The 144179-nt window shown below is 42.4% G+C and overlaps 4 protein-coding genes across 11 annotated transcripts in view; 2 read left to right on the top strand and 2 right to left on the bottom strand.

Annotated features, from left to right (window-relative positions):
* Positions 1-11688, top strand: part of LOC137373693 (alpha-1-antiproteinase-like) — a 269343-nt gene extending 257655 nt beyond the window's left edge. For all 3 annotated transcript variants that reach the window (XM_068038881.1, XM_068038880.1, XM_068038879.1), the window contains 3 exons: positions 450-720; positions 848-998; positions 10232-11688. In XM_068038881.1, the coding sequence (XP_067894982.1) occupies positions 450-720; positions 848-998; positions 10232-10432 (623 nt within the window). In that variant the 3' untranslated portion in view covers positions 10433-11688. The remainder of the gene's footprint in view (positions 1-449; positions 721-847; positions 999-10231) is intronic.
* Positions 11689-30899: 19211 nt separating this feature from the next.
* fkbp3 (FKBP prolyl isomerase 3) lies at positions 30900-39599 on the top strand. Of its 2 annotated transcripts, none has more exons than XM_068038280.1 (7): positions 30900-31043; positions 31484-31585; positions 35783-35896; positions 36825-36960; positions 38025-38092; positions 38609-38706; positions 39228-39599. In XM_068038280.1, the coding sequence occupies exons 1-7, from the start codon at positions 30933-30935 to the stop codon at positions 39280-39282; spliced, it is 684 nt and encodes a 227-aa protein (XP_067894381.1). In that variant the 5' UTR covers positions 30900-30932; the 3' UTR covers positions 39283-39599. The 2 variants fall into 2 exon arrangements, with proteins under 2 accessions (XP_067894381.1, XP_067894382.1); XM_068038281.1 differs by having other exon boundaries at positions 31042-31130.
* A 5088-nt stretch (positions 39600-44687) lies between these two features.
* Positions 44688-55428, bottom strand: faua (FAU ubiquitin like and ribosomal protein S30 fusion a). Its single transcript, XM_068038861.1, has 5 exons — positions 55321-55428; positions 54067-54148; positions 51129-51273; positions 49910-49965; positions 44688-44968 (listed from the first exon to the last, which is right to left on the bottom strand). The coding sequence occupies exons 2-5, from the start codon at positions 54139-54141 to the stop codon at positions 44843-44845; spliced, it is 402 nt and encodes a 133-aa protein (XP_067894962.1). The 5' UTR covers positions 54142-54148; positions 55321-55428; the 3' UTR covers positions 44688-44842.
* A 24007-nt stretch (positions 55429-79435) lies between these two features.
* On the bottom strand, positions 79436-140843 carry prpf39 (PRP39 pre-mRNA processing factor 39 homolog (yeast)). 5 transcript variants are annotated; one of them, XM_068038856.1, is made up of 14 exons: positions 140751-140843; positions 128113-128570; positions 121463-121588; positions 120632-120750; positions 119343-119510; positions 118481-118640; positions 107242-107349; positions 102397-102561; positions 98595-98721; positions 98121-98389; positions 94806-94990; positions 93323-93397; positions 86199-86316; positions 79436-79659 (listed from the first exon to the last, which is right to left on the bottom strand). In XM_068038856.1, the coding sequence occupies exons 1-14, from the start codon at positions 140761-140763 to the stop codon at positions 79606-79608; spliced, it is 2145 nt and encodes a 714-aa protein (XP_067894957.1). In that variant the 5' UTR covers positions 140764-140843; the 3' UTR covers positions 79436-79605. The 5 variants fall into 5 exon arrangements, with proteins under 5 accessions (XP_067894957.1, XP_067894958.1, XP_067894959.1 ...); XM_068038857.1 differs by lacking the exon at positions 121463-121588; XM_068038858.1 differs by lacking the exons at positions 79436-79659; positions 86199-86316; positions 93323-93397 and adding exons at positions 95103-95191; positions 95295-95374 and having other exon boundaries at positions 94903-94990.
* Positions 140844-144179: the final 3336 nt, after the last annotated feature.

Here is a 144179-nt window from a genome sequence, read left to right as displayed (position 1 = left end):
GGAATGTCAGAGATATCGCCATGCTGCTCCAACAAAGCAGAGAAGGCCCAGATAGGGTCTCACAGTAAAACAGCCGCACAACTCTTCAGCTCCCAAAGGAACTATTCGGCCATCCTTGTAAAGTGGCTGATTCCCCCTAGGAAATCCAAGAGCTCCACCAGACATGCCCCCTTTGAAGCTGGGATAGCACATACCATTGGAATTTCCTGGTTTCTTCTCCAGGGAACAGAATCCTGGTGGAACCAAATTCTTCTTCATTTTCCATCACCAATAGTTTCAATGGAGATGGACCAAGGGCCAGTGCAGAATTTCCAGCCCTAAGTGTGTTATAACAGTGCAGCAATAATCTCACACATGCTTTCCACTCACTGCTATTCTATTCTTTCAGAATCAATTTATGAGAATTAAATACTGCTGTGTTACCAAACTGTCAAATTTCTGTCTGACAGGAAAATGGAAGAGCCCATTTGATCCGGCAAATACTGGAGAAACATTGTTTAATGTGAACAAAACCACAAAAGTTAAGGTTCAAATGATGTACCAAAAGAACCGGTTCAGTCAGATAACTGACCAAGATCTTTCCAGTATTGTAATAAAAGTTCCTTATCATGGAAATGCATCAATGCTCGCCATCTTGCCTGCAGAAGGAAAACTGGAATACTTGGAACAAAATCTTTCCCGAGAAAAATTTGAAGAGTGGCTCCAGCAACTTGGCTACAAGTAATTAAAATCTCATTCCAACAGTCAGTTTAAATGCATGAAGATTTTCCTCAAATTGATATTTGTTTCATTGGTTAAAAATGTTTTTTGCTTGCTTTCTCCCTTCTGTTCAATATTTGTTGAGCAGGCGAATACTTCGCCTCTTCTTTCCAAAACTGTCATTGTCGATATCATACGAGTTGGAAAATATTCTAACAGAAATGGGTGTGAGAGATTTATTTACATCCGATGCCAACCTGTTTGGAATAAGCGAAAATGAAAATCTGCGAGTTTCACAGGTAGGTTGCCAGCTTCTCTTCATTATGATGTAAAACATTTTCTTTTGTTCTGGCAGGTTCACGTTTGGTATGTGTGTATGTGTATATTAACCAGAATGAAAATAAAATCACTTCATACCAAATTCAGCTTTTGTTAACCAATTGAAATCAAACTGACTCCAAACAATTTTTTGGCCTTGGGATCAGTTGAATGCTTTTGATAGACATTCCTCAGGAATCCACAACAGCACTGGTCCTGAGTGAAGGAAGAGAGCAGCGTTGCTGGGAATGGAAGCTGTCCATCAATTCAGTGCTCTGCTGCTGCCAAATCCATAGAAACATAGAAAATTTACAGCACAGAAGAAGGCCATTCAGCCCATCATCTCTGTGCCAGCCGAGAAAAGGCTATACAGTCTAATCCCACTTTCCAACTCTTTATCCGTAGCCCTATAGGTTATGGCACTACAATTGCATAGCCAAGTATATTTTAAATGTAATGACGGTTTTTGCCTCTATATCCTTTCAAGGACTATCCTGGAACAGGCCTACTTCTCCGATGATCACTCTCAATTTAAGGTTGTGAAAGACAGATCCTAAAAGACACTGAATGGGTCTGAAGAATTGATCTAAATCTCCTTAAATGAAAGGAACCAGATGAGAACATTATCCTATAGATAGTCTTTTTAACAAGTTTCAGTCAGATTAAAATAGCCCGGATATTATGAGGGTACGGGTATCTCTTCTCAGTAATGTACCTCCCTACCAAAGAGAGTGTGGAAATGAACCAACCATAGAACCATAGAAAAGTTACTGCACAGAAAGAGGCCATTCAGCCCATCGTGTCTGCGCCAGCTGAAAAAACCAGCCGCCCATTCTAATTCCACCTTCCAGCACCGTGTCCGTAGCCTTGCAAGTTACAGCACTTCAGCTGCATGTCCAGGTACCTTATAAAAGAGTTGAGGTTTCTGCCTCCACCACCGATCCGAGCAGCAAATTCCAGACACCCACCACCCTATGGGTGAAAAGTTTTTCCTCATGTTCCCTCTAATCCTTCTACTATGCACCTTAAAGCTGTGGCTCCTGGTAATTGACCTCTCCTCTAGGGGAAACAAGTCCTTCCTGTCTCTACTCTATCTAGGCCCTTCATAATTTTGTACACCTCAATTAAGTCACCCGTTGGCCTCCGCTGTTCGAACAAAAACAACCCTAGCCTATCCAATCTTCCCTCATAGCTGCATTTTCAAGCCCTGGCAACGTTCTTGTAAATCTCCTCTGTACTCTCTCCAGAGCAATTATGTCCTTCCTGTAATGTGGTGACCAGAACTGTACGCAATACTCCAACTGTGGCCTAACTAGTGTTTTATACAGTTCCAGCATTACATCCCTGCTTTTGTATTCTATACCTCAGCCAATGATGGAAAGCATTCCATATGCCTTCTTCACTACTTTATCACCTTTCCTGCCATCTTCATGGACCTGTGGACATGCACTCCAAGGTCTCTCACTTCCTTTACCCCTCTCAATATCCTCCCGTTTATTGTGTATTCCTTGCTTTGTATGCCATCCCCAAATGCATTACTTCACACTTCTCTGGATTGAATTCTATTTGCCACTTTTCCACCCAATCAACCAACCAAACCACTAATATCATTCTGAAGTCTACAGCTATCCTCTTCACTATTAACTACACGGCCAATTTTTGTGCCACCTGCAAATTTCTCAATCATGCCTCCCACATTTAAGTCCAAATCATCAATATATACCATAAATAGCAAGTGACCCAACACTGAGCCCTGTGATTGCCACTGGAAACAGCTTTCACAAAAACATCTGTTGACCATTATCCTTTGTTTCCTGTCAGTGAGCCAATTCTGGATCCAACTCGCCACATTTCCCTGAATCCCATGGGCTTTTGCTTTTCTGACCAGTCTGCCAAGTGGGACCTTGTCAAATGCCTTACTAAAATCCATGTAGACAACATCCACTGCACTACCCTCATCAATCCTTCTTGTTACTTCCTCAAAAAATTCAATCAGGTTAATAAGACATGACCTTAACAAATCCATGCTGACGATCCCTGATTAATCCATGCCTTTCTAAGTGATGAGTTTGTGAGTTAGTGATGCAGAAGACTATGTGAGACAATATAAATTCTAAATTATATGAAAGTTTATTAAAGAACCAAACATGCAACTCACAGTTGGTGAGACAGTCTATCGCAACGTTAATAGTTCTAGGAAAAATTGAAAGTGCAATCTTGTTTCTAGTGGAGAATCCAATTTTTCAATCCAAATATTGTTAGGATATCCATCAATTATTAAAGTAATATTTACCTTAAATCCCCGAGTAGATCTATAGAGTTAGCGAGATACCTCTGTCCCAGTTAAGGGGAGAATGATCATCGCCTCAATTCAATAGTCGTATCTTTACCATGAGAGACGCAGGAGCGAGTCTAACAAATCTAAAAATCCAATATATGCCCCCAATATACTGTTTTTCAAGTTGCATAAATAATTTCTTACATATGAGGGTATTACCTCAACTGTAATTAAGTTGTCACCTTTTATTTCCCAAATAAGGCTGTATAACTGTTAATTTCTGGGTAAGGTTCATCCTCCTTGATTCCTAAGAAAGGTTGTATAACTGTTAATTTCTAGGTAAGGTCCAGGCCTCTTTGATTTCTAAGAAAGCCAAGCTGCAAGCCTTGTGATGGTCAATTTTTCATTAGTCATCTAACTGTTTCAAGATTATAATCCAGTTTTTGAGTTTGGTTCGCTTTGTCAAAAATTCAGTTGACTGTGGTTTAGAGCTATCAGCATAAAACCATCTTATCAAGCATTACACTGTGGTAGCTTTTGTGACAGTTTGCAAAGCTATGTTATTAATTTTTTTTATCCTGTGGTGAGGTTCGTGACTTTAGGAGTGAATCCCTCTTATCAGAAGCTGCCTTTATGGTTCTAAGATGAGGCAAGCTTTTTCACTCAGAGTCTTATGTCCATTTAGTATTATAGAGATTAATTTTTTTAACCTTTTAGGAAGATGAACCTTTTAAAAAAAAATTTAATCCCTCATTCAAAGTAACTCCTTTTTATTCATTTGTGGGATGTGGGCATTGCTGGCTGGCCAGCATTTATTGACCATACCTAATTGCCCTAGAACTAACTGAATGGCTTGCTAGGTTATTTCAGAGGGCATTTAAGACTCAATCACATTACTGTGGGTCTGGAGTCACAGACCAGGTAAGGACAGCAGACTTCCTTCCCTAAAGGACATTAATGAACCAGATGGGTTTTTACAACAATCGACAGTGGTTTCATGGTCACAATTAGATTAGCTTTTCATTCCAAGTTTATTGAATGAATTCAACTTTCACCATCTGCCGTTAGCCTGGGCTCTGGATTACTAGTCCAGTGACATTACCTATAAGTCACCCCTAACCTTTTAAGCTTATAACCCCTCATTATGGCCTGATTCTTTCACACTGTGTTCCAAAGAAAACAACTCCAGAATATTCAATCTTTCATCATAGCTAAAATTCTCCATTCCTGGCAACATCCTTGTTAATCTCCTCTGTACTCTCTCTAGCGTGATCATATTGTTCCTATACAGCAGTGACCAGAACTGTATGCAGTAGTCTAGCTGTGGTCTAATTAGTGTTCTAACATAACAGTTCTAACATAACCTCCCTACTCTTATATTCTATGCCTTGGCTAATAAAGGAAAATATACTGTATGCATTCTTGACCACCTTATGTACCTGTCCTGCTATCGTCAGGAATCTGTGGATATGCACTCCAAGGTCCCTGTGTTAGATTCATAGATTTCCTCTACACTTCTCAGTATCCCAAAATTTATTATATATTCCCTTGCCTTGTTTGCTCTCGCCAAATGTATTACCTTACACTTATCTGGATTGAACTCCATTTGCCATTTTTCTGCACCTCTGACCAGTCCATTGATATCTTCCTGCAATCTACAGCTTTTTTTCTCACTATTAATCACGTGGCTAATTTTTGTACCATTCGCAAACTTTTTAATCCTGCTCCCTATGTTTAAATCTAAATTTTATATATACCACAAAAAGCAAGGGATTTAGCGCTGAGCCCTGTGGAACCCTACTGGAAACAGCTTTCCAGTCATAAAAACTCCCTTCGATCATTATCCTTTGTTTCCTGCCACTGAGCCAATTTTGGATCCAGTTTGCCACTTTCCCTTAGATCTCATGGGCTTTTACTTTTCTGACCAGTCTTTCATGTGCGACTTTGTCAAAAGCTTTGCTATATTCCATGTAGTCCACATCAAATGCACTACTCTAATCGTCCCTCCTTGTTACTTCCTAAGAAAATCCAATTAAGTTAGTCAGACATGACTTTCCCTTAGCAGATCCATGCTAAATGTCCTTGATTAATTCATGCCTTTCTAAATGATGATTTATAATGTCCCTCAGAAATCACTGAAGTTAGGCCTATATTTACTTGGTCTTTTCCGTCCTTTTTTAAACAACAATATAATGTTAGAAGTACCCTAGTCCCACACCTGTAGCCAGAGAGGATTTGAAAATGATGTTCAGAGTCGCCATTATTTCCTCCCTTGCTTCTCTTAGCAGCCTAGGATACATTTCATCTGGGCCATGCGATTTTTCCATTTTCAAAGACGCTAAATCCCTTTAATATTTCCTCTCTCACCATGTTTATCTGATCCAATATTTCACAATCCTCTTTAACTGCAATGTCTGCAGCACCGCACCCCCTCCCCCCTCTTTTGTGAAGACAGACACAAAGTACATATCCATGTCTTCCACCTCCACATGCAAGTTACCTTCTTGGCCTTATTCTTTCCTTCATTATCCTCTTGCTCTTTATGTATTTATAAAACATCTTTGGGTTTTCCTTGATTTTACTTGCCAATATTTTTCATGCCCTCTCTTTGCTTTCCTAATTTCCTTTTTAATTTCACTCTTGCACTTTCTATACTCCTCTAGCTTTCTGCAGTATTGAGCTCTCCGTATCTAAGACAAACTTCCCTTTTTTGCCTTATCTTGCCCTTTATGCTCTTTATCATCCAGGGCGTCTAAAGATTTGGAAGTTCCACTCTTATTCTTTGTGGAACATATTTGTTCTGAACTCTCTCTATTACCTCCCACTGCTCTGATACTGATTTACCATAAAGTAGCTGTTTCCAGTCCACTTTTGCTACACTAGATCTCAGCTTAGTAAAATCGGCCTTTGCTCAACTTAACACTTTTACTCTTGATCTATCTTTGTCCTTTCCCATCACTATGCTAAATCTAACTGAATTATGATCACCACCAAAATGCTCTTCCACCGATACCTCTTCCACCTGCACAGCTTCATTCCCTAAAACTAAGTCCAGAATTGGCCTTTCTCTTGTTGGGCCTGCTACATACTGGCTAAAAAAAATTCTCCTAAATGCATTTTAAGAATTCTGTGCCCTTCAAACCTTTAACACTGACTTTATCTCAGTTAATATTAGGATTGTTGAGATCCCTTACTATTACTGCCCTATTGTTTTTGCACTTCGCAGCAATTTGCCTACATGTTTGCTCTTCTATCTCCCTCTGACTGTTTGGGGGTACACTCCCAGCAGTGTGATTGACCCTTTTTGTTCCTCAGTTCAACTCATATGGCCTCATTTGATGAACCTTCAGGCATCACATCCCTCCTCACAGCTGTGATTGTTTCTTTAGCCAATATTGAGACCACCCTCCTTTTTTTTCTCCCTCTCCATCCATCTGCAAGCCCTGTAAGCAGGAATGTTGAGCTGCCATGCCTAACCTTCTTTAAGCCACGTTTCAATAATAGCTTTGATATCATACTTCCAAGTGTCTATCTGTATCCTCAGTTCATGTGCCGTACTCACTAAACTCTTTGCATATATAGTATTAAACACTGAATAAATCGCTTGTTGTCTATTTTCTAGTTTTTGTTTCCTCAGCCTTCTATACTCGGTTACTAATTTTCTGCCTTCTATTTCCAACTTTGCTTGTCTCCCTCCTGAATCTATGCTCAGGTTCCCACCCTACTGCCAAGATAGTTTAAACCCTCTACTCTCTGCCTGAGAGTTTTAAAAAAAAACTTTTCTACCAAAGAAGGGACAGAAACTGGAGTTCTGTGAGCTGGATAACAGCAGGAAAGGGCCAGATTTAACCTGCAAGCCAGACACCGCAGTCTTACAGTGCCACTGCTGGAAGCAGCCCAGAATTCAGCTGTAATGCAGTGAAATAAATAAGGTAACCCTGCTGCTTCTGGAGTTCCAGAGACTCACCCCAAAGATGACTTTTGTTAGTCTCTTTGCATGCAACTGCACAGGGCCAGCATTATAAATGCTACTTGTGGGACCACAAACTCTCATCTTTTCTGGTCCTGGACAGACTAGCAGACTACAGACCAGTGATCCAGTTTTGGGTACCCCATTATAAAAAGGACAGTAAAGCCATTGAGAGTGTATTGATTCACTGGAATTAGCCATGTAGTTAATAGTGAGGAGGAAAGCCGTAAACTCCAGAATTATATCAATGTTTTGGTTGAGTGGGCAGAAAAGTGGCATATGGATTGCTTTCCTTTATTGGCTGAGGTATAGAGTACAAAAGCAGGGATGCTGGAACTGTATAGAGCGTTTCTTATGCCACAGCTGGAGTATTGCGTGCAGTTCTGCTCACCACATTACAGAAAGGACACAATTGCTCAGGAGAGAGTACAGAGGAGATTTACAAGAATGTTGCCAGGGCTTGAAGGTTGCAGCTATGAGGAAAGATTGGATAGGCTAGGGTTGTTTTCCCTGGAACTGAGGAGGCTGAAGGGTGACTTGATTGAGGTATACAAGCTTATGAGGACCCTGGATAGAGTGGACAGGAAGGACCTGTTTCCCCTGGTGGAGAAGTCAGTTACCAGTGGGCACAGATTTAAGGTGATTGGTAGAAGGATTCAAGGGGACGTGAGTAAAAACATTTTCACCCAGAGGGTGGTGGGTGTCGGGGAAATTCACTGCCAGGAACAGTGGTAGAGGCAGAAACCCTCAACTCTTTTAAAAGGTACCTGGACATGTGCCTGAGGTGCTGCAACCTGTGGGACTATGGACCAGGTGCTGGAAGGTGGGATTAGTTTGGGTGGATAGTTTATTCGGCTGGCACAGACATGATGGGCTGAATGGCCTCCTTCTTTGCTATACTTTTTCTATGGTTCTATAACAGTGTTGATGAATTCTCTGGGGGCTGGTGACCGATGTGACATGTGAGGCACACAGTATATGTGATGAATCAAGCCAGCTTATTACCATAGCAATGCGTAAAGAATTTTATTTTCTTGTCATTAGCGATCTTTCATTGTAAGAAGAATGCAAGGTCAAAGAAAAGATTGACAGAAACTCATAAACAGATGAGAGGAAAGGAAGCCAACAATTACCTTAGCAAATCCAGTTCTTTTCTTGAACTCATTCGTCCCAATACTGCCCTAAGAAAAAGACCTGGCCACTATAAACGCACTCGAGAAATGAGGAAGCTCATTATTAATGTAACACAACAGTGGAATTAACCGAGTAAACAGCAAATAATTATTCCAGCAAGCCCACCTTGTTAAAACTGTAGGAAAGCCATGCAGAATCTGCACTGCCTAACTGTGATAATTCTAGGTGAGACAGTGCCTCAACTGATGAGCCGCTTCTAGATAAACTATAGTTATGAGAAGAGGCATGAAAAATTAAGAAGTATGACCAAGTATTTACAACACAGGAACAGGCCATTCAGCCCAATAAATCAATGCCAATGTTTATGCTCCACATGAGCCTTCTCCCACTCCTCCATCAACATATCCTTCTATATCTTTCTCCTTCATTTGCTAATCTAGCTTTCCCTTAAATACATCAATGCAATTTGCCTCAACTACTCCTAATGGTAGCAAGTTCCATTCTCTGGGTAAAGAACTTTTTTCTGAATTCTCTTTTGGATTTATTAGTGACTATTTTATATTTATGGCCTATAGTCTGGTCTCATCATCTTCTATACATATACCCTATCAAACCCTTTTATAAACTTAAAAACCTCTATCAGGTCACCCCACAGTCTTCTCTTTTCTAGAGAAAAGATCCCCAGATCCAGATACTGTTTCCAGGTAATTTCCAATAAAGTGGAGAAGGCTAGTGAGAGATGTAATGGAGCTTTTTTAAAATTATGAAGTGATTTAATGGGGTTAGTAGGGAAAGATTATTTTGTCTAGTGGAGGAGAGAGTGACAAGAAGTCATCATAATATTATCACAGGTAGTAGGAATGGCCACTAAGAGAATTGTTGGGACATGGGAATAGTTGAGGTGGAGACCATAAATGCCAGAATTTCCTTGGAGCTTCTCCAGCTTTGCCTGTGCAACTTTGACAGAGATTTGGTGAACAGCACATTTAGCCCTAAAATAAAAGCAAAATACTGCAGATGCTGGAAATCTGAAATAAAAACAAGAAATGCTGGAACCACTCAGCAGGTCTGGCAGCATCTGTGAAAAGAGAAGCAGAGTTAACGTTTTTCTTCCTTTTTTTTACATTTTTTACAATCGTTTTTTTGCATTTATTTCATTTCATCTTAGTTTGTTCAGTTTGCTTACCCACTGTTTTTTTTCAGGTTTGCACTTGCTGCTGTTCAATATTCAGTGTATTAACACCTAATCTGTACTAATGCTTTGTCTTTCAACACACCATTAACATATTGTTTGCCTTTGCTCCGTGACCTTTTGGTCAGCTATGTGGCCTGGTCCAATCTGCACCTTCTCCTTTGTTATCTCTTGCCCCACCCCCACCTCACTTGCTTATAACCTGTGACTTTTCTAATATTTGTCAGTTCCGAAGAAGTGTCACTGACCCGAAACGTTAACTCTGCTTCTCTTTTCACAGATGCTGCCAGACCTGCTGAGTGGTTCCAGCATTTCTTGTTTTTATAGCACATTTAGCCCTGTATTTGGGATTTCCGCCAATGTTACTGTGGCAAAACAGGAGCAAGGCTAAGAAATTCCCAGCGAAACATGTGAAGCAGTCGAAGATATAGGGCTATGGGAAGAGAGCAGGGAGACCAGCTTGGATTGCAAGATGGGTGGAATGGCCTCCTGTATTAAACTTAATGGTTATATGATGCAGATTACCGATCACATCAAACCTTTTTCAACCATCATGATTTACAGTACATTTCTGAATATACTACCTTCAGCTCACTTTGGCTAACATTTATTTAATATCATTTTCATTTTATTTCATAAGGTTATTCATGAGGCAGCGCTGGATATTGATGAGAAATCCACTGAGGCAGCTGCAGCCACTGGACTAAAAGTTGTTCCAATGTCAATGCCAGCTTCAGTCAGATTTAACAGACCATTCCTTTTGATGATCTATGAGGAAAACACAAACAACATACTCTTTCTTGGAAGAATAAAAGATCCATCCAAGAAACAGTCAACATGAATGAAATGAAGAAATTGGCTCACTCCTAAATTCTAAGGCTTGAGATGATAGACATATTTAATCAACCCAATATTATAATACATCACCATCATAATTATTTCTTTTTTTCAGAAATTGATGAAAATACACAGCAGATCCATCAGCATCTGCAAAGAGAAAATACAAGTTAACATCTTGGGTGAAACCCTTCATCAGAACTGTAAACTGAATGTTAAGCGAACATTTTAGTAGGGTTGGGGAAAATAAGGGTGAACACTTGATAATCCAATCGCAAAGTTAACAGGCAAATTGCTTAACATAAAAGCAGGAAAAAGTTAGATCATTTGGCAAAAAAAATCTCAGAGATATTAAGAGACCAAAAGAACGTTCAAGTTGCTAAGATATATACAAAAATAATAAAAAGGTTAGCTAACCCATCGAGCCTATTCTATATGACACAGTGCACCTTCTGGACACCAACATCCCTCTCTCCCAAACACACACACACATTTATACATGATAAAGCATAAGGCCAATATACAAAAAGAAAACTCTGGGAAATTTTCCCTGATTACAGAAGGAAAAATGCAAGAATATCGGGGAAATGGAAAGAAAATAATAAATAAACTGCAGATGCAGGAGGTATGAAATGCAACCAGAAAAAAATGCTAGAGATACACAGTAGGTTCGCTGGTCTCAAAAGGATTAAAACGGACCAATGTTAACCCTCTAACTTTACCCTGCTGGAACTGTATTATGCCAGAGGATCTATACTCAAAAGGACAAGACACCTTCCTCTCCCTGAATGCCAATGGATTCACCCCACAATTCTAACATCCTGTGATATAAAGTAATGGGGGATATTGCTAAGGTGTGGTTACTAAAATCACTTTTCAGCCTGGAAGGCTACAAAATGTTCAGGAAAAAGATGAGACACTGCTACGTTGCAGTTTTTTTTTTCCTTTTCCTTATTTTCTGTTTTACTGATCAACAGAAATTAGGTAATTAGCACCTCAAAATAATTGTGTGTTTAATTCAAGAAGCACAATCATCTATTAACTCTACCTTATAAAACAGATTGTAGATGTGTGTTTCTTCATCAATAAAAATAATGTATCTTTCTAGTGAAATTTTATGCTTTCATACTAGTGATTGATGCTCAGGAGGAAGACACAGTTTGATGTATTACTGAATCAGACTGCAACCTAATATTTCAATATTTATCAGCAATCAATAATGTTTTATCAGTATTCAATAAATGAAATGATCTTCATTCACACTGCCTTCTATCTGCTTTGATAAATTACACACTATTACATGTCATCTATCTTCTTAGACCACGTGCACATAATTATAAATGAAGAAAACACAAAAAAGAGAATGACTTGCATTTATTTTGCACCTTTCATGAACCTGGGGATATTATCCAAAGTGCTTTATGGCCAATGAGGTATATATGAAATGTAATCACTGTTGTAATGTAGGAAACGCAGCAGCTAATTTCCACAGCAAAGGTCTAGAATTACATTGGTGTTTTTTCCAATCTCCTTGAGGTGACTATGACATTGTTTAAAAAGAGTGCGAGGGATAGGCCAAATAATTATAGGCCAGTCAGTCTGACCTCGGTGGGGGGTAAATTGTTAGAATCAATTCTGAAGGACAGGATAAATTGTCAGTTCGAAAGACACAGATTAATCAGGGATAGTCAGCATGGATTTGTTAGGGGAAGGTCATGTCTTACTAACTTAATTGAGTTTCTTGAGCAAGTAACAGGGAGGATTGATGAGGGTAGTGCAGTGGATGTGGTCTACATGGATTTTAGTAAGGCATTTAACAAGGTCCCGCATGGCAGACTGGTCAGGAAAATGAAAGCCCATGGAATACAGGGGAAGGCGGCAGGTTAGATCCAGAATTGGCTCAGGGACAGGAAACAAAGTGTAGGAGTCAACCGATGTGTTTCTGAATGGAAAGCTGTTTCCAGTGGTGTTCCACAGGGCTCGGTGTTGGGCCCCTTGCTGTTTGTGGGAGGTATGTTTGGCAAATTTGCTGACGACACAAAAATTGGCCGTGTAGTTAATAGTGAAGAGGATAGCTGTAGACTCCAGAATGATATCAATGGTTTGGTTGAGTGGGCGGGAAAGTGGCAAATGGAATTCAATCCAGAGAAGTGTGAGGTAATGCATTTGGGGAGGGCAAATAAAGCGAGGGAATACACAATAAACAGGAGGATATTGAGAGGGGTAGAAGATGTTAGAGACCTTGGAGTGCATGTCCACAGGTCCATGAAGGTGGTAGGACAGGTAGATAGAATGATGAAGAAGGCATGTGGATTGCTTTCCATTATTGGCTGAGGTATAGAATACAAAAGCAGGGACGTGATGCTGGAACTGTCTAATACGCTGGTTAGGCTAGAGTTGGAGTATTGCGTACAGTTCTGGTCACCGTATTACAGAAGGGACAAAATTGCTCTGGAGGGAGTACAGAGGAGATTTACAAGAATGTTGCCAGGACTTGAAAGTTGCAGCTATGAGGAAAGATTGATGAGGCGAGGGTTGTTTTCCTTAGAACAGAGGAGTCTGAGGGTGACTTAATTGAGGTGTACAAAATTATGAGGGGCCTAGATAGAGTGGACTGAATGGACCTGTTTCCCCTGGCGGGGAGATCAGTTAGGAGGGGACACAGATTTGTGATTGGTAGAAGGATTAGAGGGGACATGAGGAAAAGCTTTTTCACCCAGAGGGTGGTGGGTATCTGCAATTCGCTGCCAGGGACGGTGGTGGAGGCAGAAACCCTCAATTCTTTTAAAAGATACCTGGACATGTACCAGAAGTGCTGTAACGTGCAAGGCTATGGATCAGGTGCTGGTAGGTGGGATTAGATTGGGTGACTAGTTTTTTCGGCCGGCACAGACATGATGGGCTGAATGGCTTCCTTCAGTGTCGTAATTGTTCTGTGGTTCTATGATGGAAACAAACGGCGGCACAGTGGCGCAGTGGTTAGCACCGCAGCCTCACAGCTCCAGGGACCCGGGTTCGATTCCGGGTACTGCCTGTGTGGAGTTTGCAAGTTCTCCTTGTGTCTGCGTGGGTTTTCTCCGGGTGCTCCGGTTTCCTCCCACAAGCCAAAAGACTTGCAGGTTGATAGGTAAATTGGCCATTATAAATTGTCACTAGTATAGGTAGGTGGTAGGGAAATATAGGGACAGGTGGGGATGTTTGGTAGGAATATGGGATTAGTGCAGGATTAGTATAAATGGGTGGTTGATGTTCGGCACAGACTCGGTGGGCCGAATGGCCTGTTTCAGTGCTGTATCTCTAATCTAATCTTTCCGGTGTTTCCGCTAAAGTTACAACAGGAGATTAGGAAAGGTCTCTGCACTGACTTCAACACTGGAATGGCTCTGTTATTTCTTGGTGACTAGAACTGGGTGCACTTTTCAGGGTGTGATCTGACCAGAGCACTGTAAAGTTTGTTAATTACTTCCTCTGACTTGTATGCTACCATTCTGACTTTGTAGCTCAATATCCTATTGGCTCTGTTGATTGCTGCTCTGCATTATTTAGACATATTTAGCATTGAGTCCAGTAAAACTCCTAAGTTTCTTTCAGCTTCACCTGTAGTTAGAACATATAACATAGAACAGTACAGCACAGTACAGGCCTTTCAGCCCACGATGTTGTGCCGAACCTTTAACCTACTCTAAGATCAAACTAACTACCTACCCTTCATTCTACTATCACCCATGTACCTATCCAAGGGTCGCTTAAATGCCCCTAATGTATCTGCTTCTACTACCACCGCTGGCAGCGCATTCCACGCACCCACCACTCTCTGTGTAAAGAACCTACCTCTGACATCTCCCCGAAACCTTCCTCCAATCACCTTAAAATTATGCCCCCTGGTGATAGCCCTTTCCACCCTGGGAAAGAGTCTCTGGCTATCCACTCTATCTATGCCTCTCATCATCTTGTACCCCTCTATCACGTCACCTCTCATCCTTCTTCGCTCCAATGAGAAAAGCCCCAGCTCCCTCAATCTTTCTTCGTAGGACATGCCCTCCAGTCCAGGCAGCATCCTGGTAAATCTCCTCTGCACACTCTCTAAAGCTTCCACATCCTTCCTATAATGAGGCGACCAGAACTGAACACAATATTCCAAGTGTGGTCGAACCAGGGCCTTATAGAGCTGCAGCATAACCTCGTGGCTCTTAAACTCAATCCCCCTGTTAATGAAAGCCAACACACAATACGCCTTCTTAACAACCCTATCAACTTGGGTGGCAACTTTGAGCGATCTATGGACATGGACCCCAAGATCCCTCTGTTCCTCCACACTACCAAGAATCCTGTCTTTAAGCCTGTATTCCGCATTCAAATTCGACCATCCAAAATGAATCACTTCACACTTTTCCAGGTTGAACTCAATCTGCCACTTCTCAGCCCAGCTCTGCATCCTGTCAATGTCCCGTTGCAACCTACAACAGCCCTCCACACTATCCACAACTCCAACAACCTTCGTGTCAAACTTACTAACCCAGCCTTCCACTTCCTCATCCAAGTCATTTATAAAAATCACAAAGAGCGGAGGTCCCAGAACAGATCCCTGCGGAACACCACTGGTCACCGAGCTCCAGGCTGAATACTTTCCATCTACTACCACCCTCTGTCTTCTAAGGGCCAGCCAATTCTGTATCCAGACAGCCAACTTTCCCTGTATCCCATGCCTCCTTACTTTCTGAATGAGCCTACCATGGGGAACCTTATCAAACGCCTTGCTAAAATCCATGTACACCACATCCACTGCTCTTCCTTCATCAACGTGTTTTGTCACATCTGCAAAGAATTCAATAAGGCTTGTGAGGCATGACCTGCCCCTCACAAAGCCATGCTGACTGTCTCTAATCAAACCATGCTTTTCCAAATAATCATAAATCCTGTCTCTCAGAATCCTCTCCAATAATTTGCCCACTACCGACTTAAGACTGACTGGTCTATAATTCCCAGGGTTATCCCTATTCCCTTTCTTGAACAAGGGAATAACATTTGCCACCCTCCAATCATCCGGCACTACTCCAGTGGACAGTGAAGACGCAAAGATCATCGCCAAAGGCGCAGCAATCTCTTCCCTCGCTCCCTGTAATATCCTTGGGTATATCCCGTCTGGCCCCAGGGACTTATCTGTCCTCATATCATTCAAAATTTCCAGCACATCCTCCCTCTTAACCTCAACCTCTTCGAGCATATCAGCCTGTTCCACGCTGTCCTCACAAATGACCAGGTCCCTCTGACTAGTGAATACTGAAGCAAAGTATTCATTTAGGACCTCCCCTACCTCCTCCGACTCCAGGCACAAGTTCCCTCCACTATCCCTGATCGGCCCTACCCTCACTCTGGCCATCCTCTTGTTCCTCACATAATTGTAGAATGCCTTGGGATTTTCCTTAATCCTACCCGCCAAGACACAGTGGCGCAGTGGTTAGCACTGCAGCCTCACAGCTCCAGGGACCCGGGTTCGATTCTGGGTACTGCCTGTGTGGAGTTTGCAAGTTCTCCCTGTGTCTGCGTGGGTTTTCTCCGGGTGCTCCGGTTTCCTCCCACAAGCCAAAAGACTTGCAGGTTGATAGGTAAATTGGCCATTATGAATTGTCACTAGTATAGGTAGGTGGTAGGGAAATATAGGGACAGGTGGGGATGTTTGGTAGGAATATGGGATTAGTGTAGGATTAGTATAAATGGGTGGTTGATGGTCGGCACAGACTCGGTGGGCCGAAGGGCCTGTTTCAGTGCTGTATCTCTAATCTAATCTAAAAAAAAGACTTTTTCATGTCCCCTTCTAGCTCTCCTAAGTCCATTCTTCAGTTCCTTCCTGGCTACCTTGTAACCCTCTAGAGCCCTGTCTGATCCTTGCTTCCTCAACCTTAAGTAAGCTTCCTTCTTCCTCTTGACTAGCTGTTCCACATCTCTTGGCATCCAAGGTTCCTTCACCCTACCATCCCTTCCCTGCCTCATCGGGACAAACCTATCCAGCAGTCGCAGCAAGTGCTCCCTAAACAACCTCCACATTTCTGTCGTGAGAACATCTGTTCCCAATTTATGCCCCCCAGTTCCTGCCTAATAGCATTGTAATTCCCCCTCCCCCAATTAAATATTTTCCCATCCCGTCTGCTCCTGTCCCTCTCCATGACTATAGTAAAGGTCAGGGAGTTGTGATCACTATCACCGAAATGCTCTCCCACTAATAGATCTGCCACCTGGCCTGGTTCGTTGCCAAGCAACACGTCCAACATAGTCTCCCCTCTAGTCGGCCTATTTACATATTGAGTCAGGAAACCTTCCTGGACACACCTGACAAAAACTGCTCCATCCAAACAATTTGCACTAAGGAGGTTCCAATCAATATTAGGGAAGTTGAAGTCACCCATGACAACAACCCTGTTACTTCTGCACCTTTCCAAAATCTGCCTCCCAATCTGTTCCTCCGTGTCTCTGTTGCTATTGGGGGGTCTATAGAAAACTCCCAACAAAGTGACTGCTCCTTTCCTGTTTCTGACTTCCACCCATAATGACTCAGTAGACAAACCCTCCTCGATGACCTCCCTTTCTGCAGCTGTGATACTACCCCTGATTAGCAATGCTACTCCCCCACCTCTTTTACCTCCCTCCCTATTCCTTTTGAAACATCTAAACCCCAGAACATCCAACATCCATTCCTGCCCCTGTGATATCCACGTCTCCGTAATGGCCACAACATCGTAGCTCCAAGTACTGATCCATGCTCTAAGTTCATCACCCTTATTCCTGACACTTCTTGCGTTAAAATAGACACACTTCAACCCATCATACTGGCTGCAACTTTGCCCTGTCAACTGTCTAACCTTGCTCACAGACCCTCTGCACTCTGTATCTGCCTGTTCAACAGCTACCCCATCCACTGATCCGTAGCTCCGGTTCCCATCCCCCTGCCAAACTAGTTTAAACCCTCCCGAAGAGCTCTAGCAAACCTCCCGCCCAGAATATTGGTGCCCCTCCAGTTCAGATGCAACCCGTCCTTCTTGTACAGGTCCCACCTTCCCCAGAAGGTATCCCAATGATCCACATATCTGAATCCCTCCCTCCTACACCAGCTCTGTAGCCACATGTTCAGCTGCACTCGCTCCCTGTTTCCAGCCTCACTAGCACATGGCACCGGTAACAATCCTGAGAATACTACTCTGCTTGTCCTGCCTTTCAGCTTCCAACCTAACTCCCTATATTCGCTTTTCAGGTCCTTATCCCTTTTCCTAGCTATGTCATTGGTACCGACATGTACCACGACCTCTGGCTGCTCCCCCTCCCCCTTAAGAATCCTGTAGACTCGGTCCGAGACATCCCTGACCCTGGCACCCGGGAGGCAACATACCATCCGGGAGTCTCGTTCGCGACCACAGAATCTCCTGTCTGTTCCTCTAACCACTGAATCTCCTATCACTATTGCTCTCCTATTCTCCCCCCTTCCCTTCTGAGCCACTGAGCCAGGCTCAGTGCCAGAGACCTGGCCGATGTGGCTTTCCCCTGGTAGGTCGTCCCTCTCAACCGTATCCAAAACGGTATACTTATTATTGAGGGGGACGGCCACAGGGGATCCCTGCACTGTGCGCCTATGCCCTTTCCCTCCCCTGACGGTCACCCAGCTACCTTTATCCTGTAACATAGGTGTCACTACTTCCCTATAACTGCTCTCTATCACCCCCTCAGCATCCTGAATGATCCGAAGTTCATCCAGCTCCAGCTCCAGTTCCCTAACGCGGTCTGTGAGGAGCTGGAGTTGGGTGCACTTCTCACAGGTGAGGTCAGCAGGGACACCAGTGGTGACCCTCACCTCCCACATCCTGCAAGAGGAGCATGCAACTGCCCTAGCTTCCATCCCCTCCACACTAAACTGACAACAGAGATTAAAAAAAAAGGAAAACCTTACCTTACCAAACCCTCCACACAAGAGTCCTTTTTTTTTGGTTTGAGGAGGAGGATGGGTGGGAGACACTACACATGTAGTGTTTCGGGTTTAGCCAGTGCCCGAATATATAAGTTTACTTACCCAGCAGTCCCCGTGTCCGCCGAAACAAAAGGTAAGTTAATATAAACTGAAACTCACCTTCCCAGCTGACACCTCGCTCCCACTATCGCTGCTTCAGAAAAAGCTGCTGGAACAAATATCATTCCTTGAGTGTGGATGTTGTCTATTTTTCCTGTCCATCTGTGGCACTTTACCAAAAGAATCAACTGAATATCCTTTAGTTACTCTGAGATAATGCCCTGTATATTTTGCAATCCGGTTGGCATTTCTTTTTTGAGATGGTTCCCCAGTACCTGCAACCTTCCATTCAATGCCTCAACTTCGACTTGCCCGGATCTCTCATCAAGAAGAGGAAGGTTTGCAGATGCTCACTTTCTCCAGGTTGCCCTGCAGTGAGTTAAATCCCTCTCAGATAGTGGTGCACAGCAAGGCAGGTGCCTCCACTGCCATTCCAGCCATTTGCATCACAATTTACGAGAGGCCACATAGAACACCCATATGTGTCTGATCCTTTTCTTCATTGTAGGATCCTGAGTATCATCTGTTGCCCTGCGGCCAGAGTTGACATGTCCACTGCCATTGCTCAACTACAGCAGCCTCCACATCCATATATGCATCTTTTAGATTTTTGTGCTCTGTGTCTGGCCACATATCAGTTCCTCATCTACACTATCTGTACCCCTGTCAAGTGGTTGTGTCTGGGCTGTTAGTGTAAGGGAGAGGTTGAATAATAGAGTGGGTGAGTGCTTACCAGTGCTGCCAGAGGTAGAAGGGACTGTTAGGTCTTACGTTTCAGCAATCTTCTCTGCTGTCTCCTAATGCAGCTTCTGGTGGGGGAAAAAAATGATACTGTGAATTTTGGCCTGCTTGAACAACATTTTGTTTTAATCAGCTACTTTGTGGAACGCTTATGAGGAAAGTGGTAACTGGTGAACAAATTGAAGAATACAGAGAAGCATTAACTAAAAAAAGTTAAACATTCTCGCAAACTCACTAAAAACACAGGGGCTCCAACATATCCTACCCCCAACTGCCAGGCAGAGTTGTAGTCAGTTAGGGTTCTATTTCATGTGCTGTTAAATGCCAGATGGTGGCCCCACAATGCCAGTCCCAGTCTGCTTTCTTCTCCTGGAGAGGGACAGCATAATGTTAAATAAATGTTGCTGTCTTCAGATCCTGCAGTCACAATAAGTCAGGATTCATGGAATTGAACTCTAGTAATGGTCAGTATCAAGGAACTAGGACCTAGGTTGTGAGACTTTAGTGTGCTGGTATACATTATAGGCTGTGAGACTCATATGTGAATGTTGACAAGTGGCCTAGTTTCTGGGACACTGCACTGAGTGTGAAGAAGGGAGTTTGGTAAGTGAGTGAATTTTAAGGTTTAATCTCTCAAGACTAGTTTTTGCTTTGTTTAAATCTAGCAATTCATTAAAATTCCTGTTTCAGTTAAGAGGTAAGTTAGGTTTCTTGCAGTTTTAAACAGGGGTATAATAACACTCTGAGAGTAGCTGCAGCTAGTTAATTAGGTAGCTAGCTTAAACTGGTTTCTGAGCTGTAGCAGACCTCTAGCAGAACTGACATAGCATTGTTTTCAGTGTATAAATTGAGGGGACTCTCAGTGTTGCTTGTCTGCATTGAGTGCTGCTGGAGGGCACAGAATGTTAAGGAAGTTTGGTAAAAGAGGGAGTTCAGTAATTGAGGGAGTTCGGTAAGGAGGGGAACATAAATTAAGAAGAAAATAAATTTGAGTGCACAGACTGTAAAGTGGGAGTTAGAGTTTAGTGCGTGAGGGAGGGGCTCCTTTCTTTCTTTCTTGTACCTTTTTTCAACCTCCAGTAGCTGCCTCTCTCTTTGGTACAGGGGAAGAAGTTGATTGGTGAGTAACTGGTAAGTTAATTTACTTCTCATTGTAATAACAAGTTCTTAAAGTTACGGTATGGCAGGTCAGTGTGGCCAAGTGGAATGTACGTCCTGCGGTATGTGGGAAGTCATGGACAGAATGTACTCTGGGTGGGGGACTTCAATATCCATCACTACCACTGTGCTAAATGGGATAGATTTTGAACAGATCTAGCAATGCAAAACTGGGCATCCATGAGGCGTTGTGGGCCATCAGCAGCAGCAGAATTGTACTCAACCACAATCTGTAACCTCATGGCCCCGCATAGCCCCACTCTACCATTACCATCAAGCCAGGAGACCAACCCTGGTTCGATGAAGAGTGCAGGAGGGCATGCCAGGAGCAGCACCAGGCATACCTCAAAATGAGGTGTCAACCTGGTGAAGCTACAACACAGGACTATCTGCATGCCAAACTGCATAAGCAGCATGCAATAGACAGAGCTAAGCGATCCCATAACCAATGGATCAGATCTAAGCTCTGCAGTCCTGCCACATCTAGTTGTGAATGGTGGTGGACAATTAAACAACTAACTGGAGGAGGTGGCTCCACAAATATCCCCATCCTCAATGATGGGGGAGCCCAGCACATCAGTGCGTAAGATAAGACTGATGCATTTGCAACAATCTTCAGCCAGAAGTGCCGAGTTGATGATCCATCTCGGCCTCCTCCTGAAGTCCCCAGCATCACAGATGCCAGACTTCAGCCAATTCGATTCACTCCGCATGATATCAAGAAATGACTGAAGGCACTGGATACTGCAAAGGCTATGGGCCCTGACAATATTCCGGCAATAGTACTGAAGACCTGTGCTCCAGAACTTGCCGCGCCCCTAGCCAAGCTGTTCCAGTACAGCTACAACACTGGCATCTACCCGGCAATGTGGAAAATTGCCCAGGTATGTCCTGTACACAAAAAGCAGGACGTCCAACCCGGTCAAATACCGCCCCATCAGCCTACTCTCAATCATCAGTAAAATGATGGAAGGTGTCATCAACAGTGCCATCAAGTGGCACTTGCTTAGCAATAACCTGCTCAGTGACGCTCAGTTTGGGTTCTGCCAGGGCCACTCAGCTCCTGACCTCATTACAGCCTTGGTTCAAACATGGACAAAAGAGCTGAACTCAAGAGGTGAGGTGAGAATGACTGCCCTTGATATCAAGGCAGCATTTGACCGAGAATGGCATCAAGGAGCCCTAGCAAAACTGAGGTCAATGGGAATCAAGGGGAAAACCCTCCGCTGGCTGGAGTCATACCTAGCGCAAAGGAAGATGGTTGTAGTTGTTGGAGGTCAATCATCTCAGCCCCAGGACATCACTGCAGGAGTTCCTCAGGGTAGTGTCCTAGGCCCAACCTTCTTCAGCTGCTTCATCAATGACCTTCCTTCAATCATAAGGTCAGAAGTAGGGATGTTCGCTGATGATTGCACAATGTTCAGCACCATTCGTGACTCCTCAGATACTGAAGCAGTCCATGTAGAAATACAGCAAGACTTGGATGGTATCCAGGCTTGGGCTGATAAATAGCAAGTAACATTCGTGCCACACAAGTGCCAGGCAATGACCATCTCCAACAAGAGAGAATCTAGCCATCTCCCCTTGACATTCAATGGCATTACCATCATTGAATCCCCCAATATCAACATTCTAGGGGCTATCATTGACCAGAAACTGAACTGGAGAAGCCATATAAATACCATGGCTACAAGAGCAGGTCAGAGGCCAGGAATCCTGCGGCGAGTAACTCACCTCCTGACTCCCCAAAGCCTGTCCACCATCTACAAGGCACAAGTCAGGAGTGTGATGGAATACTCTCCACTTGCCTGGATGGGTGCAGCTCCAACAACATTCAAGAAGCTCGACACCATCCAGGACAAAGCAGCCCGCTTGATTGGCACCCCATTTACAAACATTCACTCCCTCCACCACCGACGCACAGTGGCAGCTGTGTGTACCATCTACAAGATGCACTGCAGCAATGCACCAAGGCTCCTTAGACAGCATCTTCCAAACCCGCAACCTCTACAACCTCGAAGGACAAGAGCAGCAAATGCATGGGAACACCACCACCTGCAAGTTCCCCTCCAAGTCACACACCATCCTAACTTGGAACTATATCGCTGTTTCTTCACTGTCGCTGGGTCAAAATCTTGGAACTCCCTTCCTAACAGCACTGTGGGTGTACCTACACCAAATGGACTGCAGCGGTTCAAGAAGGCAGCTCACCACCACCTTCTCAAGGGCAATTAGGGATGGGCAATAAATGCTGGCCTGGCCAGTGACGCCCACATCCCATGAATGAATTTTTAAAAAAACACGTGTACTGGACGAATACATCTGCAGGAAGTGTCTGAGTTTCGGAACTCGAGCGGTGGCTGGAGTCACTGTTGTGCATCCACGAAGCAGAGGACTACGTGGATAGCACATTTATGGGGGTGGTCACAACGCAGAGAGGGAATGGGTGACCACCACGCAGTCCAAGGGAGCCAGGCGGGCAGTACAGGTGTCCCCTGAGTCTATCTTGCTTGCTAATCAGTTTTCCATTTTGAAGAGTAATAGTGATAGAGGATTCGATAGTCAGGGGATCAGACAGGCATATCTACAGCAGTAAGCGTGACTCCAAGATGGTGTGTTGCCTCCCTGGTGCCAGGGTCAAGGACGTCACGGAGTGGCTGCAGGATATCCTTCTGGGGAAGGGTGAATAGCCAGAGGTCATGGTCCACATTGGTACGAATGACATAGGTAGGAAGAGGGATGAGGTCCTGAAAGAAGATTTCAGTGAGTTAGGAAGGAAATTAAAAACCAGGACCTGCAGTAATCTGGGGATTACTCCCAGTGCCACACGTTAGTGAGTATAGGAATAGGAGAATTGATCGATTGAGCATATGGCTGGAGAATTGGTGTAAGAGGGAGGGCATCAGATTTCTGAGGTATTGGGGCTGATTCTGGGGCAAGATGGATGGGCTACACCTTAACAGGACTGGAACTAATATCCTCGAAGGGAGATTTTCTAGTGCTGTTAGGGAGGGTTTAAACTAGCTTGTCAGGGGGATGGGAGCCTGAGGAGTAGCTCAAATTGGAAGGAAGTAAAGCTGGTAACAGGAGGTAGAAAAGTAGCAAGTGACATTACAAGGCAGGTGAAACAAAGGCGAGCATCAACCAGGCTTAGAATTCAGAACGTCAAGAAGACAAGGTTAAGGGCACTCTACCTGAATGCATGCAGCATTCGGAACATGGTAGAGGATTTAAAGGCTCAAAAGAGGTAAATGGGTATGATCTAATTGCCATAACAGAAACGTGGCTACAGGGTGAGCAAGACTGGGAACTGAATATTCAAGGATATACGACATTTAAGAAGGACAGGCAAAAAGGAAAAGGAGGTGGTGTTGCACTGATAATAAGGGATGGGATCAGTACATTAAAGAGAGGATCTCAGATCGGAAGAACAAAATGTGGAATCTGTTTGGGTGGAGCTAGAAAACAGCAAGGGGCAGTAAACATTGGTAGGAGTCTTCTTGGCCACCAAACAGAAGTGGTAGTGTGGGGCATGGCAATATTCAGGAGATTAGAGAAGCATGTGGCATGGGTAATACAGTAATCATGGGTGACTTCAATCTGCATATGGACTAGGTAAACCTAATGAGCACTAATGCTGTGGAGGACGAGTTTCTGGGCTGTGGTAGGGATGGTTTTCTAGAGCAGTATGTTGAGGAACCGACTAGAGAACAGGCTATTTTAGATCTGGTATTATGTAATGAGAAAGCGCTAATTAATAATCTTGTTGTAAAAGAAACTTTAGGGATGAGTGACCATAATATGATAGAATTTTACATTATGTTTGAAAGTGAGGTAGTTCAATCTGAAGCCAAGGTGTTAAATATGAACAGAGGAAATTATGAAGCTATGAGGGGCAAATTGGCTGAGGTGTATTGTTAAAATACATTAAAAGTTTTGACAGTACAGAGGCAATGGATAGTCTTTAAAGAAATATTACATAGTTTACAGCAACTATACATTCCTTCAAGGCACAAAAACCCCAAAAGTAAAGGCAGTCAACCGTGGATAACAAAGGAAGTAAAGATTAAAAGAAAAGGCCTATAAAGTTGCCAGAAATAGTAGTAAAAGCTTCTACAGGTACATAAAAAGGAAACATTTGGCTAAGACAAATGTAGATCCATTACAGGCAGAGTCAGGAGAACTTATAATGGGGAATAGAGAAATGGTAGAGAAGGTAAATGATTACTTTGCATCTGTCCTCACTGAGTAAGGTACAAGAAATCTCCCAGAATTAGAAATCCAAGGGTTAAGGGAAATGAGGAATTGAAGAAAATTAGTATTAGTAAGAAGGTTGCATTGGATAAATTAATGGAGCTGAATGTTGATAAGTCCCCAGGACCTGATATTCTACATCCCAGAGTGTTGAAAGAGGTAGCTATGGAGATAGTGGATGCATTGGTGATCATCTTCCAAAATTCTATAGGTTTTGGAGCGGTTCGTACAGATTGGATGGTTGCAAATGTCACCCCACTATTTGAGAGGGGAGGGAGAGAGAAAACAGGAAATTACAGACCTGTTAGCCTTACAACAATCGTTGGGAAAATGCTAGAATCTATTCTAAAGGATGTGATAAATGGACACTTGGCTAATAATGATCTGATTGGGCATAGTCAATATGGATTTATGAATGGGAAATCATGTTTGATAAAATTGTTGGATATTTTTGGGGATGTTACTAACAGAATTGATAAAGGGGAGTTGGTGGACGTGGTATACTTCGATTTTCAGAAGGCTTTTGATAAAGTCCCCCACAGGATCTCGGTTAGCAGAATTAAAGTACATGGGATAGGAGGTAATATATTGGCATGGATTAAGGATTGGTTAACAGGCAGAAAGCAGAGAGTAGGAATAAACGGGCCATTCTCAAGTTGGCAGGCTGTGACTAGTGGGGTACCGCAGGGATCAGTGCTTGGGCTCCAGCTGTTCACAATATATATCAAGATTTGGATGTAGGGACCAAATGTAGTATTTCCAAGTTCACAGATGACACAAAACTAGGTGGGAATGTGTGTTGTGAGGAAGATGCAAAGTGGCTTTAAGAGGATTTGGACAGACTTAGTGAGTGGGCAAGAATGGGGCAGATGGAATATAATGTGGAAAAATGTGAGGTTATCCACTTTGGTAGGAGGAATAGATGTGCAGAGTATTTCTTAAATGGTAAGTGATTAGGAAGTGTAGATGTTGTCATGCTAGACCCTCACCTGCCAAGAATGAGGCATATTAACTTTGGCATATGGACATTAAATTTCAAACTGTTGCTGAAGTGAAGAAAGGACTTGTTTAAAAAATCACCAGACCCTTGGCTGGAAAAACATTTTTTGCATACTAACAGCCAATGCTTGGAAGGACAAAGGGGCTATTCCCTGTTCCAATTTAACCCATAATGGACTTTGAGCACCAGCTATTGTGTGTAAGAAGAAACATTCCAGGGTCGGCTAAGACCAGAGAATCCACAAACAGATGTGATCAGCCCAGCTAGTCACATGACTAACCTGCTTGGGTTTTTCTGAATTGTACAAACATTTTGAATTGAGAGTGTGTTTGCTCCTGGACTGAAAAGACCTCTCCTGGCTGGCTCGCCACAGCCTCTCCTGTTTGTTCCCATCTCTTTCTCATGGAACTCCAAATCCACTGAAGACACATGAACCCCAAGAGAGAAAAGTCTCTACAGTGAACAAGGTTCAAGAAGAATACTGGACCACAACGAAAGGCAAGATCAAGGACTCGACTGACAGCTCGAAGATCCATAACAAAAACCCTCTTCAGAGATTGCCTCAAACTTTTCCACTTTATTTCTTTTGTTCTATCTCTATCTGCATGTGTGTATCCCATATACATGCTAGCACGAGCATGTCGTCTATCCGTAGGCGTTAACCAAATTAGAGTTTAAGTTTAATAAATTTCAATCTTTCTTCTTTAAACCTAAGGAAACCTATTTGTGCTGGTTTCTTTGCCTTACAATTGGAAAGTAGTGAACAAGGATTCACTAAGGGGATTCTATCATAAGGGGTACAGACAGGTGTTTCTGTGGCCGCAAAAGTGACTCCAGGGTGGTATGTTGCCTCCCTGGTGCTGGGGTCAAGGATGTCAAGGAGCGGCTGCAGGACATTCTAAAGGGGGAAGGTGAACAGTCAGAGGTCGTGGTACACATGGGTACCAACGACATAGGTAGAAACAGGGATGAGGTCCTGCAACAAGAATTTAGGGAGCTAGGTAGCAGATTAAAAAGCAGGGCCTCAAAGGCTGTAATCTTTGGATAACTCCCAGTGCCACGTGCTAGTGAGTATAGGAATAGGAGGATACAGCAGATGAATGCATGGCTGAAGAGATGGTTCATGAGGGAGTGCTTTAGTTTCCTGGATCACTGGGTCTGTTTCTGGCAGAGGTGGGACCTGTACAAGTTGGACAGGTTGTACCTGAACCAGAACAGGACCAACATCCTTGCTAGGAGGTTTGCTAGTGCTGTTGGGGGTGGGGGAGGAATTTATTAAACTAATTTGGCAGGGGGATGGGATACAGAGTGGAGGTACAGTAGGGGGTGATGCACAGTCAAATATAGAAGAGAAACTGAGTCAGTCTGGAAGGCAGAGCAAATATAGACCAGTTATGGCACAAGTGAAAAATGCAAGGCTAGATCACATCTATTTTAATGCAAGGAGTCTTACCAGTAAGGCAGATGAATTGAGGGTGTTGATTAGCACATGGGATTATGATATTATTGCTATCACAGAGACATGGTTGAGGGAGGGGCAGGACTGGCAGCTCAATATTCCAGGGTATAGAATCTTCAGGTGAGACAGGGGAGGGTGTAAAAGAGGAGGTGGCATTGCACTGTTGATCAAGGAGTCAATTACTGCAGTAAGGAGGGATGATATCTTAGAAGGTTCCTCAAATGATGCCATATGGGTAGAACTTAAAAACAAAAAGGGGGAAAACACTTGGCTGGGAGTGTACTACAGACCTCCAAAAAGTCAGGGAAAGATAGAGGAGAAGATATGTAGACAAATCTCAGAGAGGTGTAAAAATAATAGGGTATTAAAAATTGTAGGGGATTTCAACTTCCCCAATATCAGCTGGGATAGTCTTAGTGCAAAAGGCTTAAAGGGGGTAGAAAGTCCTACAAGAGATGGGGCAGTACTCAACCTAATCCTAGGGAATGAAGCCAGACAAGTGGTAGAAGTGTCAGTGGGGGAACATTTCGGGGATAGTGACCATAACTCTGTAAGATTTAAGGTAGTTATGGAAAAGGATAAAGATGGACCGGAAATAAAGGTACTAAATTGGGGGAAGGCCGATTTCAATATGATAAAACAGGATCTGGACAAAGTGGACTGGGAGCAGCTACTTGTAGGAAAGTCTACATCAGACCAGTGGGAGTCATTCAAAGAGGAAATAATGAGAGTTCAGAGCCAACATGTACCCGTTAAGGTGAAGGGTAGGACCAACAAGTCCAGGGAACCCTGGATGTCAAAGGATATAGAGGGTTGGATAATGAAAAATAAGGAGGCTTACGGCAGATTCAGAGCGCTGAAAACAGCGGAGGCACCAGAGAAGTATAGAAAGTGTAGGGGGGTACTTAAAAAGGTAATTAGGAGAGCGAAGAGGGGACATGAAAAAACACTGGCGGGCAAGATAAAGGAAAATCCAAAGATGTTTAGTAAATATATTAGGGGCAAGAGGATAAGCAGGGAAAGAGTAGGGCCCATTAGGGACCAAAGTGGCAATCTGTGTGTGGAGCCAGAGGACACCAGTGAGGTTTTAAATGATTACTTTTCATCTGTGTTCACTATGGAGAAGGACGATGTAGGTGTAGAGATCAGGGAGGAGGATTGTCATATACTTGAACATATTAGCATTGGAAGGAAGTATTAGCTGTTCTGGCAGGCTTAAAAGTGGACAAATCCCCAGGCCCAGATTAGATGCATCCCAGGCTGTTATGTCAGGCAAGGGAGGAGATAGCAGAGGCCCTGACACAAATTTTCAAATCCTCTCTGGCCACAGGAGAGGTACCAGAGGATTGGAGGACAGTGAATGTGGTACCATTATTCAAGAAGGGTGGCAGGGATAAAACAGGTAAACAGGCCGGTGAGTCTGACATCAGTGGTTGGGAAACTATTGGAAAAAAATTCTGAGGGACAGGATTGATCTCCAGTTGGAGAGGCAGGGATTAATCAGGGATTGTCAGCCTGGCTTTGTTAGGGGGAGATCGTGTCTAACTAACTTGATTGAATTTTTCGAGGCGGTGACTAAATGTGTAGATGAGGGTAAAGCAGTTGAAGTAGTCTACATGGACTTCAGTAAGGCTTTTGATAAAGTCCCGCATGGGAGATTGGTTAAGAAGGTAAGAGCCCATAGGATCCAGGGCAGCAAGAAATTAGGACAGCTTTTGATATGTTAGCCTTTATTGCAAGAGGATTTGAGTACAGGAGTAGTGAAGTCTTGCTTCAATATATAGAATCTTGGTTAGACTGCACCTGGAGTACTGTGTGCAGTTTTGGTCCCCTTACCTTAGGAAAGATAATATTGCCATAGAGGGAGTGCAACGAAGATTCACGAGTCTTGTTCCTGGGATGGCGGGACTGTCCCATGAATAGAGAATGGGGAAACTGGGCTTGTATTCTCTAGAAATTTGAAGAATGAGAGGTGATCTCATTGAAACCTACAAATTACTTAAAGGGATGGACAGGGTAGATGCAGCTAAGATGTTTCACCTGTTTGGGGAGTCTAAAACCAAGGGACACAATTTCAAAATAAGTGGGAAGCCACTTAGGACAGAGATGAGGAGAAACCTTTTTACTCAGTGGGTTGTGAATCTTTGGAATTCTCTATCTCAGAGGGCTGTGGAAGCTCAGTCATTGAGTATGTTTAAAGCAGAGATTGACAGATTTCTAAATACAAATGACATAAGGAGATACGGGGATAGTGTGGGAAAGGGGCATTGAAGTGGATGATCAGCCATGATCATGTTGAATGCAGGGCAGGCTCGATGGGCTGAGTGGCCTACTCCTGCTCCTATGTTCTTATGTTCCTACAAGGGACATGGTGCCATGTGGTACCTTGATGGGCAATGTTCTCCTTTTTCCTTCTTTAAGTCAAGACATTTCAATCTAAGAGACTGCTCAGCTCTTTAACTGCATCAATCCTTTTAAATTTAGAAGTTTCATCCTTTCTGTATCTCATTTCTGAATTTTCTAGGTTTGACAGAGTTCATTCTAAGATGCCACATTTCTGCTCTCACCCCTTTCCTTCCCTCCCAGAACCAATATAGGGTTCCCGTCCTCATGTTCCACCTCACCGGGCTCCACCACCAAAAACATCTACCCTTCTCCTCCCTTTTCAGGATTCCAAAGGGACCTTCCTCCACAACACCCTGGTCCACGCCTCAATCACACCCTCCTTTTCCCATGTCACCGTTCCAAGCAAGTGCAAGAGATGCAACATCTGCACTTTTACCTCCTCCCTTCTTAGTATCCAAGGCATAAACACTCCTTCTAGATGAAACAGTGATTTATTTGTACTTCTTTGAATTTAGTGTACTGTATTCGCTGCTCACGATGAGATCTCCTCTACATTGGGGAGACCAAACACAGATTACGTGACTACTTTGCAGAACACCTCCATTCAGTTTGCAAACATGACCCTGACCTGCCATTTTAATTCTCCACCCCACTCCCACCTCAGCTTCCTACACTGTTCCAATGAAGCTCAACGTAAGCTCGAGGAACAGCACCTCATCTTTTCATTAGGCATTTTACAGCCTTCTGGACTCAACACTGAGTTTGACAATTTTAGGTCATAACCTCTGCTGGCAGATGGCGATGATTCTGCTATTCCCATTTATACCTCATCTAGACCCATTTTTGTTACTTTACTTGTCCCATTACTGTCTCCTTTTGTTTTGTACTATCAACACTTTTTGTCATTTAATCTCTCCTGCCTTCCACCCCATCACAGAACTTCCTTTTTGTACCTACCCTCCCCACCACTCACTGCCACTGCCGCCCCCACCCCCGCCAAAAGCCACGACCCCTTTCCCTGCCTCTGTACTTATACTTATTACATCTCTCACTTTTTCCAGTTCTGACAAAAGGTATCGACCTGACACAGTAACTCTGTTTGTCTCTCCACAGATGCTGGCTGACCTGCTGAGTATTTCCAGCATCCTCAGTTTTTATTTCAAGTTTCCAGCATCCACAGTATTTTGCTTTGCATCAAATTCTCAGACATCACTGCTGCTCCGAAGCCTTTGAAAGACCATTCTTTTCCCAATGTACAAACCGGTAAGAAACTTAATTGTAGCTCTTTTAGAACTCTACACAACAAAAAATACATGTATCAACAATGATGTTTGTTGTCTGTTTCGCCTGCTGTTGGCTGAGTGGGTTTCGGGTGACACTGAGCCAGACCACAATGCATGGCGGTATCATTTCCAAGATGGCGGTTGTGAATATGTCCTATCGGCGGCCGCTGGGCGGCGGTGTGGGTTCTCCAGGAGGCGGGCAGACGGGCGATGGTCATGGCCGCCGAGCCAGCGAGGCAGTGGACCGAGGAACAGCTGAGGAGTGAGGACGTGGCTAAAAAGGACATTATCCAGTTCCTGCAGCAGAGCGCCTCGGAGCCGGTGAGAGCAGAGCTGTGGGCAGGGTTTCCCCGGCCGTCCCAGGAGCAGCGCGGCCGCTAGCCCGGGGGAGCCCACTCCTGCAGCTCGGTAACATGGACATGCGGCTTTGGCCTTCTCGCCTGATGGGTTTACAAAACTGTTAAGCGGCAAAATCAATGCTAATCACTTTTGTAGCAGTCTCTATCACACAAAGGTTCATATTTAGGATCTAAATGGGCAAAGGATTTGTGTGGGGTGTTGTAAAGTTGCTGAATATTTTATAAATACAAATCTTCATTATTTTAAATGTATAAACCTGGCAAAGACACAATGCAAACACTTTCAAGTACAAAATTGGTTGCTATTTTAAATGTTTAAAAAAAAGCAGGTATTTGAGAACGATATCTTTTGAATATCGGAAGCTGACTATTGTATTATTTCTTTGACTTTTTTCAAATTAGTTTCTTGGTGAACATAAGTTAATGGGAAACATCAAGAATGTTGCCAAGACTGCAAAGAAGGAGCATCTAATAGTTGCCTACAACCAACTTTTCGAAACTAAGGTGAAGAATTGTGCTCATTATTGGATTCAATGATAGAATTTATGTGCGTGTTTTAAATGCTAGTGCCCACATTGTTATCAATTCAACCATATTGCTTCAAACAAAATCTGGGTTTGACTGATGGTTGTGCATTTCTGGTTTGCAAGCCAGGCTATTGATTTAATATTTGCTTTTATGTAGCTGGCACCTTATGGTGATATGCCTTAAAAGCACTTTGCATATTCAATTACTTTTGAAGTCCAGTGATTTATGTAAGTGGACATACAAAAAATGAGATAGGAAAAGACCTAGTTGTCCATTCAACCTATTCCATATAACCCATAGAGTCATAAGAGTTGTACAGCATAGAAACAGGCCCTTCGGCCCACCGTGTCCATGCCGACCATAATGCCTATCTATACTAATCCCACCTGCCTGCATTAATTCCATATCCATCTATGCCTTGCTCGTTCAAGTACCTGGCCAGATGCCTCTTAAATGTTGCTACTGTTCCTGCCTCCACCACCTCCTCAGGCAGTTCATTCCAGATACCCACTATTCTTTGTGTGAAAAATTTACCCCTTTGATCCCCTTTAAACCTCCTTCCTCTCACCTTAAATCTATGCCCTCTAATTTTAAGTCACCCATACCATGGGAAACAGACTCTGGCTATCTACCCTATCTATGCCTCTCATAATTTTATATACCTCTATCATGTCCTCTCTCAGCCTCCTTCGCTCCAGGGAAAACAGACCCAGCCTATCCAATCTCTCTTTATAACTCAAATCCTCCAAACCAGGCAACATCCTTGTGAATTTTTTCTGCACCCTCTCTAGCTTAATCACATCTTTCCTGTAGTGCGGCGACCAGAACTGCACACAGTACTCCAAATTCGGCCTAACCAACGTTATGTACAACTGTAACATGATGTCCCAATTCTTGTACTCAATGCCTCGGCCGATGAAGGCAAGCATGCCATACGCCTTCTTCACCACCCTGTCTACCTGTGTTGCCACTTTCAGGGTACTCCAAGGTCTCTCTGCTCAACAACACTCCCCAGGGCCCTGCCATTCCCTGCATATGTCCTGCCCTGGTTTAACTTCCCAAAATGCATCACTTCGCACTTGTCTGTGTTAAATTCCATTTGCCAATCCCTTGCCCACTTTCCCAGTTTATCTTTATCCTGTTGTAACCTTAGACAACCTTCTTCACTGTCCACTATACCACCAATTTTGGTGTCATCTGCAGACTTACTAATCATGCCCCCTACATTCACATCCAAGTCATTAATATATATGACAGACAACAGGGGGCCCAGCACCGATCCCTGTGGCACACCACTGGTCACCGGCCTCAAATCTGAAAAACAACCCTCCACTACCACCCTCTGCCTCCTATCACCAAGCCAATTTTGTATCCAATTTGCTAGCTCACCCTGGATCCCATGTGTTCGAACCTTCCAGACCAGCCTACCATGCGGGACCTTGTCAAAGGCCTTGCTAAGGTCCATGTAGACAACAGCCACCGCCCTGCCCTCGTCAATCCTCTTGGTCACCTCCTCAAAAAAACTCAATCAAATTCGTGAGACATGATTTCCCACGCACAAAGCCATGCTGACTATTCCTAATCAGACCTTGCCTTTCCAAATGCATATAAATCCTGTCTCTCAGAATCCCTTCCAATAACTTTCCCGCCACTGATGTAAGGCTCACTGGCCTGTAGTTCCCTGGCTTATCCCTGCTGCCCTTCTTAAATAAAGGCACAACATTAGCTATCCTCTAGTCTTCCGGTACCTCACCCGTGGCTAATGATACAAAAATCCCTGTTAGGGCCCCAGCAATCTCCTCCTTTGCTTCCCATAGCATCCTAGGATACACCTGGTCAGGCCCTAGGGATTTATCCACCTTAATGTGCTTCAAAACCTCCAACACCCCCTCCTTTGTAATGTTGATATGCTCCAGGATATCGCTGTTCCCTCCCTTGAACTCACTAGCTTCCATGACCTTCACCACGGTAAATACAGACGAGAAGTATTCATTTAAGACCTCGCCCATTTCCCATGGCTCCACACATAGATTACCACACTGATCCTTAAGGGGACCTACTCTCTCCCTAGCTACCCTTTTACTCTGAATATACTTATGGAATCTTTTAGGATTCTCCTTTATCTTATCTGCCAGAGAAATCTCATGGCCCCTTTTCATCCTCCTAATTTCCTTCTTAAGTGTAGTCCTACATTCCCCTATACTCCTCGAGGGACTCACTTGATCCCAGCTGCCTATACCTGACATATGCCTCCTCCTTTGTCCTGACCAGACCCTCAATATCCCTCGTCAACCAAGGTTCCCTAAATTTGCCAGCCTTGCCCTTCCATCTAACAGGAACATGCCGGCCCTGAACTCTTCCTATCTCGCTTTTCAAAGCCTCCCACTTGCCAGATGTCCCTTTACCTATAAACCGCCTCTCCCATTCAACTTTTGAGAGTTCCTGTCTGATGCCATCGAAATTACCCATCTGGAAGCAATGTAATTTCCTAGGAAACGCAAAAAACAGATTTTAAAAACTCAAGTCCGTTTGGGGAAAAAGTCTGGAACTTTCTTTTTGACCCTCTTAGGTGATCAAAACTAGTCCAGGAGACCACCCTGGTCTTGATTAATGTTATATGGTACCTACCTCTTATACAAGATGACCTCCACTCCTGCTGGAAACATGTCCAGCTCGCTTGAAGGAACTGAGCTGGCAGCCAAAGGCATGGACCACCCAACGTCTAAGCGAATTCTGACCTAACGTAACTTGAGATTGTGACCCCTGGGTTCTTCCTAACCTGTTCAGTTCAGTTAAAACAATTTGCCTACACAAACACCATCTATTCCCTTCATCATCTGATAAACCTTGATCAAACCATCCTATGAGCAAAGCTAAGTCTATGCTTCTCTAAAGTGTGGAGACCCAGTTCTTTGAGTTTATCTTGGTAACTATGGTGCTTTAAACTGGAAATTACTCTGGTGGCCCTCCTCTGCACCCTTTAGAAAGCCTCAATATCACCCACCATGTGAAGAGACCAAAACTGGATATAGTATTCTAACTGAGGCCAAATCAAGGTACTCCCTAGCACTCTACTTATGCTAGTTATTGCTTTATGACATTGTTCATAAACCTTTAGAGATCTATGCACCAGCATCCTCTGATTTCTTTCTCCAACTGCTGTAATGTTTTTCCTTGAAGGGTGTCTATGCTCAGCATTCTTTCTGCCCACATGCATAAAACTGCATTTTTTCAAGTTAAACATCTTTTGCTAGTCACTGGCTCAATCTCCCAGCACATCTAAATCCACTATAGTATTTGAGCTTCATCTGTGCTTGTGACTCTCAGCAGCTCCGCACAATCTAGAAACTTGCATATCATTCCACCAACATCTACACCTAGATCATTAATCAAATAGTAAATAGCAACATGGCAGGCGATTCTATAACAGCTGTGCCCCACAAACATCGATAAGATAAAAGAAGTTTAGAATAATTGGAAGATAAAAAGAAGTACCTGCATGTCCATAGCACATTACAACTTCTCTCTAAAACATCTCAATGCTTCAATTATAGTGACTGACTATTATATTAGAAAGGACAAGCATTTATATAGCACTTTCCACAACTTCAGGACATCTCAAATTGCTTCATAGCCAATCAATAACTTTTGAAGTGTAGTTGCTGTTGTAATGCAGAGAAATGGGACAGTCAACTTGTGAATAGCAAAGTCCCACAATCAACAGTAAGATAAATGACCAGGTAATCTGTGTGTCTATTGATTGTTGGTTGAGGGATAAATGTTACCAGGACACCGAGAGTCCTTCCTGCTCTTCTTTGAATAGTACTGGGGATCTTTTACGTCCACCTCATCGAGTACCTGGGGTCTTGGTTTGATGTTTTTTCCAAAAGACGTAGCAGAGATTTTGCACATTGCAAAATCTCACAAAGGGTAAGTTGATGAATGACAGTTGAATGTACTGCTTAAATGCTTCAAAGATTTACCATAATCACTCTCTTCCAGTAGGCCAGTAATTATCTGTTAAACCATCCCAAATTGTGCACAGTATGAACATTTACATCAACCTTCACCATATTTGCATGGACAGTAAAATAAAATCACAAGCTTTTAGTTTTGGTGGTAATTGTGGCCTTTTGTTTACTAAAAAAACCCATTGTGTTCCTTGATTTGCAGAGGTTTAAAGGCACTGAATGTGCGGAGAAAGTCACCCAGCAGCTTAAAGATGTTAAGTTAGGAGCTGCTCAGGACAAAGCAAAGGCCAAGAAACCTGAAGGGACTGGAAATGAGGTTAGTGTACGAAATAGGAAAGTCCTTGATTTTAAAAAGTCAGCATTATTAAATACAAATGTATAAGGCAGTTCTGTTACAATGTTATGTCCAATTTTACTTATGGAAATACTTCTGGAATTTGACTGGCCCAGATTTTACTGGAGTAGGGCATCTCATAGCATGCCCTGTTGAGTCTTGTTGGTGCCCAAATAAGTTTCAAAATTTTTTGATCACAACGTAGCTGGAGGTGCAAGCTGCTAACAGGAGGCAAAAGGGATTCTGGGACCTTGGTGGGCAATGGGACAAACAATGCTTCTCCTTAACCTTAAAGGATTGAGAATTAAACAGGAGGACTGAGAAGGAAGGTGAATAGAGTGGATGAATTCATTGCCAAATCAGGTACAGAAGCAGAAACAAAGAGAGGGAAAGACAGATTGGATTAAGAGAGAAAAAGACAAAAGATTATTTTTAATATCTCCAACAATTACAACCTGAAAGGATGAAACTCCATTTTCTGGGCAAGCAAGGTTGAGTGCCAGTCATTAACAATTATCACACCATTAACTGGGTTAATGCTGTTAATTGCTAGGCTTAACTTTCAGGAAAATCATGGAGGTTAAAGGGTGAGATGCCATTCTCACAAGGCTAATGGCGAAGCAGCAGAACTGAACCAGCAACTTGTGATAATTCACAATTAACAGGATATCTCTCCTCACTGCAAGTTGCAGGCTGAATTGTGCATTAATAGAACTATGCATTGTTCACACACAGCTATTTTTTGAGAAAATTCTGGGCCATTGCTTCCAAAAGCTCTTCATATTTAGGCCTTGGATAATATTGGTTTTATTTTATTTCACTTTTGCTTGTTTGAAATATTCCTGATTTGAAAGTTAAATGAGAAAATTCTGTTGTAGCTGTGGTTTCAACATCTTGTGATCAATTCTAGGAACCGCCAAAATATACCAAGAATGTGTTGCACAAAGGAGACAAAACCAACTTTCCCAAGAAGGGTGACACTGTCCACTGTTGGTACACTGGAACGTTAGAAGATGGGACTGTGTTTGACACAAACGTTGCTTCTAGTAAGCATCTTATAGAAGTGTTTTATAAATTAGAGAAAATAATTCAGGGTATGAGCACATTTGTATGGTATGATGTTGCCTTTTATTCCAAACTCATTCACAGCCATACATTTAAAAGATGCTTTTGTGCTTTTTTTTGGAGTAAACTTGCCCTGTTGTTTAGTTATAAGCTCAGATGAACCATACTGGATTTTTGGATCTTACACAAAATCTCGATAAATGATTAAATTGTAATAGAGAGGAAGATATTAGGCATTCTTCAGAGATGATGGAAACAGTGAGCAAGAAGTTCTCTAATACTTTTCAAATTCAGTACTTGCATGTGGGGTGGGGAGGAAACAAAACTATTTTTCCCTTTTTAAAAATAAAGTTCCATTCTTTAAACTCCTTCCCCAGTTCTTCAGTGAAGGGGGTGAGTTTTACATTTCTTCCTACAGAGCTACCAAAAACAGGGAAATGCAAGGAGTGACTGACATTGATGTATCTCACTGAAAAAATGGGTGTTCAATGTAAGTTGCTGTTTTAAACGCACTAGGTGATTTTTTTGCAATCCTAAAGTGATTTTAGACCTGTATCTATGACTTCTTCCATTTTCTGGATAAAAAGGAGACTTGAGAATGGTGCATTTGACTTTCCTTCCTGAATCATTTTTTTTGTTGCTCCCAATGAGGAAGTATTTTGCCCTTCTCTGATGGCCCAGTTGGCGCTATTAACTTGCCATATGGGCACAACCTGCATCCTTTTATTTCATGGCACCACATGCTCATTTGATGAATTTAGTTTTAATTATTGAATTTTGTTCATATTGAATTGTGATTGATAAAGTATATGTTGCTTGATTTCTAAAAAGGGCAAAGGCGTAAGGAATTGCTTCTTCCCCATCTCTGCTGAAAGCAGTGATACGTTTTTGGGTATATTTCCAGTGCTGCTAGTAGCTGTTACCTGGCCGCCTTGTCCTGTTTAAGTGGATGCAAAAGACTCCACTGGACAATGGCATAGAGTGGGGTGGTTAAAAGAGCTTTAAGAGAATTAACTTACAAGTTATTACTGGAATTATTTTTCAGGTTCCAAAAAGAAAAAGGCAGCAAAGCCTTTGAGCTTTAAAGTAGGAATTGGAAAAGTTATCCGAGGGGTAAGAGCATAATTTATAAAGCTGACAGTAAGTGTATGTTTGTCTTTGCCAAAGATGCCTCTAAATTGGTATTTGCTTCTGTTTTTATTTTCCATTCTTCTCTCCTCCTGTCCAGAAGGCACTGACTTGTAGAATTCTGTTAAGCAACTCTCTGCTAAATGTCCTCAGTGACTGTTCTTCATGTGAGCCTAGATGCTGTGTGTTTGTAAGCGCATTGACTATGGGGGACATTATAACAGTCAAGTCCTGTAGTCACTCGGCCAAGCACTTGTACTTTACAGAAGGTTTTGCAGGATTCAATCAGGAATTGGAACTTTCCTCCCTTTCTCGAGGGCAATGAGACCAATTGTAGCAAGTGAGCTGTTAGCTTGATTTGAAATCAGCCAGTTCAGCAAAGACCAGTTATGAAATTAGGTCCTTATGGTCTGTATTGAGAATTACCGTTACCAATTTAGGCCAGTGCTTATCTGTTGTTTCTTGTCTTTCGTTTATCATTAAAGACTATTTTCTCTGCAGTGGGATGAAGCACTCCTGACTATGAGTAAAGGAGAAAAGGCCCGACTACAGATTGAATCTGATTGGGGATATGGCAAGAAAGGGAAGCCAGAAGCCAAGTATCCTTTTCTCCGATAGCTTGGTGAAATTTTTTTAAAATATTGTAGATAGGGGAGGAGCACATCTAGAATACTTCTATATAAAGAATTTATCTAAATGTTTAACATTATTGTGGTTAACTTTACTGAATGGTACACCAGTGAAATAATTTTCACCAGAGAATGTTTGATGATCAATTCTATCGGAAGATCTCAACCTTTTGTAGTAGTTTAACCTGACCGATATACTGGAGGTAGCAAAGGATTGTGGGGTTTCCTATGGTATATTGCTGCATTTTTAAAAATAAAAATGTTTGTATTTCCAACAATTACATGTGACCATTGACTGAAGTAATAGAACTACAGCATTTTGAGGTGAATAACTTTTATAGGTTTGCAATGACAGTTTAACCATTTTTTTTATACCTGTTGATAATCTAAGAAAATACATTAGATATAAAATACATTTTTATTTTCCTAAGCAATTAGTAACTTATTTTTGCATTTTTAGTATATACTGTTTATCCTTAACTGCATAACAGGATTCCACCAAACGCGAAACTCATTTTTGAAGTTGAGCTTGTGGATATTGAGTAACTAAATGCAATGCCTTCAGGTTCATGCTTCAAATGCCTTTGAATTGTCCTTTATTGCTCAAAGATCTTTCAGTAAAACAAGATTGTTAAACACCAAAATATGCAGCTTAGAAACAAAATGGTGTATTTGTATAAAATCTTACTGAATTTCAAGCGCTGAATGTGATTACATACCGTGCTGGAGAGGTGTGTGAAATATGGCTGGTAATCGTTTTGCTGATTACTTTATTCTTGCACTTCAGAACATGGTGATGCTTAGGACAAGATGAAATTTGTTCATGTTATAAACAAAAATAAATAACTTTTGGAGCCACTGCAGATATTTTGATGTCCATGAATTATTGTTTTTACAATGTGTGGTGTTACTTTTGTTATATTACAGCATTGTATATTCAGTCAGGCACGTATCGTCCGCCAGCCTTTTCTGCAGCATTTGAGCTGGCTTCTCTTAATTGGGGCACTACACTGGGCTATGGTGCCTGAGTTTAGAGCATAATTCAGCCAGCTTACCTGCCCATGGTCACTATCCAGTGACTCTAGGATGCAAAGTAAGAAAAGGATTGGGGTCAGCTGTGATAGCCTGTGACTGCATAGTTCATACTTAAGCTGAGACATGAAGAGCAGCCTTGTGACCACGTTATCAGCAGCTACCGGACTATAACATTACTGTGCAAACAGAAGAGAAAATTCTGGCCAAAAAGATTAACAGCTGCTATTCTGTATGTTTATCATTGATCCAGTCTGAGCTTTGTATTTGTAATGAGCCTTTACAACACTAATGTGCAGTGAAGAATTATTTTTTAAATATAAAGATTATCACCTGTTGAACATTCAGCATCAGAAAATGGTTTAAGTGTTCAGAGACTTGCTATGGTGGTATTAGAATCCTGGAATTTCAGGTCTATGTCTGACATCTGTTACCAACGTTTACGATTTCTACCAGGTGTGTTACGACCGAGGTGGGAGGCGTGCAGTCTTTTCTATTTCCACTTCCACTGGTCACAACATATATTTAAATGTTTGCCCAGTTACCTATGCAGTCAATCACGTACTCTATTTTTATCCCAGAATAAACTACGCCAACCAGGTTTCTTTAACAACAAAATTATGTTTATTATAAAACAAGACCAGTAACGAAGCAAAGCATTAACACAGATTGAAATATGAAAGTTCTCTTTTAAAATCCCCATGCACAAACTCTCACATGTGATGGGTCACTGGGATCTTTTCAGAAGCAGTTTGTTCAGGAGATGTTGAAAAATAGTCTAGTCGGCTTTCCAGGAGCGATGCAGCATTAGGGGCTTCTGCTATCACATTCTGGTTTCGCAGTGGTTTTTCAATAACAGGAGTAAAGAGGAGCTGACACACTGGATCTCTCTGGGTCTCTTAGTGAGGTGCAGGGAAGATGAGCTGGGGATGTAGTCCTTGGCAGGTTGATCTTCAACTGCTTTTCAAACACAGTCCTACACCCCAACCTAACCAAAACATCTCAGAAACGAAACTCCTCCTGACCATTATAAATCTTAACATGTCACTTCTCTGTAAACATCTTCCCCAGGTCACCAAGGTTTCTGTTGTTTGAGCTTAAAGCACATGATTTATAGCATAGGTTGTTTTCAAACAACATCTCGTGTCCTTTTAGTGAACTTTGTAAAAATAGCACATCCATGGAATTTTTCAGTTTAAAAAAAAAAGTCCTCAAAAAATTTTAAAAATGGAAGCACTTTCATAACAGGTGATAATTAATAGCTGTATCATAGAATGATGTAGCACAGGAGGACAGTTGTAATTTCTTTGAGAAATGAACTCAATATAAAATGTCACCCGGTGCAGTGCAGGTTCTAAAATTTATAGAATGCAAAACACACCCTAAACATCTGTAATTGGCAGTCTCCTTTGTCCTTAACTTTTTGTTTACAAAAACACAAGTTCACCTGGAAGTTGTGCTTTGGCTTTTCAAATACAACAAAAACAACTTATTTATATCGTACCTTTAATGTAATAAAACATCCAAGGTGCTTCACAGGAGCATTATAAAACAAAATATGACACTGACCTGCAGATACAAGGTCATATAAGTCTTCAAGAAGGAAAGAGGCAGAAAGGTGCAGGGAGAGTATTCTAGGGCTTAGGCAACAGATGGTATGGCCACCAATGGTGGAGCGATTAAAATCAAAGATGCTCAAGAGGCCAGAATTAGAGGAGCACAGATATCTTGGAGGCTTGTGAATCTGGAGGACATTACAGATAGGGAGGCCAAGGCCATGGAGAGAGTTGAAAACAAGGATGATAATTTTAAATATCAAGAAGTTGCTTGACTGAGAGCCAATGCAGGTCAAGAAGCACAGGGGTGATCGGTGAACAGGTCTTGGTATGAGTTAAGAGATTGGTAGCAGTGATTTAGATGACATCAAGTTTACAGAGGGTAGAATAGAGTCAGAGTTATACGGCACAGAAACAGGCCCTTCGTGTCTGTGCCGGCCATACAGCACCCAACTATTCTAATTCCATATTCATGCACTTGGCCTCTAGCCTTGTATGCTATGGCATTTCAAGTGCTCATCTAAATAAGAATGTGGGAGACCAGCCAGGACTGCGTTGGAATGGTCAAGGTTAGAGGTAACAAAGGCATGAATGAAGGTTGCAGTAGCAGCTGAGCTGAGACAGGTCAAGCTGCGCGATGTTACAGAGGTGGAAATAGGCAATCAGCTCATCTCGGTCAAATGTAACACCAAGTTTGCAAACAAACTTGCTTAATCTCAGACTGTTGTTACGGAGAGTGATGGTGTCGGTAACAAGGGAACAAAGTTTGGCGTGGGGACCAAAAAGGATGGCTCTGGTTTTCCCAATACTTATTTGGAGGAAATTTCTGCTCATCCAGTACTGGATATTGAATAAGCAGTCTGATATGTCATGCTCATGTGGCGATTGCGATATAAACACAGAAACAAACTGAAAAGTTGTAAAACTTAAAAGAAATGTAAAACATTGGGACATTTGCTGTCACAAGGATAAGTCATGATTCATACCACCTCCTGCACTGTAATCCCCATCCATTGTTTCTTCTCTTCTTCGGCCTCCTTGTCTCGAGACAATGGGCAAGCGCCTGGAGGTGGTCAGTGGTTTGTGAAGCAGCGCCTGGAGTGGCTATAAAGGCCAATTCTAGAGTGACACTCTTCCACAGGCGTTGCAGATAAAATTGGTTGTCAGGGCTGTTACACAGTTGGCTCTCGCCTTGTGCTTCTGTCTTTTTTCCTGCCAACTGCTGAGTCTCTTCGACGCGCCATTCTTTAGCCCCGCATTTATGGCTGTCCGCCAGCTCTGGCCATCACTGGCAACTGACTCGCATGACTTGTGATCAATGTCACAGGACCTCATGTCGCGTTTGCAGACGTCGTTAACTGAATATTGTTCAATAAATACTTAACCTTCTGTTTTAAACCTACAAGAAAACCTGTTATTAACTTTATTTGGCAAGTAAAACACTTGAGCTATCTCATTTTTAAACAAAACATAATTGTGGGCAGCTGGAAGATGAACAGTGGAAACCAGCCACCGCCGATCCGTAACAGATAGTTTAACAGGGGAGTTGTCAAGAGAGGTGGTGATACGGTAAAGCTGGGTGTTGAGGCGTACTTGAGAAAACTAACACTGTGCTTTCAGATGTTTCTAAGGGCAGCATGCAGTTAAGAAATGGGAGGGGGCCAAGAATAGCTGCTGGGGGGACACCAGAGGTAATGGTGGGGGAACAGGAAGAGAAGCCATTGCAAGTGATTCTCTGGTTACAATTAGATAGATAAGAATGGAATCAGTTGAGAGTAGTCCCACCTAACTGCAAAGTCTGCAGACAGGCCGAGGAGGGGGAAGTTTACCTTCGTCACATTTACATATCAGTCACAAATGACATCCTATGAGCTGTTTTGGTACTGTGGCGGGGTGGAAACCTGAGTGCAGGAGTTCCAGGCAAGATAGGGACAGGTGTGGGAGGCAACAACACATTCAAGGACTTTGGAGAGGAAAGGGAGGTTGGAGATGGGACAGTAGTTTATAAGGACAGTGGGGGTAAGGTTTTCTTTTGAGACGGGTGATGATGGCAAATTTTAAGGAAAGGGACAACACCTGAAGAGAGAATCACAAGCTCAGTGCAGAGAGAGCACGAAGGGATGTTGGAGAAACTGAAGAAAGGGGAGTTCAGGGCTAGGGTCAGGGGAGCGTTAGAGAACGTTTGGCCAGTTAGAAGGGAAGGATGCATCAGAGGCAGCTGATCAGATCATGTTGATCTTAGTGACAAAAGAAATCTATGCTCTTGCACTTTGCTTTTTTTTTAATAAAATTCATTCATGGGATGTGGGGGCGCGGGGAGAAGAAATGGGCAAGGTCCTGGAGGGATTTGAAAACAAGGAGAATTTTAAAATCAAGACATTGTTTGACCTAGGACCCAATATAAGCACATGGGCAATAAGGACTTGGTGCAAGACCAAGGTAGCAGCGTTTTGAAATGACTTCAAGTTTATGGAGGGTGGAATGTGGAAGGGCAGCCCGGAGTGCATTGGAAACAAAGGCATGAATGAGGATCTCAGCAACACGTGAGCTGAGATAGGTGTGATGTTACAGAGGTGGAAATAGGCAGTCTTAGTGATGGCATGAAAGAAAGGCCAGAAGCAGAGGTCAAATGTGACACCAAGGTTGTGAACAGCCTGGTTAATTCTCAGACTATTGCCAAGAAAAGGGATACCAGTGGCTAGGTGCCAGAATAAAAAAAAAAAATTGCTTTAGTCTTCCCAATATTTAATTGGGAAATTTCAGCACATCCAGCAGTACTGGATGTCAGATAAGCATTCTGTTAATTTAAGCAACATTGGAGTCATTGAAAGTTGGTTCTGAGGTACAGCTAAGTGTACTAAATATGTTCAATTGTTCAGCATCACTACACACCCCAAAAGTTAAAGTAAAAATGTTTAACTATACTTCACCTTCCTCCATTTTCTTTGTGGAGAGGGCTGCTGTTCTCCAAACTGATGATGCTTGAGTGGACCCAGCATTCACCATAGCATGTGCTCTACTCCAGCAATAATACTGTAATAGGCAACTAATATTTCTTCCACATTTCTGATGCAAAATCCAAGACAACTCACAAATATAGATTTCAGCAGATAGCTCAACTCGTATTTAAATCTATACTTCAGCAGCAGAACTATGACTGCGTGGAAGAAAGCTTTGAAGTACACTAGTTGACGAAGGTATATTTTTGACAGCTTTGCAACATTGCTCATCTTGGGATTATCTTGTATAGCTCTATAAATAAATGTGAAGTATGGGTACATTTAAATGATACTTGAGAATAGTTTATGAATATTCACTACTCTACAAATTGCTGGAAATTGAAAAGCTATTGGAGACGACACACAAATGTAAAGCGTTTTATTAACTCCTCACATTACAGAATGTAAAGCCAATTGCAGTACAACCAACCACGCCTGTAAGACAGTTAAGCACAGATCTCAATTCATTATTGAATCAAATCGTTAGTTTCTGTCATCAGAAACCAACTCAAAACACATTTATGAGTTTGAATTTGGCCCCTTCCTCTTGCCAAAGTATGGCACAACATTTACAAAACGGCGATTGTACTGCATGCGCCTCTTTGCACGGCCAGTCTTCTTCTTCCTCTTCTCTTGCTTTGCAACCTATATAAAGAGAATAGTTATTGGTTGCATTAGTTTGTGAAAATTCAGATTAGCGTCATCATTCTAATATTAAATATAACCAGCTTTTGTAACTGGATACAGCAGAATGGAGGATTAGAGGCTATTGTCCTTTTTCCCCCTTAAACAATGCATGTAGGGTTTATATACATATATTAGGACTTACACTATTGTGTAAACTTGCTGGCTTTGACAGCTCCCAAGTTGGGCATCTGCTTTACATAACAAAAAGTTGTCCACAATAATTTACTACTGTACCTTGAAGTAAAAAAAAATTTGTTGACTAAACTTGAACAGAGCACTATCAACTGAAAAATAGCTACACCAGAATTGACAAACACCAAAGATAGAAATCCATTAGGAAACTGCTCATGGGCACCAGAGGTGGGGCAATTCAGATCTCCATATATGATTCAGTAAAAAAAACCTGAGTCCAGAAAACACAAAACTGGTCATTACAAATGTAGTCGTTGTTGACAATCCCTCGAAATGAGGATGTCTGCCAGGGTTCATGATTTGGGTATCCTCAGCTAATTCAGCAGGCCAATCCTGGAACCAAGGTCCTTGCACAGAGACGACAAGTGCTGCCCAGAGGGAGATCCTTGAGCCAGGGCCCTGCTCTCCTTGTCCACTTTTGATACTTTTCCACAGCAGAGTTTATGGGGTCAGTTTCCAAGTGTGTTGTGGCTTGGTGGAGGAGACATCACCACATGGCATGGTTAGCAGAAAGTTCCTCCCATGCATCGATGGGAATTTGTCCCCTGTTCAATGGGGCCAGGAGTGTCCTTAAATGTTTTCGCAACTGATAGAGGACAGAAAAAAAAAAACGGATTTGCTTCGGAGGACGATTTGGCACGCAGGTGTGATGTACAGACCATTGGAACTGATTTCACATGATCATGATTGCGATGCTGAAGGAATTAACTTCGGTGAGGATGCTGGAGTTTGTTCAGTCTTCCCAACTGAGTGAGCATCCTGCAGACACCGCTGGTGGAAATTCTCCAGTGACCATAGGTGCCTTTGATAGGTGACCAAGTCTCACTGCCATATAGAAGAGTGGTGACAAATTTTAGACAACAGCCCTTGTCCTCTTGGGAGATTTTTGCTGTTGAAGACACGGTTACACAATTTTTGGAAGGCTGTGCTGGCACAGCTGATTCTGTGCTGAATTCTCCACTTAGATAGTAATTTTTTTTGAGAGAGATAGCTACCGAGATATGGGGAAGGTGTTCGATGACTTCTGAAGTCTTCCAATCAACAATAGCTGGAGATCGAGGTGCTTGTCTGGGGAGGATTTATCTTGCTGATGTTGAGTGAGAGCATAGAGCTGAAAAAGGTTGAGGTCGGTCTGAATATCACTTGCAATGTGGGCCACAACTGCACACAGTTGTCAGTATATCATAAGTCATGAATGTGCTGGAGTGTCACTTTAGTCTTGGCTTGTAGCCAGTTAAGGTTGAAAAGCTTCCAGTCAAGTCAAAACTCAAATCATAAACCCTTGTGGAAGTTGGTCATGAAAGGAGTTTCTTAGTAAACAGTGAAGAGAGTGGGCACAAATCACAGCCTTGCTCAACTCCCATTTGGATATAAAAGGGCTTGGTGTCCAATCCATTGCAAAGGACTGCTGCTGTCATACTACCCTGTAACTCTTGCAGGACGGTAATATATTTTGCTAGACATCCAAGTCTCTGGAGAACTTTCCAAAAATGGAATCAAAGCTTTTGACAGCCATACAGAGCTCCTTGCATTGTTCCAGGCACCTTTCTTGGATTTGTCAAGTGACAAAGATTATATCTGTGGTTATCCTGGATGGATGAAAACCACATTGGGTCTCCTGAAGTATGTATTTGCCGGCAGGTAGGAGGTAGTTCTGGAGGATTCGTACAAGAATCTTCCCCACTGTGGACAGAAGGGATATGCCTCTAATTCCCACAAATAGATTAATCACCCTTCTTAAAAAGTGAAAAAAAGGTGAGGGCACAGCAGAGTTAAGAGGTAGTACCCCTTCCCAGATTTTTGTTAAAAAAGGTCTGACAGGTTGAGCAAGAGTTCATGACCACCAGCTATACAGATCTCCGCAAGAATGCTGTCCGGCCCACATGTCTGGTTATTCTTCATCTGTTGGATAGCCTTTTGTATCTCAGCAACTGTCAGCAGAATACCCAAATATGATCACTCAGACTGTTAAGGGGTTGTTTTGATGGTTTTGTCTGATACTGTTGACTCCTGAATGAGATGATTCCAGCAGTACTCCTTCCAACAATCTGATAACTGCATCATCTTCAACAGTAATGCTGTCTTCAGCTCAGAGGAGAGATGGACCATTTGTCTTTGGTCCATAGATGGTCTGGAAGAAGCTGCGCATGTCATGCAGGTCTGTGTAACTGATTTCATTGGCCTTCTCCACCCAACATTTATTCTTGATGAAATATTCTGAGCTTCAGATTGGTTTAGTATTCTTCTAGTTTCTGCTGTGATGTAGGGTGATTTTGACACAATGAAGGCTTGACATTTCCAATCGAGAATTTTGTGGATTCTCGAAGTCTTGTTGCTTGCGAGATTCCAACCCAATGGTCTGGGTGCATGTTACTTGGATCTAGATTTGATTTTCTCCCAAATTCTTGCCACTCTGGGATTATTCAAACCTGTGACAACAAAACAGGAAGAAAGCTGCACCCGTAATTGTTCTCTTGTTTTCATATCCTGGAGAATGTGGATGTTAAATCTTCTCCTGGATTGCTTTGAGGAACTTCAGTGTTGTGTCAGGCATATGCTCATGGTGCAGCATGCAAGTCTGATCTATCCAGCAGTCATTTGCTACTCACATAGCTCAGGCGACGTGCACATCCATCCTATCCTGGGCTCGGACAGTAACGTAGTCCAGGTTGTGGTTGGAGGTCAATCATCTCAGTCCCAGAACATCGCAGCAGGAGTTTCTCAGGGTAGTATCCGAGGCCCAACCATCTTCAGCTGCTTCATCAATGACCTTCCCTCCATCATAAAGGTCAGAAGTGGGGATGTTCACTAATGATTGCGCGAAGTTCAGCACCATTTGCAACTCCTTAGATACTGAAGCAGTCTGTATCCATATGCAACAAGACCTGGACAACATTCTGGCTTGGGCTGGTAAGTGGCAAGCTACATGTGCGCCACAACAGTGCCGGCAATAACCATCTCCCCATTACATTCAGCAGCATTAACATCGTAGAATCCCCCACTAACATCCTGGGTGGTTACCACTGACCAAGAATTGAACTCCTCCAGCCATACAAGTAACATTGACTACGAGAGGATGTCAGAGGCTGGGAATTCTGCAGCAAGTAACTCATCTTGTGACTCCCCATAGGAACACTTCACTTTCCTGGAGACCCAATGCAGTTCCAACACTCAAGAAGCTCGACGCCATCCAGGAGAAAGCAGCCCACTTGATCCACCACCTTCAACATTCATCCCTCTGCCACTGACATAGTGGCAGCAGTGTGTAACATCTACAAGATGCACTGCAGCAACTTACCAAGGCTCCTGGATAGCACTTTCCAAACCCACAACTTCTACTACCTAGAAGGACAAGGGCAGAAGCATGGGAATGCCACCACCTGCAAGTTCCCCTCCAAGCCACACACCATCCTGACTTGGAACTACAATCAGAAACCCCATTGGAGGATAACATCTGCATTGCTATCTCCAAGAGCATCACTGAAACAGTCATCTACCTCTTCAAACTAAAAGCCTCAGGGCCACTGATAGAAGGCAGCTGAATGACCAAATGCCAGACTGTATACCTCTTTTTTTCCTATGGGCTCTAACTCAACCAATCTACCTTTCCCCACTCTGTAACCTATGTGTCTGCAAACCTCTAGTGTGTGTGCGCGCGCTCAAGCCAGATAGCTGGCATGTGGTTTATTGTTCCTAAACCAAATTAAGAGTTAACCTTTGTTAACTCAAAAAAAAAAAACTGTCCAATTGCTTACTGGCTATGATCATAACCAAATCAAACACCTACTGAATTGGCCAGCACCTCCACTTTAAGAATGAAACCTGTTGTGATCTAACAAGGAGTGAAAGAGGGAAGCCCTTCAAACCCTCCTCACTTGACCAGAGCACTGTCCATAAGCATGCACATATCCAAATACAGAAACTCATGCAGTTTATTGTTTATGTGCCTTTTCGACCACAAGGGTAGTGATCCCAACAGTTGCAGTTTCCCAGTCAGGACAGTTTGGGACACCTTTACTAGCCCTTTCCGCAAGTGAGGAGAGTAGAGTGAAGCCGAAAAATAACTGCTCAGTTGTGGATGCTGTTGCCAGAGAGCTATTTCTGTCCCAATTTCAAGAACTCAGTGACCATCATGCATATGCAGATTTATGACTTGGTTCACAGTCCTATCTCCAACACCACTCGTCCATCACAGTCAGGCTCAAGGGCTCTGCTGAGTAGTACCTTCCCACTGGTACTTGCATCCCAAACTGAGTGGGGTTTTGCTCACAGCTTGCCCTTCCACCAACACTGTCCCAGCCAAAACTTGCATGAGGTGAGCCTGCTATGCTGATCTGGGTAGATCAAGAGGGACGAATCTCAAAAACATGTTTCAAGTCCTCAAAAGTGGAACAGGCGGATGAACAAGGCACATGTACATTAATGGCTGTGAAGGCAGATGAAGGCTGCAGTGGGATTGGCACTCAGTCATCATAGCTTGCCATAGCCTTGAGTAAAGATTGCCAACCCATCAGGATTTTGCAGTTGCTGACTTGCTCATGTTAAAAAGACACATGCAGTCCTCTTAGGGACACAAACTGATGAAACTATGCACACAGTTTATACACACAAACACACGTATACATCCCACAAATGTACACAAAAGTTACAAGTAAAGACTCCTAGGGATGCTTTGGTTGTGGGGCATGCTTTTAGTTAGAAATTTACCTTCGGAGTCTGGCCTTTTACTTTTCCAGCTCGAGCAAGGGATCCATGCACCTTACCTAGCAAGAGGAGAGAGAAAAGGAACAGTACTTTTAGTAGCAAAGTTCAAGACAGAGACATCATAAACTAGTTTATAGATTAAGCATTCCTTTCACTATTGTTCGTGTCAACTTGTATCCTACTGATGACAGATGTTCATCATATAGTTGATAAAGAAAAAGTTGCAACACCTGCTCGACCATACCTGAAGCTGGTGCAAGAACGCTTACCCACATGCCTACACTGATGGGTACAGCTGCCCAAGCTGTTATCAGAGGGATGATGGCAATGTGGCCAGACATTTTAGTGAGCTGCATTATTCACCATGCCACTTAAGAGCTCTTGTAGCTGCTGCCCACCTGCTGATGGAGTTGTCCAGTGACTAACAAATGAGTATCTTTATGGGAAGGATGTAGAGGGCATAAAGCAACAGGTCTCTTTAGGTCAAGTTGGTTTTTAAGACAATGCAACTGGCCATGAAAATTCAGAACCAAATCAACTCTGGTGGAATATGCAATCCAACACTTCAAATCAGGTAGAGTAGCATTAATGTGAAATAAAAATCTACAGCCATCTTATCTTAAAACTATTCTGCAAAATTTTCACTTGCATTTATGATGATTCTGCTCCAAAGTCAATTTTCCCAACCATATGCCACTGTATGCAGGGAATCAGCAGAAGCAAAGTGATGGAAGGCAATTGAAGTTCTGAAATCCTTCATAGTTACTTATTGCAGGGGGGGGGGGGGGGGGAGAAAGAGGGAGAGTGAAGGTGGGAGATTAAAAATCATTGAATTTTTGAAGATTACTTTGGTGGCAATAGTATGTGTGTGCCCGATCACTCTTCAATGCATTTATAATCTGGAGACAAGATTATCGGATTACATCTCTATGAAGTACCTGGAGACACTCATGCACTAAAGGGAAACTAGGTAAGTACATGATAAAGGAATAGATGGCTACACTAATAAGGTTAACTGAAGTAGAGTGGATGGAGGATCTCATGCAGCATAAACACCAAAGACCAGTTAGACCAAATGAAGTGATTCTGTGTTGCAAATTCTATATAGACCCGGCTATCTCTCACCCTGCCATGGCATGTTCAGGCAATACTGTAAGAATTCAACACTACATTGCTTACATAGCAAAATAAGGAGAGAAATTCAAGTCACTAAAATACATACCACCCAACAATCGAGCAATTACTTCTAGAGTGCAGTGCTCACTGATACCACATTGGCCAATGATGGATTCATCATTTAAGGGAGCGCCAGCCAAAAGGATCACTTGGTCAACAGCAGAGACTCCTTCCAGGGATTCAACATGGGCCTAAATTAAAAAATGATCAGGAGAAAATAAATTTTGGCATACCAAACTGAATCACCATTCAAGAATCAACTTACATAATTATCTCATTTTAAGATTCAATTGATAAAGAGACAAAGAACAAGTGTATTTTTTGTGCTTTTAGTCCAAAGCACAAGTGAAAAATTTCTCTAGTTAAATCAAATTTGAAACCAGCAATTGTGAATTTAAAAATCAGATCAAAGAATGGTCAGCCTTAATCTGTACAAAACAGCGAAAACCACAGAATACCTTTTTTTATCGTTAATGTTCATTATAACATCTCCACAAGTTAAACAGTAAAATGCATTTTCCCAGTACAGACTGCCTTTTCCAATTCTTACCAGCTACAGCTTAGAATACTCAGACGACAAATTAATTAATTATTTTTAAAAACAGTGTTGGGACATTTAGATAAAAAAACACTATGAATGCAACTATATTAGGTGATCCTTAAAACAAGTTTCACCTTAACACACCAGACTTGATCCATTTACTATAGATCTTATGAACATACGAATTAGCAGCATGAGTAGGCTGCTCAGCCCCTCGAGCCTGTTCTGCCATTCAAGATCATGGCTGATCTGATTTTAACCTCAACACATTCCCACCTATCCCCGATAACCTTTCACCCCCTCGCTCATCAAGAATTTATCTACCTCTGCCTTAAAAACATTCGAAGATTCTACTTCCACTACCTTTTGAGGAAGAGAGAGTTCCAAAGACTCACATCCCTCAGAAAAATGTTTTCCTCATCTCTCTTAAATGGGCGACCCCTTATTTTTAAATAGTGACCCCCTAGTTCTAGATTCCCCCACAAGGATCATCATTTCCACATCCACCCTGTCAAGACCCCTCAGGATCTTGTGTTTCAATTAAGTCGCCTCTTACTCTTCTAATCGCTCCCAGATTTAGTGTTCGAATGCCCAGTCACCTTTCATCAAAGAGCAGTTTGTGGGGATTAGTTCGGTGGTGACATTACAGAGTGTACCAGATCAATCCTTCAATGTATCTGCAGCCAAGATTATCTGAAATATTTTGCCTGATTACACTTCAATGAAGCACTGTAGAATAACTACTATATAAATGGATGTGATCATTACATCAGACAAGGATTAACTCATTTTGAGTTTACATGTAATTTTTTTGAAACCTTCCTAACCCCTTTAGGCAAGTTTCCTTTTGGAAGCTGACCAAGACTGTATTTTACTCCTGAAACCACCACATGCTGGATTAGACAACTAGGCCTAAAGTGAATTACTACTATAGACTTTATTCACCCTATTTAGCATCAACCTGTAGCCAGAGTGAATGGGTCTGATAAACCTTTAAATGAACGTTATTTCAAGAGTGTCTTTAAGCTAAATGGTGCCAGCAACACAGAATGGAACAACATTCACTTTTGTGACACCACACACAGGTTCCATCAAAAGAGCAAACCCCTCCCAAAACAGTACTAGCATTAATTTTATTTACAACCACCACCATTCAATTTTACTGGCCAACATCCACTGCAAAGTGACTTAGGACTGCCCCAAACTCACTGCAGGTAGGACTTCCTCAACAGCAGCCAAGATTACCCCATTAGTTGGATCTAGATTTAAACCCAAAACCCAGAAGTGATAGGACAGCATGCTAACCCATTGCACTATGCAATGCCAGCACTTCTAAAAATTAAAATTAGAATCAATTAGCATCTGTTTTATTTGCTAGTCACATTCTCAGAACTTTTTATACAGCTACTTCCTATCATTGTTAACAGGCTTTGCGTTCTTACCCATCACAAAGCACATGAATACCAAATTAAACAGTTGCATCTACAAGCATAGGTGCCAAACATGCAAAACAATAAAATTCTATATGCTTCAGACTTGTAGTCTTGTAGGTATGGCCCAATCTGAGACATATATTCCAAATCTGATCAATTTAACTGCAAAGAGTGAGATTTTACTTTCTTGACCTGATAATGACAGCTTCAATACACAGACCTCCTCTCCAGTTTTACCAACCCCAGAACACAACAGACTTCCCTGGCTCAAGTGCTACACTTCTCCCAGTGCAAAAAGAACAGCATGACACGCAGTAACTTAATAAACTATATATGCAAATCTACACTACTAAACTGTGTGCATTCCAGAATTAGATGTACAATGGCCTCAATATTTCTATATGAATGTGCACTTCATTGTACAATGCCTTAATAAAAAGCAACACAGCTGCATTTTAACAGCAAAATACAGAGATATTTGTGCTTAACTACTGTAAGCATCACCACTGGAGATTAACAATTTATTTATTTAGAGGATACAGCACTGAAACAGGCCCTTCGGCCTACCAAGTCTGTGCCGACCAACAACCACCCATTTATACTATTACTACATTAATCCCACATCCCCACCATTCTCCTACCACCTACCTACCTTAGGTAAATTGGCCATTGTAAATTGCCCCTATCAACCTGCAAGTCTTTGGCTGTGGGAGGAAACCAGAGCACCCAGCGGAAACCCACGCGGTCACAGGGAGAATTTGCAAACTCCGCACAGGCAGTACCCAGAACTGAACCCGGGTCACTGGAGCGGTGAGGCTACGGTGCTTACCACTGTGCCGCCCAATTTCTAAAAACCCAACTCAAAAAAAAAAATGATTTTCTTAAATCCAAAAGGACTTAGATCTGGAAATGCCTTATAGCATCAGGTATTTGTTAAAATATAAAACAAATTCTGCACAGTTAAGATTTTAAGCTGCAAAAAGTAGTTTACAATTTAGTAGGCAGCCTACCTTAATTTCCCCAACAGTCTCTTCCCCAGTCACATCAAGGGTGTGGGTGTTTTGAGCATGTAGAAACAGCTGCATAATGGTTCTGTGGGTTAAACAAACAAGTAATTTTTCTATTGTGTGGAGAGCTGAAGTTCTCCAATTTCACCTTTTTTGAACTCAGATGCCCAAGTCAGCTAAAGGCTCTAGATTGATCCCCAAACAGCAAATATAGACAGACATTAATAAAAGCATATTTCAGCAAAAGGATCAAAAATTACTTAGGGGCCAGGCATAACTATTTGATAGCCCCTCTTCTGCACAAATTAATAGGAATGTCCCATATCTAATGGTCATAAAAACCCAAACCAGTTCACGAAAGGAAAGTAAACGTGCCACCCTTACCTAATCAGGCATATGCACGACTTCAGACCCAACATGGGTGGCTATTAACTGCCCTCTGGCCTAACAAGCCTTGCATCAAACTGCTACTGCAGTGGTTCAGGAAAGATCCACCATCTTCGCAGGGGAACCCATCCCACATCCCAAGAACGAAGGGAGTTAAAAAATCTTGGTATTTTCACCCCAAAAATTAAAAGTGCTATATTTAAACGGAAGTTGTTAATCCCTCCCCTCTTTCTCACATTTAAAGAATGGATGGAGAGAAAAAAAAACAAATCAACACAAGTAATGAATACCACGTCAACAAGTTACTTTAAAGAAGTTATCGATTAGCAAATCTGTCTTCCTCCAATCCAGCCGCAGTCTTTAACTGTCCTGCATTAAAATAAGCGCAGATTCACACTTGAAAACCAACGTGCACTACCTGGATGCAGCTCAAAAGACATTGCTTAACATTAAAACTTCATTAGTCAAGATCACTGGAAAGCAGCAGGAAAACGCGAACACGTCGTGCAATGGAGGAAGAGGAGGCCGCGTGGCTGGAGATTTCCCAATATATCAGGCGGGATCGCAGCGTCTAACCCCCAATATCAGACCCGTCACACCGAACAAGAACCCAGGCCCTGACCGAATGAAGCCACCGTCGGTCTCGAAGTGCCGATGCCCGCATTCCAGCTTAAGCCTGGTCTGGCCGGCGGCCCGTCACCAGGCCTGGCGCCATTTGCATCACCACACCAGCAAAGCCGAAGAAGCGGTGTCGCTACAACAGGCAGCATTATCACGGCAAGGAGAGGATTTGCCCTTAAGGGCACTCGGAGTTCGTCAGCCGACGGCTGCTCCTTTTAAAAAAAAAGGACACTAAACCAAGAATCTCACCAGAAAAACCGAACTCGGCTGAGCAGTGAAGACAGCAACAACCCAGCCAGGCCCTCAACGCGCAGAAAGAAAGAGTCACTGCGCACGCGCAATTTAACTGCGAACAACTGCGCAAGTGTACCTGCCAGTACGAAAGAATGGTACCGCGCATGTGTACATTGTGCTGAGATCATTGAAGGGGATTGCGCATGGGTGATGCCACATCTGTACGGGGTGATCTGAGATCTCGCGAATAAAAGCAAAATACTGCGGATGCTGGAAATCTGATGAAGGGTCACTGACCCGAAACGTTAACTCTGCTTCTCTTTCCACAGATGCTGCCAAACCTGCTGAGTGGTTCCAGCATTTCTTGTTTTTATTATCTGAGATCTTGTGAGCTGGGGCGCGTGCCGCGCGGTACACGTCACAAGGACGCTGGTGCTATGGGTACATGTGAATTCCACCTTCCGGGTCTGTGAGATTCAGGTATCCTGTCTCACCCGCCGACTTTTTACTTTAGTGCATCACTCTAACAGAAATGCAGATAGCACTTCCCAAACCAGCAACATCCAACACAGGGCGGCACAGTGGACCTGGGTTCAATTCTGGGTACTGCCTGTGTGGTGTTTGCAAGTTCTCCCTGTGTCTGCGTGGGTTTTCTCCGGGTGCTCCGGTTTCCTCCCACAAGCCAAAAGACTTGCAGGTTGGTAGGTAAATTGGCCATTATAAATTGCCGCTAGTACAGGTAGGTGGTAGGGAAATATGGGAACAGGTGGGGATGTGGTAGGAATATGGGATTAGTGAAGGATTAGTATAAATCCTCTGAAGAAGGAATTTTCCTCCACACAAGATCAGGGGGCAGGTTGTTCAACCTTGCCCGTCTAAGAGCGAAGTCCAAAGTACGGAAAGTCCTCATCAGAGAACTCCTCTTTGCTGACGATGCTGCTTTAACATCTCACACTGAAGAATGCCTGCAGAGTCTCATCGACAGGTTTGCGTCTGCCTGCAATGAATTTGGCCTAACCATCAGCCTCAAGAAAACGAACATCATGGGGCAGGATGTCAGAAATGCTCCATCCATCAATATTGGCGACCACGCTCTGGAAGTGGTTCAAGAGTTCACCTACCTAGGCTCAACTATCACCAGTAACCTGTCTCTAGATGCAGAAATCAACAAGCGCATGGGTAAGGCTTCCACTGCTATGTTCAGACTGGCCAAGAGAGTGTGGGAAAATGGCGCACTGACACGGAACACAAAAGTCCGAGTGTATCAGGCCTGTGTCCTCAGTACCTTGCTCTACGGCAGCGAGGCCTGGACAACGTATGCCAGCCAAGAGCGACGTCTCAATTCATTCCATCTTCGCTGCCTTCGGAGAATACTTGGCATCAGGTGGCAGGACTATATCTCCAACACAGAAGTCCTTGAAGCGGCCAACATCCCCAGCTTATACACACTACTGAGTCAGCGGCGCTTGAGATGGCTTGGCCATGTGAGCCGCATGGAAGATGGCAGGATCCCCAAAGACACATTGTACAGCGAGCTCGCCACTGGTATCAGACCCACCGGCCGTCCATGTCTCCGTTATAAAGACGTCTGCAAACGCGACATGAAATCGTGTGACATTGATCACAAGTTGTGGGAGTCAGTTGCCAGCATTCGCCAGAGCTGGCGGGCAGCCATAAAGACAGGGCTAAATTGTGGCGAGTCGAAGAGACTTAGTAGTTGGCAGGAAAAAAGACAGAGGCGCAAGGGGAGAGCCAACTGTGCAACAGCCCCAACAAACAAATTTCTCTGCAGCACCTGTGGAAGAGCCTGTCACTCCAGAATTGGCCTTTATAGCCACTCCAGGCGCTGCTTCACAAACCACTGACCACCTCCAGGCGCGTATCCATTGTCTCTCGAGATAAGGAGGCCCAAAAGAAGAAAAGAAAAAGAAGAAGAAGTATAAATGGGTGGTTGATGGTCGGCACAGACTCGGTGGGCCGAAGGGCCTGTTTCAGTGCTGTATCTCTAAACTAAACATAGAAGAGAAGGGCAGCAGCCGGACGGGAAAACGACTAACTCCACATCACACACCAGAGAATCACAGAATAGTTACAATGCAGAAGGAGGCCATTTGGCCCATTGAGTCTGCACCGGCTCTCCGAATGAGCAATTCACCTAGTGCCACCTGCACATTATTCCTTTTCATTTAAGAGTCTAATTCTCTATTGAATACTTTAATTAAACCTGCCTCCTGCATACTCTTAGGCAGCACATTCCAGACTTTAACCACTCGCTGCGTGAAAAAGGTTTTTAGAGTCATAGAGTTATACAGCACAGAAACAGGCCCTTTGGCCCATCGTGTCTGTACCGGTCATCAAACACCTAACTATTCTTGTCCCCTTTTCCAGCACTTGGCCCGTAGCCTTGTATGCTATGGAGTTTCAAGTGCTCATCTAAATACTTCTTAAATGTTGTGAGGGTTCCTGCCTCTACCACCCCTTCAGGCAGTGTTTTCCAGATTCTAACCACCCTCTGGGTGAAGATCTTTTTCCTCAAATCCCCTCTAAACCTCCTGCCCCTTACCTTAAATCTATGCCCCCTGGTTATTGACCCCTCTGCTAAGGAAAATCTCTTCCTATCTAACCTATCAATGCCCCTCATAATTTTGTATACCTCAATCATGTCCCCCCTCATCCTTCTCTGTTCTAAGGAAAACAACCCTAGCCTTTTCAGTCTCTTTTCATAGCTGAAATGCTCCAGCCCAGGCAACATCCTGGTGAATCTCCTCTGCACCCTCTCCAGTGCAATCACATTCTTCCTATAGTGTGGTGCCCAGAATTGTACACAGTACTCTAGCTGTGGCCTAACTAGCGTTTTATACAGCTCCATCATAACCTCCCTGCTCTTATATTCTATGTGTAGAGCCAGAGGAAATGGGCGAGGTGCTAAATGAGTACTTTACATCAGTATTCACCAAAGAGATGGACTTGGTGGATGATGAGCCGAGGGAAGGGAGTGCAGATAGTCTCAGTCATCTCATTATCAAAAAGGAGGAGGTGTTGGATGTCTTGCAAAGCATTAAGGTAGATAAGTCTCCAGGGCCTGATGGGATCTACCCTAGAATACTGAGGGAGGCAAGGGAGGAAATTGCTGGGGCCTTGACAGATATCTTTGCATCCTCATTGGCTACAGGTGAGGTCCCAGAGGACTGGAGAATAGCCAATGTTGTTCCTTTGTTTAAGAAGGGTGGCAAGGATAATCCAGGAAATTATAGGCCGGTGAGCCTTACGTCAGTGGTAGGAAAACTATTAGAGAGGATTATTCGGGACAGGATTTACTCCCATTTGGAAACAAACAAACTTATTAGCGAGAAACAGCATGGTTTTGTGAAGGGGAGGTCGTGTCTTACTAATTTGATTGAGTTTTTTGAGGAAGTGACGAAGATGATTGATGAGGGAAGGGCGGTGGATGTTGTCTATATGGACTTCAGTAAAGCCTTTGACAAGGTCCCTCATGGCACACTGGTACAAAAGGTGAAGTCACACGGGATCAGAGGTGAGCTGGCAAGATGGATACAGAACTGGCTCGGTCATAGAAGACAGAGGGTAGCAGTGGAAGGGTCTTTTTCTGAATGGAGGGATGTGACTAGTGGTGTTCCGCAGGGATCAGTGCTGGGACCTTTGCTGTTTGTAGTATACATAAATGATTTGGAGGAAAATGTAGCTGGTCTGATTAAGTTTGCGGACGACACAAAGGTTGGTGGAGTTGCGGACAGTGATGAGGATTGTCAGAGGATACAGCAGGATATAGATCGGTTGGAGACTTGGGCGGCGAAATGGCAGATGGAGTTTAATCCGGACAAATGTGAGGTAATGCATTTTGGAAGGTCTAATGCAGGTGGGAGGTATACAGTAAATGGCAGAACCCTTAGGAGTATTGACAGGCAGAGAGATCTGGGCGTACAGGTCCACAGGTCACTGAAAGTGGCAACGCAGGTGGATAAGGTAGTCAAGAAGGCATACGGCACGCTTGCCTTCATCGGTCGGGGCATAGAGTATAAAAATTGGCAAGTCATGTTGCAGCTGTACAGAACCTTAGTTAGGCCATACTTAGAATATTGCGTGCAATTCTGGTCACCACACTACCAGAAGGATGTGGAGGCTTTGGAGAGGGTACAGAGGAGGTTTACCAGGATGTTGCCTGGTCTGGAGGGCATTAGCTTTGAGGAGAGGTTGGAAAAACATGGATTGTTTTCACTGGAACGACGGAGGTGGAGGGGCGACATGATAGAGGTTTACAAAGTTATGAGCTGCATGGACAGAGTGGATAGTCAGAAGCTTTTTCCCAGGGTGGAAGAGTCAGTTACTAGGGGACATAGGTTTAAGGTGCGAGGGGCAAAGTTTAGAGGGGATGTGCGAGGCAAGTTTTTTACACAGAGGGTGGTGAGTGCCTGGAACTTGCTGCCAGGGGAGGTGGTGGAAGCAGATACGATAGCGACGTTTAAGAGATATCTTGACAAATACATGAATTGGAAGGGAATAGAGGGATATGGGCCCCGGAAGTGCAGAAGGTGTTAGTTTAGGCAGGCATCAAGATCGGCGCAGGCTTGAAGTGCCGAATGGCCTGTTCCTGTGCTGTACTGTTCTTTGTTCTCAGCTATTAAAGGCAAGTATCCCATATGCTTTCCTAACCACCTTATCTACCTGTGCTGCTGCCTTCAGTGATCTATGGATAAGTACACCAAGATCCCTCTGACCTTCTATACTTCCTATGGTCCTACCATCCATTGTATATTCCCTTGCCTTGTTAGTCCTCCCAAAATGCATCACGTCACACTTCTCAGGATTAAATTCCATTTGCCACAGCTCCGCCCATCTTACCAGCTCATCTATATCATCCTGTAATCTAAGGCTTTCCTCCTCACTATTTACGACACCACCAATTTTCGTGTCGTCTGCAAACTTACTTATCATACCTCCTATATTCACGTCTAAATCATTAACATACACTACAAACAGCAAGGGTCCCAGCACCGATCCCTGTGGTGCACCACTGGTCACAGGCTTCCACTCACAAAAACAACCCTCGACCATTACCCTCTGTTTCCTGCCACTCAGCCAATTTTGGATCCAATTTTCCAAATTGTCCTGAATTCCATGGGCTCTTACCTTCTTAACCAATCTCCCATGCAGGATCTTATCAAAAGTCTTACCGAAGTCCATGTAGACTACATCAACTGCTTTACCCTCATTTACACAACTAATCACCGCCTCGAAAAATTCAATCAAGTTAGTTAGACACTATCTCCCCCTGACGAAGCCGTGCTGACTATCCCTGATTATTCCCTGCCTCTCCAAGTGGAGATTAATCCTGTCCCTCAGAATTTTTTCCAATAGTTTCCCAACCACTGATGTTAGACTCACCGGCCTGTAATTAGCTGGTCTATCCCTGCTACCCTTCTTGAGTAATGGTACCACATTCGCTATCCTCCAGTCCTCTGGCACCTCTCCCGTGGCCAGAGAGGATTTGAAAATTTGTGTTAGGGCCTCTGCTATCTCCTCCCTTGCCTGACATAACAGCCTGGGATACATCTAATCTGGGCCTGGGGATTTGTCCACTTTTAAGCTTGCCAGAACAGCTAATACTTCCTTCCAATGCTAATATGTTCAAGTATATGACAATCCTCCTCCCTGATCTCGACACCTACATCATCCTTCTCCATAGTGAACACAGATGAAAAGTAATCATTTAAAACCTCACCTATGTCCTCCGGCTCCACACACACATTGCCACTTTGGTCCCTAATGGGCCCTACTCTTTCCCTGGTTATCCTCTTGCCCTTAATATACTTATAAAACGCCTTAGGATTTTTCTTTATCTTGCCCGCCAATGTTTTTTCATGTCCCCTCTTCGCTCTCCTAACTACTTTTTTTAAGTACCCCCCTACACTTTTTATACTCCTCTAATGCCTCTGCTGTTTTCAGCGCTCCGAATCGGCCATAAGCCTTTTTTTTCCTGATCCAATACTCTATATCCTTTGACATCCAGGGTTCCCTGGACTTGATGGTCGTACCCTTCACATTAACGGGTATATGTTGGCTCTGAACGCTCACTATTTCCTCTTTGAATAACTCCCACTGGTCTGATGTAGACTTTCCTAAAATTAGCTGCTCCCAGTCCACTTTGGCCAGATCCTGTTTTATCAAATTAAAATCAACCTTCCCCCAATTCAGTAAGGATGAGGTCCTAAAAGCAGAATACAGGGAGCTAGGAAATAATTTGAAAAGTAGGATCTCAAAGGTAGTGATCTCAGGATTACTACCAGTGCCACCTGCCAGTCAGAGTAGAAATAGCAGAATATATCGGATGAATACATGGCTGAAGAGATGGTGTGAGGGGGAGGGTTTTAGATTCCTGGGGCATTGGGACCTGTTCTGGGGGAGGTGGGACCAGTTCATACTGGACGGGTTACACCTGGGCAGGACTGGGACTGATGACCTAGGGGGAGTATTTGCTAGAGTGTTTGGGGAGGGGGAGGGGCACCTTTGTAAGGAGTTAGAGGAGGGGGAATCAAAGACAAGAACAAAAGACAGTATGGGGAATAAGAAAAGTGATAGGCAGAGAAATCAAGGGCCAGAATCAAACAGGGACACAGTGAAAAATATTGGGAAGAGGACAAGTAATGTTAAAAAGACAAGCCTTAAGGCTTTGTGCCTTAATGCGCGAAGCATTCGCAATAAAGTGGATGAATTAATTGCGCAAACAGATGTAAACGGGTATGATATAGTCAGGATTTCGGAGACATGGCTGCAAGGTGACCAGGGATGGGAAATGAACATCCAGGGATATTCAGTATTTAGGAAGGACAGACAAAAAGCAAAAGGCGGTGGAGTTGCATTGCTGGTTAAAGAGGAAATTAACGCAATAATGAGGAAAGATATTAGCTCTGACGATGTGGAATCTGTATGAGTAGAGCTGAGAAACACTAAGAAGCAAAAAACGTTAATGAGGGTTGTATATAGACCCCCAAACTGTAGTGCTGATGTTGGGAATGGCATTAAACAGGAAATTAGAGATGCATGTGATAAGGAACATCTGTAAGTTTGGGTGACTTTAATCTGCATATAGGTTGGACAATCAAATTAGTCACAATACCGTAGAGGAGGAATTCTTGGAGTGTATATGGGATGGTTTTCTGGACCAATACGTTGAGGAACCAACTAGAGAACAGGCCATCCTAGACTGGGTATTGTGTAATGAGAGAGGAATAATTGACAATCTAGTGGTGCGAGACACCTTGGGGATGAGCGACCATAATATGATAGAATTCTTCATCAAGATGGAGAGTGACGCAGTTGATTCTGAGACTAGGGTCCTGAATCTTAGTAAAGGAAACTATGAAGGTATGAGGCGCGAGTTGGCCATGACGGATTGGGAAACGTTACTTAAAGGGATGACGGTGGATAGGCAATGGCAAACATTTAAAGAGCGCATGGATGAACAGCAACAATTGTTTATCCCTGTCTGTCGCAAAAGTAAAACGGGAAAGGTCGCCAAACCATGGCTTACAAGGGAAATTAGAGATAGCATTAGATCCAAGGAAGAGGCATATAAATTTGCCAGGAAAAACAACAGACCTGAGGATTGGGAGCAGTTTCGAATTCAGCAAAGGAGGACCTAGGGATTGATTAAGAAGGGGAAAATAGAGTACGAGAGCAAGCTTGCGGGGAACATCAAAACTGACTGTAAAAGTTTCTAAAGGTATGTGAAGAGAAAAAGATTGGTGAAGACAAATGTAGGTCCCTTACAGTCAGAAACAGGGGAATAAAGAAATGGCTGACCAACTAAATGCATACTTTGGTTCTGTCTTCACAGAGGAGGACACAAATATCATACCAGAAATGTTGGGGAATTCCTCATGTTGCTTTTGCTTCTCTTACCCATTACTTTAAATCTGTGCCCTCTCGATCCTTTCATGAGTGGGAACAATTTCTCTCCACTCTGTCCAGACCCTTCAAGATTTTGAATACTCGATCAAATCACCTCTCAGCCTTCTCTTCTCCAAGGAAAACAGTCGCAACCTCTCCAATCTATCTTCATAACTGAAATTCCTCATCCCTGGAACCATTCTCGTGAATCTTTTCTGTACTCGCTCCAATGCCCTCACATCTTTCTTAAAGTGCAGCACCCAGAACTGGACACAATATTCCAGCTGAGGCCGAACTAGTCTGATATAAGTTCAACATAACTTCCCTGCTCTTGTACTCTATGCCCCTATTAATAAAGCCCAGGATACTGTATACTTTATTAACCGTGCTCTCAACCTGTCCTGCCACCTTCAACAACTTATGCACATATACAACCAGGTCTGTCTGCTCCTGCATCCCCATTAGAATTGTACCTTTTATTTTATATTGTCTCTCCTTGTTCTTCCTACCAAAATGAACCACTTCACATTTCTCTGCATTGAACCTTATCTGCCACCTGTCTGCCCATTCCTTTCTCTATGTCCTTTTGCAGTTCTACACTATCCTCCTCACAGTTCACAATGCTTCCAAGTTTTGTATCATCCGCAAACTTTGAAATTGTGCTCTGTACACCAAGGTCTAGGTCATTAATATATATCAGGAATAGCAAGGGTCCCAACATTGATCCCTGGGGAGCTCCACTACAAACCGTCCTCCAGCCTGAAAAACATCCATTAACCACTACTTTTTGTTTCCTGTCACTCAGCCAATTCTGTATCCATGCTCCTACTGTCCCTTTTATTCCATGAGCTATAACTTCTCTCACAAGTTTGTTGTGTGGCACTGTATCAAAAGCCTTTTGAAATTCCATGTACACCACATCAACTGTATTGCCCTCATCAACCTTTTCTGTTACCTCCTCAAAAAACTCCAGCAAGTTAGTCAAACATGATTTTCCCTTAAGAAATCCATGCTGGCTTTCTGTAAATAACCCATTTTTGTCCATGTGACTATTAATTTTATCCCTAAGTGTTCTTTCCAAAAGTCTCCCCACACTGAAGTTAAACTGACTGGCCTGTAATTGCTGGGCTTATCTTTACACCCCATCTTTACACAAGGGTGTAACATTTGCAATTCTCCAGTCCTCTGGCACCACCCCCAAGTCTCAGGAGAACTGAAAAATTATGGCCAGTGCCTCCACGATTTCCACCCTCACTTCCCTCAGTATCCTTCGATGCATCTCATCCAGTCCTGGTGCCTTATCCACTTTAAGTACTGACAGTCTATCTAATACATCCTCCTTATCAATTTTAAACCCTTCTAGTGTCTGAATTACCTCCTCTTTCACCATTGCCTGGATTGAATCTTCTTCCTTGGTGAAGACAGATGTAAAGTATTCATTTAATACGTCAGCTATGACCTCTGCCTCCATGTGTAAATCCCCTTTATCGTCCCTAATTGGCCCAACTCCTCCTTTTACTACCCTTTTACTATTTATATGTCTGTAGAAAATTTTGGGATTCCCTTTAATGGTAGCTGTCAGTCTCTTTTCATGGTCTCTCTTTGCTTCTCTTATTTGCTTTTTCACTTTCCCTCTGAACACAATGTTCAGCACCATTTGTGACTCCTCAGATACTGAAGCAGTCCGTGTAGAAATGCAGCAAGACCTGGATAATATCCAGGCTTGGGCTGATAAGTGGCAAGTAACATTCGCGCCACACAAGTGCCAGGCAATGACCATCTCCAACAAGAGAGAATCTAACCATCTCCCCATGACATTCAATGGCATTACCATCGCTGAATCCCCCACTATCAACACCCTAGGGGCTACCATTGACCAGAAACTGAACTGGAGAAGCCATATAAATACCGTGGCTACAGGAGCAGGTCAGAGGCCAGGAATCCTGAGGTGAGTAACTCACCTCCTGACTCCCCAAAGCCTGTCCACCATCTACAAGGCACAAGTCAGGAGTGTGATGGAATACTCTCCACTTGCCTGGATGGGTGCAGCTCCAACAACACTCAAGAAGCTCGACACCATCCAGGACAAAGCAGCCCGCTTGATTGGCACCCCATCTACAAACATCCACTCCCTCCACCACTGACGCACAGTGGCAGCAGTGTGCACCATCTACAAGATGCACTGCAGCAATGCACCATGGCTCCTTACACAGCACCTCCCAAACCCGCGACCTCTACCAACTAGAAGGACAAGGGCAGCAAATACATGGGAATACCACCACCTGCAAGTTCCACTCCAAGTCACACACCATCCTGACTTGGAACTATATTGCCGTTCCTTCACTGTCGCTGGGTCAAAATCCAGGAACCCCCCTACTAACAGCACTGTGGGTATACCTAACCAAAATGGACTGCAGCGGTTCAAGAAGTCAGCTCACCACCACCTTCTCAAGGGCAATTAGGGATGGGCAATAAATGCTGGCCTGGCCAGTGATGCTGACATCCCATGAATGAATAAAAAAAAAAGTCTTGGCTCAGTTGTAGCACTCATCACTGAGTTATGAAGGTCTTGAGCACAAAAATCAAAAGCTGATTCTCCAGCATAGTTAGTACTGCAGGGATTGCTACAATGTCAAGGGTGCTGTCTTTCAGATGAGATGTTAAACCCAAGACCCCGTCTGCTTTCTCAGGTGGATATAAAAGATCCCATGGCACTATTTCGAAGCAGAGCAGGAGAGTTATCCCCCGTGCCCTGGACAATATTTATCGCTCAATCAACATCCCCAAAACAGATTATCTGGTCCTTATCGCATTGCTGTTGGTGGGAACGTGCAGTGCTCAAATTGGCTGCTGCGTTTTGTACATACAACAGTGACTAGGCTTCTAAAGTACTTCATTGGCTGTAAAACACTTTGGGATGTTCTGTGGTTGTGAAAAGCACTGTATAAATGTAAGTCTTTGTCAGTTTTCTAATCGGCTTTTCTGAGTTTTGTCCAGTAGGCATGTATGTTGACCACTGAGAAGTGTGCAGGGATGACTCTCCTATATTTCTCCAAATGGAAGCTGCTTTTTCTCCGCAACATGTCTCTCGACAAGCAGCAGCCAAATGAGGCTTGGAGAAATCAATCTCATGTTCTGACATCTCAAAAACGCAATGGAGAAAATATGCCTTTATCTTTTAATGGGTTAAGGTCACTGCTTCAAGAAAACTAAATAAGCTAAATTTCTTACTACATTAGATTTCAGAATTTTATTTGTTTTAGGATCACGTCTCACAATTAAAAAAAAAATGAAAACAAATCCAGTGGTCTCAGCTGTGACATTTGCAAAGTAGCAAAGCAATGAAGCATGAATTTGTTGTGCCTAAAGCTGCAGTTATATCCAGTATTCTATGAGTTGTCTTATAGAGGCAGTTTAGAGAATTTGAATTGTTAAAAAAATATTGAAAGCTAGTACCAGTAAAAACCAAAAACCCCATGGAGCTGTCAAGATTGTGAAAACAACTCTACTGGTTCTCTACTGGTTAGCACCGCAGCCTCACAGCTCCAGGGACCCGGGTTCGATTCCGGGTACTGCCTGTGTGGAGTTTGCAAGTTCTCCCTGTGTCTGCGTGGGTTTTCTCCGGGTGCTCCGGTTTCCTCCCACAAGCCAAAAGACTTGCAGGTTGATAGGTAAATTGGCCATTATAAATTGTCACTAGTATAGGTAGGTGGTAGGGAAATATAAGAACAGGTGGGGATGTTTGGTAGGAATATGGGAATAGTGTAGGATTAGTATAAATGGGTGGTTGATGTTCGGCACAGACTCGGTGGGCTGAAGGGCCTGTTTCAGTGCTGTATCTCTAATCTAATCTAATCTACTGGCCTATAGAGAAGGAAACCTACTGTATTTAACCAATCTAGCCTGAATGTAATTCCAGTCACATCACAAAATGGTTAATTGACTCCATAACTGCTGTCCGAAGTGGCCTCGTAAGTTCCTCAGTTATACCAATAACTTCACTGCATGGACTGCAGCAGTTCAAGATGGCAGCTCACCACCACTTTCTTAGGACAATTAGTGATGGGCAATAAATGGCCTAGTCAGCTCACCCAAATGAATTTGAAAAAAAGTTTGAAATTACCAACTAATTGATACTTGCAATACTTTGAATAGCCTCTCTTTCGGGTGATGGAAATTATATCCATAGCCTTAAGAGCACATCTGTATTAAATATATCCATATTAATGAGCAGCTTACCCTTCACATTATTTCAAAAAATAACAATAGCTGATGTGACTATGTTCAGAATAATCCAAAGTACTTAACTAGAGTCATAGAGATACAGCACCGAAACAGGCCCTTCGGCCCACCGAGTCCACACCGACCATCAACCACCCATTTATACTAATCCTACATTAATCCCATTTTTCCCTCTCAGATCCCCACCTTCCTTCAATTCTCCTACCACCTACCTAAATTAGGGGCAATTTTTTACAATGGCCAATCTACCTATCAACCCGCAAGTCTTTGGCATGTGGGAGGAAACTGGAGCACCCGGAGGAAATCCACACGGTCACAGGGAGAACTTGCAAACTCCACAAAGGCAGTACCCAGAACCGAACCCGGGTCGCTGGAGCTGTGAGGCTGCAGTGCTAACTACTGCGCCATTGTGCCACCCCACTGGAAAGCGATTTGGGACGTCATGAGGTCACAAAAGGTGTATGAATGCAAGTGCTATAAGATTTGGTTTGGGAGTCAGAGTTTACCCAAAGAGGGGTTGAGATCACAAGTAGTGGTTTAAAGCAGTTTATTAAGAAGTGACAGTTTAGATACCATACATAAGTAAAAATAGACAGGAAAGACATCTAATCTGTAACAGATGAGACAGTGTACCGGTCCCAAATTGAATGAAAGGACAGATGAAGTGGAGTGGAAGTGGCACTCTCTGCAGTTCTGTCTTCTTGAGCTAGCCAAAGTGTTAGGCCAAAGCCAGCATGGATCCAGTTCAGGAAGCTCTCCTCTGTCCGAAGTGATTTTTCCCTCCAGAGTGCCTGTTTATATACCTTATTTGTAGGGGGCTAGTGGATGTCTCATGCCAATCACCTATTCAATTACGTCTTCCCATTCAATTGTCCAATTACCAAGAGACAGATACCCAAGGTAGACCTCTCCTTTTCCAGCCTCCTCTTGCCCTTATCTCTTGTAAGAACATCTTGTTTATTTAATGGGTATAAGAATCCATCTTATCAGGCCCAGGAACATCTACATGAAAGCCTATGTCTGAAGGAGCTATGTGACCTAGATAATACCCTTCTGGAGAATAATGGTCAATTAACTGTGCTGTGTCTTTGTTACCTCCCAAATTTGGGACAGAGAGAGAGAAATCTTGTTGCTAAGAAAACACAGCCTCAGCATTTCTTCTAAAACTATTTTTCTAGTATTTCTACGATATTCTCAAAATTACTTTCTTATAACTATATTATTAAAACTATCATTTTCTTAGTTTTTAAAAAAACGACATTGCAATAAATGCAATTACAGGAAACTACATGCATTTGTATAGCAACTTTCATGCCCTTGTAACGTTCCAAAAGCACTTCAGAGCCAATTATTTATTTATATAATAAAAGCAAAATACTGCAGATGCTGGAAATCTGAAATAAAAACAAGAAATGCAGGAAATACTCAGCAGGTCTGGCAGCAACTGTGGAGAGAGAAGCAGAGTTAACATTTCAAGTCAGTGACCCTTTATCAAGAACAAATTATTTGTCGATACTAGTAACAATTGCTTCCTCATTAATATGAGCACATTAATATGAGGGAAGTTTATTAGATGTAGCACTCAAAATATGACACAATGTGGAATTTTCATGTGAAGGAAACAACTGGGCTGTAGTAAGAGTGTGTTATTAGATCCCAGCTGACGAAACAAAGTAATGCTGCTGATAATATAATGTTTGTATTTGATTTCATGAGGGCTGGATTTTCACAAAAGAATATTTGAGAAAGTAAAGTTGCTGTTAGTGTACTGCAAAATAGTGGAAAAACCTAATTTATTTAAACAATGCATAGAAATAAATTAGCTATTACAGAAACATGGCTTAAGGATGAACAGGAATGGCAGCTCAACATTCATGGTTACAGGGTTTTCAGACGCAATTGGGGGGGGGGGGGGGGTAGAATAAGAAAAAGATGGGGGGAATTTTGGTCAAAGAAACTACAGCTGTGAGGAGGTATGATATGTTAGAAGGATCATCAAATGAGGCCATATGGATTGAGCTAAGGAACAAAAAAGGGGCAATCACACTGCTGGGAGTGTACTATAGACCCCCAAACAGCCAGAGGGAGATAGAATAGCAAATATGTAGGCAAATCTCTGAGAAGTGCAAAAACAATAGGGCAGTAATAGTAGGGGATTTTAATTATCGCAATATTAACTGGGATAGTTTTAGCGGGAAAGAAATTGAGGGAGCAGAATTCTTGAGGTGCATTCAAAACTTTTTGGCCAGTATGTAGCAAGTCCAAGAGAGGGTACAGTTTTGGACTTAGTTTTAGGAAATTAAACTGGGTGGATGGAAGGAGCGGCAATGGGAGAGCATTTTGGTGGTAGTGATCATAACTTAGATAGTTTTAACATAATTATGGACAAGGACAAGGATAGAACAGGAGTTAGAATTCTCAATTGCGGCAAGGCCAACTTTTCTAAGGAGTGATTTAGTGAAAGTGGACTGGAAACAGCTACTCAAAGGTCAGAGCAGTAGGAGGCATTCAAAGGGGAGATTCAAGGGGGGTCAGAGTAAACATGTTCCCACAAAGAAAAAGGGTGGGACGGCCAAATTTAGAGCCTGCTGGATGTAAAGGAGCTTACAGGGTAAGATAAAGCAGAAAAGGAAAGCTTATGTCTGACACCGAGAACTCAATACTACAGAAAGCCGAGAGGAGTATAGAAAGTGGAAGGGGGAAATCAAAAAGAAAATTAGAAAAGCTAAGAGAGGGCATGAAAGAATATTGGCAAGCAAAATCAAGTTGAACCCAGAGATGTTTTATCAATACATGAAGGGTAAGAGGATAACAAAGCAAGAGTAGGGCCCATAAAAAGAACAAAAATATAACCTACGTGTAGGGCCGGAAGATGTTGGTATGGTTCTTAATGAATACTGTGCGCCAGTATTCACAAACGAGGGGGATGATGCAGATCTTGTAATTAAGGAGGAGGAGTGTGGAGTATTGGATGTGATAAACATAGGGAGAGAGGTAGTATTAAGGGGATTAGCATCCTTGAAAGTGGATAAATCACCAGGGATGAAAATAGATGAAATGTACCTCAGGCTGTTAAAAGAAGCCAGGGAGGAAATAGCAAAAAGTCTGACCATCATTTTCTAATCCTCACTGAATACAGGTATGGTGCGAGAGAATTGGAGGACTGCTAATGTTGTACTTTGTTTAAAAATGGAGTGAGGGATAGACCGAATAATTACAAGCTTTAAATATTTCTCCTCATCTCTGTCTTAAACTACATACCTTATTTTTAAACAGTGACCCCTAGTTCTAGAATCTCCCACAAGGGGGAACATCCTTACTACATCCACCCTGTCAAGACCTCTCAGGATCTTATATGTTTCAATCAAGTCGCCTCTTACTCTTCTAAACTCTAATGGATACAAGCCTAGCCTGTCCAACCTTTCGTCATAACACAACCCACTCACTCCAGGTATTAGTCTAGAAAACCTCCTCTGCACTTCTCTGAATACATTTACATTCTTCCTTAAATAAGGAGACCAATACCATATACAGTATTCCAGATGTGGTCTCACCAATGCCTGTATAACTGAAGCATAACCTCCCTACTTTTGTATTCAATTCCCGTCTCAACAAACAATAACATTCTATTTGCTTTCCCAATTACTTGCTGAACCTGCATACTAACCTTTAGCGATTCATGCACTAGGACACCCAGATCCCTCTGCATCTCAGAGCTCTACAATCTCTCATCATTTAAAGACACTTCTTTTTTATTCTTCCTGCCAAAATGGACAATTTCACATTTTCCCACATTATACTCCATTTGACCGATCGTTGCCCACTCACTTAACCTATCTGTATCCCTTTGTAGCCTCCTTATGTCCTCTTCAGAACTTACTTTCCTATCTGTCATCAGCAAATTTAGCAACCATACCTTCATAAGGACTCCACAAGGCTTTGTGTCAGGACTTAAGTAGTTCATAATTTTTATTTGTGAATTAATGAGAACATAAAAAGATAGTTGCATAAGACGTGTACAGTACGTACTTTGGACTAAATCAATAGGCAAAATAGCTGAAAGATCTAAACATTTTAGGACATTGGGCCAATTTGTGTCAGATGTCCTCTTTGTGGACAAATGTAGTGCCATGCATTTGAGATCGGGAACTCCAAGCAGGTTTATTCCATGGAAAGGTACTTATTAATAACAGATTAATAAAACGATCTTAAGTAATTCTTGATCACTTGTCTTTTACAGTGCACAAGCAGTGCGAGATGACTATAGGAACACCAAACAGGACTTTAGGTTGTATATTTAAAACCAATTTACACCAAGGTTTCACAACCGGAAGTCTGCGAGGTTTCAAGGTGTGCGTCAAATCTCCATCTTTCATGAATGTCTTTTAAAAGTCCCATTCTGCGAGCAGAGTCAACAAACATGCGATCACTACCGGTGTCGGTGGTGCTCCGTTTATTACTAATAATGAGATCTCGAAATAGGCAATATCTTTTATTAACCTACCTCCAAAAAAGTTTAATTCAGTGCAGCGACGCAAGGTTAGGCCGATGTGTTGCCGCCACCACTGATGTTAGAGGAGACCTCACCCCTTCTCCTCCTCCTCAAGATCTGTTCGTGACAGCTGGCAGAAGACCTTTTCCCGACCGGGCATGTGGTACACGGTCTTTTGCTTACCATGTTTGAATTGGGTAAACGGAGTAACAGGTCAGTGGGGTTTGATGTCCATTTTGCTGTGATAAGCCGAGAATTAACCAGAGTGTCGGGAGATGGGTGGCTTCACTAGCTGCTCTTTATGTGTCTGACTAATGCCGCTGGGAGCTTGCGGTTCCGGCTCCCAAGTGCGGTGTGGCCAGCACCAAAAGTTGACATTTTATAATATTGGGAAGGGAGACTGAAGCTTATGTGAACAACGGATAAGGTGATGCATCTTATTTTCTGTTGTAGGATCATGCAATGTGCGATGCAACGGGCCCTCTAGGTTGAAACGCTCCGCTTTAAACTTTATTGACTTTGCATATTTGTACTTGTAATACAATGCCCGATTTAGTTCCCATATACCTGGACTATGGGACAGTTTAATGCAGAGAAGGGTAACTATAGCAATACCCAAGAATTCTGAGGCATGAGGATAGGCTACATAACAAGTCTATTTAGTGAAGAAACTAAGCGGCAAAGGACAGAAACAGATTTTGATTAGAGACTGAAAACGCTTAGGTTGGATAAGCTATATACGATGACGCGAAGTGGTAGAATTAGGAGCATACAAAATACACAGGTTTGACAACCCCGAAGAAATGCTGCCTGGTAGCCAGTCATCATCCTCAGGAACTGATTACATGAACATATGACAAATATGGAATTGTTGCTCTCCTTTAAAAGGAAATTAACAGATTTGTAAATTGTAAGTTGTTATAGAGAGGAAGTTGCTAGTAATGAGGAGTTACCTGGGACTTTGCTTAACTGGCAAAGGGAGAGCAATTCTCAACTTTGCCTGAATCATTTTTTTTATTCATTCAGGGATGTGGGTGTCGCTGGCTAGGCCGGCAGTTATTGCCCATCCATAATTGCCCTCGAGAAGGCAGTGGTGAGCTGCCTTCTTGAACCGCTGCAGTCCATTTGGGGTAGGTATACCCACAGTGCTGTTAGGAAGGGAGATTCAGGATTTTGACCCAGTGACAGTGAAGGAACGGCGATATAGTTCCAAGTCAGGATGGTGTGTGACTTGGAGGGGAACTTGCATGCATTTACTGCCCTTGTCCTTCTAGTTAGTAAAGGTCGTGGGTTTGGAAGGTGCTGTCTAAGGAGCCTTGGTGCACTGCTGCAGCGCATCTTGTAGATGGTACACACTGCTGCCACTGTGTGTCAGTGGTGGAGGGAGTGGATGTTTGTAGATGGGGTGCCAATCAAGCGGGCTGCTTTGTGCTGGACGGTGTCGAGCTTCTTGAGTTTTGTTGGAGCTACACCCATCCAGGCAAGTGGAGAGTATTCCATCACACTCCTAACTTGTGCCTTGTAGATGGTGGACAGGCTTTGGGGAGTCAGGAGGTGAGATACTCAGCTCAGGATTCCTAGCCTCTGACCTGCTCTTGTAACCACAGAAACTATATGGCTACTCCAAATCAGTTTCAGGTCAATGGTAGCCCCTAAGATGTTGATAGTGGGGGATTCAGTGATGGTAATGCCGTTGAATGTCAAGGGAGATGGTTAAGTTCTCTCTTGTTGGAGATGGTCATTGCCTGGCACGCATGTTACTTGCCACTTATCAGCCCAAGTCTGGATATGATCCAGGTCTTGCTGCATTTCTACACTGACTGCTTCAGTATCTGAGTCGTCATGCACGGTGAACATCGTGCAATCATCAGCAAATATCCCCATTTCTGACCTTATGATTGAAGGTAGGTCATTGATGAAGTAGCTGAAGATGGTTGGGCCTAGGACACTACCCTGTGGAACTCCTGCAGTGATGTCCTGGAGCTCAGATGATTGACCTCCAACAATTACAACCATCTTCCTTTGTGCTAGGTATGACTCCAGCCAGCTGAGGGTTTTCCCCGATTCCCATTGACCTCAGTTTTGCTAGGGCTCCTTGATGCCATACTCGGTCAAATGCTGCCTTGATGTCAAGGGCAGTCACTCTCACCTCACCAGTTCAGCTCTTTTATCCATGTTTGAACCAAGGCTGTAACGAGGTCAGGAGCTGAGCAGCCCTGGCGGAACCCAAACTGAGCAGGTTATTGATAAGCAAGTGCCTTGATGGCACTGTTGATGACACCTTCCATCACTTTACTGATGATTGAGAGTAGGCTGATGGGGCGGTAATTGGCCGGGTTGGACGTCCTGCTTTTTGTGTACAGGACAAACCTGGGCAATTTTCCACATCGTAGGGTAGAGGCCAGTGTTGTAGCTGTACTGGAACAACTTGGCTAGGGGCGTGGCAAGTTCTGGAGCACAGGTCTTCAGTACTATTGCCAGAATATTGTCAGGGCCCATAGCTTTTGCAGCATCCAGTGCCTTCAGTCATTTCTTGATATCACGCGGAGTGAATCGAATTGGCTGGAGTCTGGCATCTGTGATGCTGGGGACTTCAGGAGGAGGCTGAGATGCATCATCAACTCGGCACTTCTGGCTGAAGTTTGTTGCAAATGCTTCAGCCTTATCTTTTGCACTGATGTGCTGGGCTCCCCCATCATCGAGGATGGGGATATTTGTGGAACCACCTCTTCCAGTTAGTTGTTTAATTGTCCACCACCATTCACGGCTGGATGTGGCAGGACTGCAGCGCTTAGATCTGATCTGTTGGTTATGGGATCGCTTAGCTCTGTCTATCACATGCTGCTTACGCAGTTTGGCACGCAGATAGTCCTGTGTTGTAGCTTCACCAGGTTGACACCTCATTGAGGTATACCTGGTGCTGCTCCTGGCATGCCCTCCTCCACTCTTCATTGAACGAGGGTTGGTCTCCTGGCTTGATGGTAATGGTAGAGTGGGGTTATGCCAGGCCATGAGGGTACAGATTGTGGTTGAGTACAATTCTGCTGCTGCTGATGGTCCACAGCACCTCATGAATGCCCAGTTTTGTATTGCTAGATCTGTTCTAAATCTATCTCATTTAGCACGGTGGTAGTACCACACAACACGATGGACGGTATCAACGTGAAGGCGGGACTTAGTCTCCACAAGGACTGTGCGGTGGTCACTCCTACCAACACAGTCATAGACAGAAGCATCTGCGGCAGGCAGATTGGTGAGGAAGAGGTTAAGTATGTTTTTCCCTTGTGTTGGTTCCCTCACCACCTGCCGCAGACCCAGTCTAGCAGCTATGTCCTTTAGGACTCGGTCAGCTCGGTCAGTAGTGGTGCCTCCGAGCCACGCTTGGTGATGGACATTGAAGTCCCCCACCCAGAGTACATTTTGTGCCCTTGCCACCCTCAGTGCTTCCTCCAAGTGGTGTTCAACATGGAGAAGTACTGAGTCATCAGCTGAGGAAGGGCAGTAGGTGGTAATCAGTAGGAGGTTACCTTGCCCATGTTTGACTTGATGCCATGAGACTTCATGGAGTCTGGAGTCAATGTTAAGAACTCCCAGGGCAACTCCCTCCCTACTGTATACCACTGTGCCACCACCTCTGGTGGATCTGTCCTGCCAGTGGGACAGGACATTCCCAGGGATGGTGATGGCAGTGTCTGGGACATTTTCTGTAAGGTATGATTCCGTGAGTATGACCATGTCAGGCTGTTGCTTGACTAGTCTGTGGGACAACTCTCCCAACTTTGGCACAAGCCCCCAGATGTTAGTAAGGATGACTTTGCAGGGTCGACAGGGCTGGGTTTGCCGTTGTCTTTTCCGGTGCCTAGGTCGATCCGGTTTCATTCGTTTTTATTGACTGCGTAGCTGTTAGATACAACTGAGTGGCTTGCTAGGGCATTTCAGAGGGCATGTAAGAGTTAACCACATTGCTGTGGGTCTGGAGTCACATGTAGGCCAGACCAGGTAAGGATGGCAGATTTCCTTCCCTAAAAGGACATGAGTGAACCAGATGGGTTTTTACCCATCTTCTGCTGTGGTGGGATTCAAACCCATGTCCCCAGAGAAATACCCTGGGTCTCTGGGTTACTAGTCCAGTGATAATACCACTATGGCACTGCCTACCCTAATAAATGTTTGTGATGTCAGTCTCAACAGCATTTGCTGAATGCTAGGGCTCAGCGGTGATATTCACTTTAGTATTTTACTTGCAGTATTGGTAGTTTTCACAGCAGATTCCTTCTTATTAATTGCCTTGATCACACCTACAGCCACAGTTTGTCACGTCATGGACAGCAAAACGTCCAACAGGTGGGTATTCTGAGAAGCTCTTCACACATTTTTAGATTTTTCTTCATTTTAGTTAAGACATTAAGAATTTAGGAACCAGCTACTATGCAGAATTAATGTGCTAACAGAATTTAACCTGACAGTATGGATACAAAATTGGCTAAATAACAAAGTAGATAGCACAGTTGAACAATTATTTTTTCAAACTGGAGGAAAGCGTACAGAGGTGCTCTCCAAGGGCTGTATTCAGCCCACTGTACTTTGATATCTATCACAAACCTGGATTGGAGTACATGGCATAATTTCAAAGTTTACAGATGACAAGCTCTGAACTGTGGTAAACAACTATAGGATAGTAACAGACTTCAGAACACAGACAGGTGAAATGGGTAGACGCACAGCCGATAAAATTATATGCATCACTTCACACTTCTGCATTAAATAGGAAGAATGAGAAGAAATATAAACCACCCCCTTTTGGGTAAACTGACTCCCAGACCAAATCTTACAGCACTTGCATTCATACACCTTTCGTGATCTCAGGAAGTCCCAAATCGCTTTCCAGCGGGGCGGCGCAGTGGTTAGCACTGCAGCCTCACAGCTCCAGCAACCCAGGTTCGCTTCTAGGTACTGCCTGTGTGGAGTTGGCAAGTTCTCCCCGTGACTGCATGGGTTTCCTCCAGGTGCTCTGGTTTCCTCCCACGTGCCAAAGACTTGTGGGTTGATAGGTAAATTGGCCACTGTAAAAAATTGCCCCGAGTGTAGGTAGGTGGTAGGAGAATAGTGGGGATGTGGCAGGGAATATGGGATTAGTATAAATGGGTGTTGGTTGGCACAGACTGTGGGCCAAAGGGCCTGTTTCAGTGCTATATCTCTCTATGCTATGAAACTCAAGGGTGCAATTTTAAAGGGGTTCAGGAACAGCAACACCTATGGGTGTATGTGCACAAGTCCTTGAAGGTGGAAAGACAAGCTGAAAAGGCTATTAATAAAGCCAAAGATCTCATCTGTATTTTTATAGACAATACAAAAACAAGGAAGTTATATTAAATCTTTATAAAACACCAATTAGGCCTCAGCTGGAGTTTGGTGTTTAATTCTAGACACCACACTTGAGGAAAAACATCAAGGCCTTGTGTACAAAAGATTTACCAGAGTGACACCAGGGATGAAGGACTTCACTTACATGGAGTAGCTGGATTTGTTCTTGTTAGAACAGAGAAGAGGAGATTTGATAGAAGTATTCAAAATCATTAATGGTTTTGATAGAATAAATAAGGAGAAACTGTATCCAGTGACAGAAGGGTTGATAACCAAAAGACACAAATTTAAGTTGATTGAAAAGTTGACAGAAGGAAACATTTTTTAAAAAACAGGTATGATCTGGAATGCACTTCCTGAAAGGGTAGTGGAAACCGAATCAGTAGTAATTTTCAAAAGGAATTTGGAAAAAAAAAAACTTGAAAATTACAGGGCTGAGGAACAGCAGGGCAAAATGGAAAACTCTACCAAAGAGGCAGCACAGACCTCCTTCAGTGTTGTATCATTTTCCGCCCCCCCCCCCAGGGCATCACAGCAATTTTTTTTCTTTTAAAAAGGAATTCTATATAAATTCTATTTTTGCTCAGTTAAATCAATTTTACAACTGTTGAAGTGCTATCTCGGCAGTGAAAATTAATTTCTTAGACTGCAGTAAATAACAGAATAATTTTTCCCTCTTGCCCAAAATTTGTCCATGCTATGCATATTCTGTTACATATAATGTAAATTTATTTAAAAGCATGAACGTTCTTAAATATTTACTCTAACATTGCACAAGTCCAGGCAAAAAAATGACATGCTATAAAATAGATGCCTTTACCACAAACAAGATTAGTCCACAAAGAGAGGGACAAAACTCTTTTCTAGCTGTAAAGTTTAGGTCAGATAAGTCATCTGTAGCTGAAATATTAACCCTGGAATATGGCTGATGGTGATACTGAATCATGGATGATGCAAGGAAGCTGCAAGGAGGAAGAATATTTTAAATATATGAGCCGATCGACATCTAACAAAATGAAACTAGTGATTGTGAATGGGTACATGAACTGTGATTTTATATGAATTATAACAGGGATACAGCTTGGATGTCATGAACTTTCTGAAGTGCTTTATTGTGACCTACTTTCAGATAGCCAGCTTTACTCTGACATACTTTCTCTTTACAACTGTATGATTGCATTGGTGATGCAAGTCTTGTAGATGACGAAGTGGAACACAGCAAATCTACTAAATCAAGAACAGAGCTTGGTAAAATTCTGATCTATATTAGAAAAGATTTAAATTTTAAAAATCCTTTGGCTCATTTGAATCACATTGTTCCAGAATAGCAGTCTGATCATCTCCCCCTCCCAATACATAGCCTTTTCTTAACTAAATTCACATTCCTATCTTCAGCATCTGTTCCAAGCAACCCTTTCTAGTTGATCAGTCTGTCTAAATAAAAAAAAATCCCAATGTCCAGTCTTAAACTTGCTCAGCCTTGTACTTTTATCCTCTTGCTGCCCTTATGTACTTAATGGGAAGAAACTATTTTTTTTGAATGTGTGAAATTTTATGCTGTCAGTTGGAAAAAATGAGCTATGTATGCAACATCTTTTATACCTGCTGCTTGCCAACAGATACAGCAGTGGCAATCCATTTGTTGAATAACATTGCTTCTAAAATTAGAGCAACTGCATTTACAAGAAGCAGCTTCTATGTTTAATATTGCACAGACTAGCAACACAATTTCAGTTTAGTGTACCAGGAATGGATCTGCAAGATCTCATTGCTTAAATGTGTTCAAAATAATTACTGGATATGTCAGTACGACTTCCACAAAGCAGGAGGTATTACTGACTTTTGGGTATGAAAAGTCAGGGCTCCCAGATGTGTAGTTATATTTTCATTAAATATAAAAAGCAAAATACTGCTTTGAAGCTCACCTCAAAAATGTACTAGTTGTACTTTTAAACTTGATTACATAGTTCTTGACATTTTTTCAAAATTCTACAATTGCATGAAATTGCCATTTAAGAAACTATATCAGTGGTGCTCTGCAGTGTTTTTACAATTTATTTTCCTATTAACAAGTATGAAGAGATTATAAAAAACATTCAAAAAGATGAGATTTCACAAAATAGGTTTTTGAACAAATCATATCTGACCTCAAAGCAGTCAACAGCTTTTCCCCAGTTTTATTCCTCGAAAAAAAATTCCAGTCTTAGATAGGGCATCCATTAAAATGAAATATTTTCCACTTTTTACTTTTAAAAATGAAAAGGAAACACTTCAGTCCAAGAAATTCCAGTAAATTAGGTAGGAGGTGGGTAATACTGGCCATAGTTCCAGGGTGTTGGATAATTGTACTGTTGGAGAAGACAACAAAAACTGGTCAAATATATAGTACAGAGGTTTGTTAAATTTACATTTTAAAAGCCTTTCAAAAATGTTTATCATGGCAATCATACCACTTTGGGCTTTTGGCGTCAACATTAATACTTTCAAAAGTATAGCAGCCAAATGCAAAGGTCCTTCTACTTTGTTGATGCTGCAGGCCTGAATGTCAATTAATATTGAATTAGGTGAAGCTTGTGTAGACTATGCACAGATTGAACAGGCTGCCAAAGTTAATTTTGTTTAAGACCCACTGAGCCAGCAGACCAATGACATAGGAAGAAAGAGGTTCTAAAGCAGTATGAGCAGCTAGGGGCTAAATTAAAAATGGAGAATGATGGTAATAATCTTTGGATTATTATCGGAGCTACAAGCAAACTGGCATAGGATAATTAAGATCAAAGAGTTAAATGTGTGGGTCAAAGATTAGTGTGGGAGAAATGGATTTCAATTCATGGGGCACTGGCACCAGTACTGGGGAAGCAAGGAGCTGTACTGTTGGGACAGGCTTAACTTGAATTGCACTGGGAGGAGTGTCTGGCAAACTGTATAATTAGGGCTGTAGAGAGGACTTAAACTAAATAGTGGGGTGGGGGGGGGGGGGGAGAAAAGGAAAGAGCGAAGAGGGGTCAGACAGACAGACAGAGCACGCGACAGCAAAGAAGGTCAGACAAGGGAAAAATGGTAAATAGACAACTATAGGCTCTTTACCTAAATACATGCACCATTTGTAAGATGGATAAATTGATAGCATTAGAAACAAATGGGTATGATACGATAGCCATTAGAGTCATGGCTGCAGAGTGACCCAGGCTGGGAACTGAATATTCAAGGGTATTTGACATTTCAGAAGGATAAGAAAAGAAAAAGGAAGTGAGGTAGCTCTGTTAATAAAAGGATGATATCAGTACAATAGTGAGAAATTATCTTGGCTCGTATGATCAAGATTTAGAATCAGTTTGGGTGGAAGAAAGAAATAGCAAGGGAAAGTAGTCACTAGTGGGGGTAGTTTATAGGTCACCCAACAGTAGCCACACTGTAGGACAGAGTATAAATCAAGAAATGATGGGGGCTTGTAAGGAAGGTACTGCATTAATCGTGGGCAATTTTAATCTTCATACTGATTAGACAAATCAAATTGACAAAGGTAGCTTGGAGGATGAGTTTATAGAGTGTATTAGGGACAGATTCTTATAATATATTCTGGAACTAATCAGGGAATAGGCTATTTTAGACCTGGTAATGTGCAATGAGACGGGATTAGTTAATGACTGCATAGTAAAAGGACCCTCCAGGCAAGAGTGATCATAACATGTATTCCACATTCAGTTTAAGGGTGAGAAACTTGGGTCTAAAACTAGTTTCTTAAACCTAAATATAGGCACTTACAAAGGTATGAAAAATGAGATGGCTAGAGTGGACTGGGGAGAAAGGTTAAAAAGGTGAGACGGTAGATAAGCAGAGGCAAACATTCAAGATCTATACCATTGAGAAAGATGCACCATCTGTGGCTCAAGGGTAGAGACTGACAATAAATGTTGGCCGAGCCAATGATGCCCACATCCCATGAATGAATAAAAAGTTAAGTGTGGTATCAATTTGAAAGAAAAGGCATACAATGCTGCAAAGATTAGTAGGCCAGAAGATTGGGAACATTTTAGAAACCAGCAGAGAATTATTTTAAAAAGTTAGAATGAGTGTAAACTAGCAAGATATATAAAACAGACATTAAAAGCTTCTACAAGTATATAAAAAGGAAGAGAGTAGCTAAAGCAAGCGTTGGTCCCTTAGAGGATGAAGTTGAGGAATAATGGGAAACAAGGAAACGGCAGAGACTCTGAACAAATATTTTGCATCAGTCTTCACAGAAGACGGAAAAAATATCACACGAAGAGTAGAAATGTTAAGAGGCAAAAGGGAGGGAGGAACTTGAAAACAACCACCCTTCACTAGAGTAGTAAACTAATGGGACTAAAGGCTGCCACATCCCCTGGACCTGATGGCCTGCATCCTAGGGTCTTAGAAGTGGCTGTAGAGACAGTGGATGCATTGGTTACCATCTTCCAAAATTCACTAGATTCTGGAAAGATCCCATTGGATTGGAAAACTGCAAATGTAACTCCTCTATTCAAGAAAGCAGGGAGACAGAAAGCAGGCAACCATAGGCAGTTAGCCTAACAAATGTCATTGGGACAATGCTGGAATCCATTAAGGAAGTTGTAGCAGAACATTCAGAAAATCATAAAACCATTTTGATTCTGCTTGATTGTATGAAAAGGAAATCAAGTTTGACAAATTTATTAGAGTTCTTTCAGGATGTAACGAGCAAGGTACATAAAGGGGAACCAGTAGATGTAGTGTATTTGGATTTCCAAAAGGCATTTGATAAGGTGTCACATAAAAGGTGACTGCACAAGCTAAGAGTTAATGTTGGGGTTAATATTAGTATGGAAAGAGGATTGGCCAATAGGAAACAGTCAGGAGTGCCACAGGAATCAGTGCTGGGGCCTTAACTACTTATGATCTATATGAATGACTTGGACGAAGGGACAGTGTATTACAGCCAAATTTGCTGACAATACAAGTAGGTAGGAAAGCAAGTTGTGAGGAGGACACAGTCTGCAAAGGGATATAGATAAAGCGATTGGGCAAATATTTGGCAGAAGGAGTATAATGTGGGGAAATGCGAGGTTGTCACTTGGTGGGAAGAGTAGAAAAGCAGATTTACATGGAGACTGCAGAATGCTGCAGTATAGAGGGATCAGTGTGTCCTCATACATGAATCACAAAAAGGTTGCATGCAGATACAGCAAGTAATGAAGATAAATGGAATGCTGGTCTTTATTGCAAGGGGGATGGAGTATAAAACTAGGAAAGTCTTGCTATAACTGTACAGGACATTGGAGACACCACACCCAGAGTATTGCATACAGTTCTGGTCTCTATTTAAAGGAGATATATACTTGCATTGGAGCCAGCTCAGAGAAGCTTCACAAGATTGATTCCTGGATGAAGAGATTGTCTTGAGGAAAAGTTGAGCAGGTTGTGCCTATACTCATTGGAGTTTTGAAGAATGAGGAGGGTCTTATTGAAACATAAGATTTTGAGGAGGCTTGAAAAGGTAGGCGAGAGGGTGTTTCCCCTTGAGGGAATCTAGAATTAGGGGCCACAGTTTCAAAATGAGGGGCCTCATTTTTTTTTTATTTAGAGATACAGCACTGAAACAGGCCCTTCGGCCCACCGAGTCTGTGCCGACCATCAACCACCCATTTATACTAATCCTACACTAATTCCATATTCCTACCACATCCCCACCTGTCCCTATATTTCCCTACCACCTACCTATACTAGGGGCAATTTATAATGGCCAACTTACCCATCAACCTGCAAGTCTTTGGCATGTGGGAGGAAACCGGAGCACCCGGAGAAAACCCACGCAGACAGAGAACTTGCAAACTCCACACAGGCAGTACCCAGAACTGAACCCAGGTCGCTAGAGCTGTGAGGCTGCGGTGCTAACCACTACGCCACTGTGCCGCCCTAATCACCTTAAAATTATGGCCCCTGGTGATAGCCCTTTCCGCCCTGGGAAAAAGTCTCTGGCTATCCACTCTATCTATGCCTATCATCTTGTACACCTCTATCAAGTCACCTCTCATCCTTCTTCGCTCCAATGAGAAAGGCCCTAGCTCCCTCAACCTTTCTTCATAAGACATGCTCTCCAGTCCAGGCAGCATCCTGGTATATCTCCTCTGCACCCTCTAAAGCTTCCACATCCTTCCTATAATGAGGCGACCAGAACTGAACACAATATTCCAAGTGTGGTCTAACCAGGGCTTTATAGAGCTGCAGCATAACCTCGCAGCTCAAACTCAATCCCCGTTAATGAAAGTCAACACCCCATACGCCTTCTTAACAACCCCATCAACTTGGGTGGCAACTTTGAGCGATCTATGGACGTGGACCCCAAGATCCTTCTGTTCCTCCACACTGCCAAGACTCCTGTCTTTAAGCCTGTATTCTGCATTCAAATTCGACCTTCCAAAATGAATCACTTCACACTTTTCCAGGTTGAACTCCATCTGCCACTTCTCAGCCCAGCTCTGCATCCTGTCAATGTCCCATTGCAACCTACAACAGCCCTCCACACTATCCACAACTCCAGCAACCTTTGCGTCATCAGCAAACTTACTAACCCAGCCTTCCACTTCCTCATCCAAGTCATTTATAAAAATCACAAAGAGCAGAGGTCCCAGAACAGATCCCTGCGGAACACCACTGGTCACCGAGCTCCAGGCTGAATACTTTCCATCTACTACCACCCTCTGTCTTCTATGGGCCAGCCAATTTTGTATCCAGACAGCCAAATTTCCCTGTATCCCATGCCTCCTTACTTTCTGAATGAGCCTACCATGGGGAACCTCAAACGCCTTGCTAAAATCCATATACACCACATCCACTGCTCTTCCTTCAATGTGTTTTGTCACATCCTCAAAGAATTCAATAAGACTTGTGAGGCATGACCTGCCCCTCACAAAGCCATGCTGACTGTCTCTAATCAAACCATGCTTTTCCAAATAATCATACATCCTGTCTCAGAATCCTCTCCAATAATTTGCCCACCGATGTAAGACTGACTGGTCTGTAATTCCCAGGGTTATCCCTATTCCCTTTCTTGAAGGGAATAACATTTGCCACCCTCCAATCATCTGGTACTACTCCAGTGGACAGTGAGGACGCAAAGATCATCGCCAAAGGCGTGGCAATCTCTTCCCTCGTTTCCCGTAATATCCTTGGGTATATCCCGTCTGGCCCCGTGGATTTATCTATCCTTATGTCTTTCAAAATTTCCAGCACATCCTCCTTCTCATCAACCTGTTTCATGCTGTCCTCACAAACGACCAGGTCCCTCTCACTAGTGAATACTGAAGCAAAGTATTCATTAAGGACCTCCCCTACCTCCTCCGACTCCAGGCACAAGTTCCCTCCACTATCCCTGATCGGCCCTACCCTCACTCTGGCCATCCTCTTGTTCCTCACAAGTGTAGAACGCCTTGGGATTTTCCTTAATCCTACCCAAGACTTTTTCATGTCCCCTTCTAGCTCTCCTAAGTCCATTCTTCAGTTCCTTCCTGGCTACCTTGCAACCCTCTAGAGCCTGGTCTGATCCTTGCTTCCTCAACCTTAAGTAAGCTTCCTTCTTCCTCTTGACTAGCTGTTCCACATCTCTTGGCATCCAAGGTTCCTTCACCCTACCATCCCTTCCCTGCCTCATCGGGACAAACCTATCCAGCAGTCGCAGCAAGTGCTCCCTCAACAACCGCCACATTTCTGTCGTGCATTTCCCAGAGAACATCCGTTCCCAGTTTATGCTCCCCAGTTCCTTCCCAATAGCATTGTAATTCCCCCTCCCCCAATTAAATATTTTCCCATCCCGTCTGCTCCTGTCCCTCTCCATGACTATAGTAAAGGTCAGGGAGTTGTGATCACTATCACCGAATTGCTCTCCCACAGAGAGATCTGCCACCTGGCCTGGTTCGTTGCCAAGCATCAAATCCAACATAGGCCGACTAGAGGGGAGGCTATCTACATATTGAGTCAGGAAACCTTCCTGGACACCTGACAAAATCTGCTCCATCCAAACTATTTGCACTAAGGAGGTTCCAATCAATATTAGGGAAGTTGAATTCACCCATGACAACAACCCTGTTACTTCTGCACCTTTCCAAAATCTGCCTCCCAATCTGTTCCTCCGTGTCTCTGTTGCTATTGGGGGGGGGGGGGGGGGGTGGTGGTTTATAGAAAACTCCCAAAGTGACTGCTCCTTTCCTGTTTCTGACTTCCACCCATACTGACTCAGTAGACAAACCCTCCTCGACGACCTCCCTTTCTGCAGCTGTGATACTATCCCTGATTAGCAATGCCACTCCCCCACCTCTTACCTCCCTCCCTATTCCTTTTGAAACATCTAAACCCTGGAACATCCAACATCCATTCCTGCCCCTGTGATATCCAGGTCTCCGTAATGGTCAACACTTTCTCCCCCAAATTCATAATTCAAGGAAGTTGTCAAGATAACTGTAGTACACTCATCACCATTCCATTGAAATCAGACAACAGACCACAGATCACAAAGATATATTGGGGACCATCCTGGTCTGTTTGGCTCACTACACCATCAACAGATCTGATATCAGCTCTACTCCCACTGATCTGAAGCATACCCTTACAAGTGAATTTGAGGGAAGTCACACCTAATCAGTCTTCAAGGCTGTTCTACAGTTAAGTTAAACAGACTGACCATACAAAGGCCTGTGCACAGCTACACAAATTAAACATTGGAGAATTCAATGAGTTTTTTTTTTAAATGGAGCAGATATGCAGTAATGAAATACCAAACTGGATAAGGAAATTCAACAATTTTTCAAATAAATCAAAAAGGAGTTTCATGATTTAGTTTTACAGCAATGTTTTTGGCTGATAATCTGTAATTTGAGTGGAAACTACTCACCTGATACCAAGCATTGTAGTTATATGCAGCCTGATTAGCCTGCAAGTCCCCACTCATCAGCTGGGCAGATGCTAATGCTGCATCACTCCTTTGTTTTTTCTCCTCTGGCTCTTCTGACCTGTTATATTTAGACATACAAATTAAATGCACTTCATTCCACAGCATATTTAAAAGGGAAGACTTTTGTGGTAAAAAAAACTAGGACAACCATATTAGGTCACTGAAAAATTAAATGCAAATTTAAATTACTTTTCAAAGATATGGAGGAATGTTCTATTGTAATGAAGCTAAATTAGAGCCATAATTAAACATCACAATGAATGGCAAGGTTACAACACCATTTCAAATCAGCACCTGGGTCTGAATCTATACAAGAAAGATCAGGCCTCACTTCTGCCTTATACCTCTTCTCCAGCCTCCCCTTCCCCACCACTGCACAGCAACGACTGTCTTCATCTCAGCCTTTATAAATGGCAATATACCCTCAATCCCCAGCTGGCCAATATGGCAGCTCCATTCCCATGCTCTACACCGGAATCTTAAGGTGCTCCTGCTTCGTAGTTATAACAGTCTTGCTATGTTAAAAAATTGCTCCCCACATTAGAGTCAGTCAGTTTTACAGCACAGAAACAGGCCCTTTGGCCCAAAGAGCCTATGCCGACCATCGAGCACGGTCCTAACTAATCCCATTTCCCCGCACTTGGCCCGTAGTCTTGTATGTTATGGCGTTTCAAGTGCTCATCTAAATATTTCTTGAATGTTCCTGCCTCTACCACTCCTTCAGGCACTGTGTTCCAGATTCCAACCACCCTCTGGGTGAAAAACTTCCTCAATTCCACTCTAAGCCTCCTGCCCCTTACCTTAAATCTATGCCCCCTAGTTATTGACCTCTCCGCTAAGGGAAAAAGTTTCTTCCTATCTATCCCCCTCATAATTTTGTATACCTCAATCAGGTCCCCCCTCAGCCTTCTCTGCTTCAAGGAAAACAAACCCAGTCTAACTAGTCAGTCTTCATAACTGAAATGCTCCAGCCGAGGCAACATCCTGGTGAATCTCCTCTGCACCCTCTCCATTGCAATCACATCCTTCCTATAGTGTGGTGACCAGAACTGTACACAGCACTCCAACTGTAGCCTAACCAACGTTTTTATACAGCTCCATCATAACCCCCCCCTACTCTTATATTCTATGCCTCGGCTAATAAAGGCAAGTATCCCGTAAGCCTTCCTAACCACCTTATCTACCTGTGCTGCTGCCTTCAGGGATCTACGGACATTCTGGCTTGTGCTCAAGACAGCCCCAGCCAACCCACTCCCCATTTGGCCTTTGACATTTAAGCCGCTCCAGCGATTGACATTAAATGGCAGAGGCTCCATGCTCTAACAAACCTTTCCTTACGTATGCCCCACTTGACCTTACCGGATTCAAAATTTCCTACTCCCATTAAAAAAAATCTCTGGCTGAAATTTACGACTTAAGTGTTTGCACTTATGTCAGCTTGGTACTTTAGCCTCACTCCTTGTTTATTGCAGCTCTGTCCAAGCTTGCTGCCGACTCAGCCTTTACTAGCTTATTACAAATAGAGTCCTGTAGCCCCCAGCTTATTTTGTGGTCTTGAAAATATTTTTCAAATGTTGCACTACTGCCCATTCTGGAGTGGGGGAGGTTTCTATGAAAATTGAAGGTGAAACCCATAGTTCCCAATCCCATTAAAATTACTGAAGGTAAACTCAAATGTGGTCACACTCCACACCCCCAACACCAACACACTTTACCATGGACAATGTTACAAGGCCATAAGGCCATAAAGTAGTTTATACATAAAAAAAAGTTAAAAGTGGAAATCTAAATTTTAATAAATTCTTCCTTTTCTTTGTCCCTTGCCAGCAGTGACTAAGTACTTGACATGAGTAGACCATTTGGCCACTTGAGCCAATACAATCATGGCTGACCTACTTCAACTCCACTTTTCTGCCCGCTCCCCATATCCCTCAATTCAGAGAGATCAAAAATCTATTGATCACAGTTTTACATAGGAAATAGGAGCAGCAGTCGGCCATTTGGCCCATCAAGCCTGCTACACCAAACAAATCATGGCTGATCATCTACCTCTCATTTGTCCCCACTTTCCCCATATCCCTTGATGTCATTTGTATTCAGAAATCTATTGATTTCTGTCTTGAACATGCTCAATGATCGAGCTTCTACAGCCCTCTGGGGTAGAATTCCAAAGATTAACCACCCTCTGAGATGCAGAGGAATTTCTTTACTCAGTCTTAAATGGCCTGCCCCTTATTCTGAGACTGTGTCCTCTGGTTCCAGACTCAGCAGCCAGAGGAAACATCCTATCCACATCTACCCTGTCACACCCTGTACAAATTTTAAGTTCCAATGAAATCACCTCTCATTCTTCAAAACTCCAGAGAATACAGGCAGAGATTCCATAATGTCTCCTCAGAAGACAACCCCACCATCCAAGGGATTAGTCTGGTGAACCTCCGTTGCATTCCATCTATGGCAAGTATATCCTTCCTTGGATAAAGAGACCAGAACTGTACACAATATTCCAGGTGCTGTCTCACCAAGGCTCTACACAATTGCAGCAAGACTTCTTTATTCCAGTACTTCAATCCCCTTGCGATGAAGGCCAACATACCATTTGCCTCCCTAATTGCTTGCTGTACCTGCATGCTAGCTTTTAGTGACTCAAACAAGGAGACCCAGGTCCCTTTGGACATAAACACTTCCCAACCCTGCACCATTTATGAAATACTCTTTTTTTCCCCCCCAAAGTGCATAACCTTACACTTATTCACATTATATTCCATCTGTCATGTTCTTTCCCATTCACTTAACCTTTCCAGATCCCCTTGAAAACTCCTTGCCTCCTCCTCAACTTACATTCCCACCTAATTTTGTGTCATCAGCGAATTTGGAAATATTACATTTGGTCCCCACATCCAAATCATTGGTACAGATTGTGAATAGCTGGGGCCCAAGCACTGATTGCTGCAGTACCCCACTACTACCATGTTAAGAGGGAGGATGTGCTGGAAATTCTGAAAGACACGAGGACAGATAAGTCCCCGGGGCCAGACGGAATATACCCAAGGATATCACGGGAAGCGAGGGAAGAGATTTCCGCGCCTTTGGCGATGATCTTTGCGTCCTCACTGTCCACTGGAGTAGTACCAGATGACTGGAGGGTGGCAAATGTTATTCCCTTGTTCAAAAAAGGGAATAGGGATAACCCTGGGAATTATAGACCAGTCAGTCTTACGTCGGTAGTGGGCAAATTATTGGAGAGGATTCTGAGAGACAGGATATATGATTATTTGGAAAAGCATAGTTTGATTAGAGACAGTCAGCATGGCTTTGTGAGGGGCAGATCATGCCTCAAGCCTTATTGAATTCTTTGAAGATGTGAAAAAACACGATGAAGGAAGAGCAGTGGATGTGGTGCATATGGATTTTAGCAAGGCGTTTGATAAGGTTCCCCATGGTAGGCTCATTCAGAAAGTAAGGAGGCATGGGATACAGGGAAAGTTGGCTGTCTGGATACAGAATTGAAGACAGAGGGTGGTAGTAGATGGAAAGTATTCAGCCTGGAGCTCGGTGACCAGTGGTGTTCCGCAGGGATCTGTTCTGGGACCTCTGCTCTTTGTGATTTTTATAAATGACTTGGATGAGGAAGTGGAAGGCTGGGTTAGTAAGTTTGCCGATGACATGAAGGTTGCTCGAGTTGTGGATAGTGTGGAGGGCTGTTATAGGTTGCAAAAGGACATTGACAGGATGCAGAGCTGGGCTGAAAAGTGGCAGATGGAGTTCAACCTGGAAAAGTGTGAAGTGATTCATTTTGGAAGGTCGAATTTGAATGCAGAATACAGGCTTAAAGACAGGAGTCTTGGCAGTGTGGAGGAACAGAGGGATCTTGGGGTCCATGTCCATAGATCGCTCAAAGTTGCCACCCAAGTTGATAGGGTTGTTAAGAAAGCGTATGGGGTGTTGGCTTTCATTAACAGGGGGAATTGAGTTTAAGAGCCACGGGGTTACGCTGCAGCTCTATAAAGCCCTGGTTAGACCACACTTGGAATATTGTGTTCAGTTCTGTTCACCTCATTATAGGAAGGATGTGGAAGCTTTAGAGAGGGTGCAGAGGAGATTTACCAGGATGCTACCTGGACTGGAGGGCATGTCTTACGAAGAAAGGTTGAGGGAGCTAGGGCCTTTCTCATTGGAGCGAAGAAGGATGAGAGGTGACTTGATAGAGGGGTATAAGATGAGAGACAGAGTGGATAGCCAGATAGCCCTTTCCACCCTGGGAAAAAGTATCACCAGGGGGCATAATTTTAAGGTGATAAGGTTTCGGGGCGATGTCAGAGGTAGGTTCTTTACAGTGGTGGGTGCGTGGAATGCACTGCCAGCAGTGGTAGTAGAAGCAGATACATTAGGGACATTTAAGCGACTCTTGGATAGGTACATGGATGATAGTAGTATGAAGGGTATGTAGGTAGTTTGATCCTAGAATAGGTTAAAGGTTCGGCACAACATCGTGGGCCGAAGGGCCTGTAATGCTCTCTGCTCTAACAGCCTGCCATCCTGAGAATGACCCTTTTATTCCTACTCTGTTAACCAATTCTCAATCCATACCATTACTCCCAATCGCTCTAATTTTGTTCACTAAAGTCCTGTGTGGGACCCTATCAAAGGCCTTCTTAAAATCCAAATACAACATATCCACTGTTCTCCTTTATACTACAAGTACCACCCTCAAAAATCTCCAACAGGTTTTTCAAGCATGATTTCCCTTTCATAAGTCCATGTTGACTCTGCCCAATCATATTTTCCAAGTGTGCATTTATTACATCCTGTGTAATAGATTCTAACATTTTCCCAACTACAGACGTCAAACAGGTCTGTAGTTCTGTTTTGTCTCCCGCTCCCTTCTTAAATAGTGGGTAACATTTACTACTTTTCAGTCTGCAGGAATCTTTTCAGATTTAAAGAATTTTGAAAGATATTCACCAATGCATTCACTATTTTTGCAGCCACCTCCTTCAACACTCTGGGATGTAGCTTATCTGGTCCAGAGGATTTATCAACTTTCAATCCAATTAATTTTTCCCCCCGAGTACTACCTCTATTAATACCAATTTCTTTCAGTTCCTCATTTTTACAAGTCCCCTGGTTCCCTAGTATTTCTGGGAGGTTTTCTGTATCTTTCTCCAAAGACAGACAATATAATTGTTTAGCCTGTCATTTCCCCTTTCTCCACCACAAATTCTTCTGTCTCTGCCTGTAATGGACCCACACTTGTCCTCGCTAATCTTTTCCTTTTCACATACCTAAAGAAGCTTTTACAATCTGCCTTTGTTTCTAGTGAGCTTGCATTCATATTGTCTTTTCCCTTTATCAGCTTCTTGGTCCTCCTTTGCTGGATTCCAAATCGCTCCCAATCCTCAGGCTCATCACTTTCTGGCAACATTAGCCACTTCCTTTGATCTAATACAATCCTTAACTTTTGGTAGCCACAGTTGATTCACCTTTCCTCGAGTTTTTGCATCTTCGAATGTATATTTGTTGTAAACTGTGCAATACTACTTTAAATACTGCCATTGCCTGTCTACCATGAAATCTGTTAATGTATTTTCCCAATTCACTATAGCCAACTTGCCCCTCAGTTTCATTTGTTCAGATTTAAGACACTAGTTTCAGAATAAACTATATCTTTCAAACTTAAATGTAACATTCTCATTGTTGTCACTATTTCCTAATGGCTCCTTGACAGCAAGGTTATTAGCCCTTTCATTGCACAATACTATATCTAAAATAGCCCGATCCCCAGTCCAGAAACCCATGTCATACACACTCCCAGGAATTCATCTTCCACACCTTAGTGCCAATTAGGTTTCTCCAATCTATATGTAAATTGGGGTCGCCCATTATTTCTGTATTGTCCAAGCTACATGCGACTAATTTCCTGATTTTACCATGCCCAACATTACCATTACAGTTTGGTGACCTATAAACAACTCCCACCAATGTTTGCTGTTTCTTAGCTGCAGCCAAACGGATTCTACATCTTGCTCCTTCGATCAAAGATCCTCTCACTAATGTACTGATCTTAACCCTTAACAGCACTACCCCACCTCCTTTTCCCCTCCGCCTATCCTTTATAAACGAATATCCCTGAACTTTCAGTTCAGTCCTGGTCACCCTCTAACCACGTCACTGTAATGGCAATCAAATCATACCCACTTACCTCCATTTGTGCCTTCAAATCATCTACCTTGTTGTGAATGCTGCGTGCATTCTTAGAGTGCCCTCAACTTGGTCTTATTATTTCTCATTCTGATCCTATTTGATGTTTGTCATAGTCTAGTCTGCTTTCTAATTTTGCTTACTACTTTTCTGCTTCCGGTTACCAATTTTGCTTCCCTCCAATCCAAGCTCCCGCCCCGACAGCACTAGCAAATCTCCCTGCGAGGATATTAGTCCCGGTCCTGCTAAGGTGCAACCTGTCCATCTTTTGCAGGTTCCACCTACCCATGAACAGGTCCCAATGCCTCAAATCTGATGCCCTCCCTCCTGCACCAATTCCCCAGCCAGGTGTTCAATCGCTCAATCCTCCTATTCCTGTGCTCACTAGCACATGCTCTTACCCCTATGTCACTTCTGGTGGAACCACAGCAGGCAAATGGAGTTAATATGTAGATCTGTTGTGATCTAACTGAATGGCGGAAACTGGCTAGAGGCGCTAATTACTTACTTCTGTTACTATGTTGTGAGCCACTAAAAGTTGCATAGTGCAACCTAGCAGTTTTCCTTCTTGGGAATTCTGACTAAGCACGCAAAATTTATAAGGAACTTGAAATGTGAATTGGTGTCCCATCACTTTATGACAGTGGGCTGATAATCCAACATTGTCATTTTAAGTGTAGAACAACTAGTCATACAACTTTTGGCTGCAAGCAATAAAACCCAATTTTACAATGGGGTACGCAGAAGAGAAAACTCATTAAGAAACATTGTATAATAGGTTATCCTTCATTGTAAAACACTTGAGTTCCTCAATCAACTCCTGATCCATTGCTATTTCTATATTCATGAAAGAAAACACTTGCCCATTCTCTGCCTTCCTTTTAGATGACTCCTGTTCTTTTAAAAGCTTTTGATGATCATCATAAGCCACCATGAGTCTAGGATACAGAACACAATTAATGGCAATTTCCAAAGATTTTAAAAATACTGTATGTAAAATTTGATGTTCGAAAAACATATCATACATAACTAGGAACAGGCCAAATGCTATTCGTGCAGCAATTGTTCAAGCAGATTAAAGAAAATAACTGATTAAGCTATTTGCTTGAAAGTTGATGCCAACTTCAAAAATGTTTTTGTATCTTCCAACAATCACATTTAATGCTCAATAGATTATTCCTTCATCAGAACACCAAAATACACACATTTCATTCCATCTGATATTACAACCCAACTTAATCATTTACTGCGAAGTAAATTGGGGTTACATAAAATATTGTAGATAAGTTGCATTTAACAATGTGTGCCAGAAATGAATGAATCTTTACTAGTTACCAGTAAAGATCACAATGCTACTTCATACAGCTTGGACACTTGCCATTTGATACATACTCATTAATGTTCATTTGTTGGGATTTTGAAACATAAATCAAAACACTTAAAGTATACATTAGATTTCAGAACAGTTCCAATTTCTTCACTATTTTGCCAGGATACTGATGTCAACACCATGACTAACGCAAGATTGACTGATTAAAAGAAAGAGCTGGCAAGTTATTTATTGCCTATTTCTATGCATGATAAAGACATCAAAAGTCAACCATAATGCGGGGCTGGTTCACATGTTTGGATTGAATAGCGACAACAGGTTCTCTTTCCTGAATGGCATTAGCGAACCCAGTTGGGTTTTTAATGACAATCCAGCAAGTTTCATGGCAATCTTTTGCACTGTCATCCCACAAATTACCAGATTTATTGAATTCAATTTCACAACTTGCTATTGATGCTATCCAGTATAACCATCAGGCCACTGTACCCATGTATTTCTCAGGTAGTTAATTCAATAACTATGTGCACTAATTGATATGGATAGTCCTTGACCTAAGCCTGAAGGGGAAGAGCATCCCTAACTTAATATGATAGAGATCTAAAGTACAATTTCAGTTTAAGGCAAGTTTGCATAATATTTACTCTCTTCAGCATGTTTTGTACTAGAATAATCTGAAACATCAAGTTTAATTTGGTTATGAACCTGAATGTTTATGTTTGGAACTGAATGCACTAATATGCAAATGTAACTAATGCTTTACTTCTGTTCCATGCACAGACAGGTGTTGCTCTACTTAGTGAATGTGGATGAAAAATTTCTCTTGCATTTAAAAACATGCAATTTGAAGATGAGATCAATGAGGGCCAAAATTCCAGCACATTTAAAAAGACAAATTTCCCCTGATTACTGATTTCAGTGGTTTTTCACTAAGTAAGCAAGCAAATTTAAAATTATTAAATTGTTTTCATCAGAATCACCACCTTGTTTCATACTATCAAAGCATAAATAAAATTCACCTTTTCACATTAGAGCCAAAGTCCTCCAAAAATTCAACTTTTCGCTGGGAGAAGGCTATCCTGGTTTCTATAGGCATCGAGCTACTTATTGCTGTGTCAAAAGCATTCAGAATGTTTTCCTCATTCAACTGGAGATCTGAATTATATTCAAGTTCCAACAGATTCAGATATAGTTTGGTGCTTTCCTAAAAATCACAAAACAGGTTGACACTATCATCCAAAAGGTTTACAAAAAACAATACTACCTAGTAAAAAGATGGCAATATTTTACTCATTTCATAAAAACTAACTGACTACATTTAATTGATGAGCTCCCAAGTCAGATTCCCAGTCTCGATAATTTGCACTTGGGCTTCCTTGGAGGAGTTGCACTCGTCTTAGACAGCCTGGAGAATGGGAGGGAAAATAAAAATCAGCACTTTTTGCAAAAATACATGTCCTGAATTGGTGACGATTTTTGTGTCACAGGATGGGAGTAAGAGAACATACCCAGCTGTATACAGCATGGTATATGGTAGAATAAAGCCATTAGAGCTGTTCCAATGGGTCAAATTACTGTAGAAGGTAATCTGAAAATACACAGCAATGATTAAAGTGAAAGCTTATGTAAAAATTATTGTTTTAATTGCCCACAAATTTATGAAAAGATTTTCATATAGAAATATTGCACATTACTAAAGAGCCATGTAGTGAAGCACTTTAAACATTTTTTTAATCCAGCACTGAATAGATGTTGCCTCAACTAACCACCAGATATTAAACTTTGCACAGGGTCTCTTCAGAATCTATTTTTAGAACTAAAAACTACAGTTAAAGAAAACATAACATCTGATTTTCAGAGTTGAAGTTGTACATCAGTTACGAGATTTTTAAAATTTAAATGCTTTAACAGTTGCCTCCTTGTGACTTGTTAATAAGGAAATTGGAAGCACATAAGAACATATGAGCAGCAGTAAGCCATTCAGCCAGTCAAGCCTATCTTGCCATTCAAATCAGATCATGGCTGATCGACCTCAACGTCACTTTCCCACGTTATCCCATATCCCTTGTCATTAGTATCTAGATATCTATCAATTTCTGTCTTGAACATGCTCAAAAGATTCACCACCCTCCGAGTGAAGAAATTCTTCCGCATCAGTCTTAAATGGCCTACCCCTCATTCTGAGACTATGCCCCTGGTTCTAGACTCCCCAGCCAGGGGAAATGTGCTATCTGCATCCACTGAATTTTCTAAGTTTCAATGAGATCACCTCTCATTCTTTGAAAGTAGAGAACACAGGCCCAGTTTCCGCAATCTCTCCCAAGACAATTCCACTATCCCAGGGATTAGTCTGGTGAACCTCCGTTGTACTCCCTCTATAACAAGTATATTCTTAGATGAGACGACCAAAATTGTACACAATATTCCAGGTGCAGTCTTACTACAGCTTATACAATTGCAGCAAAACTTCTTTACTCCTGTACTCAAAACCTCTTGCAATGAAGGCCAACATACCATTTGCCTTATTTGCTTGCTGTACCTGCATGTTAGTTTTTAAGTGACTCATGAACAAGGACACCCAGGTCCCTTTGGACATGAACACTTCCCAAACTCTCACCATTTAAGAAATACTCTGTCTTTCTATTTTTTCTCCCAAAGTTATTTACATTATATTCCATCTGCCATGTTCCTGTCCATTCACTTAGCCTGTCCAAGTCCCCTCGAAGTCTCCTTGCATCCTCAACTTAGTTTTGTGGGATCAGCAAATCTGGAAATATTACATTTGGTCCCCACATCCAAAGCATTTACATAGATTGTGAACAGCTGTGGCCCAAGCACCGATCCTTGTAGTACCCCACAAGTAACAGCTGCCATCCTGAGAATGACCCATTTATTCCTACTGTTTTCTGTCTGTGTTAACCAATTCTCAATCCATACCAGCATATTATCCCCAATCCCATGTGCTCTAATTTTGTTTACCAACCTCCTGTGTGGGACCTTATCAAAAGCCTTCTGAAAGTCCAAATACACCACATCCACTGGTTCTCTTAACAATGCTACAAGTAACAACCTCAAAAAACTCCAACAGGTTTGTCAACCATGATTTCCCTTTGATAAATCCATGTTGACTCTGCCCAATTACATATTTTCTGAGTGTCTAGTTATCACATCCTTTATAATAGATTCTAACATTTTCCCTACTACTGACATCAAATTAACAAGTCTGTAGTTTCCCCATTTTCTCGCTCCCTCCTTTCTTAAATAGTGGGGTTAACATTTGCTACTTTCCAGTCTGCAGGAACCTTTCCACAATCCAGAACATGGTGAGGACAGCACCCCAAGACTATCAACAGGCATAAAGACTTTTGAAAATGTTATGACAATTTGAGAAAGGCTCAACTGTTTTTTTTCTCTCATGTAGATAATTAAAGATAACAGCTTGTCCTCAATATTAAGCACACAACCTCAGGTTGGGATGACAATGAAGTTCAACAGGGATTTAAATAGTGCTGATCATTTGAATTGTACTACATACACCTTTTGTTACTCCAGTTAACAATTCAATATTGTACCAAGCAATTTAAATAAAGGCCAAGGCCAACCATACTGGGCTTAAAGCATACATTATACTCCTCACTGAACTGGAGGTGAGGAGATGGTAATATTTAGGGGGGGGGGGGGGGGGGCGGAGAAAGAGGGAGAGGAAAGAGGACAAGGGAAAATGGATAAAATATAAAGTTATCCAAAATCAGCTTCAAATCCACCCTATATGTTAGAGTAGTAAATTAGAAGTGAAGCTCTTCATCCCACCCTATAAACAGCTGATGAAAGCAAAAAACAAAACTGGTTGCCCACATAATCCAACTGATTAACATTTCTATCATTTAAATACTGGATTATTCTGGATCCATTATATAACAGTGCAGAACTAACCATACTAAGTTTGACAAAAACTCTGCATGCAGTGTTTCACCTTTTGCTGCACTCATTCTGTTGGTGAAACAGCCTCACAGTATAAAGACAGCTCTATCAGCAAGAGAAACAATGTATTCAGCTGCTTTTAGAAGTGGTTCTGTACTGCAAATAATTTAACAGTATAACATGGAATTGGTAAAGAATCTTAGCCACCATGTGATCCAATGCAATTTAGATTTACATTTAAAAAGCTCAGTAAGATCAATATTACTACTATATTTTAATGCAGAATGGTTGTAACAAATATAACCAGCTGTCCCATAACCTCACCAAAACTGAAATATGTTTCTCTGCTCTACAAGTCTGGTTCATAGAAGTCATTGTTTTAATGAAGTTTACATTTGAAATAATTTCCATACCTTATCAAAGTCTATTGCTTCCACTAGAACCTTCCTGGCCTTAGGAAGACTCTTCTCTACTTTGAATAAAAGACGAGCCAACTTCACAGCATAGAAAGATGCTTCACTGGGCGTTTTACTATTTTTAATAGCATCTTGTAGCAGAAACTCTGCTTCATCTATATTTCCATTGCGTCGCTCTAGGCTCACTCGTCTTAAGCGGACCATGGCTAACCCTAGTACAGATTCTTCTAGTGTTTGCAGGATTCTTCTTGCTTCATTAATGTTCCCTGAAAACAATTACAAAATAACAAAAATCCTAAGCGAATATTTTTATATACAATGATTTTATAACTATGCTTGGAAATGGATATGTGCCACTGTAAGTGTTGTGAAGCTCACTTTACCAAGTTTCAATTCAACACAACTTAAGGATTTATATCAAATGGAATCAGTATAGATGCAGGTTTATTTTGATACTTTACAGTAGCTTACCTTGCTGTTCCTCAAAAGCTGCCCAAAGTAAGTGTACCATGGGTTTCTTTGAGAGATGAACTGTACATGCTCTGCTGTACACATGTCGCACGCCTTCATTGCTGTGGTTTTCCATGTATTTAGCATACTGAAATTTGAAAACATTCATTCTAACTCAAGCTTTGTTATAGATTGGTAAATACTTTTTATTCAGGTTTAGATTTTTTTGAACAATTAGATAGAAGTAAATTATAGCTCTGGTTGTTCAGTTGATCATGTTGTTGAATCAGAGATTGTAAGATAAAGTTTTGGAAATAATTTTTTTTGTACTTCAGTGGTAAACACTTTTACAAATCAAAACTTGAATGATTGCAAATTATTGACCACCTTTTTTTTTTTGGAATAGAACTGTGGTACTTCCAAAGGTACAGTAAGGGCATTTAACAGCCTAACAAACCCATCCTTTGAAGAAATTCAAGTCAGCTGAAAACAAATCAGATTTCATTTCAGTAAACAGAGTCCAACACGAACGAGTGTTGGGCAGCACAGTGGCTAGTACCGCAGCCTCACAGCTCCAGGGACCAGAGTTCAATTCTGGGTACTGCCTTTGCGGAGTTTGCAAGTTTTCCCTGTGACCGCGTAGGTTTGCCGGGTGCTCCGGTTTCCTCCCACAGCCAAAGGCTTGCAGGTTGATAGGTAAATTGGCCATTATAAACTGTCCCTAGTGTAGGTGGTAGGGAATATGGGATTACTGTAGGGTTAGTATAAATGGGTGGTCGTTGGTCGGCAGACTCAGTGGGCCGAAGGGCCTGTATCAGTGCTGTATCTCTAAACAAAACAAAAACGAGGGACACAGCTTTGGGGAAACTCTTGAACTTTTTAAGCCTTATGTTTTGCCAATGTGCTGCTGAATGATAATTTTCATTGGTCCACTGGCTGGAGATCTGAATTTATATAGTTTTTGAAACATTTTTAAAAAGTCAAGCTTCCAGCAGTTACCATTCAGCTTAAGACGATCACCTAATTTGCAACACCATCCTGTACTGCAATGCTTGAGGAGGGACATGAAATGTCTGCTACATTCCCAGCAAGAACCAAGATCCAGGAAGTTTAAGGAACTACCTGTTCTCCCAGCAAGAAATACTGCTAACTGCTATGTTTTAATCACTGAGTAACTGTCTTGTGACAAGCCCCTCCCCATCTGTGGGTTTTAAGCTGGTGTTTTGCTCTGCAGCAGAGGAAGAGGAACTGGATTCTGACATGAGCAGACCCAAAGTGGGGGTCCTTCTTTCTCCATTCCAGCTTGAAAACTTTCAAATCCTGCTGTTGACTGACCACCTTTGCATACTCTAGCTACAATCAGAAACTCTGTTGGAGGAAATAATCTGCATCGCTATCTCCAAGACACTGACCAAACCAGTCATCTGCAAGAAATAGGAGCAGAAATAGACCATATGCCCCATTGAGCCTGCTCTGCCATTCAACTATCATGGTTGATCTTGAGCTTCAATTCCACTTTCCTACCTGCTCCCCCCATCCCTCTATTCCCTGCGAGACCAAAACTCTATCTATCCCAGCATTAAATGTAGTCAATGATGGAGCATCCACAACCCTCTGGGGTGAAGAATTCCAAACGTTCACAACCCTTTGAGTGAAGTAATTTCTCATCAGCCCTGAATAATTGACCCCATCCAGAGACTGTTTCCATGTTCTAGATTCCCTGACTAGTGGAAACAAACTCAGCTTCTACCCTATCAAGCCCTTTCAGAATCTTGTATCAACTAAATCACTTCTCATTCTTCTAAACTCCAGAGAATATAGACCCAATTTACTCAGCCTCTCATGGGACAACTCTCCCATCCCAGGGACCAATTTAGTTAATCAAACTATTTCTTCAAACTAAAAGCCTCAGGACCATTGAATTCAGCTAGATGCCAGCCGAATCACCAAACTCCACACATTTTTTAAATGGACTCTAACTCAACCAATCTACAATAAAAGGTAATCACTTTTTGTTAACTCAAGAAAACCTGCCCGATTACTTACTTGCTATGATCATAACAAGAACCAAACACCTACTGAATTGGCCAGTATATCCACTTGAAGAATTAAACTTGTTATGGTCAAACAAGGAGGGGGAAAAAGAGGGAAGCCTTTCAACCCAGGATGCTGTGGGAGGAAAGGGTAGAGATTGCAGGGGCTCTGACCCTAATTTTTAATACCTCTCTGGCCACGGGGGAGGTGCCAGAGGACTGGAGAACAGCTAATGTGGTCCCACTATTTAAGAAAGGTTGTAGAGATAAGACAGGGAACTACAGACCAGTGAGTCTCACGTCAGTGGTAGGGAAACTATTGGAGAAAATTCTGAAGGAGAGAATCTATCTCCAGTTGGAGAGGCAAAATTTGATGAGGAATAGTCAGCATGGCTTTGTCAGAGGGAGGTCATGCCTAACAAATTTGATAGAATTTTTTGAGCATGTGACCAGGTGTGCAGATGAGGGTAGTGCAGTTGATGTAGTTTACGTGGATTTCAGCAAAGCCTTTGACAAGGTCCCACATGGGAGAATTATCAAGAAAGCAAATGCACATGGGATACAGGGTAACTTGATAAGGTGGATTCAAAATTGGCTTAGCTGTAGAAGACAGTGATGACAGACGGCTGTTTTAGTGACTGGAAGCCAGTGTCCAGTGGCGTATCACAGGGATCTGTGCTGGGTCCCATATTGTTTGTCACTTATATAAACCACATAGATGACTGTGGGGGGTAGGATCAGTAAGTTCGCGGATGACACAAAGATTGGCCGAGTGGTTAACAGTGAGGTTGAGTGTCTTGGGTTACAGGAAGATATAGACAGGATGGTCAAATAGGCAGAAAAGTGGCAGATGGAATTTAACCCTGAAGAGAGAGAGGTGATACACTTTGGAAGGAGTAATGTGACATGGAAGTATTCAATAAATGGCCTGACACTGGGAAGTTCTGAGGAACAAAGGGACCTTGGTGTTTGTCCACAGATCTCTGAAGGCAGAAGGGCAGGTTAATAGGGTGGTGAAAAAGACATATGGGACACTTGCCTTTATCAATCAAGGCATAGATTACAAAAGCAGGGAGGTCATGTTGGAGTTATATAGAACTTTGGTAAGGCCACAGCTGGAGTACTGTGTGCAATTCTGATCGCCACATTATAGGAAGGATGTGATTGCACTGGAGGGGGTGCAGAGGCGATTCACCAGGATGTTGCCTGGGATGGAACATTTAAGCTATGAAGAGAGGTTGGATAGGCTTGGGTTGTTTTCACTGGAGCAGAGAAGACTGAGGTGACCTGATTGAGCTGTACAAGATTATGAGGGGCATGGACAGGGTGGATAGGGAGCAGCTGTTCTCCTTAGTTGAAGGGTCAGTTACGAGGGGACACAAGTTTAAGGTGAGGGGCAGGAGGTTTAAGGGGGATTTGGGGAAGAACTTTTTTTTTTACCCAGAGGGTGGTGACAATCTGGAATGCACTGCCAGGGAGGGTGGTAGAGGCAGGTTGCCTCACATCCTTTAAAAAGTACCTGGATGAGCACTTGGCACGTCTTAACATTCAAGGCTATGGGCCAAGTGCCGGCAAATAGGATTAGGTAGACAGGTTAGGTGTCTTTAATGCATCGGTGCAGACTTGATGGGCCAAAGGGCCTCTTCTGCACTATTATTCTGGGATCCCTCCTCACTTGTCTAAAACTGCAAACCAAATAGAACTGTAGTACAATCTGTAGACATGTCTTTGGTCTGTATGTACTAAGTTAAAAAGGTACCCTTTAAGTAAGGTTTAACACAAAAACTTACCTTTATCCAGAAGTCTTCATAAAGGGCACAAGCGACAAGGCACCTCTCAAACAAAACCACCACACGTTCAAGGGTTCCATTTTCTATCTCAAAGTCAAGATAATCTTTCCAGTTTTTTAGCTGTGCTTTTTCCAATGGCTTCACATGGAAGTAAGGCCGTTTAATCTATCATAGAAGGCAAACAAAATGCTTTATCAACATACCATGTAAATGTTTTACTACATGAAAAAAATTATAAAATCACAAAATGCTGCAACACAGAAAAGACCATCCAGCATACCAAGTCTCCACTGTATTGTTCTTCACAGGTGTTACCTGGTCTAATTCCACTTTCCTGCTCATTTTCCATACATTTTTTTCCCCCCAATTATTTAATCCTTTAGAAGGATTTATGGACTCTTCAATTGTTTGCGACCGAGTTCTATATCCAGTAGAGATTCAAACCCGTTTAAATTTATTCTATGCTAAGTTACAACTTGTTACTGTCTCACTGGCCAACAAAATTTATTTTATCAGCCATTCAAAATTTTGAAGACCATAGGTAAACATTTAACTTCAGTTCTAGTGAAAAAAACCCTGAACCTATAAAGTTTTTCTTCACAACTGTAAACCACCATTCCTGGTAATTCTATATTTCACCTTTTCCACTGCTTTCACATCATTCTTAGATTAAGGTACCCAAAATAGTGGATAATTGTCTTAAGTTAATCATTTTAATCAAATTATCTGTTGCATCAAAAAAAGTTTCAGCACTTCGCAGTGTTAATGCTTCAGCCTTGGTTTAGTTGTAGCACTTGCCTCGGAGTCAGAAGGTTGTGAATTCGTGCCCCAATTGAGATTAGGCTGCAGTGTTAAGGGAGTGCTGCATTGTTGGAGATAGTCTTTCAGATGGGGCAGTAAACTAAGGCCACATTTTCCCTCTTGGGTCAAAGAACAAAGAACAGTACAGCACAGGAACAGGCCATTCAGCCCTCCAAGCCTGCACCGATCTTGATGCCTGCCTAAACTAAAACCTTCTGCACTTCCGGGAACCATATCCCTCTATCCCCATCCTATTCATGTATTTGTCAAGATGCCTCTTAAACGTAGTTATCGTACCTGCTTCCACCACCTCCCCTGGCAGCAAGTTCCAGCACTCACCACCCTCTGTGTAAAGAACTTGCCTCGCACATCCCCTTTAAACTTTGCCTCTCTCACCTTAAACCTATGTCCCCTAGTAACTGACTCTTCCACCCTGGGAAAAAGCTTCTGACTATCCACTCTGTCCATGCCGCTCATAACTTTGTAAACCTCCATCATGTCACCCCTCCACCTCCGTCATTCCAGTGAAAACAATCCGAGTTTATCCAACCTCTCCTCATAGCTAATGCCCTCAGTCCAGGTAACATCCTGGTAAACCTCTTCCGTACCCTCTCCAAAGCCTCCACGTCCTTCTGGTAGTGGCGACCAGAATTGCACACAATATTCTAAGTGTGGCCTAACTAAAGTTCTGTACAGCTGCAGCATGACTTGCCTATTTTTATACTCTATGCCCCGACCGATGAAGGCAAGCATGCCGTATGCCTTCTTGATTACCTTATCCACCTGCGTTGCCACTTTCAGTGACCTGTGGACCTGTACCACCAGATCTCTCTGCCTGTCAATACTCCTAAGGGTTCTGCCATTTACTGTATACTTCCCACCTGCATTAGACCTTCCAAAATGCATTACCTCACATTTGTCTGGATTAAACTCCATCTGCGATTTCTCTGCCCAAGTCTCCAACCGATCTATATCCTGCTGTATCCTTTGACAATCCTCATCACTATCCGCAACTCCTCCAACCTTTGTGTCGTCCGCAAACTTACTAATCAGACCAGCTACATTTTCCTCCAAATCATTTATATATACTACAAACAGCAAAGGTCCCAGCATTGATCCCTGTGGAACACCACTAGTCACATCCCTCCATTCAGAAAAGCACCCTTCCACTGCTACCCTCTGTCTATGACCAAGCCAGTTCTGTATCCATCTCGCCAGCTCACCTCTGATCCCGTGTGACTTCACCTTTTGTACCAGTCTGCCATGAGGGACCTTGTCAAAGGCTTTACTGAAGTCCATATAGATAACATCCACTGCCCTTCCTTCATCAATCATCTTTGTCACTTCCTCAAAAAGCTCAATCAAATTAGAGACACAACCTCCCCTTCACAAAACCATGCTGCCTCTCGCTAATAAGTTTGTTTGTTTCCAAATGGGAGTAAATCCTGTCCCGAAGAATCCTCTCTAATAATTTCCCTACAACGGATGCAAGGCTCACCGGCCTATAATTTCCTGGATTATCCTTGCTACTCTTCTTAAACAAAGGAACAACATTGGCTATTCTCCAGTCCTCTGGGACCTCACCTGTAGCCAATGAGGATGCAAAGATTTGTGTCAAGGCCCCAGCAATTTCTTCACTTGTCTCCCTTAGTATTCTGGGGTAGATCCCATCAGGCCCTGGGGACTTATCTACTTTAATGTAAAAGATCCCACAGCACTACTCAAAAAAGGGGGGGGGGGTGGGGGGAAAAAAAGAGAAAGATATCTTGGCCAATATCTATAATATCTACCCCTCAGCCAACACCTAAAACAGATGATCTGGTCATTTATTTATTCTGTTCATGGCAAACTGACAGCTGCATTTCCTGCATTACAACAGTGCCTAGACTTCAAAAATACTTCATTAGCCAAAAAGCATTATAGAAATGTAAATTCTCATTTACAGTTTAATTCAAATTATTGGTTAATTTAAAACTGTGCAACAAATTTGAATTAGTACACTATACTGAACTGTAGACAAAGAACTTCTACAAGATCAACATTAGCTCTTTGCTTTTCTACTGCCTCCAGATACAAAATCAAGGATTCTGTTTTTATAATGACTATTTACTTACACTGCCACCTTAAATGCCATGTGATTTGTACAAATTAAAATTTTAAATTAATACAATTTCTTTCCCCATGCTTCCAAAATAAATTAGTTCATATTTTTATACATTAACCTGCATCTACTAGTTATTTATTCATCCTGCTAGCATAGTCTTTAACAATCCCTCTGATATTTGGCATCAACAAATGATAATGTTCTTTCAGTTCCCAAATTCAAGGGATCACAAATCAGATATGCTTTAGAAATGTGTGGATTGTTCCCGATAAACTCATGTTTCTTCAAGTGCTTAACACTTTCATATTTCATAGACGAGTAGTTTACAAACTAAAGCAAACTCAATGACCTATAACTTCCTCACTCCATCTGTGTCTTTGAGGGGAGAGGGGGCCGAGGGGGGAGGGGAGCAGAGGGAGGGCTTTGGAGAGCACGTAGTCTGTCTCAAAAAAAAAAAAAAATCAAAGTCTACCAGGCAGTGGTTCGCGCATCACTTCTCTATTGCAGAGAGGCACGGACAACCTACCAGCATCACAAAACAAGATGCATTCCACCTTTGCCGCCTAAGATCCATCTGCATCATCAAGTGGCAGGATAAAATCCCTCACAATGTTTTTGCAAGAGGCCCCACACCTGGTAGGAAGCGTCAGAGCTCAGCTTCACTGGAGCAGCCATATGGTCCGCATGGAGTATTCCCGCATACCAAAGGCAGTATTGTACAGCCAGTTGAGCACGGGAACCCACACGACAGGACATCTCAAACTTCAATACAGAAAGATACTCTGAAAGCCAATCTCAGAACTTAAGTTGCACCCCATTACATGGGGAAAAAAAACCAGAGATCCAAATGGAGTAGTCTCCATCAAGCAATCTCAACAAGCACACTGCAAAGCCAGTGCCTTCACCCTCCCCTCCAAGTGACTTCATATGTGATATTTGCAATTGGATCTGCAAATCAGGATTTGGTTTATCACACGAGAGGACACCAACCCAGACAGCGAACAACCAGTCTCCTTGCTAAACGCTCATCTGAAGAGACAGGAGAATCCATCACTATTTTGAGGGGATGCAAGGGCAGGGGGAGCATATTCACATATCTTTGAAGCTGATAGGGCAAGTTTAGACAGCGATTAAAAAAAGCAAATGGGATACTCGATTTTGTAAATGGGGTAGTGTATACATAAACAAGGAAGTCATGCTAAATCACCACAAAACTCTCAAATTAGAGCTCCAATGGAGTATGGTGTACAATTCTAGGCCTTGGACAGGGTACAGAGATGGTTTATTAGGATAATACCATGGATGAAGGACTTCAGTTATGTGGAAAAGCTGGGATTGTTCTCTTTGGAACAGAGAAGGTTATGGAGGGATCTAATAGTAATATTCAAAATTATGAGGGGTTTTGTTAAAGTAGGGAGGAATGATTTTCCTCCAGCAAGTGTGTCAGTAACCAGAGTTCATATATTTAAAATAATTGGCAAAAGAACTAGAGTGGAAAGGAGGAGACATTTTTCAGTGTTAAGAACCAGAACACACCAACTGAAAAAGAGTGGAGAAAGCACATTCCATAAGCACTTTCAAAAGAGAATTGGACATGTACCTGAAGAGGACTAATTTTCACAGTTATGGGAAAATAGCTGGGGTCTGAAACTAAATTGGATAGCTTTCAAAGAGCCGGCACAGGTGTGGTGGATTGAAGGGCCTCCCTCCCATGCTGCAAAATTCTAACCACAAACAAGTTTAAGAACTAGGTGCAGAACAGTTGGGATATTTCAATGATTGATATTCTTTTAAATCTCCAACGAAACAAAATGTAAATATTTTGCCTCAAGTTCATGGCTGTATTGTGCAATTATAAAATCAAACAAATAGCATACAACAGTTTTTGAATTTTAGCACTGAATTTCCTTTTAATATTTACAGTTGTTGAAAATACTTACCCCTTCCTCAAAAGTCCATCTTCTGCTAACTTCATTCTCATTATGAAGATGTGTTTCCTGACGAATTTCAATTATTCTATGACGCATATTCTCTATTTCAGAAACAATCTGGAAGAACAAGAATGTCAAATTCTCACTAGATACAAGTGATAAAGGGAACCAATCTGGGTGAGACCAAATAAGGTGAAAAAGTAAATAATTCAGCATCCCAACAGGTATGAAGCATAAAGACGAGTTAATAGTATTAAAGGGCTACTGGCTAGCTTTCAGGTGGCACAGGCACGAATGGCCAAATAGTCTCATTGTGTTGTAATTCTTTCCATGTTTTTTTTAAAAAAAGAACTCCCCACTGCTGCAAAAAAAAAAAAGTGCAAGTATATGCACCAGCAAGACACAAAGAAATTAGAATGAGTGAGCGAGCGCGAGAAAGTAAACTGGGGTATGGGAGAAAGACAAAACACAAAACAAGAGGAAAGCCAGACATATACAAAGATGGGAAGACAAAGTAAAAGGAGACAGACAAGAGAAATTAAAAAGAAAAAAAGAAAATGGGGCAGAAAGAGGGAAATGGCAAGAAAGTAATGAAACAAAATGAAAGTAGTAAAACAAAGAGCAAGTAATAGAAAATGAGATATAAAGGGAACAGTAGAGTGGAGAGGAACAGAGAGCAAGGAAAAGAAATGACAAGGAAAAGAGAGACGAAAGAGTAAAATAAAACAGGACAGAGAAAATGGGATCAAGATACAGTCACAGAAAATGTGAAAGACAAAAATAGAAAGAGAAAGAGGGCAAGAGTGCAAGAAAGTGGGGGTGAACAATGGACAGAAAATGAGGAAAAGCGAAAGAAAAACTGAAGACAGAAGAAAAAATACATAAGTCAGAAAAAGTATTAGAAAAATACACTAGTATTCACTCTTGTTGAATTAGCATTAATTCATATTTGACTTATTACAATGCCAACAGATGCCTGGTGCTGGCACATTACAGTTTACAATACTTTATGTTCTAGTTTCCTTACTCTAATTTCCATATAAACAGCACTTCCTCCAGTTTTTTGCAAACCAGAAAGAAAATGAAACTAGACGGACCACCCAGCATTGACCTTGGCACCAGAAATGACAACGGCAAACACAGCCCTGTCGGCCCTGCAAAGTCCTCCTCACTAATATGAAGGGACTTGTGTCAAAATTGGGAGAGCTGCCCCACAGACTAGTCAAGCAATAGCTTGACATGGTCTGCAAGGTATGATTCAGTGAGTATGACTATATCCCAGATACCATCACCATCCCTCAGTGTGTCCTGTCCCACCAGCAGGATAGACCTGCAGCACAGAAATGGCAGCACAGTGGCAGTCGGGATAGAGTCCAGAGACTCCAGAGCCCATGAAGTCTCATGGCATCAGGTCCAACATGGGCAAGGAAACCTCCTGCTGATTTCCACCTACCACCCCTCAGCTGATGAATCAGTGCATCTCCATGTTGAACAATAATTGGAAGCACAGAGTAGCAAGGGCACAAAATGTATGGGTGGGGGACTTCAATGTCCATCACCAAGAGTAGCTCAGTAGCACCACTACTGACTGAGCCCTAAAGGACAAAATTGCCAGACTGGGTCTGTGGCAGGTGATGATGGAAACAAGAGGGAAAAAAACTTACTTGACCTCATCCTCACCAATCTACTTGTCGTTGATGCATCTATCCATGACAGTATTTTTAAGAGTGACCACCGCACGGTCCTTGTGGACACAAAGTCCCATTTTCTCATTGAGGGTACCCACCATCATGCTAAATGGGATAGATTTCAAGCAGATCTAGCAACTCAAAACTGGGCATCCATGAGGCACTGTGGGCCATCAGCAACAGAACTGTATTCAACCACAATCTAACCTCATTGCCTGACATATCCCCCATTACCATCAAGTTGGGGGACCAATCCTGGTTCAATTAAGAGTGCGGGAGGGCATGCCTGGAGCAGTACCCGACAAACCTCAAATGAGGTGTCAGCCTGGTGAAGCTACAACACAGGATTACTTGCATGTCAAACAGCAGAAGCAGCATGCAATAGACAGGGCTAAGCAATCCCACAACCAATGGATCATATCAGGGCTCTGTAGTCTTGCCACATCCAGTCGTGAATGGTGGTTGACAATTATACAACTGACAGGAGGAGGCAGCTCCATAAATATCCCCATCCTCAACTATAGGGGAGCCCAGCACATCAGTGCAAAAGACAAGGCTGAAGCATTTACATCCATCTTCAGCCAGAGGTGCCGAGTGGATGACCCATTTTGGCCTTCTCCTGAGGTCCGCAGCATCACAGATGCCAGCCTTCAGCCAATCTGATTCACTCCGTGTGATATCAAGAAACAACTGAAGGCATTAGATACTGCAAAAGCTATGGGCCCTGAGAATATTCCGGCAATAGTACTGAAGACCTGTGCTCCAGAACTTGCCGCACCCCTAGCCAAGCTGTTCCAGTACAGCTACAACACTGGCATCTACCCTGCAATGTGGAAAATTGCCCAGGTATGTCCTATGCTCAAAAGGCAGGACAAATCCAACCCAGCCAATTACTGCCCTATTAGTCTACTCCCAATCAGCAAAGTGATGGAAGGGGTCGTTGACAGTGCTATCGAGCAGCACTTGCTCAATAACCTGCTCACGGATGCTCAGTTTGGGTTCCACCAGGGCCACTCAGCTCCTGACCGGATTACAGCCTTGGCCCAAACATGGACAAAAAGAGTTGAATTCTAGGAGGTGGTGAGGTGAGAGTAACTGCCCTTGACATCAAGGCAGCATTTGACCGAGTATGGCATCAAGGAGCCAGAGCAAAACTGGAGTCAATAGGAATCAGGGATGGTTGGAGTCATATCTCGCACAAAGGAAAATGGTTGTAATTGTTGGAGGTCAATCACAGACCCAGGATATCACTGCAGGAGTTCCTCAGGGCAGTGTCCTAGGCCCAACCACCTGCAGCTGCTTCATCAATGACCTTCCCTCTTTCATAACGTCAGAAGTGGGAATGCTCAATGATTACACAATATTCAGCATCATTCGCAGCTCCTCAGATACTAAGCAGCTTGTGTCCATATGCAGCAAGATGTGGACAACATCCAGGCTTGGGCTGATAAGTGTCAAGTAACATTCACACCACACAAGAGCCAAGCAATGATCATCTCAAACAAGAGAGAATCTAACCATCACACCATGATGTTCAATGGCATTACCATCGCTGAATTTCCCAACATCCTGGGGGTCACCAGTGACCAGAAACTGAACTGAAACAACCACATAAAATCTGTGGCTACAAGAGCAGCTCAGAGGCTGGAAGTTCTGCAGCGAGTAACTCATCTCCCATCTCCCCAATGCCTGTCCATCTATAAGGCACAAGTCAGGAGTGTGATGGAATACTCTCCACTTGCATGGATGGGTGCAGCTCCAACAACATTCAAGAAGCTCGACACCATCCAGGGCAAAAGCAGCCCACTTGATTGTTTGTAGATGGTGTGCCATTCACTTCCTACACACTGCTGCCACTGCATTGGTGATGGACCATATACCAAGGTTCCAAACCTGCGACCTCTACCACCTAGAAAGACAAGGGCAGCAGATGCATGTGAACACCACCTGCAAGTTCCCCTCCAAGCCACACCCTCCTGACTTGGAACTACAATCACCATTCCTTCACTGTCACTGGGTCAAAATCCTGGAACTCCCTTCCTAACAGCACTGTGGGTATACCTACACCCCAAGGACTGCAGCAGTTCAAGGTAGCAGCTCACTACCACCTTCTCAAGGACAATTAGGGGCGGACAATTGTTACGACCTAGGAGTGCACTGTTTATTCCAGTTCCACTTCCCCACAGGTCACATGTATTTAAATTTTCCCACTTACCAATACAATCACTTACTCTATTTTTTCCCCCAGAATAAAACACAAGGTTTCTTCAATAAAGAAAATCAGATCATAAAATAAGTCTTTTCCAGTAATGAAGCAAAGCATAAACACAAAAATAGAAATACAAGTTCCTTTTTTCTACCTTAGCTCCACACACAGTTAAGCAGAAAAATAAAGGAATTTATTTAGAGCTCGGTTACAAAAAAAATACACAAGCCGAATACTTGCTCATTCTTGGAGAGAGATATGGCAACATGTCCTTTGTTTTGGTTTGGCATCCCAATTATGTATAGATGGCAGTCACTGGAATCTTGCTAGAATAGAATTCTTTCCAGGCGATGTTGAAGATAAGTTTGGGTAGGCTTTAAGAAATGGAGCTACAGAAGCTTCAGACAGGCCTCACAGCAGAAATGCAACAGGGGTTGCAGTTCACATTCAATACGCAGGCTTTCTTCAAATACAGGAGGAAAGAGGAGACTGATACTAGACACACAGGGGTTCTTTCAAAGGGAGAGAAATAGACGAGCTGGGTTGTTCTTGGCAGGCAAAAAGTGTCTTTAACAATTCAAAGTGAAACCAAAAAGATTCCAGAAGTCAAGCCTCCTGACCTCTAAATCTTGACCTGTCACTTCTTTGTAAACATCTCCCCAAGTGAAAACAAGCTCCCGCTGGTATTTTATCTGAAAACAGGTGCCTTCTAGTAAGGGCTCGCTTACAAGCCAAGTCCAGGAAGCCTTCTGGTGACCTAAAAAAAAACCAAGTTCAGCATCTCTTCAAGCTTCCAGAAGAATCAATGTCCATAATTCAACTACAAGTCCTTAAAACAGATTTACAAAAAAAAAAGCACAGCCCTCTCGTAACACTATAAATGCTGGCATAGCCAAGGACACCCACATTCCAGAAACAAAAAAAAAAGTTTTATAACATGACAAGATAGAGATTTGTTAGATCTTTTGGCTAGGGATAAAGAATTAGATTTATTCCATAATTGCATTCCTGCTGTGAGCAAGGAATTCATTCATAAACTCAATGAGCATGTAGATCAGCTCTTTCCAACATGAAGGATGAACTCAAATAGCAGCAGTATACAATTACAGAAAGCAAGGAATATGAAAAGACAAAAACAGTGATTTCTGACAAGTGTGAAAGCGGACGTCAATGCATGCGAACATTTGCCAGCATGAATGCATTGACATCACGCAATAACGTCCTCACCCCTCAATAGCCGCGATCGCCGGCTCCATTCCCTCACTTGCGGCACAGTGGTTAGCACCGCAGCCTCACAGCTCCAGGGACCCGGGTTCGATTCCGGGTACTGCCTGTGTGGAGTTTGCAAGTTCTCCGTGCCTGCGTGGGTTTCCTCCGGGTGCTCCGGTTTCCTCCCACAAGCCAAAAGACTTGCAGGTTGATAGGTAAATTGGCCATTATAAATTGTCACTAGTATAGGTAGGTGGTAGGGAAATATAGGGACAGGTGGGGATGTTTGGTAGGAATATGGGATTAGTGTAGGATTAGTATAAATGGGTGGTTGATGTTCGGCACAGACTCTGTGGGCCGAAGGGCCTGTTTCAGTGCTGTATCTCCAATCTAAAAAAAAACAGTAACCCGCTCCCTCCCACCTTCCCCGCTTTAATTGTCACTTTCAATTTCCCACTCCATCCTGCCTTGCCACTGCCTTCCTTCAGTCGCTTGCTCCCTACCTCGCTGCTTTCCTTCCCTCGGCTACTCACTCCCGCCCTCGCCCTGTCCCCCCTGGCCGATTGCTCTCCACCGCGCCGCCCAAAGCCAATACTGCGCCACCCAATGGTTGCGTTGTCAGCAAACGCAGCTGAGAAAGAAACTGAAGAGGTATCAAATTTCAGTGTTACTGAACCCAAGACATTTTAGACTTGGAAATTAAATTAGATAGCAGTAGCTATAATATTCAATCTATTCCTTTCACTGACAAAATCATTTCAATGTAAATATTGTTGTAAGTGAGGAAATCGCATGCAAAGATAGTGCCATAAAATTCAATACACAATACTGACTCAAAGCAAACATACCTAACTTTTTAAAGCTTTCCTTTATACTTGCAATCTTAGTCAAACTATAATTTTTGAAATTGATAAATCAGGGAACCCAAATTTTCATAACTATCTGACTTGCAGGAAATCAGGCAATTCATAAATTGCAAATAATGCACTTTAACAAGTCTATAGTTATGTGGGTGTAGCAGGAGAATTTAGCAAGCCAACTGCACTCAACTCCCAGGGAAGGAAGGCGGAACATAAAAACAGCTTCGCTAAATTTTTTCTACATTGTGTCATGACTGTGTGGCTGCAGACAACAAACCAACATCTTGGAATTAACCTTGATGACGAGTTAAGAGGAAAATCTAATTTCCCATAGTGCAATTTCACAAAAGACAGAATTCCTAGCAAAAGCATCTGAGGGAAGAGCTCCCCAGCCAGCAGTAGGATGTGAAGCTCTGCCATTAATTTTTTTTGCATACTTTATGTGCTGATACAGAAGTGACGTTCACTGCAATAAGTTTACATTCCTAGCATAAACATGAAAAAGTACAGCTTAAGCATTAAATGCTCAGCATAGAAGTCAGCTTTGGCTCAGTGGTAATACTGAGTCAGAAAATACAGATTCAAGCACCACTCTAAAGATGAATACACACAATCTAGACTGGTATTTTTGTTAATATTTATCCCCCAACTAATGTCAGCAAAACAGAAGTCATTTCATTATTCTTTGAGATCTAGCCATGCCCAAATTAGCAGCCAGGTCTCCCAACATTACAACAATGACTAGACTTCAAAAAATACAACATTGACCGTTAATGGGTGTCATATGATGTTATGAAAGGCACTTTGTAAATGCACAGACTGACTGAATTTATCGTGGAGTAAGATAACCTACCCTTTGAAGACTTTCTCCCTACCCAAAGAATTTCTCACCTATGAGTCTACAAGGCTTTGAAATGTATAAAATCCATATCAAACTTAACCATCTATGCTAGCCACACTGAAGAGGCAATGGCAGGAACAGATGGTTTTTATTTTAAAGAACAGCCTTTTTTAATGTATTAAAATGATTTGTTGCTAAATTATAGAAGCTAACGCCAGAAACAGAAAACAAGCCACTAACATCTGCATTAATTTGTTACTCCATTATTTAGGAAGGGAGGGAGTAACATTTGCCAGTTCAAAGGCTCAATCCCTGAATGTAAAAAGCATAGGAAAATTCTGAATGCATCTGCAGTTTTTTCCATTCATTTTTAATACAATGGTGTGGAAACAGACCATGGAGATTTGACGATCTTAAATCCCATTATTTTCTCCACACTTTTTTTAAAATAAAAATCTCCTTTCCAAGTTCCTCTCCAGGACTTTCTAGGTTCCATCATACTGCTTGTATTTTTGCCCCCTTCCTCCACCAGGGAAACTGATATAAAGTACTTATTTAACAAGTCTACTCTATTATCTATTATTGCCTGCACCTGTCTATAATGGGTCCAACATTTTCCTTCATTACCGTCTTTCAATATGATTTAAAAACCTTTTAGCTTTAATATCCTTTGCAGATCTAATTTTTTTTTTTGCATTTATTACTTTCTTGCATCCTTTGTTGCTTTTTATAGCTCTCCCAGTTTGCAAAATTTCCAGTTTCCTCTATTTGTTGACCAGGACGGCTTAACTACACAAGTGGAACCTTTGCCTTTTAGAAATTGACTGTTAATGGACATCATGAAGTTATGAAAGGCACACTGACTGCTGACTACATTTACCATGGAGTAAAAATAACTTTTAAGACTGTCTCCCTACCCAAAATATTTCTCACCTTCAAGACTACATGGCGTTGAAATGTTTAAGATCCATGTACAAACCACCATTTGCACCAAATACTTAAATAGTTCCCCTTTTTGTTTATAGACTTAACTCAACTCCATTTACTGTGAACAATTTATTTCTGATCCCTTCAAAGTTTGCCATACTTCAATTTAAAACCATAGTTTGTGTCTCTCCTATCTCCCTCTTCAATCCAATATCAAATTCAATCATATTATAGTCACTATTTGCAAAATGTTCCCTAACAGCAGACTCATCCCTAAATCCAGTATGGCCTGTTGTCCCGTCAGTCTAGAAAACTGCCCTAAATAAATTCTAAAAATTAGCTGCCTTTAGTATTTAAACTATCTGCTTCTCCCAATCTGTGAAAATTAAAATGTATATTATTTTTGCTTATTGCTTCCCTGATCATATTTATATATCACCACATCCCCAACACATCACTATTAGATGGTCTGCAGAACAGCTCCTACTGGAGTTTTGCATCCTTTGCTTTTCCTGCTCTCTACTAGTGTTTCCACTGCCTGATCACCCTTATTGAGATGCCTTCTTTCTACTATCAATAGTGGTATGCCCCATCCTTTCCCAATTTACCCATCCATTCTAAAGATCTACAATGTAGAATATTTTCTCAATTATGCTCAGATTGTCACTAGGGCACTGTAAGCTTGAATGTTGCTTATAACACTTTTATGCTATTTACTAAAGACCTGTTCAGATCTGCAAATGAAACCCAGCCCTAGTCCTTACTTTTTTTCCCACGCACCCGACCCAACGACCGGAATATAATCAACTATTGAAGAGGTCGTGCTCTACCTTGGATGGAATCGCTCACTGCAGACTAGCGCGGAGTGTTGCCCGCCTTGACGCCCTGGCTGTCACTGCATCCGACTCAGCCAGAGCGCGAATGCCGGACCCGGAACAGCTACCTGACCCGAACCAGGCACATGTCGTCTGGTTCAGGTCGGGTAGCCATGCTCCACTTTGTGCATTTCAGTACAGAATACTTATCTGGTTAAGTGCCCCGATCCTGCCCATACGTCCTGTAGGTTTTTGCTCATGCTTTTCCCCTTCCATATCCCAAGAGGAAAAGATTCAGCCCCTAGAATTTATTACCCTGAAGATTCTGTTCCTCAATCTAGAACCTGGCTCCTTGAAATCCCCTTGTAGAACATAAAAGCTATTCCTATTTGTCAATGGATCCCACATGAGGCATGACCTCAGGCTGCTCACCCTCCCATTTCAGTACTTGTTTTATTAGCTCCGTGACGTCCTGAACCCTGGTACTGGGAATGTAACATGCCATTCAGGCCCTACAAAAGAAATTATTGACAATAGATTGACTTAGTACTTGTACTGAATCGCCTGTGTATGTGAGCAGGCATTTAACAGTTAGTTTAATACTGGTGCTTGTTGTAGTTTGGAATTCTACTGGTAAAATCATAAATCATGTGTTAGACTGGTGTTCACAAGCCTTATCCTGGTGGAATAAGTGGTCTGTTTTCATGGATCTGTCACATGGATATGGGAGCTAGATTTAGTGAAAGCAAGAAGATGGCTGACAGATGTAGGTCAACAGAAATGACCAGGATAAACCAGAGGATGACATTCATAAAAACTACTCATTTCATTGACCACCAGGTTCAATTCTGGGTACTGCCTGTGTGGAGTTTCCTCCGGGTGCTCCGGTTTCCTCCCACATGCCAAAGACTTGCAGGTTGGTAGGTAAATTGGCCATTACAAATTGCCCCTAGTATAGGTAGGTGGTAGGGAAATACAGGGACAGGTGGGGATGTGGTAGAGATATGGGATTAGTGTAGGATTAGTATAAATGGGTGGTTGATGGTCGGCACAGACTCGGTGGGCCGAAGGGCCTGTTTCAGTGCTGTATCTCAACTAAATAAACCAGAAATTGAACTTATTGTACCTTTCTGTACCACAGCATTACCAAATATAGCCCCACAATGATCTAATGTGGATATCCAAAGGTACCCTTCTGGTTGTAGACACATGATCACTTTCAATGCACATTATTCTCTATAACTGCACTACAAGTGGACCACTATTGAAAGACCAAACTGCTGCTAGACTCAACTTTGGCATGACAGGCCACAACATTAAAAAAAATGAAGATTTGTGTGTTAATATACTTTTATATACAGAAATTAGGTTACAGAAGTTTTCAAAATTAGATTTCCTGTGCATTGCACAAAATGAGAAGCTTAACATATAATATACAATATTATTTTGCTCAGCTGTAGTTGTGCTAGAGAACAAAATCTCATTAAGCAAACACAGACTTGGGCCAGAATTTAATTCTGTGGTCAAGGAACTTTGCATATCAGGATGTGGTTAGTGTCAGACTACAGCTGAGAAGCCTCAGCTTTGCATTTGTAATGGTGCAATATTCATGTTTCATCAGTGCATGCTCATAGATGATCAATTTACTACTAAACAATGCAACAAAGTTGATACAAAGTTAGGCGGCATTGTAGACAGTCTAGATGATAGCATAAAATTGCAGAGATAGTGACAGACTAGGTGAGTGGGCAAAACTGTGGTAGATGGATTTCAATGCGGGCAAGTGAGAAGTTATCCATTTTGGACCAAAAAAGGATAGAGCAGGGTACTTTCTAAATGGGAAGAGGTTAAGTACAGTGGATGTCCAAAGAGACTTGGGGGTTCAGGTGCATAGATCTTTAAAATGCCATGAGCAAGTACAGAAAATAATCAAAAAGGCTACTGGAATGCTAGCCTTTATATCTAGAGGATTGGAGTATAAAGACAGAGGTTATGCTGCAGCTGTACAAAACCCTGGTTAGACCCCACTTGGAGTACTGAGAGCAGTTCTGGGCACCACATCTTAGGAAGGATATATTGGTCTTAGAATGGGCAATGGATTCCCAAGGGAAGTGCTTAAAAAGTAATTACATTTTCCTTTATGGCATTATTCAAAAATTCTTACATTTATTTTCAGAACCTAATATTCTCAAAGATCTAATATAAATTTCTCTCACTTATTAATTTAACAAAAACAGTCAAAATAACTGTCAAAACTAATACTTCCATAAAGGAATCATTGCAAGTAAGTGTCTTGGGGACCTAGGAACTGTGAAATAGAGAATTTTTAAGTCTGAAAGAACTGGAGACTGGGCTTGTGGGGTAGCTGTCGAAATATGGCAGAACAGTGAAGAACAAGCTTATGGCTACCAAGTTATCCATGAACTAATAAGGGTGTTAGGGATGCCAACTCAAGGATCTTATATTGATAGATGTAGACAAAGGTTAAAAATACAGAGATTATTGTGAACAGGTTGAAATTTTCAAAAACCCCAGATTAAGTTTGTAGAAACATTTCTAAAATCGGAATGATCACTGTGTTCATGTGCTTTGAAATTGGCAAAAAAAACCCCACCAAAATAACTTTTTACCCAAGCTGAAACATGAAATTTGTATGTCATCCACATTATCTGAACAAAAAATTTGTATATAGTCTATGTTACCTGTGCAGGATCATTGATATCAATTCCAACTGCTAGATCATTTCCTGGAGCACCATTATCGAAATGTTCATTTGCAGATGCCAGCTCTTGACGTAGTTCAATAAAATCCTCTGAAGAGATTATGTCTTTAGGCAAGTGATTCTGAATGTGATCTTTGAACCTGAAAAACAGTGGAATCATTCATATTTCATGCAATATCCCAGATTAGTGAGCCTTTTATTACCAGAGTTAGGAAAGAAAATTCCAGTTTATAATACAAAATATTGGGATACACTATTGGAATTTTCCTACCCTGAAGATTCAGTTTATTGAGAATTTCACATTTAATCCTTTGTTGACTGTAGTAGAATTTCTGCACAAAAATAAAAATAAACTATTACAATTTTTAATTTAATATGGAGAATTTAAAAAATATTCTGAGGTTCAACACAATTTTTGAATTTCATTTTGTATTGAATTTGCAGAAGTTATTGGTCAGGAAACAGGGGTATTTTAAAAGTGGAGAATGGTATTAAATACAGAACAATTACACTCACAAACAGCCCAATAAAATGAGACAATAAAAATCCTAACACTGATAAATCACAATGTACAAAGACATTATGGAAGATGGAATTTGTGCCAGCCAACTAGTCAGCCAACTTCCTTAAACTACATTTACTTGACAAATCATAAGCTTTCTCGCTCTATATACTTATCCATCTTTAATTTTCTTTCCATTTTTAACTTTTGTATTTTGTAATACTTCAATTTTTATCTTCATTCTTCAATGTATAGAGGAAGATTTTCAAAAGCAAAGACAAGATTTGAAGCAAATATAAATTTGAAAACGTTGTTTTCCATTTTGGTTCTTCTAGCTTACCTTTGGAAATGATGACTGTAAAGCTGCGTTGGAATACCAAGAATCCGATCATAAATTGCTGTCACCTCTTCCAGATTTCCCCTGTCATCTTCCCAGTTGATGTAAGTTTCCCAAAGTCTATCTGAGCGGAAGTCGGTCCCTGCAGCTAACACAGCATGTTCAAATACGCTGTAGGAATATAGAAAAAAAGGCTAGTTTGTTATTGTGGCTTGGAGTTTCTGCTTGATTGTGCTAGCTTTCTCGGCACAATTCCCAATATTGGCATAACCAAAGAATCCAAGTGTAAATTGCATTCAACACAATGAGTTTTACGATCTTTTGCACTTGTTTTAAAAAAAACATTGATCTAGAGACAGGCCCTGCCTGCAAACCCAGGGTGAATTAATCACCACTGGGGGTTTCTGCTAACCGTGCTCGTTTGCAGGCCTTTGAAAAGGCTAAAAAAAACTAAAGTGGATCTTTTTTGGCACAAGGACACTAATATGCACATTGAAATTTTTGAATAAATTTTTTTTTTTTTTTAAAGATTTCATAAGAACTCCAATCTAACTAGAAAATAATTTGATATTAAAAAAAGTCACTTTCAGCAATTTAAAATCAAATGGTCACGAATTGAGACTTAAAATACTTTTTTTTAAAAAAAGAAGATAAATCCATTTGCAGCTGTGTCGAACTTTACCAAGTTCCCACTCATTTATATTAAAGGAATTATTTTAAAGCAACTTAATTTTTTTTAAAAAACACAGCCCAATTTGTGCTAGTTCATGGAGGATTTTGCATTCAGTGATACGCAAATGTGTTTGAGTGCTAACTCTGGTGGTTGGGGGCAGGGTGCACAGGGAAGAAAACATTTTTCAAAACAAGTGCAATTTATGCCAGAATCGCCGACTGTATCTAAAGCATTAACTCTTACCCTGTATCTTTTCATGTTCTCCCCTCCCTCCTTGAATATGCTATGGCGCTACAAACTAGTTTTTGAATACCCTACCAAAAGTGTTTGTAGCATGCTATTTCACTGCAAGCTCAATCCAGTATTGCCCAAAATCTAATGCATGTGGGGATGGATGTGGGTAGAGAGTGATGCATGGAAGGGATCAGAGATGACCTTATCTGTGATTGATATGGTGCTTGGTTGACACAAATTGTTTTAGAATCAGAATCATAGTAAAATTGACTTTTGAAAAATCAGTTGGTTCAACTGAGCTTCAAATTGAGAATTCAGCAGCAAGATGCAAATTGAATCAAGATACATTTTTTTGTCAAAGATTCAGGTACCAATCCAATATTACCTCTTTATTTTGGCATCAGTCTCTGGATTGTTGCTATCCAAGGTCTCTTTTAAGAAATTGATATAGTGAAGCCAAAGATCAACACTAAGAGGTATTGCTTGTAGCCCTCGTCTGTATACCTGTGACAAAGAGATTTCTAGTAATAACTAAAATTTATCAAGAATAGAAAACCACCAGCAGAGTCTGTATACCGAAAATTTTACTTTCCAGATAACTGTTTTCAGAAATGCAGATAAAAATCAGGAATTTGTTTGAATAATCTGCCATTACCATTGTGTGGAGGGTGGAAAGAACATCACAATGTTCTGCTCTCCACGCGTACAGCCTTGATCTTCAGCGTGTGAGATGGCTCCTGCATTCTGACCAGGTAGGGCAGGCTTGGGGTACAGACCATAGGGCACAGACCCATTAGAACATCACTGACAGCCTCTAACCACAAATGCAATAAAGTTCAGCAAAAATAGAAACACAAACATAAAATAAGGAAAAACCAATTCAGATTAAAATCATAGCACCCAAGTAAAACTGTCAGAAAAGCCCTGCCCTACTTGTTAAACTGCATTGATTTGTACTGCAAAGCTTGGCAAACTGTAGTACTAATGAACCTGTTAACAAAGAGAGAAGATATTAGCTGAAAACTGCTAAGGGTAAATGTTTGATTTCAAATGTGAAAAAGTGGATGAGACCATCTACTAAAAGCCAAGATCAAACTCTCTTGTAAACCTGGCTTACGTTTTAGCCTGAGTAGAAGCTGGCTTGGAGTAGTAGTCAGAGACAAGGCCAGGTTAAAATTTAAAAAAGTGAAAAAGTAAACAAAAAGTCATAAGTCACCTCTTCTGCCCGTTTCACGTTGTCATGTCGCCGCTCAAGATCAGCATACTTTTTCCAATAGCCATAACAATATGGGTAGTGGGACAAAAAATGATCAAAAGCTTTTCTGGCTGCCAGGATGTGGTTCTGCAAAGAGGATAATGTACTTCAGTTTATTTTAACAATCTATGCAAATACTACATCCCATTTTGTTTCTAATTACCACCTATTAATTCAAGTGGTTTTCTATTGACTTTTACCATCACATTTGGGTTTCAAAATACAACATTTCTGGTATCAAACTTCAAATTCACATCTTCCATTTGGCACACATTTTTTTGCTGCAATCATTTCTCGTGGAAACTCTGCAATAACTACAACCTATTAAACTAATTTTCTCCTTTTTTGGATTCACCAGCATTTGTTGGCATTAATGGTGCATGTACATTGCATTCCAGCATGATATTATTTCCATTGTCTGGCCATTATTAGGACAAACCAACAGCCTGGATAAGAGGCAGACAGAATCCTCTTTCAACAGTTTAAAAAACCAGGAGTACTCTGTAAACCAAGTTGGACAACACAATTTATACTCTATGCAAAATTGAAGTAGTCCGACACTATAATACTCCAGGGGACCCTCATTCCAGACTAAGGCCAGGCCCTGATCCCAGATTTACACTGCCAGCATAGTACAAATGTGAAGTCAAATTACTTTACATCAATATAAAACTTGCACTATCTAAAAATATATTTGTGGAATGTGGGCAACACTTGTAAGGTTGCATTCATTGGCCAACTCTGAGAATGATGGTTGTCCATCTTTCTGAACCAATACAAATTTTGGGTAAAGCAACAGGAAGTAAGCAAACATGTGCAGATTGTCAGATCCCACCCAGACAGTGTTTAATTGATTACCCCACTAACTTCATTATTTGTCCACCCTTCCCAGGATGCCACACTTTATTTGGTAACCCATCACATGAAAATCAATTTGAATATATGCAGGGGTTCAGGTTAACATTAATTTGAAAATCAGCAAAGCTTACAAATCAGCAACAGTGGGCGTGAACGAAATACAAAGCCAACCTTGGAGATTGCTGGGAATGTGGACACCTTGAAGGAATGCAGTCCAGACCATAACACCAATGGTAAGGAACTGCACAGGAGGGAACAGCAAAGCATAGTAATGCACTCATTACAGGAAATTCCAGAGTTAGGAAGGCAGACAGACATCATGAGTTGCCTCCCTGCTGTCAGGGTAAAGGACATCATGGAGAGGGTGCAGAATATTCTGCTGGGGGAAGGGACTGGTGGCACCTCAACTGGGACCAATGTCCTCGTGGAGGGGGCTTCACTAGCGTGGTTGGGGAAGAGTTTAATCTAAATTGGCAGGGGGTGGCCACCAGCATATAGAAGAGGAGGAATAGGGTGTATAAAAAGGAAGGAGTGTTGGATAGCACTAGAGAAGAAAGGAGAATTGTATTAGATAACAGCAGACTAAGGAGCACTATGAGGATTACAAAGACGGGTTTACATTCATGCAATGAATGAGGCTGGTAAGCAACAAGCACAAATTGCTGTTTGGGATTATGATGTAATGGCAATAACAAACGTGGCTTAAAAATGGTGAGGATTGGGACTTTATCTAAGGATAAAAGCATTTAGAAAAGATCGGGAAGGCAACAAGGGAGGTGGGGTGTCAGTACTGATTAGGGAAGACACTGTAGCTTTGGAAAGGGATGATGTCATTGAGGGTGCAAAGACAATTCATCAGGTTACAGTTGAGAAGCAAAAAACAGACATCACCATGCTATTGGAAGTATATTCTATAGGCCTCAAATAGGGGGAGGGAGAGAAGCAAATCTGCAGGGAAATCACAGATATACAAGAACTATATGGTGGTGATGTTGGAAGATTTCAAACAACCAAATATCAATTGGGATAACGTTAAGAGTAAAGGGTGAGGGGAGGAATTTCTGAAATGTGTTCAGAAGAACTTCCTTGAGCAATATGTTCTTGGTCCAACTAGGAAGGCGGCATTGCTGAATCTGATGCTGGGAAATGAGGTGGACCAAGTGTCTGTGGGGAACTCTTGGTAAGAGTGATATTAAAGTTTAAATTTGTAATGAAGAGCAAGGTACAATCTAAAGTTGAACTGCTAAATTGGAAGAAAGCTAACTTCAATGGGATGAGATGGGATTTAGCCAATGACTGACAGGAAAAACTAACAGAACAATGGGTGATCTTGGAGGAGATGTTTTCAGGTACAGGCTAGGTACATTCCAACAAGGGCAAAAGACAAGGGAACCAAATCTAGGGATCCTTGGATGACGAGATATAGAGAATCTGATGAAACAAAAAAAAAAAGGATGTATGATGCAAGTCAGGTGATTTCTACAAGTGAGAACTAGGCCAAATATAAGTTGAGAGGGTAAGTGAAAAAGAAAATGACTGGTAAAGACAGAATACAGGATTAGAATTTTTTAAAAATTCATTCATGGGATGTGGGCATCACTGGTTAGGCCAGCATTTATTGCCCATCCCTAATTGCCTTTGAGAAGGTGGTGGTGAGCTGCCTTCTTGAACCTCTGTAGTCCACATGGGGTAGGGACACCCACAGCACTGTTAGGAAGGGAGTTCCAGGATTTTGACCCAGTGACAATGACGGAACAGCGAGTTCCAAGTCAGGATGGTGAGCGGCTTGGAGAGGAACTTGCAGGTGGTGGTGTTCCCAACCATTTGCTGCGCTGGTCCTTCTAGTTGGTAGAGGTCACATGTTTGGAAGGTGCTGTCTAAGGAGCCTTGGTACATTGCTGCAGTGCTTCTTGTAGATGGTACACACTGCTGCCACTGTGCATCGGCAGTGGAGGGAGTGAATGTTTGCGGATGGGGTGCCAATCAAGCAGGACGCTTTGACCTGAATAGCGTCAAGCTTAGTGTTGTTGGAGTTGCACCCATCCAGGCAAGTATTCCATCACACTCCTGACTTGTGCCTTGTAGATGGTGGACAGGCTTTGGGGAGCCAGGTGGTGAGTTACTCACCACAGAATTCCTCACCTCTGACCTACACTTGTAGCCATGGTATTTATATGGCTACTCCAGTACAGTTCCTGGTCAATGGTAGCCCCTAGGATGTTGATAGTGGGGGATTCAGCAATGGTAATGCCATTGCATGTCAAAGGGAGATGGTTAGATTCTCTCTTGAAGAACGGCAGTTAATATAAAATGGAATTCAAAAATATTCTACCGGCATGTAAATAAAAAGCAGTATGAGGCAGGGTGGGGCACAGAACAAGGCTAGAAAACCTAATCAGTACTTTGCATCAACATTTACTAAGGAAGAGGATGCTGACAAAATATCAGTAGAAGCAGAGATGGTAGAAGTAATGGATGGAGTGAAAATTGATAGGACAAATGTACTGGAAAGGCTTGCTATGCTTAGAGTGGATAGGTCACCTGGCCCAGATAGCTTGCATACCAGGTTGTTCAAGGAAGAAAGTGGAGATAACAGAAGGGCTTACCATAATCTTCCCAGATACTGAAGAGGTGCCAGAGGTTTGGAGTGGCAAATGTGACATCCTTTTTCAAGAAAGGGTGCAAGATCATTCGTAGTATCTACAGGCCACTCAGTTTAACCGTGCTGGATAAGGTTTTGAAACAATAATCGGGGGAAATAGAAACACAGGTACTCGGAGAGGTTTGAGTTAATTGAAAACCAGTAGCAATTTGTAAAAAGCAAATAGTGCTTGACGAAGTGATTTTTTGATGAAGTAACGGAAGATGGATGAAGGGACGGCAATGGATGTCATCTATATGGATTTTAAGAAAGCATTTGAAAAAGTACCACATAAAAGGCTCGTTAACAAAATTGAGGCTCGGAATAGCATCAACATTGATGAAAAAATTGGTTTCGGACAGAAAACAGCAAATAGAGGTAAATAGTTGTTTCAGACTGGAGGATGGTAGACAGTAGTGTTCCAAGGTTCAGTGCCAGGCCCACTGCTTTTTTGATTTATATAAAATGACTTGGACATTGGAATATAGAGTAAAATTTCGAAATTTGCCGATTATACCAAACTTGCATGTGTGACAGTGATACGAAATCAACTGCAACAAGAGATAGGCTAGCAGAATGGCCAGACAGGTGGCAAATGGAATCTAATACAGAGAAGTGAGGAAATGCATTTTGGCAGAAGGGATAGGGAGAGATAATCTAGATTAAATGGCACAGTTCTAAATAGTGTACAGGGACAGAAGGACCTGGGGGTGGATGTGCATAGATCTTTGAAGGTGGCAGGACATAGAGAGAATGATTAGCAAAGCATATAGGATCTTGAGCTTCATGAATAGGGGTAGAATACAAAAGCAGGGAAAATCATTCTGAACCTTGATAAAGCTCTGGTTAGGTCAGTACTAGAGTACTGCCTCCAATTCTGGCCACTACAATTTTGGAAGGATGGGAGGGTCCTTGAGGGTGCAGAGCAGACCTACCAGAATGGTTGCAGAGATGAGGGAATTTTAGCTACAAAGTTAGGTTGGAGAAGCTGGGGCTGTTCTGCTTGGAGCAAAGGAAATTGAGGGGAGATTTGATAGAGGTCTACAAGATTTTGACATGTTTAGATAAGGTAAACAAAGTAAAGCTGTTCTCATTAGCTGATGATACAAGGTCCAGGTGACACAGATTAAAAGGCTTTGGGCAAGACCCAGGGAGTGGGGGGGGGGGGGGGGGGGGAGAAAAAGGGAGGGAAACGTGGGGAGATGAGAGAAAGATCTGTTTTACGCTGCAAGTAATTACCTAGAACTTGCTGCCTATGAGTGGTGGAAAGAATGCCTTTTATATAGTGCCTTTCACAACCACCGACCTTCAAGTGCTTTACAGCCAAAGTACTTTTGAAGTGTAGTCACTGTTGCATTTTCTACATTACAGCAGCCAACTTGCATACAAGAAACACCTACAAATATTAATGTTAATGACCAGATAATGTTTCTGTGATGTTGATTGAGGGATAAATATTGGCCAAGACACCAGTGCCATGGAATCTTTTGCAGCCGCCAGAGCAGGCAGATGGGGCCTCAATTCATCCGAACGACAGCACCTCTGACAGTGCAGCACTCCCTGAACACACTACTGAAGTGGCAGCCTTGATTTTTTTGCTCAAGCACACGAGTGGGACTTGAACCCAGAACCTTGTGATTCAGAAGCAAGTGGTTACCAACTGAGCCACAGCTGACACAGCAGAGGTAATGAATGATTTCAGAAGGAAATTGGATGGGCACTTGAAGGAAATAAACTTGCAGAATTGTGTGGATAGAGTGGGGGAACGGGGCTGGTTAGATTGCTCAAGAGCCAGCATGGACTTGATTGATTGAATGGCCGACTGCTGCACCATAGACTCAATGGGCCAAATGATCATCTTCTGTGGCATAATGACTGACATTATTGCACTTGTACACAAACTCCACCATGGATCTAAGTTCAATCACTTTGTTACATTATTTCTGTGCAATAACAGCTTGCTGTCCAGTGATTGTGTAACCTCAATTTGAATTGCTACGATTGTGTAAAACAAATGAACTGTTTTAACGTTGGTACTAGCAATTTCCCGACCTGGAATGCTACCAGATTACATTTTATGTTTGTCTCCCAGTCATCTCAAGAACAGTCAAATACTACATCATATTTACTTCAGTATTACATATTGAAGAGATTGCATATAAAAGTTTGACTTGTTTAAACAGATACTGAAATATCACTTTCAAATTTGATTTGCCTTGCCTATCCACAAGATAGCGTTAATGCCACAATGTGGCACAATGCTACAATGACGAGGGATGAATTCAGGGATAAGATACCATGTGATCAGAAAAAGTAAATTCTTTCATTTGAGAAACTCCCAGAATGATTGTACTGTACAAACTTCAACCCAGCAACACAGAAGGTAACAACTTCAGTCAGATTTCCTTCTTTTATAGTTATTACACTGCAATGATTCAGCAGGGTGCCAGTGAAATGTACTTCCTTATAAAATGCGATTTACATAGGAAACAATGGCAATTCATCACTACTTTCACCAGCATTTTAGTTAATTACTATATATTCAAATAGACTTTTCAACATACCCGCATTTCTGGCAAATTACACTCCACACATTCTGAATCATGGTGATAGATAAACATGCAAATATTCCTAAGTCTGGGCGAATTGAAAAAGTTTGTCAGATCTAGCGTTTTGTGCATAACAAATAAGCACTTCTCAAATAGTACAAAAGCAAAATACAGCAGATGCTGGGAACCTGAAATAATAAATGCTGGAAATAGTCAGCAGGTCTTGCAGCATCTATCGAGAAAAGCAGTTAACATTTCAGGTCAATGACCTATCAGAACAATTCTGATCAAAGGTCATTAACCTGAAACATTAACTGTTTCTCTTTCTACAGATGCTGCCAGACTTGCTGAGCATTTCCAGTATTTTCTATTATTTTTCAATTAGTGATTGCCAAGTGGTTTCTCGCACCAGCGATAAAGCACTTAATTAAATAACTGAACTCTGTGGTAATAGGACACCGCGAGTATATTAAGGACAAGTCTACTTCTAGGTAGGTGATTCATTTTAGGTGATTGTGTTTTTAAAAACACAAAGCAGTATTTCATACAATCTGCTCACTCACCTCCTGCTCCACATATTGCAACAAGTATGTCCAACCTGTGAAGTCCTGGGGGTTGTCTGCAACCACTTTCCAAAACTTTTCATACTCTGTAGGAAAGGGGATTTCTAAATCAATAAGTTCTACATTTTCTGTATCTTCCACTACCCCCTCACGTGGGGAGTTCTCAGGTTGAGATTCAGTGTCCATTGATGCTGATCCTTCAGGAGATTCTACTTGCACCACTGATGTAGTTGTCAAGTCTGTAATGGGTTCCACACCGACTTCCTGTTCGTCAACATTACTCCCACTAACCACAGCTTCTGATTTAGAAGGGGAGATCTTGTTTGCATCAGAAGGCTGCAAGTTTGACATGAGCATCTCTTTTGGAAGAGAATTGCCAGTGGAAATATTTTTATGCAAGTCACATTCATCTGCAGAGTTAAGTCCGTCATTCTGTGGCGACGCTGTCTGATTTGAATCTTCAAATGAAAACAAATGGAAAATTAGAGACAGTGATTAAACTGCACTTAAATATGCCAAAATTCATCTTTTCTATCAGTTTCATTCCTGGCTTACAAATACAACCTTAACAGCCTCTCTTCAAGCAAAAATCCCAACCAGGAGCAGAAGCCAATGAACTTGTATAGCTCTAATTTCAACATTAATTTCTGATCAGAATCCAAATGTCTGACCTCAGGATGCAAGGATAGGTCAATTGACACACTGCAGGATTTAAGACTGCTACATCTCCTCAGACCAGGAACTTTAAAAAAAATATATAATATATATTTATTCTGCCTGTTATTCGAGCACTCGTCCTTCACAGAAAGTTAACTGTAATGCTAATTATAGCACACCATTAGCTCTTTCTTTCCTTATTTGGGAAGTGTATTGAATGCTTTTGTTGTTCATACATCCTTCTTTCCTGATTCAGTGAATGTACTATATATCGAAGTAAAGTTTGCACACAAGTCTGACAAAATGGTGGGGTTAACTTTATGTAACAAGACATTAAAAAAATGATAAAATACTGAAATAATGTGGTTGCTTACAATACTCGCTGCTGCTATGCCTTTCACTGCATATTCAATAAGAAAAGTTAGCATTCAATGTTATTTCAATAGCATGAAGGTGGTAAAGAGGAAAACGTATTTTCAAAGAAGAATGATAGTGTGCAAAATGGCATTTTCATTGAAAATGAAGTACATTCAAACTCAAGAGCGTATGTGTGGGGAAGGAGGAAAGACTTTCGTTTGATTACTTGTAATATACAACTTCTGTAAGTGATATTGCAGTTTTTCCTTTAGATTTGATCTAGTTTACTAATATTTGGGTACAGTGACTTTCCTAGAATTGGCCTATTAACAGAAAACTGCCTAATACATTAAAGTGCACTAAGAATATTCAATTTGTATTGATCCAAATGGCATACAAGTTGCAGTGTGCATTGCTGTCAAGTGCATTGCACCATTAATCATTTTTCTTTGAAGCTAGCAGGCTAAGCTCTTTGGCAACTCAATATACAATATGTTCTACATTGATATGATTATACGTGGGAAATATAAAATGCTGTAATTCCTATAATACGCAGGTACCCATTTTCCCCTGTACTGGCTAGAGATTGTATTAAGGAGCAAGTGGTGAGGTGTGACAATGCCTGCAAAACAAAAAGTTTGTTATATGTCTGAGAAGATAGCAAAAAGAAATAGGTACCTGAGGATTTAAGACGTAAAGTCAAGGGCAAAAACAGTTGTTGGCACTGATGAGGCAGACACCAATATATTCACGCTTTGGAGTACATCACTGCTTTTATATTCTGTATTACTGAACACAAGTACACAAATACTTCCAGAACAGGTAACTGAGTAGCTTTCAGAAGCAGTAACATTTTACCAAGTTTTTCTTCCCTAACTTGAAGACAACAACTTCCATACTGTTATCCATCTGAGATGAATGAACTCACACCAGAGACCAAAGCCCTACATTCCTGATCTGGATGTTCCTATGTTACGGCCTGTCTTAAACAACTAGCCATATTATCCCACAGTACTAACTTAAACATATCAAAATGATCTCAAATTAAAGGATCAAATGCAGGGTTTATCATTGTTATAGCATCTGACATTGAAATGGCAGCATCCTGCATTGGAATTTAATTATATACTTTTTAAAGGCTTGCCAAGTATAAAATCCAGTAAGCACCTTAACATCCAATTGTATTTTGTTTAGTTACTCAATGGGCAGTAAAATGCAGAAGTAATAGTATAGCATTGTAAAACAATACAAGCAGGTAAACAGAAGCGTATAAAATTGGACTCTTGACTAGAACAGGAAACCTAGCTTAAATCACACCACCAATGGCAAAAGGGAACAAAATAAAACAAAGCTTTTTCAAAGATCAATATCTACACTATCTTTTGACACATTAGATTATGAAACATTCCCAAAAAAGTAATACAATTTTCCAGAGAGCTAGAATGAGAGTTTGAATTACTGAAATAAAGCAATAAAATTGAGACGAATTTATATTATATATATTATGACAATTCCAATGCTCTCTTGGCCCACCTCCCACATTCCATAATCCTCAGCTCATCCAAAACTCTGCTGCCCACATTCTAACTTGCACCAAATTCCATTCACCCATCAGTCCTGTACTCGTTGACCTACACTGGTAATGCCTCAAATTTAAAATTCTCATCCTCTTGTTCAAATCCCTCCATGGCCTGTCTCCCACCACCACAGCCATTGGAGGGTTTTCCCCGATTCCCATTGACTTCAGTTTTGCTAGGGCTCCTTGATGCCATACTCGGTCAAATGCTGCCTTGATGTCAAGCGCAGTCGCTCTCACCTCACCAGTTCAGCTCTTTTATCCATGTTTGAACCAAGGCTGTAATGAGGTCAGGAGCTGAGTGGCCATAGCGGAACCCAAATGGAGTGTCACTGAGCAGGTTATTGCTAAGCAAGTGCCGCTTGATGGCACAGTTGATGACACTTTCCATCACTTTACTGATGATAGAGAGTAGGTTGATGGGGCGGTAATTGGCTAGGTTGATTTGTCCTGCTGTGTGTATACAGGACATACCTGGGCAATTTTCCACATCGCAGGGTAGATGCCAGTGTTGTAGCTGTACTGGAGCAGCTTGGCTAGGGGCACGGCAAGTTCTGGAGCACAGGTGTTCAGTACTATTGCCGGAATATTGTCAGGGCCCATAGTTTTTGCAGTATCCAGTGCCTTCAGTCGTTTCTTGATATCACGGAGTGAATCGAATTGGCTGGAGTCTGGCATCTGTGATGCTGGGGACTTCAGGAGGAGGCCGAGATGCATCATCAACTCGACACTTCTGGCTGAAGATTGTTGCAAATGCTTCAGCCTTATCTTTCGCACTGCTGTGCTGGGCTCCCCCATCATTGAGGATGGGGATAGTTGTGGAGCCACCTCCTCCAGTTAGTTGTTTAATTGTCCACCACCATTCATGGCTGGATGTGGCAAGACTGCAGAGCTTAGATCTGATCCATTGGTTATGGATCGCTTAGCTCTGTCTATCGCATGCTGCTTACGCAGTTTGGCACGCAGATAGTCTGGTGTTGTAGCTTCACCAGGTTGACCCCTCATTTTGAGGTATGCCTGGTGCTGCTCCTGGCATGCCCTCCTGCACTCTTCATTGAACCAGGGTTGGTCTCCTGGCTTGATGGTAATGGTAGAGTGGGGGATATGCCGGGCCATGAGGTTACAGATTGTGGTTGAGTACAATTCTGCTGCTGCTGATGGCCCACAGCGCCTCATGAATGCCCAGTTTTGCATTGCCAAATCTGTTCTAAATCTATCCCATTTAGCACGTTGGTAGTGCCACACAACACAATGGACGGTATCCTCAATGTGAAGGCGGGACTTCGTCTCCACAAGGACTGTGCGGTGGTCACTCCTACCAATACAATCATGGACAGAAGCATCTGCAGCAGGCAGATTGGTGAGGAAGAGGCCAAGTATGTTTTTCCCTCCTGTTGGCTCCCCCACCACCTGCCACAGACCCAGTCTAGCAGCTATGTCCTTTAGGACTCGGCCAGCTTGGTCAGTAGTGGTGCTACCGAGCTACTCTTGGTGATGGACATTGAAGTCCCCCACCCAGAGTACATTTTGTGCCCCTGCCACCCTCAGTGCTTCCTCCAAGTAGTGTTCAACATGGTGGAGTTGAGTCATCAGCTGAGGAAGGGCAGTAGGTGGTAATCAGTAGGAGGTTACCTTGCCCATGTTTGACATGATGCTTCATGGGGTCCAGAATCAATGTTGAGGACTCCCAGGGCAACTCCCTCCCTACTGTATACCACTGTGCCACCACCTCTGCTGGGTCTGTCCTGCCAGTGGGACAGGACATACCCAGGGATAGTGATTGCAGTGTCTGGGACATTGTCTGTAAGGTATGATTCCATGAGTATGACCATGTCAGGCTGTTGCTTGACTAGTCTGTGGGACAGCTCCCAGATGTTAGTAAGGAGGACTTTGCAGGGTCGACAGGGCTGGGTTTGCCGCTGTCGTTTCCGGTGCCTAGGTTGATGCCAGGTGGCCCGTCTGGTTTCATTCCTTTTTATGAATTTTGTAGCAGTTAGGTACAACTGAGTGGCTTGCTAGGCCATTTCAGAGGGCATTTAAGAGTTAACCACATTGCTGCTTCATCAATGATCTTCCTTCCATCATAATGTCAGAAGCGGGGATGTTCGCGGATGATTGCACAATGTTCAGCACCATTTATGACTCCTCAGATACTGAAGCAGTCCATGTAGAAATGCAGCAAGACCTGGACAATATCCAGGCTTGGGCTGATAAGTGGCAATTAACATTTGTGCCACACAAGTGCCAGGCAATGACCATCTCCAACACGAGAGAATCTAACCATCGCCCCTTGACATTCAACAGCATTACCATCGCTGAATCCCCCACTATCAACATCCAAGGGGTTACCATTGACCAGAAGCTGAACTGGAGAAGCCATATAAAGACGGTGGCTACAAGAGCAGGTCAGAGGCTAGGAATCCTGAGGCGAGTAACTCACCTCCTGACTCCCCAAAGCCTGTCCACCATCTACAAGGCACAAGTCAGGAGTGTGATGGAATACTCTCCACTTGCCTGGATGGGTGCAGCTCCAACAATACTCAAGAAGCTCACCATCCAGGACAAAGCAGCCCACTTGATTGGCACCCCATCGACAAACACACACTCCCACCACCACCGACACACAGTGGCAGTGTGTACCATCTACAAGATACACTGCAGCAATGCACCAAGGCTCCTTCGACAGCACCTTCCAAACCCGCGACCTCTACCAACTAGAAGGACAAGGGCAGCAAATGGTTGGGAACACGACCACCTGCCAGTTCCCCTCCAAGTCACACACCATCCTGACTTGGATCTATAACGCCATTCCTTCACTGTCGCTGGGTCAAAATCCTGGAACTCCCTTCCTAACAGCACTGTAGATATGCCAACCCCAAATGGACTGCAGCAGTTCAAGAAGGCAGCTCACTATCACCTTCTCAAGGGCAATTAGGGATGGGCAATAAATGCTGGCCTGGCCAGCGTCATCCACATCCCATGAATGAATTAGAAAAAACGTTCTCTGTACCCTTCAGTCCTACAATCCTTAGATCACTGAGCGCCTCCAATTCTAACCTCATGCACATCAACAATTTCCATCACCCCACCATTGGCAGCTATATCCTTCAGCTGTGTAGGCCCCAAGTTCTGGAATTCCCTTCCTAAACCTCTCCAATACTCTCTCCTCCTTTAAAACGCTCATTAAAAATCAATCTGAGCAAGGTTTGGTCAGCGACCCCAATATCTGTGTGGCTTAGTGTCAAACTTGTATTAATAGTGCACCTATGAAGCACCTTTGTATGTTTTATGTTAAATGTAACTGCATAAATGCAAGCTGTTATGAATAAATTCTACAATTGAAGAGTCAACACTTCTCACAAATGATTACTGAAATATCAGCCTCATGAAAAATAAAAAGACATGCTGCCAACGATATCACAAATATAAACCAGAATGTGACCAACTGCAGGCCTACATTCAAAAATTGTTAGGCTGAAAATCAATCATGGTACCTTCAAAAATGAACTCATAATCCACTGCAACTCAAAGCACTACTGTTTTCACCAATGTCAGATTTTCACTTTTAAAAAAAGTTTTAGTAATTCAGCAATTCTATGGCTCTATACTATTACATCTGTCCTGGGATTGCTGCAGTGTTCCAGTGAACAACAGCGCAAGCTCGAGGAACAGCACCTCATTTACCGATCAGGCATGCTACAGCCTGCCGGAGTAAACACTGAGTTCAATAATTTCACAGCATGATGGGATCCTCCCTTTTTATTTTTAGTTATTTTTTCTTTTTTGTGTGTTTATTTTATTTTGTTTCTACTGTGCCTACCCACTGTTCTTTTTCATGTCTGTGCTTGGGGCCAGGCTGCTTAGTTTTCTGTCTATTAACACCCTCTCTGTACTAATGCTTTGTTTTTCAGCACATCATTAACATACCGTTTGCCTTTGCTGCATGACCTTCCTGGTCAGTTATTCTCTGTGAGCTTGTCCTATCAACACCTCGTTAGCCCTGGCCCACCCCCACTTTACTTGCTTAAAACCTTTTACATTTCTAATATCTGCCAGTTCTGATGAAGGGTCACTGACCTGAAACTTCAACTCTGCTTCTCTCCACAGATGCTGCCAGACCTGCTGAGTATTTCCAGCATTTCTTGTTTGTCTATTACTTTTTGCAGTGTTTATAAGCTGGGATGGCTAGGACTATTTTTCAGAAGACCTAGTCCCCAGAAGTGCAATAGAAACATAGAATGGTTACAGCACAGGAGACCATTCAACCAATCGTATCCATGCTGGCTCTCTGCAAGAGCAACTTACCTAGTCTCACTTTCCTGGCTTTTCCCCATAACCCTGCAAATTTTCTCTTATCCAATTCTTTTTGAAGGCCTCAAAGGAATCTGCCTCTACCACACTGAGTGCATTCCAGATCCTAACCACTTGCCGTGTAAAGAAAGTTTTTCTTCATGTCACTGTTTCTTTTGCCAATCACCTCAAAATCTGTATTCTCTGGTTCACTATTCTTCTACCAACAGGAACAGTTTCTCCTTATCGACTCTGTTCAGACCCCTCATGATTTTGAACACCTCTATCAAATTTCCTCTCAACCTTCTTTTCTCCAAGAACAGCCCCAGCTTCTCCATTCTATCGACATAACTGAAGTCCCTCATCCCTGGAACCATTCTCATGAATCTTGCCTGCATCCTCTCTAATGCCTTCACATCCTTCCAAAAGTGTAATGCCTAGAAATGGACAGGATACTCCAGTTAAGGCGAAATCAGTGTTTTTCTGCAGGTTTATCACCAACTTCGTTGTTCTTATACTCTATGCCCCCATTTATAAAACCCAGGATCCCATATGCTCTATTGACCATTTCTCAATCTGTCTTGCAACCTTCAATGATTGGGGGAATATGCCCCAGGTACCACTGCTCTTGCACCCATTTTAGAAAAGTACACTGTATTTTAAAATGGTCTCTCCTCATTCTTGCTACCAAAATGAATTACGTCACACTTCTTTGCATTAAATTTCATCTGCCACTTGTCCACCCATTCCACCAGCCTGTCAATGTCCTTTTGAAGTTTAACACTATCCTCACAGTTCACAATACTTCCAAATTTTGTCATTTGCAAATGTTGAAATTGTGCCCTGTACAACCAAGGCTAGATCATATACCAAGAAAAGCAGGGGTCCCAACACCAACTCCTGGAGAACCCCACTATACACCTTCCTCCAGTCCAAAAAACAACAATTCACCACTACTCTCCACTTCCTGTCACTCAGCCAATTTCATATCCATGCTGCGACTGTCCCTTTTATTCCATGAACTCTAACTTTGCTGACAAACCTGTTAAGTGGCACTTTATCAAATGCCTTTTGGAAGTCCATGTACATCACATCAACTTCATTAACTTAAATCAACCCTTTGTTACCTCAAACGTGATCTTCCCTTAACAAACCCATGCTACTTTCCTTAATTAATCTGCATTTGTCCAAGTGACTTAATTTTCTCCAAATTATCATTTCTAAAAGCTTTACCATCACCGAGGTTAAACTGACTGGCTTGTAGTTGCTGGGCTTAGCCTCGCATCCTTTTTTGAACAAGGGTGTAACATTTACAATTCTCCAGTCCTCTGGCAGGACAACGGTGTTTTTTTCTTAAAATTCTTTCATGGGATTTGGGTATTGCTGGCAAGGCCAGCATTTGTTGCCCATCCCCAATTGTGCTTGACAACAGAGCAGCTTGCTAGGCCAATTCAGAGGACAGTTAAGAGTCAACCACATTGATGTAGGTCTGGAGTCACATGTAGGTCAGACCAGGTAAGAATGGCAGATTTCCTTCCCTTCATGACATTAGTGAACGAGATGGGTTTTTATGACAATTGATGATAGTAATAGTGCTGTGATTCTGAGACTAGCTTTCAACTCCAGACTTTTATCCATTAGTTTAATTTAAACTCCACCAGCTGCCATGGTCGGATTTGCACTTATGGCTCCACAGCATTAGGTTGGCCCTCTGCATTACTACTATACCATCTCTGCACCTCCCCTCCCCCCAAAAGGTGGACTGGAAGATTACAGCCAGTGCCTCCGCAATTTCCACCCTTATCCCTCAGTATCTTCAGATGCATTTCATCCAGTCTTGGTGACTTATCAACCCTAAGTAAAGCCAGCCTATCCAATACCTCCTTTTCAATTTTTAGCCCATCTGGCATTTCAACTACCTCCTCTCATTAGGACTCGGGCAGCAACATCTTCCATGGTAAAGAAAGATGCAAAGTACTCATTTAGTAGCTCAGCTACGCCCTCTGCCTCCATGTGTAAATCCCCCTTTTAGATTCCTAATCGGTCCCACTCCTTTTACTATTTATATGTCTGCAGAAGACTTTGGGATTCCCTTTTATGTTAGCTGCCTTTCTCTTCTCATACCCTCTGCTTATTTTTTTTCACTTCCCCTCTGGACTTTCTTTATTCAGCCTGATTCTCAATTGTATTATCTACCTGACATCCATCATACGCCACCCTTTTCTACTTCATCTTACTCTCTTTCATCATACCAGCAGCTCTGGATTAGTTTGTCCTACCTTTCCACATGATAGGAATGCACCTTGACTGCACTCGAACTCTCTTCAAAAAGGTAGCCTATTGTTCCTTTGGTTTTGCCTGCCAGTCTTTTGATTCCAATTTATCAGGACCAGATCTTCTCACCCCATAAAAATTGGCCCTCCCCAATATTTTTATTCTGGATTGCTCCTTGTCCTTTTCCATTGCCAACCTCAACCTTAGGATATAAAGATCACTGTCCCCTAAATGTTCCCCTGACACTTGATCCACCTTATTCCCCAGAACCAGATCTAACAATACATCCTTCCGGAAACATACTGATGCAGAAAATTCTCCTGAACGCACTCTAGAAACTCTTGTGCTGCTCTGCCCTTTGCACTATTACTATCCCAGTCTATAATTTGGATAATTAAAGTCCATTATAACTACTTGCACTCTCCAATTTCATAGAATCATAGAAAAGTTACAGCACAGAAAGAGGCCATTCAGCCCATTATGCCTGTGCCGGCTGAAAAAAACTAATTGCCCAGTCTAATCCCACCTTCCAGCACCTGGTCCGTAGCCTTGCAGGTTACAGCACTTCAGGTGCTGGTCCAGGTACCTTTTAAATGAGTTGAAAGTTTCTGCCTCCATCACCAATCCGGGCAGTGAATTCCAGACACCCACCACCCTCTGGGTGAAAAAGAGTTTTTTCTCATGTCCTCTCTAATCCTTCTACCATGCATCTTAAATCTGCACTTCCTGGAAATTGACCTCTTCGCTAGGAGAAACGGGTCCTTCCTGTCTACTCTATCTAGGCCCCTGAATTTTGTACATCTCAATTAAGTCACTGCTCAGCCTCCTCTGTTCTAAGGAAAACAACCCTAGCCTATCCAATCTTCCCACATAACTGCAATTTTCCAGCCCTGGCAATATTCTTGCAAACCTCCTCTGTACTCTCTCCACAGCAATTATGTCCTTCCTGTAATGTGGCGACCAGAACTGTACACAATACTCCAACTGTGGCCTAATCAGCATTTTATACTGTTCCAGCATTATATCCCTGCTTTTGTACTCTATACCTCAGCCAATAAAGGAAAGCATTCCATATGCCTTCATCACTATCTACCTGTCCTGCCACCTTCAGGAACCTGTGGATATGCAGTCCAAAGTCTCTCACTTCTTCTACCCCTCAAAACCCTTCATTTATTGTGTATTCCCTTGCTTTGTTTGCCCTCCTGAAATGCATTACCTCACACTTCTCCGGGTGGAATTCCATTTGCCATTTTTCCACCCAACCAAACCATTGAATCATTCTGGAGTCTACAGCTATACTCGTCACTATCAAGTACACGACCAATTTTTGCGTCATCTGCAAATTTCCCAATCATGCCTCCCACATTTAAGTCCAAAGCATTAACATATACCACAAACAGCAAGGGACCCAACACTGAGCCTGTGGAACGCCACTGGAAACCACTTTCCATTTGCAAAAACATTCAACCATTTCCCTTTGCTTCCTGTCACTGAGAAAATTTTGGATCCACCCTGCCACATTCCCCTGTATCCCATGGGCTTTTACTTTTCTGACCAGTCTGCCATGCAGAACTTTACCAAATGCCTTACTAAAATCCATGTAGACAACATCCACTGCACTACCTTCAACAATCCTCCTTATTACTTCCTCAAAAAATTCAATTAAGTTAGTAAGACACAACCCTCCCGTAACAAATCCATGCTGACTATCCCTGATTAATCTGTGCCTAAGTGGCAGTTTATTCTCTTAGAATTGATTCTAATAATTTACCCATCACAGACGTCAAACTGATCAGCCTATAATTTGTTCCTCTATCTTTCCCACTAGTTGGCAACCTATAAATACACCTAGTAGTGTAATGGTACCTGTTTAGCTCTAGCCAAATAGATTCTGTCCTTGACCCCTTGAGGACATCCTCTCTCTCCAGCACAGAGATGTTCTCCTTAATCAATACTGCTGCCCCACCCCCTTTCTTTCCTGAACACCTTGTATCCAGCAATACTTCGCCTCCAGTCCTGCCCTTTTTTGAACCAAGTAGAATGTCTCCCATATTCTACTCTCTGTAAACTTAATGTCATTAAAAACTCTGCTGCACACATCTTAACTTGCACCAAGTCCTATCCCTCATCATCCCTGTGCTCACTGACCTACATTAGCTTCCGGTCAAGCAACATCTTGATTTTAAAAATTCTCCTGGTTTTCAAATGCCTCTATGGCCTCACCCTTTGCTATCTCTAATCTCCTCCAGCCCCCAAACCCTCTAATGTATCTTCACTCCTATAATTTTGGCCTCTTATGATTTCAATCACTCCACCATTGGTGGCCACACCCTCAGTTGCCTAGACTCTAAGCTCTGGAATGTCCTCCCCACACCTCTCCACCTAACTTTCTTCCTTTAAGACACTCCTCAAAACCTACTTCTTTAAGCTTTTGGTCATCTGACCTAATACCTCCTTTTGTAGGTCAGTGTCAAACTTGGTTTTATAATGCTCTTGTAAAGCACCTCAAGTACATCAAAAGGAGGACAAATAAGTTGTTGTCTACATTATCACATATTTTGGATCTGATTGAGGTACACAAAATTATGAGGGGCATTGATAGGATAGATAGGAAGAAACATTTTCTTTTAGCAGAGGGTCAATAACCAGGGGCATAGATTTAAGGTAATGGGCAGGAGCCTAGAGGGGATTTGAGGAAAAACTTTTTTTACCCAGAGGGTGGTTGGAATCTGGAACACTCTACCTGAAGGTGTGGTAGAGGCAAGAACCTTCACAACATTTAAGAGGTATTTAGATGTGCACTTGAAACGCCATAGCATACAAGGCTACAGGCATAGTGCTGGAAAATGGGATTACTCTATGACTCTATATTGCCCCATGACTATCTACATACGTAACTCACCAACATTACCACATTCCTTCCAACTCTGACCTCTACCTAATACTTTATTTCCTCATCTGCAGGAGCTCACACCCGACAGAAAATCTTGAAAAAGTAAGCACGTTGCTTTAGTACGGCTTTCCGTATCCTCTCTCTAGGAATGAAAGATAGCTTTCCAATGATTAAAAATAAAAACTTCACGGAACAGGTGCACGCTCAGTCATGTTGAAAACTAAACTAAGTGACTGATGCCAATCCTACGACTTGACTTCATAGCCCTCAGCTGTTAGTGGGGAGGAAAAGAGAGCTGATATTTTCAGACACTGCCGCACTACCAAATTAGGGCAGCGGCGAGGAACCGCCTGAGGAGAGAACTGGTACCACCGCCCAGTGCGGGAGGAATGGCCTCAACCTGACCCGCCGCTGATCCATGCTGAAACTTCCTACCACTACAGGCCGGAGAGCCCGGGCTCGAGTAAAGCTCTCAAAGGCCCAGCCGAGACGGAAGTGAAGCTGCAGCGTGGCAATGAGTAGACCCGAGCCCACACCCACCAGGACCGCCGCCTTCAACACCTCAGACATGGCGGGGCTACCTGCACTCACCTCTCTCCTCCATGCTACGACCGTTAAAACCGTTAGTGCCCCTCGCGCTAACAACACGCTTTTTTCCCCCTTCAACGCGCAAGCGCAGAACATCCAAACTCCGCCCACCCTTTTAAGGTCAGCTGATCACTAAATAGCACCAATGAGTAGAGAGCGTCAGCTGGAAGCTTCCAGTCTTTGTTGCGATGCTGAAAAAGTTCTTAACCAATTAATTTGGAGAATTTTCATTAGTACTGCGCTATTTCGGATGCTCTAGTGTTTGTGTATTTCCACCGTATATGCTGTTTTGAATTCCAGATTTCCAGCATCCGCAGTATTTTGTGTTTGTGCAGATGTCTATCGCAAAGGGTGAACGCACAATGCAGACTCTAAACAACTTTATAATGGCCAGGCTGAGGAAGGGTCCAGACTCGAAGCAACCAACACGGATTTATTTCAGAAAGGAAAATATTGTTTGAAAATCTTTGAGGAGGTGATAGATATGATGGTTGGTGAAATGGAGTGTATGTGTTGTAAATGAACTTTCAGAAAGCCTTTGACAAAGGTACCTTACAAGAAACTGTTGGAGTAGATTAAGGGGTATGGAATTAGGGGAAGTGTTGTATTTTGTACCCCAAGCATGAAGAAACTAGACTCACGATTTCTGTTTGTGTAGGCTATTATTCAGATGGCTGCCCAGATTTGTCTTAGTTTCACTTTGGAACCATGGCCCCTCGGGGTTCATCGCCGGATGTTATGGGCAGGCACCAAACAATCCATTCAGGTGGGGTGTCTTCTGTTGGTGCACCTTTGTTAATGGCTGTGAAGACCAATCCTTGAGAGACACATTCTACCAGAAGTGCTCACGTGAAGCTGCCAAGTGACACTGTAGTTGGCACCTGTTCCAAGCTGCTGTAGCAACTGATCGTCGTGGTAGTGCACACCAATGCACAGGATGTGTTGCTATTTCCTACTCTTGACTCCCAGGTGTGAGAGTCAACATTTAGAGTCTTCAGATCACATTTGCAAGTATCCTAGAAGTGAAGCTTTGGGCTCCCCACTGGTCATTTGGTCCTGGCTACCTCACCATACAGAAGGTGCTTGGGTATGCGATAGTCTTCCATCCCGTGTCCGATCCACCGAAGCCTCCTCTGTTTGATTAGTCCCAACACACTTGGGACCTCTGCCTTTGAGAGTGCCGCATTTGTGATTTTGTCGTGCCAGGATATATCCATAATGCGCTGCAGACAGCAAAGATGGAAATTATTAAGCTTCTTTTCCTGGTGGCTGTAAGATGCCCATGTTTCACAGCCATACAGCAAGGTGCTGAGAACACAGGCCTTATCAGCTTGGTCCTAAAGGTCAGCTTGGTGTTATCCCATGCACGTTTGCAAGTTGGCCAAAGGTGGTAGCTGCTTTCCCTATGCGTGTATCGAGTGCTGCATTGAGGGACGGATTGTCCGTCACCGTGGATCCAAGGTAGCAGAAGTTGCGAACCAGTTCCAGTGGTGTGTTATTTAGAACATAAGTAGGAGCAGGAGTAGGCAATTCAGCCCCTCGAGCCTGCTCCGCCATTCAATACTATCATGGCTAATCTCATCACGGCCTCAATTCCACTTTCCTGCCCGTTCTTCATAACCCTTCAACCCATTACATTAAAAATCTGTCTATCTCCTCCTTAAATCTACTCAATGTCCCGGCATCCACTGCACTCTGGGGTAGCGAATTCCACAGACTCACGACCCTTTGAGAGAAGTAATTTCTCCTTATCTCTGTTTTAAATCTGCTATCCCTTATCCTAAAACTATGACCTCTCGTTTTAGATTGCCCCACCAGAGGAAACATCCTCTCTACGTTTACTTTGTCAATCCCCTTTATCATCTTATATACTTCAATTAGATCTCCTCTCATTCTTCTAGACTCTAGAGAGTAAAGGCCTAAACTGCTCAATCTCTCTTCATAAGACAAACCCCTCATCTCTGGAATCAATCTAGTGAACCTCCTCTGAACTGCCTACAATGCAACTACATCCCTCCTCAAATAAGGGGACCAATACTGTATGCAATACTCCAGGTGCAGTCTCAGTAATGCCTTGTACAGTTGCAGCAGCACTTCCCTACTTTTATACTCTATTCCTTTAGCAATAAATGCCAAAGTTCTATTTGCCTTCCTTATTGCCTGCTGCACACGCATACTAGTTTTCTGCGATTCATGCATGAGGACACCCAGATCCCTCTGCACCGAAGCACTCTGAAGTTTCTCTCCATTTAGATAATAATTTGCCTTTCTATTCTTCCGACCAAAATGCATAACCACACACTTATCCACATTAAACTCCATCTGCCAGATTTTGGCCCATTCACCTAACCTATCCATATCCATTTGTAAATTTCTTATTTCTTTATTGCAACTTACTATTCCTCCTATTTTAGTGTCAACTGAAAACTTGGCTATAGTACCTTCTATCCCTGCATCCAAGTCATTAATATAGATTGTAAATAGTTGGGGCCCGAGGATCGCACCCTGTGGCACCCCACTAGTTACATCTTGCCAACCAGAAAAGGACCCATTTATCCCGCTCTCTGTTTTCTGTTGGTTAGCCAATTCTCTATCCAAGCTAATAAATTGCCCCCAACCCCACGTGATCTTACCTTGTGTATTAACCTTTTGTGCAGCACCTTATCAAATGCCTTCTGGAAGTCCAGATATACTACATCTACAGGATCGCCATTATCCACTTGTTGTTACATCTTCGAAGAACTCTAGCAAATTAGTCAAACACGATTTACTCTTCATAAAACCAAGCTGACTCTGATGGATTGCGTTTTGACTTTCTAAATTTCCTGTTATTAATTCCTTAATAATGGATTCTAACAATTTCCCAACGACTGATGTTAAACCAACTGGTCTATAGTTTCCTGCTTCCTGCCTCCCTCCCTTTTTGAATAAAGGTGTTATATTAGCATTTTTCCAATCCACTGGAACCTTCCCTGCATCCAGGGAATTTTGGAATACTATAACCAATGGATCCACTATCTCCACTGCCACTTCCTTTAAGACCCTAGGATGTAGGCCATCAGGCCCTGGGGACTTGTCTGCCTTCAATCCCAATAGTTTGCTCAGTACGTTTTCCCTAGTGATGATGATTGTTCTAAGCTCCTCCCTTTCTATAACCTCTGCATTACCTGTTACTATTGGGATGGTACTAGTGTCCTCCACCGTGAAAACTGAGGCAAAATACTGATTTAGTGTCTTCGCCATTTCTGTGTTCCCCACTATTAACTCCCCAGTCACATCCTCCAAGGGGACCAACATTCACTTTAGCTACTCTCTTCCCTTTTATATACTTTTTGAAGCTTTTGCTAGCTTTTGCACTAGTTTTCTTTCATAATTTACCTTTGCTCTTTTTATTACTTGTTTAGTAACCCTTTGTTGATCTTTAAAAGTTTC

The sequence above is a fragment of the Heterodontus francisci genome, chromosome 9 (genome assembly GCF_036365525.1).
Source record: "Heterodontus francisci isolate sHetFra1 chromosome 9, sHetFra1.hap1, whole genome shotgun sequence".
Lineage (NCBI taxonomy): Eukaryota > Metazoa > Chordata > Chondrichthyes > Heterodontiformes > Heterodontidae > Heterodontus > Heterodontus francisci.
Note: the sequence above shows the minus strand (reverse complement) of the source record. Positions and strands in the feature narration are given on the sequence as shown.

Bases quoted from the DNA above. Each gene is read 5' to 3' on its own strand.
- faua (XM_068038861.1), bottom strand. From the start codon at position 54,141: ATGCAGCTGTTTCTACATGCTCAAAACACCCACACCCTTGATGTGACT. The intron at 51,274-54,066 runs GTAGGCTGCCTA...TTTTTAATTTAG, and splicing joins AGACTGTTGGGGAAATTAAG to GCCCATGTTGAATCCCTGGA. The intron at 44,969-49,909 runs GTAAATTTCTAA...CTCTTTATATAG, and splicing joins TAAAAGGCCAGACTCCGAAG to GTTGCAAAGCAAGAGAAGAG.
- prpf39 (XM_068038856.1), bottom strand. The intron at 94,991-98,120 runs GTATGGAAATTA...TGTGATTTTTAG, and splicing joins AAGCAATAGACTTTGATAAG to GAAAGCACCAAACTATATCT. The intron at 93,398-94,805 runs GTGAATTTTATT...TCTGTATCCTAG, and splicing joins TTTGGCTCTAATGTGAAAAG to ACTCATGGTGGCTTATGATG.
- fkbp3 (XM_068038280.1), top strand. From the start codon at position 30,933: ATGGTCATGGCCGCCGAGCCAGCGAGGCAGTGGACCGAGGAACAGCTG. The intron at 31,044-31,483 runs GTGAGAGCAGAG...TTTTCAAATTAG, and splicing joins AGCAGAGCGCCTCGGAGCCG to TTTCTTGGTGAACATAAGTT. The intron at 31,586-35,782 runs GTGAAGAATTGT...CTTGATTTGCAG, and splicing joins ACCAACTTTTCGAAACTAAG to AGGTTTAAAGGCACTGAATG.